A 129,131-nucleotide genomic window follows, 5' to 3' on the forward strand; every position below is an offset into this window, starting at 1 on the left:
CTGGCTCCGACATGCCTTGCGACGGGGCTGGGGCAGGTCACGATGCTTGGACTTTTGATTTATGGGTGCTGGCCACGAGTAGCCCAGCTCCTCCATCGCTGCTGTGCCCCAGTTCACCGCATGGGTATCCCATGCTGGAGGCACTGCAGGAGCAGGATTCAGGTGTGGGTACGTGTATAGTGTCTGTGCGCTGCGCTGGCACGGCGGGATGTTTTTCCTGTGCAGCTGTGGCTGAGGTAGCTGCTCCTGTATCAACACTCCCCATGTGGGTTTTAGCCTCGTCCCCACTTTGCACTGTGTGTACCCTGGCGCTCATGAGAAGGAGCAATGCCATCGCTAGGTTGAACAGTGCTCAGCAAAGCTTTGCATTTTCTTCCCATCCCTATGACCCAGTAGACAGCGGAACATTGCACAGCTGATCCTCCCAGCCCTACATCGGTGGGACGTTCCATCCATCCATCCGTCCGGGCAGCCTTGGCTGTGCTCCCTGCCAGGCACACCAGTGCCTGGGAGCGGCGAGGGTCACGAGGACCCTGACAGCTCCTTGGGTCTCGCCTTTGTGCCGTAGCCCGGATGGGTGTCCCAGCAAATGGGACAGTGCAAGCATAGCAGTTGTGTTACTTTGAGCTCAAGCCAGTACGTTGAGCCTGGTGATTTCGGGGAAGTGCAGAGAGAGAGAGACACTGCCCATCCTGAGAGGCTCTTGGGGGTTCAGGCTGGCCAGGGAATGGGGTGCATTAATTGAAAAGGCTCGGGCAAAAGTAGGGATTAGACCCCAGAGCCCAAGTGCCTTCTGCCAGAGGGCTGTGGTATTTATTGCGGACATGCAGTGCTTAGTAAGGGGTAAGCGAGAAGTGGGGAAAAAAGACATGCAAGATCATCTTCTACTGGCCCGGCTCACCACCTGCCAGCCTGGGACATTCAAGCCTTGTCCATGCTCACCCCTGGCTTTCAGGTGGCCATAACCCACTTAGTCTGCACAGATCCTGCACCGAGCTGCAAGGACCATATGCAGGGCTGTGCAGGCAGCAGGTCACAGCCCGGTGTCAGCTGTGTTGGATGTACCATCAGGGCCTGTCTTGCTTCCACCTGACAGCCGGTGTTCGCTCACCTGCCTGCAGCACATGCCCCGTGCCAGAAGCGAGCGCCTGCCCGCCTGCGCTCCATGCAGGACTTGCACATCAGCCGCCCAGCACCCACCCCGATGCTGCCACTTGCCACCCACCAGCATTCGAGTGCGCCGGGGAGAAATCTGGGGCCTGTGACATAACCTGGAGTATTGCACCCGCACGGCCGCGCAGACCCCGTCCCACCGCCGGCAGCTCCTTGCAGCTGGCACGGTGCCACGCCACGTCCCCGTGGGCACGCTGCTCCTGGTGCTGAGCGATGCCAGCTGCTGCCCAAATCGCAAGCGGAGCTGGCACTAATGAGAGTTGGGCTTCGGCCATGGGAGGCTCGGTTTGGGCTGGTACGTGCGTCACAGCACCCAGGCTGGCAGACGGCAGGAGAGCGGTGGGGGGGCTGCGGGTGGTGGGAGCGGGCAGTGGTCCTCCATGCTCTCCCCGGGCTCAGGCCGGCAGCGGCTGGAGCAGGTCATCACACTAATGCTAAGTGTGGTGCAAAGTCGCTCCGTGGCCTGAGACGGGCAGCGTTAGTCTGTTGGCAGCTCACAAGGATCAGCTCTCTGGATAAAGTGGGGCTGCAGAGTTTATAAAAAGGCATTTTGGCATAAAAAGTCACTGTCGGGCTCCTTTGCCACCTGTGGCTCGCAAGGGGTTTTTTTTTGTGCAAATGCATAACTGTGCCTGTGTTCTTGCCAGGGCAGAGTTATGAATGAATTCTTCCACTCCGCTTTAAACCACATCTGAGGCTGCTTGACTGGTGTCTGGCTTCAGCAGGCCACATTTCAGGATATAAACAGTTCACAGAGCAGCCTTCTGTTGGCCTCAGCTTGTGAAATAAAAGAGCCAGGCATTGCTACAAAACAAACAAAACAAAACAAAACAAAAAAAGGAAAATGAAAAGAAAAAAAGAAAGAGCAGCCCTCCTGCCCGTGTCTGCATCGCCCCCTCCCACGGTCCCCAGGCTGCCACAGCCCCAGCGCGGGCACAGGAGTGGGGCCAGGCTGGCAGCTGCCTCGCTTGAGACGGTGCAGGTTGGATGAGGAATTTGGGGCACTTGGTGAGGGCATCTCCACACCTCTGTAGCCCTGAAATACACCCTGCTTTTACTGCAGTGGCCGGCCAAACTTTCAAGGGTTTGCAAGGTTAAATGCGCCAGGAATCCCCTCTGCCTTGTCCATCAAGGGACTGAGCAGCCACTTGCAGTGACCTCCCAGGAGCAAAGCAAAGCTCACGCAAGGTATTTAAAGTGCCTAACTTTTTTTTTCAAAGCAGAGGTGCCTGAGCTGGATGGAGGTGTCTTGCCTCTGTGTATTAGTATTGCCGTGCCTTGGAAATAATGGATTTGCTCACCCTCCAGGTCAAACACTTTTAAACTTCCTGGAGCACTCTTTACAAGCCAAAGTTTTATTTGTTTCATAAACAAGTAAAATTATATTAATGTAAAACAAGTAAATGGACAAAAGTAAAACACACAGCACTGAACACAACGCTATAGAGCACTGACATGTAGAAGTGCAGTTCCCTCCCTCGTGCGATGCCCTCCCCCCCGCAGTCCCCCAAATGATTTGCTTGAAAAGCCTAATACAGAGGTCCAAAATCTGATTCAGCTTAAACATGATGTACAGGTCACAGTATTGAATCATAGTATTGAATCATAAAGGTAACGATAAGAGAGTAACTGTCTCGGAAAGGGGAAGGTAAAAGAGTTCCCCCATGTCTTCTTTTTCTTTCTTTCTTCCTTTTTTTAAATTTTTAAACAAATAGGTTAGGAGGAGAGGGGGGAAAATCCATGGAAATAAACACTTTTTCACTCCAATATATATCTATAAAAAAAGCAGGATTCTCAGTGAACACAAAATTCTATAAAACTACCATTGATCTGTGTTGTTTTCTCCCCCTCTTTTTTTTCTTTTTAAAAGTTGCTTTAAAAAGGATAAAAAGTGCACAGACACCCTTATAAGGCACAAACAGATCTTCTGTACAAATCATGTATCATCGGACTGTTTAAAAAAAATAGCAATACAAGTACTAACAATTAAATCTGTAAGAGGCTACCTTTTCCTGGAAATCTTTTTTTTTAAGAGGCCTATTTTGGAAAATTCCTGTTGCTCTCGGATAGGCAGGGTGACACGTCCACTGCTCTCACGTCCCGGTCGCTGCATGGCCGCGCTCCGGACCCTGACTGAGCTGGCTCCCTCGCTGGCCCCGCTGGATGCTGCCCTTCTGGAAACTGGTCTCGGCTACTACAGCAAAAATTCAACCTGTGCAATCTGTCCTGAACAGCTCAGACACAGCCTGGGGTGGATTCGGTATTTCTCCTTGCTGGCTTAAAAAAGAAAAAGAGCTACACCAAAAAAAACACCCCACCCCAGGTATGCAATTAGGCCCGCTCATTGAGGACCTGAGGCGTCAGCCAAGCAAGCGGGCTGCGCTCTGCTCGCGCACTTAGCTGCGTGCAGCCACCGAAAGGGACAGGGCACCCCTGAAACTGGGACAGCAGCCCCAAGGACGGCTGCTGGCGTTTGCTAGCCCAGACCTGATCCAAGCCAGCCCTGCTCGCTGTGGCTTCAGAGAACCTTCCTTGAATTCCTCATCATGCAAAGGCTTCTCACCGCAACCCGTTCACCAGGCAGGCGCTAACCCACCTGGCCTTTCATTTCGTGCTCACATACTCGGCCATGGTCGTGCTCTTAGAGCTGTGCCCACTGACTGCAGCCGGACCCTGATCTGCAAACGCGGGACCGGGGAGGTCACTGCAAAGGCAATGTCCGCAGTCCCCGGGCGGAGGGCAGCCTGGAGGTCTGGGCAAGGCTCCAGCCGCGGGAGAGCTGCCTTCGCTGCCTCCTTTTGCAAAGGTGTAAGTGAACTCACGCCGCGGTCGCGGTGCCTGGGGCTCTGCTGAGGGCTGAGCACGCTCGGCGGCGGCGCAGCCAGTGGCGTGAGCCGAGTTTCCAAAAAGGGCTCCGCAAAGCCGGCAGGCTCTCGTGCCCATGCAGCAGGGCAATGGGTGAGAGATCTCACTCTACAGCAGCCTCCCACTTATACACTTAATTAGAATGTTAATTAGCTCTTCAAGATTAAAAAAAAAAGCTTTTCTCCGTGCCCTGTTTGCTGGCAGCCACAGCCCGCTGTGGGAGGAGGATGAGCTGCTCCCCTGGGTGTGCTCTCCCTGATGGCAGAGCGGGGCTGGGACGGGGCTGAGCGCCGGTCGGCAACCAAGTACGGCACCGCCGGCACCACCAAACCACCACCCAGGCAGCAGTGCTGCAAGAGGCGGCGGTGCGCCCACGGCTACCGGCACCTCGGAGGAGAGAGTGAATGGCGAGGTGAGATGACAGACACCGACAACGTCAGGCTGTCCCTCTGTGCCCAGAAGCCCTGAAATGTACAGGGGTTGCTATTCCTTTTTTTTCTTTTTTGGACTAAAATGTGGTAATCCCACCTTTCTGAAGAAAGCCGTTCTTATGCACTTGGTGGCACATGGTGACTGAGCTAGAATGACACCAGCCCCAATCTCATCCTCCCATTTTCATCCTCTCTCTTCCCATCTTTATGAACCTGGACCAGCTGGAAATGGCCAGGCTCAGGCTGAAGGACTGCACAGGAGCCCTGTAAGTGGGCAGAGGGCAGAGAACAGAGAACGGAGGGCAGCTCCTGCTGGAGCAGCAGGGAGGAGGACACCAAGCTCCTCATATCAGCCCCAATGCTGCATGTTCAGATGCTGCCCAGCTCATCCAGGTTGCTGCTGCCTGTAGCTGCCTAATATCACAGCTGAAACCCATTTACCTTTTAAGTCCCAACATCTAATAATAGACCCAGAGCCTTTTTCTTTCCTCCTCCCAAATAAAGCCAAGTGAGATAGATCCCTGTTCATCTCAACAAGTTCTCATCTACTGTTGGGACTCAGTGTCTGGGCAGCTGGGAGCTCTGCTGGGAAACCTAGAAAGGTGTGAGAAAGAGCAGGTAAAATCAGCACATACACAGTCCCCAGGAAAAAAAAGTGAGCCTGCTGGGACTGGATCAGAAATGAATTTCTCACCACAGGCTCCAAGAAGTCCCCGTGGTGGGGCGGGAGGAAGGCTGAGCCCTGCCGCGGCACTGGCTGCAGGGGAAGGGCTAGGGCAGGCGAGCCGGGCAGGGCGGCGTGAGACAGCAGCTAAGTCGCCTGCGAAGAGGAGCAGAGCAAAATGCAGGCGCGTGTCCCTGGAGGTGACAAACACCATCATTGCAGACGGTGGTAGCCCCGCGCTTTTTCTAAGCCAGGATTGCAGCGTGCCCATCCTAACGCCCCTCTCATCCACAGGCTGCAAGTTACGGCTTCAGCAGCCAGACAAACGGGCAGTGCCTGAACAGCCCATCGCGGCTGCCCGCTGCTCCACCGCTGCTGCCGCAGCAGTTGGGGTTGGCTGGGGCTCTCAGCGGGCTCATGCTCCTCACTGCTACCCCGTGACTGCTCCCTGGGTCTCAGCCTCCCTGGCGAGAAGTCCCTGCTCTGCCACAAAAAAAGCAAAAGCTGCTTTAGCTAAGTCCAGACCAGCTTCTCCATGTGCCCCAGAAGCCTGTTCAAGGGGGCAAAACCCAAACAAGTGAGAATCTAGCTGTGCTACTATTTTGGCCTTAGCTAGCTCCCCTTACGTGGATGAACATGACATTTCCAGATCAGTTTTGTCTACTTTGCCCTCCCACTGGGCCTCGTCCTAATTTTGTTCCACCACAGCGCAAGCACCCGGCAGCAGCCCAGAGCTGTTGGGGTTTCGGGGTTGGGAAGCCCAGTGGCACCTGGCACTGACCAAGTGGCAACCTCCCCTTCCCGATCCACACCACAGCGAGCCTCCTCCAGAGGAGGAGGAGGAAAAAAAGAGCCTTTGCATGGGAAATTTCTCATTTGCAGCTGGGTTGGGTCCAGACCGCGATTCCCCGGATTCGCCCATGGGCACACGGCAGCCGTGACTTTGGGCCCCACGTGATCCTCAGCTCAATTTTATCCCTGAATTGTGCCCTACCAGTCAAATAAGGAAACACAGATAACGAGCCACTTGATAACGACTGACCAGCACGATAACCCATAAGCAGGGACGGAAAGGCATGGTTACTGCTAGCGGCGTTCCCCCTTCCTACAGCCCGAGCCGGGCGCTAAGGGCGGTATATTTTAATAACATCTTTGATGACCCGTCGGCAGATTGGGCAGCAGGCGTTGAGCTGCTTCTTCAGCTTAAGACCGCAGGTGTTGCAGAGGCACATGTGTCCGCAGGTGTAGATCACCGTGTCCACCTCGCTGTCAAAGCAGACGGTGCATTCCCCGTTCTTGCTGCTTGTTGGCTCCGGAGGGGGGAAGACAGGAGAGATGGGGGGGCTCAGGGGGGAGCTGGGAGCAGTCACTGCAAAGGAGGAGGAAGGAACAAGGTCATTCAGTCACCAGGACGATGCACGCCTGACAACGTACAACACGCACACCCTCAAGTCAATTTTTTAAGGCTCTTCCTTCCTTAGTCATTGCCTGGTTTGTTTGGCCAAATAAACCCCAGCATATTCTAATTGGCAGCACAGGTACAGCTCCAGGCAGAGCCTGCCAGCCCTTTTCTACAGATGGGGCAAAGCACAGCTTGCCTCACCTTCCCCAAGCAGGGCTGTGATTTTGCACGCCCGTTTCACGGTATGGGTGTGCAGAGCCCCGCTCTCCCCGAAGGAGCTGTGCTCCATGCAGGGTGCTCTTGCATCTCACCAGCCATGCCGGGCGGCTGTGGCACTGCGCAACGGCGGCATGTGCCAGGGACGGTACCGGGCAGGACACCCAGGGCTGTCTGCCTGAGACCTAAACACCAGCACGTGAGCATTTACACGGCCATCCCTTCGGCAGCAGAGCCTTGGTAGTGCAGAATGCAGCCGTCTGGGTGCTGTAAGACCCCCAGACACGATACGGCACCCCCCTCTATTGCAGCACTGCTGCTGCAGCAAGGGCAGCCCCGCAGGGACCACATCCATTAGACAGACTGACAAAGCGGGAAGCAACACGCAGCCCTTCTTCAGGCCGTGAAAAGCTTCCCACCACTTTGTGGTTTTTTCCAATTATTTCTGTTGGCCTCGCAGGAGATGTAACATCTCCACCCTAACCTTGCCCTGCCATCTTGCATAGCATCGTCTATCAGCCCAGATTCCTGTCTCGGCGCAGCCGGCACAGCCGGGTGCCGAGGGCTAGGCTCTCCTTACCAAGAGATGACTCCGAAGCAGACGACGACCTGTTGACGCTGAAGGCCATGTCCGAGTCACTGTCATACTGTGAGCCTCCAGGAGATCCTGAGGGAGAGACGGTCACTGGGCTGGACTGCACAGTGCCTGCAAACACAGGAGAGAGCTGAGCCGCGGGGGCCGACAGACACCCAAAGCCCACCCAAAGCTAAATGCCCCTCAGCCCGGCGAGTCACTCCCACCCAAGGTGTGCGGGGTGCTTTAGGAGAAAGTCCAGCTGCTAAGCGCTGCCCCTCAGTAACAATACGGGTGCATGATTTTGGATGCGACCTCCAGGGCCTGGACCTTGCTATGCCCTTGTACGATTTCTGTTCAGTGCTTCAGTGAAGCAAGCACCGGGTTATCTGACAGCCATCACTTGGGATGTAAAGTCACTTCCCCGCAGTCCCGATCTCTCCAGCAGCAGTGGCCTCAAGCTATCACTGTCTTACTGTCAGGTCAGGGGCAGCTGGGAAAGGGCATTGCTTTAAATGAGAAAAACGTGCTTTACAAAGTCATCAACATCTGCTTTTCTGACAGAATCCTTAACAAGAGGAAAGGAGAAGCACTGTAACCGGTCACCAGCAATAGATCAAAAGTGACATCTGATACCTGAGCTGTGGCAGTGCTTGTGGAGCGATTACAGTCCATCAGCAACACACGTGCATAAACCAGAGCTGCGCTCACAAAAATCATCGCCCTTACCAAGACAGGAGTTTAATATCTGTTGGCTGGAATAGTGGGTTTATAAAGAATCCCTTTTGAAAACAAACCCACTGAAAACCAACCGTCCCCCCCACAGCCATCCCTGCCTCCCTACCTGCTACCTATTTTATCTCTCAAGTCTCATCATTTTCTGGGGGGCTTATATAGGCTGCATACATCTATGTGACAGCTACCACGTCTTGCTCACTCTTGTTTGCAAACACAAGGTGAGATCAGGAGCTGCTTACTCACATCGGTGACCACCTGCTAAAGGCAATGCTGCAAACGCAAACCTGTAGCTCCCGTTCTGGCCCTGGAAACGTCACCAGCCAGGTGCTCCCCGCTATAATTTCTTTTGGCTGCACTTACCCAGTATTTTGAGCTGGTTGATTACACCGTGGATTGTAAAAAACACCCAGAGAGACTGTGAGGTGTCCACGCACATTAGCATTCCTCGGCTTGCTCCATTTACCCCGTGGTGCACCTCTCCATTCGGCAAGACCATGAAACTGAGAATGTCGCCGCTGTTGAGGACTGGGAAGGCTCGGTAAACCACCCAGTACTCCTTGCGGTCCAAGAGGAAGTCCGGATCTGCTGGGAGCTCATTTGTCCGTAAAGTACTCGGATCACAAGAAGTGATGCCAAACGAAAGGGCCCCGTAGTACGGCAACCCAAGATGTCCTACTTCCACAAAGAGGCTTTCACCGATGTGCAAAGGCCGGTCAGAAAACACCAAAGTCCTATTGCTTTCTTGCCAGTTGGTGCATGCAACCATCCGGTCCTGAGAAAAGGTGATGTCAGGTCCACGGGTGGGGTGGAATCGCAGGTCTGTGTCCAGGAAGGCTGGAACCCCCTGGGCACGCTGCCGTCGGTTTGGGCAACAGGGGATGATGTGGTTGTCTGTTGCAAGTCCTGGTACCCGGCTCAGGTTTAGGTTTGCAATTTTGGCCACCACTTGGTTATTCTCCAGTTCGTTGTTATTGAAGTTGGCTGAATCATGGTTGCTCTGCGGAAGGCAAGTGCTGAGACGGGCAGTGCTGAGACGGGCAGTGGTCATGGTCTCTGCAAACATGCTATCTGTGAGATAAACCCAGTGATAAGGGACATTAGAGTCAAGATACAATTGCCAACTTTTACGGTTACAATTGTTATTATTTCAGCCTACAGATTATCTGAATTCTGTTCCTCTGAATGGAAAAACAATGGAAAAATTAGCCAGAGGTCAACCACTAATGAACAGCTAGTGGTGGAGAGTCGCATGTGGAGCAGGCAGCAGGCAGAGAAACAGCTGCATCTTGGCGCTAGCTGAGGAAAAACAAGTGTTATGAAGTATCCATGTAATCTGGGAGCTCCTTGCACTGCTGAACGGGGAAAAGTTCTAAACCAGTGTGGTCCTACAGCTTTCTCAACAGATGGGTCTAATAGCTTTGCTCTGTAAAAGAAGGAAACGTCTCAATATCTTGTTGTCCAAAGGTCTTGTGCAAGCCAAATCCACAACACAGTGATGTGGGAAGGAGCACAAGCATGAACAGATATTCTTTTCACACTCCTTGTCATTGCCTTACAGCTGTGAGGCATCTTGGCACAGGTGTGTCCGAGAGAGGTCTTTTTACAAGAAGATTTCAAGCCTTATATCTCAGGGGTGTTCACACCATTGCAGAGATTTTAAATTGAGAGCTTGTCCCAAAAGCTACTTGCTGCAGGTGTTACAAAGAAGATTTTTTACAGTAGAGAGTCATTCTCCCCTTTCACAGCACAGGGATTTCCCTTCCCACAAAGGGAAAGTCAGGATGCTGACTCTTAATTAATTTCCCAGATTTTCACCTCGGCCATGCCAGGCCGGGGGGGGATTTAAAGGTGTGGGGAGGTTTGCGAGTGCCTTCCTTCTAACTCCAGCACTGCCCAGGGCAGCTTGGACACTTCACTCTGAAGGTAAGGCATTAACCAGCTGAACAAAGTCGAAGCACATGGAAGTTAGGAGTGTGCGTGAAAGAAGCAGCCTCCTGGTCTTCCCAAAGATGGAGAGAGGAGAATCATCCCAGCACCAACACTGCCTGCTCCTAGGAGGAGAAAATCACCAGGCTTTTACCAAAGAGGGAAAAACACCCAAATCCATCCAGCAGCTGCAAAGCAGAGGCTGCCTTTGCTCAGAAGCTCACGCAGGAGAGGCCACGGTGTAGGCTGATGGCTGGACCAGCTGCTTCTAGCAAGCACAGGGTATCTGGCAAGAAATGCTCCCACAGAGGAGTAAGACACATCCAAGCTCCATGAGGCTGAAAGATGCATTTTGTTCCTCTGTATTTGAGCTATATTTCACAGCTTTCTCGACTTGCAAATATTTTTGGAGGAAGAGACAGAGAGGCAAACGTCCATTATGACACCACCATACCTGCAGCAAGGAGGCTGGGTCCCCTGGTGCCCCAGATGGCTGAGCATCACCCTGATTCCTGGGGCAGTTTGTGGGGCTTGGTACTTTGATTAAAAAAAAAAAATCAGAGTACCGGTGACCTCGGGCCAAGTCTTTCACTCGGCACACTTGGATGCTGCAGGCAGGACTGGGGGGTGGGGAGCAGAAATAAGCTAAATTTTATTTTCGTCACTGTAATCTAATAAGGAGGAAGGACTGCTCTGGTGAAGCAGCTGCACTGACCAATACAGTAAACGCTCCTTCACCTCTGTGATGAGCACCAGAGGCTGGAGTGCGTCGCAATCGCAATTACAGGATAAGCTACTGGTAAGGTTTAATTACACATTTGAGGCAGAGCAGGCAGGGCAAAGTGTTGTTTATGTGTAGCCTTCTCACCTGTAAAATAATTGGTACCATTCGGAAGAATATGTGATGAAGCTGCCTGCCCACTGGACTAACCATTTCACAGCTTATCGCTGGTGTCTGCTCAGTGTGAGGACGGAGGCACCATTCCCTCGAGCAAGTGCAGCTTAGTTTGGCTGTTAAAACTGAATCAGCTCCTAGGAGCCTCCAGGAAAGGGCAACACTCTTGAATTTTAAAAGGATTCCCTGTGGTGTAGACCAGTTCAAAACACTCCATCTAACACTGAATTAATTTGAAATTTCAATGCCGTAAAAGTCACGGAAGTCATTCCATGGCAATCGGCTCGGTTTGCTAATGGGAACAAATTCATCCCCTCTTGCAGCCCTCCCCAAGGATGATGCTTGTAAATCAGCCAGGTACCCCCTGAATGCAGCAATCTGCTTAGGGGTGAGGGGAGATGTGGCGTGCAGTGGCAAGGATCCCGAAGCACACAGGAGCTCATGCTACATTTTCTCATCACTCTTCATTCAGCCGGCGGGCTGCATCCTGTGCTGCTGCCGGTACTTTGCAGACATACAGTGATGCTCATGTGTAAGGGAAGGGTAAGTCGAGTTATGTCTGCAAAAACAGCTTGTTAAACTGCCAGTCTAGGCGGGGACCGCGGCCAAAAGTTGAGAGAGGGGCTGGGGAAGGGCACCAGGAAACTCTTGGGGAATGGGTGGTAGTTTTCCAGTGGACTGACAGTAACTGGTAGCTGGGAAAGAACAGGGGAAGCCAGAACTGGTCACCTTTGTCTCCTCTGTCCCTGGGACCTTGCTGTAAAGCAGCACCATGTTTTTCCACACCATAGCAGCACCATAGCTAGCTCAGAAAAAGCTGGGTAAACTTTACTATTTACTTACGTATTTACTTATGTATTTATTTATTTACTTATGTATTTACTTTACATGTAAAGATTTCCATTTATCCCTTCACGTGGCTGCTATAACATAGCCTTAAGGCTTTCCATCACTGACATCTCTAAAATACATTGCCCTCTGGATCCCCACTGCTGGCAAAAGAAAAATGGTTAATTTGAGGTACAAAACCAACAGTAAATTAGTTTTCTTAAGTGTCCCGTAGAAATGATCAACCAGATGGATCATGCGTCTTTCCTACGTGATCATGCCTCTGTGGAAAGAGCAACCAGAAGAGCAAGCCACAGGCCAAAACACACGCTTACCTAGTATTTGCACTTCATGGGTGATTCCATAGACGTCTATGAGCGCCCAGAGAGGACCGGAAACTTTAATACCACAGTGAAACAATATTGGCTCTTCATCATTAATACTGTAGAAGACTCTCCCATGACGGTCGACCCAGAAGGCCAAGATATTGTCTCTCACAGCGAACCTCTCCGGCAAAGCTTTGGCCCAGTATCCGGGTCGGGTCACTAGGTCCGGACAGGCGTACTTTGGTATCTCGTCAGAGCTCATCTGCGATGGGTCGTGAATGGTGAAGCCAAAGCGTAGGGCCCCGCTCCAGCCGTGGTGCACAGCCACCAGCTTCAGCCTGACTTTCTCGTAGAGGTGGATGGGCCGGTTGGTGAAGGTGACCCCGTTGCAGAAACTGTTCCTCCGCGTGGCCTTGCGGGAGTGAGCGTCCAGACGCACGTTCTTGCCTTTGGCTTGGGAGTGGAAACGCGGCGGCTCCGTGATCGTGAGGACCGAGCGTCTCTCATGGCTGCTGTTGGGCAAACTGTAGTAGGGGCGGCTGGAGACGGAGCGGGTCTGGTGGCTTGTGTCTGCAAAAGGAGAAACCAGCGGCTCTGTCAGAAGTGCTTGACCGGAGCCACGTGTTGGCTCAGCCCGGGCAACCGCAACCGGCTTGCCACGCGTGCTTTGCGTTACTCGCTGGGAACCGCACCATTTAATCTTAAAATGTTGTGCTTGGCCACAACCTGCTCTTTGTCGCACCAATTTGGCCCTCAGCTTTATGCAAATAGAAGGCACATGTGGCTCTTGGGGCAAAGGTTAGGCAGCTGCCCTTCTACACCCTGCAAAGCTGGATGAGAACGAACATCCTTTTGTTCCCATCAGATGCATCCTATTGCGCTCGGAAAGGCCTAACGCTTGTGACTGGGCCTCCGAGTTTCCTATTTGTAATGCATGTGCTGTTAAATCACCAGCTGGAGGCCAGAGTCACACCATCTCTGAGAAGCACGGCTGTTAAGACCAGAGGTGCTCAAGATGAACGCGGATGTAGGATACTGATTTTTGTGGGACATGCAGCCACTGGCTTCTCTGTCCCTTAATTTTGTAAGGATGAACAGGAGCTTTTGAACAACACAAATAAACCAAGACATTTAGCAGCTGGAGCACTACCTCTGCATCACCAGACTGTTCTTCCAAAACTTTCAACCCAGTCCTTGGTTCAGATATCAGATGCAGCTGACACATTAAGGAACATTTCATCCCACAAAGCCTTGCCTTTACACAGAACTTCCCATTTGAGCTCAAAGCACTTCATAAACGATGATTGTTTTCAGCTTCACAGCACCACAGATGGCACAGAAATCCTGCCATCCTCATTTTACAGATGGGAGAAGGAGAATTTATGGGTGAGATCTTGCAGCATTTAAAGTCAATAGCAATTTTGAGACCAATTTCAAGAAAAGCAGATTTAAGGCCTAAAGTGAAGTTCACACAAGCGTGAAGCAGAAATGAAAAAAAGCTCAACTTTTAATCTTAAGCTGTAGCTATAAGTTCCCCGAGGCAGAGACAATCTCTTTTGCATATCCCTGAACACATGGGGTCTTGCTCCAGGACCAGGGCTCCCATGACCACCACCACCATGGTGTTACAGGCACTGTGATCTCCCCATTTCCCACCCACTCCACCTCTCCTCCTCTTTGCACCTGGCTTTGTAGATTTTTAAAGCAAAAATGGAAGGCGTCCTGGCTGCTCAAAGTCATCCTGTTAAATATAAAACTGCATCATATGCACACATTTATTTTGAAATATTTTGCCACGTTTGAAGCTTTAGAAGCTCCCTGCCTAGCCCTTCCTTCAAGCTGCCTCCTCCCCGTGTGTAACCCCTGGGTTTGCTTCGTGACAAGGGAAGGCTTTTCTGACACTTTTGTCTCTTGGAAAGAAACACCAGAAGATGCTGGGAGCTCAGCTGGGAAAGCTGACAGGAGAGCTGCAGTTGTGACACCTTTTTTTCGCAAGCAAAACCATACCAGGTAGGGCAGTGAGATGCTGGGACTTGCATTCATGTCTGAACTAATAGAGGCTCTAAGCAACCACTGCCTTTGTAAATGCAAGAGAGGAGGGGTTGCAGGCAAGATTTGAACATGGGCTTAGCCCTTGAAATCAGGCATCTGCAACAGGAGTCAAACAGCTACAAAGGCAAAAAGCTCCTGTTTGCATCAAGACAAAAAGGGCAATCCTAAATTATGACAGGCAAACACACTGGCTAAATAAAAGGTCTTTTGTATCTCTTCATTTGTACTGCACATGACAATCGCTGTGCAGCACACGGTAATGGTTAATCCTGTTGTACACTAATGTAAATAAATACCTCCTTGCTCTTACACCAGTGGGGGGGGGGTGTGCCATTTCCATGCCAGGGCCACAAAGGCAAAGTTCTGGGGGAGACGGGGAGAAGAGAAGCCCCCCTGGGTGTTAAATCCCCTCGGGGCGGTCTCCCTGCCCGGCAGAGCACCTCCGCTCACAGCAGCACTGCGGACCAGGCTGCCCTCCCGGCTCTCCCAGTGCAGGAGGGGGTTCCCGGGGTCGGTGGGGTCAGCCTTGGCCACACTTGCAAGAGGTATGGGTATTTCTCTTGGGAATTCCCGGGAGAAATCTCATTTCTTGCCTCCTGAAGAGCTAAAACGCAGAAGATGGCTGCTCTCAGCACAGACCCACCCGCAGCTCATGTGGGTGCTGCTCCGTGTGTCTGCCTGCAAATACTACCGATAAACGATGCTGCTGCAGAGGAAATACGGTCCGGGGTTTCTTTAGCAGAGAGAGGCACGGTGGCATGAACCCAGCCAGCACGTAGTGCTGGGCGAGCGACCCCGAGCAGCGAGGGGTGAATCCTCTCCTGGCCACGCTTTCCTACACCGGCTCCCCATTTTTCACCCGGATTCACAGAGCCTTTGTGCCATCCAGCTGGGACGTGGGTCAAGCAAAGCCACCGACGGGTGCTGCCGGGACAGCCTCCGAGGGGCTCCTGCGGGACCCGGCGGGCTCAGTGCTGCTCTTTCACATCTCACCCCGCCTTGCTGGGCAACAGCCTCCCCGTGTAGAGAAGCCCCCGTTTTATAAACCATTGAGCTGCATTTTTTCCTAAAATGGTTAAAAACAACTGCCCTGTGAAAGCGAGCGCCCTGGCCTCAGTGCCTCTGTGTTGGCCAGGAGGAAGGAGGGAAGAGAGCTTCTGCTCTCCTCTCCGCTATCACCAAGGATCCCCTGCTCTCCACCCCCTCTGCGGCACCAGCCTTCCTGCCACATCGACCTGCCGGAGAAAAGACACGCGTAAAGACCAAGCGCGGCGGGACGCGATGCCCTCCGGCACGGCTCCCGGGCAGGTACCTCTCACGCTGCTTTTGGAAAGTGTGGGGGACCGAGGCAGGATTGACAGCGACAGCCGTGTGACGGACAGAAGAGCAATGACACGGGCACCCACTTCAAACGCAGCTTTGGGTCCACCCTGCCAGAGAGGAACTTGGGGCCAGGGTTTGGCTTTTTTTTTTGTTTTGTTTTTTTAAAAACAGGAAAGCATATTGTGGCTAAACAATAGGAAAGTCTCCAGAAGGAAATGAATGGATAATTTATTTATAACGGCGTTCCCCCCTCGCATGAACACCTGCCAGTTGCCACCAGGAATAAAGCCTGACATAACCCAAGGCAGGGGAGGCAGAGCTTTCCCACTGAAACACGCCTGAAGCTGAGCTTGGGCATGTGCTTTACTCATTATGTACTGACAGGGACTAGGCAAGCTCAACAGGATGTTTGTGCCTTTGAATTGCCCTAATTTGCGGCTCGGCTTCCATAGTTTGGATCACATTTCAGTCCCTCTGCTATTTCTCCAAACCCTCCCCTCTCCGGTCTGTGGTTTCCTACCCAAAAGGCCGTCAGGGATAATGACAGCCAAGCTCGTGGCAGAAATGCCACCCTACACAAGGGTGCCTGATGCCGTGACAGGCAGCTAAGAGCTATGCCAACGCTTTTTTTCAGCTATGAGATTCCTACAACTCTGTCAGCAAGTGATTTCTTCTCTTTATGCCTCACTTGCCTGCGTAAGAGAGAGTAATAGTATTCCTCCACCTCACAGGAAGCTAAAAGGATTAAAAAATGTAAGGTTCTCAAATACTTCAATCCCTGAGCCCTGTAAGCAAGTCAGCAGGCTGGCTAGATCATCAAAAGGGACACGAACGCACTGGGTCCCCCTGGGTGATGTCTTGAGACCCCATCCAGCATTTTGCTTCTTTTCATTCCAGAGTTTTCCATCTTTCATCCCTACTCTCACCAACTGCAAACATGATGCTTGCAGCACGAGTCCATCAAACGCACGAGCAGGGCTTCAGCAAATATGAAGTAAGCCAGGAAAATGGAAGAAAAAGCTGAACTGAAGGATTAAGAATGGTGTGGGGCTCCTCACTGAAATCTGCAAAAGAAACCCTTCTGGCAAGGCAGCATGTCCATCCACACCCTTACAGTGTCACATGAGTGGCACTGAAACAGATTTGGGTTATGGGGGCCCATGTTCCCAACTGCAAGTAGCTATCACACATCCGAAACTTCACCTGCCTTCCAAAAGGCCAGGACATTTATTTCTTAGGTTATGATGACCTTCGGAGAGGTATTTTAACAAACATGCACTTTGCATTTCAAAAAGGTACAGCAGGCAGACCCTGGACAAATTCCACATATTTATCATGGTTCCAGTTCTAAAAATAAACATTTCTTTCACCCATTTGTTCACAGCATCGGGTTTGCTGTGGCACTGTAATCCCACTGACAGCAGCAGACAAAATTCGGAACAAGAGCCCTCTCCAAGCCTGCTGCTCTCTAGGACGCAGGACAGAGGAGGCTGCTTAGCTGGGGAGTTGACCTTAAGCCAGGTCAATCCTGCCTTCACTTGCCCTGACAAGCCAGGCAGGAATAATACCACAGAAAGCCCTAAAATGAGGGAGGAGAGAATAACGTTCAAGGAGCTACAGCAGAGCTATGGCGAGGGCAGCCTGACAGTCGGAGGAGGAGGAGAGCACTGCCTTCCCCATGTGCCACGGGTAAATCCACAGTCTGCACCAAAAAACACTCCCTGGTTCCCACAACCCTTTCCTGAGGACCCCCTCCAACTAAATCCATGACAAAAGACATGCAGGATCACAAGGTAAGCAAATTATGGGGCAGCCAGGTGCCAAACAGGGATGCATACTGGATAAAGCAAGGATGTCAAGGAAACAGAAATTACTGGGACCACTACCCCGTGGATGAACAGCTCACAGGAGAGAGAGCTCATCAGCATGCAGCCGGAGTGTGGTCTGCCCACGTTGTTCAGAGAAAAGGCTGAAAGGTAGCAGCGGGCAGCCTGAAATCTATCTATTAACGCTTGCTGCACAGGCGAAAGGGAATCCACCTAACGCGCCTGTGTCTTATCTTTATGGCCGCTGCTTTATCTGTAACTTTAGAACTTTTTCCTATTACAGTAGATAGTTAGGTTGCTGCTGCTGCAACAACCCTGTTGAACATTAAACAAGGCATCTGGGGAGAGGGGGCAGGTGGCTTTTGCTTTGAAACAGGAAAATCCCAACAGGTGGGGACAATGAGGTCAAATTTACTGCATGATCGCAAGCTTGTAGGAGCAACCCTCACGGACTGAAAGTCAATCACAGCGCGGTCCAGTAAAAGGAAGGTCCTCGCCGCGCTCGTCCCACTGCACCTTTACTGCTGGAGACGATGCAGCCGCCCGTGGGCGCGCGGGCTGGAACCTTGCCGGAGGCTGGGAGAAGCAGGCTGGGCTGTTACTGCAGATAACAAACCTTAACAGTAACACGAAACAGGATTCTGCTCCGACGCGATCTTATCTTCTGAGAACAAGAGATAAAAATCTGTTCACATATAAATTTAGTGCACTGCCTAGACATCTATGGTTTTTTTAAATACAGAAAATGTGTTGGGGAGATCTGCGGGAAGCACTGGTGTTGCCTATTCCATGCTCACCAGTGTGGATTTGTAAAGTTAGGCTACCAAATCCACTATAAGGCTGCTACAAAAAATTGGCCTCATTTCCAAACGTCCTGCTGGCTCAAACACTGGAAAACTCAACAATTAATAAATATCCCCCATTTAAACTCCTGTGGTTTGCAAGACCACACCAGAGCCCTCCTTTGATGCAAAGGTCTCCTTGCCTGGTCCTCTAACCTGAGACAAATTTCCAGGGAGTTAAAAAACCCCACATGGTTCACTTGCAATAGAGTGATACAGAAATGGAGGCGTTAAGGGGAGATTGAAGAGCCTGTAGTGAATTGCAGGAAATGTGACATTTTTGAAGAGACTAATTTGGGAAGGAGGAGAGGAGGAAAGACAGAAGTTGTTTCTTCATTAAAAGAAGGTGTGTTGTGGCACTGAGGTAACTCTCGATGCAAATATCTAATGGACATATAACATTTTTCATTGAAAAACTGTCCAGAAAAATCCCGGGCAGAGAACAGGGATTGACTTTAGCTCACAAAATCAAGTTGTGCCTGTCTCCACGAGGATTTTCGAGGAAGAAAACCCTCTTGCTTCTGTGGCTAATGCTTGAAAACAAACATTTTATGGGGGATTTAAAAAAAAATAATGCTAAAATCCATTTTTTTCTAGGCAGAGGCTAATGACACATTTATTCTGGTCTTCTAGGCATTCCTCCATGAAAGCAGAGAGGTATTTGCCAATAGCATTAGGCAAAATCCTTTTGTTCTGATCCTTTTTCTCAAACCAGCAAACACAGGCAATTGCAGCAGGACCTTGCAGTATTTTCCAGGCTGCTCCATCCCCTGTCTCCCACCACGTCCTCAGGAAACAATCTCCTGCATTGCTGCTCCTTTCAAATTAAGCCCTTTCCTTGCAAATACGAACACAAAGTTCAACCACAACATTTAAAAGAACAGTTACCTTGACAGGAAAGCCAACGCCAGGCCTGAGCTCTCCCAGTTAACCGAGCATCACATCATGACACCAGCATTGGAGCCAAAAGATGGCAAGTGCAGCTGAAACACCAATGTCTCTCTCCAAGATACACCAGCTGGCTCGAAGCAGAAAATAAACCATGACAGAAGGCCTGCTCCAAGGATGAAAGTGCTGATAACAAATCTTCCACGACCTAGAAGCGATCACAGGGCCCCAAAGACTAAGGAGAGCCAGTGCTTTCCCACATCAGGCAGGAATACTCTTCCAAACCTCTTCCAGACCCTCTGCTTGACTTTGCTTTTTGGTAGTAAAGGAAATCCAACTTGACACAAAGAAAGCCAGTGCATGACACTGATGGTGTGGCATTTTCAGAGCAAAGTGAGGAGCCCTGAGCTAAACTGTTACAGTCTTGTGGATCAGGCTGTAGAAGCAGGGTCTGCTATCAAAAAATCTACTGCTGGGTCTGCAAGTATAGGTAAGTCCATCTACGCTCACCTCTGTCTCCCTGTTCCCCCATCTCTCTCCTGTTGTGCCTCTCACTGTGTGCACGCATGAATTTTGCTGCAAAGTTGGCCCCATCTTTATTACAGGCTTTCAGTTCTCCTGCATATAAATAGCACTAACAATCCACAGAAGCCAGCGATTAAGCATGGAAAAAAAATCTCCTCTCCCCCGTATTATTAGCGAATCTGGGTCAATGAGTCTGCAACTCTAGTAACAAATTCTTAGACTTGGTTAATGAGAGACAGAGCAAGAGCAAGCGGGAGAAGGATGGAGAAAAGGCAGGGTTCATGCCATAATCCCTGCTTAAGTCTTTTGGTGCAAGTGATGAAAGCAGCTGCATGATAGATGAGGAGCTTTGGAAATGGCACAGCTTATTGTAATCCATTATATGGCCTCGACACCCAAGTCCACTGGCTCGTGTCAGTCAGAAGGCCACGCTCACAAGCCAAAGAGCTTTGAAAGATGTCAGGGATCTGAAAGTCACAAAATCTGGGATGCAAAACGAGATGAAATTTTTGGCTACTTGCTAAAGACAAAAACACGTCAAAAATAATCAGTCAGCCACTCTTACTATAGCTCTTCTTGGGAATTTTTGGACTATGTTCTCACTAATATGCTGCATATGCAACACATACGATTTCATACACCAGGAGAGCAAACCTGTGCCTCTTACCTGATGTATTATGTTTTTGCAAAATTGTTACCTTCTTTAGAAAGTTAAGTTTAACTTGGGGAGAGCAGAGGGCTGCTCAGCTCACTTTATCTTCCAGTCCTAAACTTAAAGAGTCCGTAGCACAGTTTTGGGAGGTGATCAAAAGCAATGAGAACTAAGCAGTTGATGTCTGTTTAAGCAACTCCACAAATGGATTCTGAGGACTGCTAGGCTGGGAGACTAAATATTTTCCAAATCTAAATGCTCAGCTTGTCAGTCAGTGATTAAAATATGTGTTTTTGTGATTTATTATTTTCATTGTTTTCTAGAAACAGACAATAAAGTGCACCATAAAGCAGAGAGCACTAAAAGATGTAACACTTCAGGTGAGAAAGAGTGGTCTGGAGGAACAAACTCAGCTGGAGACCCAAAGATGGGAAGAGAGGAGCAGAGACGTGGATGGACAAAAACCCTCATGTTCTCTGAGGCGGTTGGGTTCTGCTTTGATTTACTAAATTCATATAGAAATGGGGTCCAATTTCCATGGATTTACAATGCTAAACCTTTTTTTTCCATTGGCTGTTACTTTGTGTGGCCCTGAAGCCCACTACCATCTTCTGATGCATCAATTTTGTTAAATCAAGTGTGTTGTGCTCACTGCAAGTTAAACCCAACTTTGAAGGCCAACATCCAAGGATCCCATTTCAACAGTGGCTTTGCTGTTATGTCGCAGCCCCTTTTTCCACAGCCTGACTCAAGGAGAGTCCCACAGTACATGTGTCGGGGCACCTTTTTCTCTAATGACTGCTCCTACAATTGTTAGAGGAGAAGGACTTTGTCTTCAGTGGCTTCAGTGCTCTTCAGCAGGGCTCAAATATGGATTTTCATGGCATCAAGACAGACAAAGAGATATTCTTAATTTTATAGACTATCATGCCACTGGAGTCTGTCTCAGAGATCCCTTCCCCTTCCTCCCTGCTCCAGGCCAGCAGCATTCACTGCTGCAGCAGAGACCACAGACACAGCCTAAAAGCAACCCAAGAGACCCCAAAACCCTGCTGTATTAGTGAGTGCTGCTGGTCCCTCGAGGCTTGAGGCCACCATGTGGCTCTCACTTCGAGGCGAGGAGGGACCCCGTTGTTGTGTCTGCAGGAGACCCATCGTATGTTCCTGATTAATCACACTGCACAGAAAAGATCCTAGTTAAAGCATTTTTCACAGATTAAAAAATGAATCTGGGTTTGTCTCCTTGCCCCCAAGTCCTCTCCATTCATTAATTCACTTCCAAGACAACTTTTCCCCTACCAACAGTATAAACAGCTCAGAACTGCTTTTCAGAGCAATGCTTTATGTTTAAAAAGCATTGTTCTGAACCGGTGTTTTTCTTTTCCAGACATGACCGTGATTTGTTGAAGAGTTACAAGAACATGTGAGTGGCATAATCACTGACATTGAAACGGTCCATGCCTTCACCCTCTCCCCTCACCGCCAGAAGAGCACGTAACGACCATTAATGCAAATAGACTCCCTGTCTCCATTGAACCTCTTTTCTTTTGACCAGCTGTACCAAGTCATCTGCACTGGGGATTTATAAATAGTGACCATGTCATTCCAATGTTAATGGCTTTTAATGAAATTGGAGAATGAAATGCGTTCCCTTTTAATATCCTCTGAGCAGCAATTTTATTCCAACCCATGGTTTCAATACAGGGCTCATGGAAAGAGCGCTGGAGCTCGGCACATCCTTCCCACAGCCCATCAATGTGTCGCTTCCAGCACAGACAGGAACAAAAAGAGGGAAAGAATTTTGTTGTCTCCCTGATGCAGGAAACCCACCCATCCCCTACAGACAGGCAGCGTCACAGCGCTGCACCAGGGCAGCTTGTGAAACAGGGAGAAAAAAAGATTTGAAAAGTAATAGCGGTAATTTAGCTTCACTTTTGATGCATTGTTCTCTGAAAACACCCTAAAAGCCAGTGTTTACGTTGTCTTCCTCCCTCTGAATTCAGACTGTATACAATCTATGCTTATGCCCTTCCCACCTCCAAAAAGCATGTTTGGAGAAAGGCCAGTACATAAGATGTGCCGTCAGAGCCCTCCCCAGGTCTGCGTGCGCACCGTCCCGAACCACGCTACAGCTGAGCTGGACCGCAGGCCACTCAGGTGGGGTGCGTGATGCTCGAGCCAAGAAGCGTTACGAGCAGAGTGTGTTTTCCACGCTCAGTAAAAACGCAAGAAAACTTTCCTGTAAGCACGGGAATTGTCCAGTGCCAGGACTACAGAGGAAGAAAAGCTGCAGATGAAGGGCGAGATCAGCACTGTCAGCGCAGAGCTACAGGCGCAGAAAGGAGAGCCTGGCCATTCATTTCTGCCTTCAACTTTTTCCAAGAAAACCTTATGATAAAAGGAACAAACCTGCTATTTTTCTTTGCCTCAAATTTGTTACAGAAGCCTCTTTCGTCTTTATCTCCTCTCTTCGTAGTGGTTCTAATGGTCTCTTTTTTTCCCTCCTAATTACAACTTCTCTATACTCAAAGGACAGGAAAGAATTCAGTTTAAAAGAAAAAACAGTGGAGCTATTTCAGTCCAAACAGGGATGGACAACCAGAGAGCCATTAGATTTAACGGTGGCACCCATACAGGGCTTTTGATCTGTCCTAAGGGAGCCGCAAAACCACAGGAAAAGGGAAAAAAAGGCCTCTAGGAAGATGTTCTTTCCAGCAAGCCCTGCTCCCAACATGGTGCAGCATTTTTAAATGCTGTCCACAGTTCCTTTTATATTTACACACAGTTTAAACAGTGATCTGGCAGCAAGAGGGGAAAATGCTTTGGGAGGAACGCATGGCTGAGGAAGCTAAATAAAGAAGTGGCCAGGTCTTCAATCATCCTATATTTTATATATACAAAGGCTGCGATTCCACTAAGCTTTTCCGAAACAATATGTAAAGAATCCAAAACAGGGCAAATGGATGGGAATAACTGGTTATAATTAAATCGGGGCGGGGGGGGGGGGGCTGGGGAGCACGGCTCTTCCACTCTGCCAGGCCAGTTTCCCTGGAGGCATCGCAAAGCACAAAGGGATTTGTGGTGGTGGGAACTCTAATGGGTTACAGGTAACTGCACAGGAGCTGAGTCCAGCCTGCACTGGGTGGGCTGGTGCCTGAGGCCAACACTCTCCCAGCAGGGAGATTTTACATAAATTTAATACTGGCCAAAATCTCTTTGCAAGTGATCTGAAGGGCTGGTGACTTCACTCAACTCATGTACAGTCCAACCTGTACAATAACATCACATATTTTGTTGGCTGTTTTAGTTAATGTTCAGACAAATAAGCTGTATCTTTGGAAATAGAGCCAAAAATCTTTAAAAGGAAAAAAAAAAAAAGAAAGGAAAAAAAAGGAGAGTTCTTTGCTGGTCCGGAAACAGAGGAAAACATTCAACTAAAAAAAGATGCATCCTTTTTTCTTTGGTTGAAATTTTTTTGAATGCATAGTTTTCTGCTAAGCTATGAAGCCAGTCCGAGAGGCAGGTGGTTGTGCAACATTTGGCTGCTGCGTGGCTGAGCTGTGAGATCCTTTTCCATGATATCTACAGGAATTAATAAGAGGAAACAAGAGCCACTTCAAGGCATTAAACTGTCCAAACAAAAGCAAATACAGTCATACCACTACTGGACACACAATGACCTCAGCCCTTTTCTTCATCTCAAATGTCTTCAATTATTTCAACACAAAAAGGATTTGAGCAAGAGGTTTATTTTTAAGCCTCCATGTCAATCTTCTTAACACCAGTGGGATTTGATGCCAGCACACCTAAGTCAACATCAACATTTTTCTCCCCTTGCTCTCCCTTTGTGGTACCACAGCCAGGAGATAATAAAGGTAGGTGAACCGAAGAAATCTGGAGATGAGAGACAATTCCTTGCATTGTTGAAGATAAATGCCAGCTTTTTTTGCTCCTTCCCCCAGAGGAAGGAATTGCTCCTGAGAGATGGGGTGAATGTGCGAATTATACAGCAAACAAACAGCACTGCAAACTCAACACCGATCACCCATGGATGCCTGCCTGTCAGGGGAGGTCCAGGCAATATAAAGTACTGGTTTTCATCATGTTTTCCCACCTTTTTAAGGTGGAGCTTGGACCATTGTTCAGCAAAGAACACTTGGTCAATACCTTCAAAACAGTTTACTGCAGAGCTGCAAGCTGTTGTTATTTTTATGGCTGTGTTGTATTTTTTTTGTATTCTTCATAGATCATTTACACTTATAAAACCCCACTGTACGGTCAAACAGCACACTCCTTAATAACTAGGGAATTGGAAATTTTAGAAATCCCACATGAAACAATATAAACAGCTGTCTAAAACCTCCCATTTCCACCCAGATGGCTCTTGTTTCAATTAACCGAATCAAACTTCAATTCAGAGTCACTCACTGGCCTTGTTTGGATTTACTTGGAAAAACACACCTATAAATCACGTATGAAAAACTGTGGAGAGAAAGAATTTGTTTCTCTTTGGGTGGTTCTTCTGGTTTTTTTCTTTTTTCTTTTTTTTTTGGTAGAACAAATTTCATTACCTGACAAAAAATACACAATTACATGTTGACAGCTTAGAGCCTCTGGTGGTTCTGGCCACAACAAAACATAGGCAGCGGCATGACTACATGCTGTCCCTCTGCTTCTTCAAAATAGGTGGCACCGAGTGTCTCCCGTGCTGCGTGTGCCACTCACATCATCTCCCAGGGACTTCTGAGCTGGAAACATGCTGAAAAAGGGATGCCAAATGTATGGAAAGCCTGAGGTCATTAAAGTGGATCCACACAGGGGCTTTCCCTTGGTCCCAGATCCACCAGACACTGGGCGTTATGGGTGCCACTGTTCACAGAACGCCTTCTTGAAATACCAGGTCCGAGCAGTCACTTGAAGAGCTGCAGGAAAGCCCTCTCCTAAGCAACTCATTCAATGCAGCAATCTGCTGCTGGCAGAAGGGGAGAGGCTCGGCTTCCCCGAAACCTCCCTGCATCCCACAGAAAGGTACGTTCCCCCCGAGCAGGCACGCTCCCCGCTGCCCAACCCCTCGTCTGCCAGCACATCGAGGAATTGGCTTCAGATGAAGCCAACTGCACTCAAGATGTCTAAAAATAACGTTGAAAATCATCTGAATGGCAGTGGCCAATGTCCACGCTGGCACAGCTCCGTCGGCTCAGGTCCACGGAGGACTTCCAGCACCCACGTGCTGTGTGTGCCACAGCAAGGTCTGCACGCACTTTGGTACGTGTCTGAGCTTTTCCTGATGGACGGGCAGACCAGAGCACCCACCACCAAAGACAAACTCACCACCCTTTGCTGGTGAAACCAGCCTGCTGCTTGCAAGAGCTGCTCGTGGCAGATACTAGGAGGGAAAGGGGCCGGGAAGCGGCACAGCTTGTCCTCAGCATCACCCCGGGATGTATACCATGCCCCAAACGCCTGCGCCGACCTAGCCCTCCTTACCCCTTCCATTCCCCATGCTTTTGTGCATGCTGAGATATGCTCAAAACCACTGCTTCCCCATGAGAAAACCCCTTCATTAGCACCACGGCGGGGTTTTTTTCAGACAGAGCCTGGGACATGGGACCAGCAAACCTGCCATCGACAGCCCCAGGGCGGAGCAGGTGCCTGCCTGACCTCAGCAAATTCAGGGATGTTCTCCAGCTCAGCTTCCTACGCACGCAGAGCTCGGCGAGACAGCAGCATGTCCTCCCGTGCCCTTTTAGGTTTTTGTAGGCTGCCCTGGTCGAGTAGGATCAATAGCAGAAGCGTTTCATGCCATTGGTAACCCACTAGGAGCCCTCACCTGCACACGAGCAGTGCCATACGGCCATGTGTCAATGGCACACAAAACCTCTCTGACTGCAATGCTTCCTTTGCTTGGAGAACACAAGATCCTGCAAAACTGCGTCTTATTAGCTTAAGGTGGTGCCTAATAAGGAGGAGCTGCTGGTGGGGCAATACCAGCAGACCCTCCCCAGAGCAGACCCAGCCAAGCCGTGAACCTCTCCAAGCCAGAAAGGCAGCACCGGGAGCCTCCCCTGGCACGGGAACGGTATTCCTCGAGGACTGTACAAGGCATAAGCCTGTGCCTAAAGGCCCTGCCCTTTGCTCCCATCTTTCCCATCTGCTTCGCGCTGATGCCTCATTTCTCACAGCAGTAACTGCTGAATTTGAATTTTTTCTGCAGCTCCCCGCAAGCCCACAGCGTTTTGGATGGGGACATTTCTTCCTTCTCTTTGTCACACCTACATGTCCACATCGGGCAAAGCCCCGGTGCAGCATATGCACCCAGGGTTGCACGGGGCCACCAGAAGGATGGAGAACAGCTGGCATGTCTGCCTCGATCATTCCCCACCACCACAGCCCAGCATGGATCCCAGGCAGTGCTGTGTCTACACTCCAAACACCCCCTCTGCCACCAGCCATGCCTTGCCTGAACACCTCTTGGGGGAAACGGTCACTTCCCTGGAGAAAGAGCATTTCAGGTCCCAAAACCCACAAGCCTCCAAGGCAACAGAGTGGCGAGCTGTAAGGCAGCATCACTCCCTTCAGCTACTCTTTCGTTGCCACAGAGAGAGACAAGTCACAACTAGTGCTCCCAGCACCGCTGTTAGCCCTGGGGAAAAAGATTACGAAAAAGACAGGGAGAGCTTTAGAAGAGCGTTGACTCGGTAGGGCAGAGACCCAAAGTGATGAGCCTGCCGTGATGAATGACAGCTGGAGATGCACAACAGCAACCGCTCCAAAGTGATACCCTGGCTCACTACTGGAATATAGGCACAGAAAGACATAATACAGGAATATAAGCACAGAAATGTCCTCGGCACTGACCTACCTAACATTTCTGCCCATCACTTTTAGTCCATTGGAAAGGAGGAAACAAGGACTGCTCGGTGCAGGGCTGTGTTCAAGATACAAGATGCAGGGAGCAAATCAGGGAGGGAGAAAATACGGTCAAGACCCAGAGGCACACAAGGAAAGGCTCTCCCTCCTTCTGGGACTGTCTCATGAGGTTGTACCGTTAATCTCATCTCAAAGGAAAATCTGAACGACTAGCTAAGGGCTGCTTGACATGGTCTGATGATTGATTCTACTGGCATGCCCATAGATTTCAGTATTTACAGGAGTGCAGTTTTTTTGCATGGCCGTATAAACATTTACTAAATAGGAATGCATACAAAAAGATCGTTTGAAAATAGTTTGTTTTAAAATGAGAAGTGGTTTTGACCTCTCTGGGAGGAATGTACCTCTGCCCTCTGCTTAGAGATGGTCAGCTGAATGCTTGAAGAGGGTGGGAGAAATAGTAAACATGTTCAGGGAGCTGGGAAGCAAATTTTTATTTTTGTTTTGCTTCTAAAACTAGCTTTTAATATTTCTAAGAGCAAGAGGCATTTCAAAAGAAACACGATCCGTCGAAACTCAATTTTGAAAGGGGGCTAATTTTTAATCAAAATAAATTTTAAAGGAGAAAAATGCACATGGGGACAGCATTTCAGGGAGAAAGGGCTTCGCAAAGCATTTGAGTAACTAAGTGTCACAGTGTCCTCATGAAGCAGATGAGCTGGCAGCAGAGCTGGGGGGGACCCCCACCCTGGGCTCCCCACCCTGGCACCCATAGAAGAGAAATAATCTGCGCTGCTATTAGGAAGCACTGGAAACCATCACTTTGCTTGTTTGAGGGAGGAAAGGACTGTTTTAACCAATTCATTATTATGAATATTAAACAAATCAAGTTTTGAAGTTTAGTTCGTAACGACTCCAACTTCCGCTATTGTTCTGCTCGGTAAAATCAGACTCTCCAGACAGCATCTGTCAATCTGATTACTATGTAGTTAAATGAGGGATAAAAAAAATTGTTCTCTCTCACCTGCAAAAAGCTATCTGTGCCTTGTAATTATTTGCCTTGATAAATTTAATTTACTTGAGTTTTCCCTTCTAGATTTGGCTGGTCAAGTTAAACTATAAAGATTATTCATAGAAAAGCAACCACAGTTGGTTACTAGGATACAAAAAATCACTTAGTACGTTCCTCCAATGAATAATCCCAGCAGAACACACACAAATTCAATAAATTATGAATTTCTCTTTCTCTCTTACATAAACATTGGGGTTGCAGAGGCATTTCTTGGAACCCTTTAAAATAAATTAATATCTTAATTACTATGCAATAGCAAAACAAACAGAGGGGATAGCCAAGCCTTGCAGGTGAGCTGCATCCTTTGTCTAGACATGAAAGTTATTTTGGAACAAGGCAGGGTGCAAACGGATAGCAGATTCATTATTGCCAGTATCTATGTGCAGACACTGGTATTTGGCATGCTCACATGCCTTTTCAAAGCGGATAACGTAAGCAGTAGAGTAAGCTAATTTGGAAGAAGGCATTCTTATTTCAGAAAAAAAAATCTCTTCCTGCACAATTCCATGTATACAAAAGGTCTTACATAAAAGCACTTGTTGCCAGATCTCTGAACCTACAAGGTGAAGCGAGAGATAAGTTTTCCTACATTGGGTGGCAGCTGCCAAGCCAGTCCATACGAGGCCAGCATCCACAGCGCAGCACAACTGACGCTGCTGATGGGGAAAACAAACTGCAATCAGACTAAGTCTGCCCCAAGCCACTCAGACATTTTTGGAAACAACACCCAGACTCAGCAGATCGATTTTGGATACTTAACAGCGTTTGGTCTTTTTTTTTTTTTTGTGCGTGTGTGTGGTTGTATCTTGCTCTGTCTTTTCCTAGCCCTCATGATATCCCCTAATAACAGCAATCCCCAGGCATGACTCAGTACAGACTGCTGTTCAAGGCTGTGGTATTTAAAGACATGCTATAGGGTCTGTTGGCTAAGATCAGTTTTTATAAACTTTAACCAAGATGCATTTCCTTGAAATTCTGACTTGCGAAGCATCTGTCCTTCTCACCCTCTCCCTTTGATCACATCAGCAGCACAAGCAGTGCTGTTCTGCTGCTGGCAAATCACCCAGTAATTGCTATTTAAGACTCACAAATCAGATGCCAGTGTGAAGATCTGCCTCATACTCTTCAGAGGACATCTCCTTTCCAGGAGAGATCAACCAAAATGCCTGGCATACTGAAATATCTGCAAGCCTTCTTCCATGCAAGTGCAGGGAAGCTCCGCTGGCATCAAGCTCTCCCTCCCCTCACACATGGTCTCAATGTTCAACTTTTATTTTTCAGCCCTCTCTGCCAACAAGGCTCTCGTGCAGACCCCGTGCCGTGTCCCCGTGTCCCTGCAGGCTCGTCCCCAGCCCGTCCTGCGCAGGACTACGTTCACCAGCCAGCCACCAAGTCCCAAGGGGCACCGTGCTCCAGAGCAAATCCAACGCTGATCATCAGATAAAAGTTGAGCCACTTAAACACTCTTTCCATTGTGTAGTTTGTCCCTACGAACCATCCTATGAAAGTTATCTCTGTTTTATAAGTCAGCACAATGGCCAACGGCCACCGCACAATGTATCAGCCAATACTCTTTATCACTAAAAGTGAAGCAACAGCCAGTTAGCAAATTATTTCAGTTTTCATACTTAGAAACCCTTTCACTTTGCAGGACAAAGTAATCAAGAGTTTTTGACGGCGTCCTGTGGAACGGACCGCCAAAGAACAGCCCTTTAAAGAGGTGTTTCTTGGGGGCACACCTCTTTGGCAAGAGCCTGCAGGGATTATCTAGCCCACCTTTACCCTCTGATTAGCTCTACTAATGCCATTCCTAGCTGATGAGTAACAAACTTGTTCTTTAAGACCTCTGGTGATAGAGATATTCCAATTTACTGTACCCCACCAAGGTTTTACATGGGTGTTAACCTGCCTGGCTGGCTTCTGGAGAACACGTGCTCAGAGGTCCTGGTCCTGTCTTCTCCCAAAAAAACTGTAATTCACTGCAGCCTCTTAGCTGCTCTTCTTAGCAGCAATTTTGGCCACCATCAGAACACTAGACCAGACAGATCTCAAGCGCCAAGTGTTTTCTCTTACCAAAAAAAAAAGCTCTATCCAACCATGTCAAGTTCAAAATCCCAAGAAATAGCAATTTCCGCTCATTAGGAATTATGCTTTCAACCTTAGCATCACACCAAGGAGATAACTTTTGAACTCCACTCCATAAATTACAGAACATGTTAAGCTGAGAAGCCAGTGCCCCGATGAGACAAAACAGATAACAGGCTGAGAAAAGCTGTTGCCACAGTACTAGTTATCACTGAGGAAAGAGAGATACTGAATGAAATTATTTCATTTCTGCTGCCAAATGAGATATTCTATCTTTTATCTTTGGCTTGTCAAGGCAGGGCTTGGCAGATTTAACATTTGAGTTATGGAGGAGGGCAAAAATCAAACCACTTTTTTCCCTAGCATTTGGAAACCTGATGGAAAACTTTCACTCAGGGAAATTCTCTCTTGACTGACTGTCTTCCCTGTGTTGCTACATGGGTAATGGAAAACAGAGCTTTGCTTTTATGTGGTCTATTTATTTCTCCCACGTAGCCATAAGACATTATGCCATTAGGAGTGCAATCACAAGAAACCTGGAGTCACAGACAAATAGATGGTTAAAATAGGAGAATTCCTAAAGTACAAAAGTCTCATTGTTATGTAAATATCCACAGTGAAACAAGAAAACGGAGAAAACGCTTCTGTTATATGCAACTATCTAGCCAACAATTCTACAAACACAACTCCGTCCATTTTTCTCCCTTCAAAGCATCAGTAGCTCTTAAAAAAAATCCTAAATGTGATTGCCCTGCTGCAATGAAAAGCTTTGAAATGCAGTTAAATGGTTTTTCTCTAAAGAATCTTCCTGTATAATTCCAGCAGCAAGTGAGAATTCATTTCTTATCTTCTGATTTGGTTTCTTTACACCAGTCCTGTTGGTGTAGAAAGGAAAAAAGACATGCCGGAACAGGGAAAGGGATGGGGTCTGATCCTCTCAGTAGGCAATCTCTGAGCTGCTCCACTGCCAGAGGTCTGAAAGAACCAAGAGAGGAAAAAACTCCTGGGTGGGAAGCAAGCCCTGCTTACACAAAGCATAGGAAGATATTTCCCTGGACACAGAGGGAAAAACAAATTAATAAGCAAGAAATCACTTTCCTCTCCCTCACTCCTCCCCAAAGCCCCACTTCAACTGTTCAGACACCAGGAATTTAATGTTCCAGCACTCAATAATTGAGACAACAGGGCATCCAGGTCTGAAGGGAAAAGCTGGCACAGGTACACCGAGATAAAGCTTTCAACCAGACGTCTCGATGCCAGTGATTCATGCTTTTTAATGTATAGAGGGAAAAAAAAATACAGCCATCATCAATATATGGAACAACCCAGAGTAAACAGCATCTCCTTCCCAACAAGCATATCCTCCCACGGGCACACATCTCATCTAAGGGACCATCGGGAATGGATTGCTCCAGCTAACGCCTCTGGGCGGTCCTGCTGGATTTGCAGCATGCAGTGAGGTGGGATGGGGAGGGCGGTCTTCAGAGAAGTGGTAGGACCTCACAACCTAAGGGCACTGGGGCCATCAGAGAGACATATGGACCGTTGACGCAGGGTCAGTCCCCTCCAGGACACAGCAGATTAGCGATGCCAAGGGCAAGGGTGCAGAAGCTGCGTAAATGAGAAAACAGAACAAAGTATGGAAATGCTCCTATAGCAAAACTTCCTCCAGCAGTCACAGACTGAAAAGCCTCCCCAAGATGTGACACGGAGCCAGGTCCCTTCCGACAGCCCTTCGGGCTCCCACCTCTTCCCACGCTTGTTGGTAAGTAAGCGCACATGTGCCCTCCGGGTAAAGTCTGGAGAATGGTTTGCTGGCCAAGCTATATTTTGATGCCAGGAAGCCCCAAATAAGCATGTGGCTGAGGAGCTCATCAGGAGCAGGGAAGGTGCACGTCGTGAGTCAGCCGTGTGGTTTGGCTGCCATGGCAAGAAGCAGCAGCAGGCACAGGAAGCCAAACTGCTCCGGGCACAAGAAAGGAGACAAACAAAGGAGCTAAGACAGATGGAAATACAAAGAGAAGAGACGGAGGAGACTGAACACACCTTCCCCATAAGGAAACTCAGATGGGATCTGACACGTGTTTCAGGGGATCACACCTGGCCTCATCCCATCTTGCGGCTCATGAAGCCACCCCAGCAAGCCAAGCCCCTGCTCCTGGGTTCTCGCTAGCTCTACCCCTGGCTGGTTCAGCAGATTTGCTTCCCTGCTTCTCTCCTGAACCCACCACATCCATCACAGTGACACGCACACTCCACCTTAGGAAAGCCTGCTCTTATTTTAGCTACCAATCCACACAGATAGGCTCTGTAAACAGTGGGATGCTGATGAGAAAGAAAATGTTTCCTTTCAAGGCAAACTGTGCAGCAGGACACTGACTATCCAAAAGTGCAACTCCAAAACTCGAGGAGCTTGAATGCTAAATCCACTGGAGCTAACGAGGACCAAGGTGCTTATTTGCATTCCTAATTGAAAAACCACTGAACGTGATACCCAAGGAGGATCTTTACTAGAATGGGAAGAGAAGCATGGCATAAGCTTCAAGGTGACTCATCCTTTTCATGTCAAGTAAACATTAATGCCCGCACATTCAAACTTGACTGCCTAAAGTTAAACAGCTTAAACATACTTAAGCACCTCCATAGGTTGTCAAATTATAACGTGCCAGGAAGCAGCAATTTCCTTTGCCTGCGGTGAGGGCTCTCTAAGAGTTTTGCCTACACACACAGACTTAGGGGTATGATTTTAAGCATCCACAGTAGGGTGAGATGGTGACACACAGCTCCTTTTGACCTGTGGCAATTATCCACAGAAATAAAAGGCAAAAAGTGCTGTTTGCCAGATATCCTACCTCTTAGTAGAGCAATTCCGCTCTAGAGTGTGAACAATAAAATAGAAGAGAGGGCACCTGCCCAGCACTATCCAGCGTGAGAGTGGAGAGCAACAAAAAGGTCTTGCTTTAATGACACACTTGGCAATGTGCTGTGTGCGTCTGACAGCACACTGGCCATGGGGCATGACACACAGCTCCACTTAGCACCATCTCGATAGGTGATGCCTTCCTGGAGTCAAGTACAGTTGTTTCTCCAGTCTCAACAGCCGAGATGCCAATGGTAGCGCTGAATTAATTATGCCAGTTGGCTGCAGCACATTTTTGGGTATGTACTGTGCGAGGCTGGTTAAAGATAGTCCTCAGTATACGATCAACCTGTTCCAGCTCTAAATCACAGTGAAGGCTGAGCAGTTTCACAGGTTTCCTTCTGAAGAGTGGAAAAGCAGAAAGCTACAAAAGAAGCAGCAAATTAATCTATTTTTTTGCACTTCTATGACCTTCTTCCTGGAGATGCTTCATGCCTGCATGTTAATTAATTAACTCTCAAATAGCCATATAAGCCAAACAGTGTTTCCTACCTCCCTTACATACAAAGCAAGACCATGATAAAGCCAATTGCTCAAAGGTCACACAGGGAGTCAGCAGCAAAATCAACGACAGACTCTAGAAACCTCAACTCCCGAACTAAGAGGCAGAAAAACAGGCAAAATAGGGCTGTTATTGAGGCAAGATTAACACCTGTAACCAGTGTTGATCAGAGCTGAACCAAACCCAAACCAAAAACTAGTCTGAACAGGTACCTTTTTCACTCAAACCAGAACAACCTGAAGTGTTATTTTGTAGTTTTGTTGAAGTCAGACTGGAACCAAACCAAACAATTTACTGAACTAATTCCCTACTCACAATACCAAGAACTCCTCCTACAGTGTAACACTAGCAACTAAAGGGAGAGGAGGGACCTGAGAACAAATCTAAACAAAAATGCTCCTTGAGGCTGAGATTTTAACCCCTGGAAAAGGCAGAGACATCTTTTCCCACTACATGGTCTTTGCTACTCATTTCTTACAAAAGAAGTGTGTATATTATGATAACACACATCAGTATTTTAAAAAGGATACACAGAAACATAATCTTTTGCCCACAAGCTATAAATTCCTGTTGCTGTACTGTAACCAGGACCCTACGACCATCACCATTTTGCAAAAGGATAGCAGATGGGAGCGTCAGCCCGGTGAAGGTCTGAACCTGGGATTTTTGATTTGCTGAGAAAGTGTTAATTATTAAAAACATTTTTCTTAAGAATACAAAATAATTTCTTGAAAATAAGAAATTGAAGTCACTTCTGCCAGAACAAGCCCCATTCTCCCTTGTGTTTACCAGACACAAATGCCACTCATACTTGGTATTCCTCGCAGTTGTGAGGAAGGCTGTGGGAGAAGCACTGCAATCAGATCCCAGCCAGATTCTTAAAAGGGAATTTGGCTTCTTTGTTAAATACCAATGACCCTATTTGGGCCAGGATCAACAGCTGGATCCCAACTGGAAAGTCCTTAACTCATGCTTCAGCCAGTGAGTGCCTCCTGCCTGCCCTGCCCACCTGCGGCAGCAGCTGTCCACGCTCACCCCACCACGACGAGCTGCCGTGCACCACAAGGACACTTGCTCCCTGCCCAACTCTCCTAGATGTTGTTCCTCGCCTTTTCCTGCACCTTGCAGCTCCATGTAAGGGCTTCGCCAGGTCAGGGGAATTTTCACCTCTCCCAGCCTGCCAGTCCTCAAGTACCGCTGGGCTCCCTGCATCTTCAGGGGAGGCTTCGTGCCTCCATCTGGCTACTAACCATTTTCTGAGTGCTGTTGAAAGTGTCTGCCAAGGAAAGCAATTAGCACGGAGAAATTAGCACCGTCCGTGAAGGTGGGGTGCGGACGTGCGTTGCTTGCTGCCTCGCTCACCAGTGAATTAACTCAAGAGAGCAACTCCTCTGGGGAGCACCGCAGGTAAGAGCAGCCACAAAGCCCCATGTCGGTATGCAACCCATCCACCACCAACATCCACGTGGCCTCCCAGCCCACTCTGCAGGTCAGGACAAGTTCCGCCCATCAGCTGCAATGCTGCACACCTAGTTTATCACCTGTAGGAGACAGAAAAACGGCATGCCTCAATAATAAAGAATTCACTCTTGCCTAACAACCTGCCTTGCAAATCATCTCGAACAATGGGCAGTGGTAAAGGGAGGGAGACAAGAAAATATTGACATCCGTAAATTCCCACACTGCACTGGAGATGCAGTGGGAGATCCTCCCACTGTAGATGCAGGAAGGGTTGGCAAGGGGCTAGCGCGGAGCGGTGTCGGCCAGCACCACGGAGGAGCCCGAAGGCGAGGAGGTCCTGCTCACCCCTCCGGGGCCAGGCCAGCCGCAGAAGGCAACCGTCCTGCTGGAGGAATGTGTCATGTATCATTTAGCTGTCATCTAGATAAGAGCGATTTCCACCACCACCTCAGGACCGTTGTTAAGCATATCTGACACATCTCAGCTCTTTTCCGTTCAAATGCCTCCTCAACCGGTTCAAATATAGAAGCTGCCTTTCATTAGCCCCAGCCTATTACTCATTTCAATACCACTGTGGTCAGAAACCTCGCTGTTAATTTGACAAAGCCTTCATCCATTGTGTGTTAACCATCAGATACTTGGCAAACACAAGTTTCCCAAGCTCCAGATACAAATTTCTCCGGCACCGATAGCGTGTGCTCTTGTATCATTACATGGAAATGTGGAGAGAAAGGGAGAGGCTGTGCAAGGATTTAAAGATGCAACAAGCACAGAAAACATATTTGAACAAATTTAGGTATAAAAATGAGTTGAGCTGTGTTCAATAGGATTTAAAATTGAATTCCACTACTTGAGAAGAGTATTTCCATTTCTATGTAAAACCTGAATTGTTGATTGTTTGGCTTTTCCAGGAGCCAAATGATGAAGGTCCACGTTTCCTCGACATTTGTTCAGAATGGAAAGACATTTTCCACCTTGAGCTATTTACTGTGAACAAAACGATAAAAAGGGAACAGCATCAGTAGGCTTCTACAGTTAACTGATTTAACACAACAGGTAGGCAATTTTTAGTTTGGGGGTGTTCTGTCTGGGTTTTTTTTTAATAAATTACTTCAGCCCGTGGGACAGGGGAGAGCAATTCCTCTATTAGTTAAAATGAAAGTGCATTGCTCAGTCTGCTAGGGTGAAGAAAGAAGTGCATTTTGGACAAAGAAGAGGAAAGACTTAATTCTGATTGATTATCTTTGAGTAATTCTAAACAGCCAGAGCTGTTTAATCCTATAAATAGGATTTTGTCCAAAAATTCAGTCTTCTGGAAAAACTTTATAATTTTCAAAAGGACATTTCTAAGAACAGTTCTAAACCTGCTTCCCTCTGTGATGCCATTTGGATAATGAAAGACAAACAATGCATCCGAGCACATCAATATGAAAAATTGCTGAATTGCGTCCAACTTGACAAAATAGGTTTATAAATTTCCAAACTGCAAACATCCCAAATCTCTTCTGCAGCCACAGGTTAACAGCTTCTTTTGACTATCATTACTCTGTAAAAACTGCACACAGCTGAATTTGGGGAAAAGACACATTTTCAGCATCTTCCAGCACATTAGCGAACGGTGTTCAGGTGTCCTGCCTGGTTTTGCCTTGCGCAGTTTGACAAATGTTTGCAAATGGCCTATCCCCAGCAAAGCAATCCTTACAGACAGCCTCCACCTGGCAGGACAGGACGGAGATTTTTCTAGGCCACCAGAACAATGTTTAAGTTGGGAGGTCTACATAAATCAAGTCTTCAGTTTTTCCCATCAAACTTTTCCACTTTCTTAACAACTTCTTTTGAAAGCACCGCTAGGAACTCTTTAATCACAGAACTGCAGTACAACTGATGTCATCCCTTTTTTTAAATTCACGTGTGTAAGGCTGTGCATATGAAGGCTGCTCAGGAGAGACTGTTCTAGCAATAGGCAGAACGGCTGATACAACTCTCAGCCTTCTGGAACGGAGCTCACAGCTAGATCCCACGTCCCAGCAGGTACAGGTATTTTTTCTTTGGGAAGTTCTAGCCTTACCAAGGTAATCTCCCCTGACCCAAGGATATTTCCCTGGCTCTCCCAGGTTTTTTGCATGTGCCCTTTGATGCTTCCTCTAGCTGAAAAGCCGACCCACAAAATGAATTTTCTCCAAGGTCATGCACTCCTTACAATGCCTTTATTTGCCAGCTGGTGAGGTATTTAAGAAAATGAAAACTTCCTTATTGTGAAAGGAGCTAATTTTCCATTTAAATGTAACAGAGAAGGAGAGAAGGTGCAACTAGAAATCTAATCACAGGTTCATAGCTAAACCACAAGCCTAGCAGCTTGCTTTTATGCCTTGAAGGTCCCAAGCACCCTCTCTTTGCAAAGACAATATATGGCACATCCAAATGCAAATCTATTCCTCTCTTTATTTCTATATTCAGCTCCCTGGCTGATTACAGGGAGGCATGTGTGTGTGTTCAATAGGTCCTCCTGCTTCTTTAAATAAGTTTAATAATACCCTTTTTATTTATGGGAGCCCAAAGTACAAAGGATGCAATGCAGGAGCTCTGCAAGAGCAGAAAAGAAAAGAAAAGCAAACTAGCTGAAGATACAGACTGGCAAGGGCTCAGCAATTCAATACTGTTGATTCTGTAGAGACCAACTGCTTTTATTATGCACCGATTCTCTGAGGAGGAAAAAACCCCGCAATTATGAACTCGCAAAGGAAAAGAATCTGTACGTCTCTTGTGTAAGAGCAGAATTCGCTAAAAAGGCAGTTTAAAACCAGGGCGGTCTACCAAACGTTTCAGACCTGCTTTCAAATACTTTTCTTCTGGTGACTGAACAACTGATGTCTCTCCACGTTAAAAAGTTGCGTTTATTTTTTTTCAAAAAAGGAAGGGCAAATGCAAAAGACAGCCCCTCGAAGGGTTCGACCGAAAGGCTGGGGATCCCTGCTTCAGCTGCGAGAACAGCTCCACTTCCCCCGCTTCTGCCGCTCTCGCATGGGCGAAGCCGTACCCCGCCGCCGAAGCATCACCGCCCCGGTGCCCGTCGCGGCGGGGACCATTAAAAATAACAGGAATGCCACGATTTTTTGAAATATTCGGCTTACCTCGGGCCGCTCGGCAGGGGCGCGGGGCTCGGACCCGGGGGCGGCACGGCACGGCACGGCCCGCCCGCCCCGGCTCGCTCCCTCCGCCGCGCCCGGCTCGCCCCCGGCATCTCCCGGGACAGGACGCGCCCACCGCCCCGCAGCCCCCCGCGGGGCAGCGCAGCCCCCCGCGCCCCGCCGCCGCCCCGCTTCCCCCCGCCGGTACCTGCCAGGGTCTTGTGCACCGTGTTGCCCATCGCTCCGCTCGGCGGCGCGGCGGAGCCCGGGGCGGCCCGCTGCTCCGCAGGGCCATGGACAGCGCCCGCCTCCCGCCGGCGCGCTCCGCGCCCCGCCCTCCGCCCCGCCCCGCCCTCGCCCCGCCCCGCCCCCGGCGCGGCCCCGGGACGCCGCTGCCCGCGCAGCCCGCTCTCCCCTCCCCGGTGCCTTGCCGGGACGGCTGGGGCTGCCGAGCCCCCACCGCCACCGGCACCGGCACCGGCACCGGCCGCGCTCCGCCCCGCGCGGGGCCGTAACGGCGGGGAGAAACTGCGGCGAAAACCGGCCGGCGTGTGTGGCCGGAGCTGCCGGCCGGGGCTTTGGGGAAACACGGGCCCGGCGCTTCCCGAGAGGGTCCACCGGCCCCAGGAAACCGCCTTTTGCCTCTCTCTCTTAGGAAAAACGTTGCTGCTTTCTCCCTAGAAAAGAAAGGGTTTGGAGAGCAGGAGGGCACGGCTGGCCATTCCAGCTTTATCCTCTTTCTGTCGGGACAGACCTGGCTGTCGGCAAAACCCTCCCAAAGGCTACCAGCTGCATTGGGAAACACTGGGAGTCGATAAACCCCAGCTCTTTTCCCCTCCGTGCCATTTACTTTCCGGGTGACCTTGGAGAAGCCGCTTTGCATCTCGGTGACACGGCTTCCTCATCTGGGAATTGAGGGTGTTAGCAGGAGTGTCGTGTTGGCAAATTCGTTATTAGTTTGAAGCGCACCAATACCGTGGTGACGAAGGATACCTCAGCTGACAGCCTGAAGTGCAGTATCGACAAGATTTGCCTCACAATTTCTCTCTCTTCCCATCTCAGACGTAAAAGCATGTTTTAGCCCCATTAAAAAAGAGCAAGGGATTCCTTTTTCTTCCTGGTCGCACTTGTGCTGCTGAGGGGTGATGCTGCCTTTCTTCTCTGAGGCGGTTTTCGTAGTTTTAAGAACAGAGAAATGGGAGCACCAGACCTACAAAATGTGCCGCAACCAACACATTGGGCTGATGCCGCAGTGCGTAGTGTTTGGGAAAATCCACCGTGTCCCTTAGCAGAAGTCACATCTGTGGACTATCACATGTCCTGTGGGACACCAAAAAAAGTGGAAAGAGGGACAGAGCCAAGCACCGGTAGCTCAATGGCCTGGCAGAGATCAGGCTCTGATCTATTGTCAGGAAGCTAAAATAACAAGCCTTTAATCCCTAGATCACGTTGAATGGGTCAAGTATGGCTCAGGAGATGAGAGGGGACAGAAAAACCTAATTTCCAGGGGGTTTTGCCATCATATGGATTTGTTAAAAATGGGAGTATCGAATGAGACACCAGCAGCTGTTCTTAAAAGCACTTGCACCCATCTGCTGTCGTCTTAGGTTAGCATATGTCTCCCGCTGTCTTCGGTGCCCTGAGCTGTAAACCCGGCGCAGGAGCTGTCAGAGGGCAGGAGCCAGCGTGCTGAAGCACAGCGCTCCCCTTCAGGGAGAAGGGGAGGGGAGCAATGTCATCCTATTTACACAGAGGGGAAAGTCCTTGTTTCACTAGACAGCGGGGAATGGGAGGCTTTGGCTAATCCCGGCCGGTTTCCCTCAGCAGGGAGTGGTAGTTGTTATTTTAGGGCTTAAATGAGCCTTGAAAAGCCAGAGGTGGCAGAGGGGGTTCTCCGCAGCTGGGTCTCTGCGGCTGCCTGGGGGCTGCCAGGGCAGCTCATGTGCGTGCCATGTGTGGGCTGCGTGCCACCTCCTCGGGGGCTGCCCGGGAGACGCGCCGCGTCCCTCCTTCCACACCCCGACCACACCAGCCCAGAGACGGTCGCTGCCTGTCCCAAGGGTGTTCCAGCCCTTCCTCCTCCCCAAAAATGAGGTAAAAATAGAAGACAATAAAATGGAAATGCACATCCTTAGGACATGGAGGCAGCCTCCAGGAATGCAATCAACTCTCCTACTTCTTGGCATTGTAAAAATGTAGAGTTTGTTAAAATAACCCGCTGCACACAATGCAAAACAATAAGCATGAGAAATAGTTGAGCGAGGATGACTTCACCCTCCCCAGAAACCACACTGAGAAAGTACAAGAGAACCAGAAACCGACACTGAGCAGGGACTGAAAGGCAATGCAAAGTCACTGCTCAGCCTGGAGAAATGCAGAAAGGAAACCAACTGTCCCGACTGAGGAACCACAAATGAAAGCTCATTAGCATGTTAAAATTCTTTCCGCTCCAGCAAGTTTTGATAACTATTGATAACACACTTCAGTAATTTCTTCTGTAAGCCTGACAGATGGCTTAAGAAATCCCCTTCCCTCTCTCACCCTCATTTCCATCAAGGGACGGGATGACCTGCTTGCGCATGTCATTTGCTTCTGCATCTGCATTCTCACAGACATAAAATAGTAATATCACCTAAGCTCCTTCCTAGTATTTTTTATTACTAGATCTTAAACCATTTTGCAGACAAGGTGAGTGACGTTATCCTTATTTTAGAAGTGATGAAACCGAGGCACAAGGAACCCAGGAGACACGTACAAGGTCACCCCGTTGGCCATCGGCAGAGTCGGGAGCAGAGCTCAGGAGCAGAGGAGCCACAAAACACTTACTGTGTTGGATCCAACTCACAGGACTGGACACTTCTAGCCACACACACAGTACTGCTGCTTCTCCCTCTGCATTTTCTACTGCCCTCCACAACAAATTCATCTTAGTGGGATCAGTGGAGTAAGGTCAGGGTAATACCATGCAAGGGAAAAAGTCTCTGGAAGGCGTTCTGTATTACACTGATGTCAGACATCTGTTGCCCAGCTCACTTTAATCACCTCTAAATCCTACTGCGTGTGGATGTGTACCCAGGCCTTTAAAATATGGCACAAAAAAGAAAAGAGAGACAAATTTCTTTCTGAATCAAAAATGTGATGAGTTCCACCTGAGGTTTGTCACAGACAGGGATATGATGCAAACCCTCCTATAGCCACGTACACAGGCCAGACCTCTCACGAGAGGGTATGGGCTCTACTGGCTGTTAGCAGTCACATAAACACACTCCTATAAATGTAATGTTTCCAGAGATGCAAATAGCTTACAAAGAACAGCTAAATTTCCACTGATTGATACCAGCCTGAGGTGTAACTCTTCTTATGGCATCAAATTGGTTGCATTGTCTTTGTAAATCCCTTGGGTGCTTGAGTTTTAGGGGATGAAAGATGTTATGAGATGTAAGGTATCACCGTTAGCAGCTGCCATTCTTGTCTATCTAACAGATGGCAGTAAATAATGACAAACTCATCTCTTTCAGCAACAGTGAGATAAAACACTGAAAAATCTGTCTGCCTTTCCCCTTCAGGGCAGCAAGCCCTCCTGCGCTCGAGCAGAGCAATCTCCCCGATCCCCAACTACAGCTGCGCCGCGGGGTGCACCTTCCCTGGCCCGCAGAGCAAGGCTGCAGTTGCCCCTGCTGCTGGCTGCCTCCCAGCAAGCACCAGTTTTACTCCTCTGCTCTCAAACTGGCCAGCTCTGTCTTGTTCACAGATGACATCCACTGAAAACCTGTGGACCTCCCTGAATCTCTCTCTTTTACCAACGACCAGCTTGCTGCTTGCAGGCATTTCCCTCCAGAGCTGGATATAACCCTGCTCCACAGCCTGGGGGCTGTCAGCTCTTGCTCTGGTTTCACACCCCTGCACCTTCAGTTCTTCTTTTTTTTCTTTCTTCTGTGGCTCTAAATCTGAGTAGACACTTGGAGCATCCATTTCTATTTCAGCCCCATCTGTCTGGAGCTCTGAGACTGTCCAAACCACTTCCACTTCCATCACATCTCACCTTGAAACCTCCCTTTCCCTCCCCTACTTAGCAAGAGCTCCCTGGGAATTATCAGAGACTGCAGACAAAGATACCCTGGAAAAATACGTGAGTCGACTGCATGAGCCTACAATGCTCTTCCAGCATGCAAATACCACCATGTCGAAAAGAGTACAGTTACTCTGACATGCACATCAGTGACATACAATGCATCTTCTTCAACAAGTACATATCCAGCGTGGATGCACCAAGCAGTATCACGGAAATAATTCCTTCCTACTGACACATGCACAGCAAAAAGCTCATTTCTGTAGCTGCGCTGAATGGTGTTACATGCTTCCCCCTATAGAAGTCACGCTTCTGCGGACACCTTGTGTTTCCTTTCCTCATCCTACTGACTGAAGTGACTGACCAGGAGAGAGCAGATTTGACTGAGAAAAGCAAATGTTACTTGTCTCACAACTTCCCAGCCTCCGCACCTTGCCTATGGAGAGTACTAATAAGCCTCGCTCCTACTTGGAGAGGAGCAAAAAAAAAAAAAAGCTGTTCCCTGATTTCCCATAATACCCATTTAAAGGGGTATTTGTTTAGGAGGGATGCGTGTATGGAGCGTCCTCCGGCACCGCGCAAAGCCATCCTGCCACCCACGCCTTCCAACTGCTGAAAGCAATTACTTTCCTCCCCTGCTCTCAGCACTAGCACAGGATGCGCAAGGTCTCCACAGGTCATGCACAGAAACTGGTTTTTACTTTTTTTTTCCTCTAAGAAATCAAGGGAAGCAGGAGCTTCCAGCACAACAGTAGGAAAATCTTCCAAAGAGCTTCTTGAACTGGCCTTGACTACGCAGCAATTGAAGCTGTTTCCTGATCCCAGTCCTTACTGCCTGCTGGAGATTTGGCTGGCATGAGGCTTATTTACCCAAAGCTGCGGAGATTAAACCACATTTTCTGGAAGATAGGGCGGAATGGTGTTGGGCCAGAAGTGACCCATGGGATCTGACGCAGACAGGGAAATGCAACCCGCAGAGATGGACCGGTCCCATGGTCAAACAAGCCCTTCGTGGCTTCAAAAGAAGCAGCGACCATCTGCCCTGACCGCACTTCTATATTCAAAGTGCAGCAAGTGGCTATGACGTGCGCCAGCCATGCAGTGCATGGAAAAGTAATCTCTGACGAGATGCCAGAGCAAGTCTCAGCCAGAAACATGTGGGCATTCCTGGCAAAAAGGACTTCGCGATGGATTCCTGAGCTGCAGCAATTACAGCCCAGCCAGAAAGAGGAAAAGGAAATGATGAAACCACAGTGCAGCAAAACACGGTTCGATGTCACTTGCACAAGCCGCATCCCAAATGGCTTTGGTAAGTATAATAACACGGTCCCCGAACAGCAACAGAGGCAGTCGCAAAGGGCAGAAGGTGGGGTTGCAGTGAGGACGATGAGGCTGCGGGGAGGAGCAAGGAGAGTGGAGCCAGCAGAGAGGAGGCATCAAAGGGGAGACTCAGTGAAAGCATCTTTTTCTGGGAAGAGTGTAGTTGGGCTGATTGTTCTGCCATGGTATTAATTGCTTTAGATAAACAGCGCTTTCTCTCCAGAGAACCCAAAAGCACCACCTTGGGTCGTTCCCCATGCTTTCCATAGGGCAACGGGAGAAGAGGGGCTTCTGGCCATGACCAAACCCAGGTCCAACCCTGCAGCCCCAGAGGCACCAGCACGGCTGGGAGATGCTCCATCTGCAAGTCCCAGACGAATGCCCTTTTCTTTGGCGGGGGTGGAGGGTGGGTTGGGCCCATGTAAGGAAGAATTTCCAATTTAGAAACAAACAGAGGCAGTTCCTATTATTGTTAGTGGAATGTCAGCATCTCTGGTCCCAAGCACCACTGTCAACAAACAGGCTCACAAATGCTCCTTCAGCATCAGCCAAAATAAAAATCCATGAAAGCATCTATAACTCAGCATTCACTACACACATAACAAGCTCTCCTTTTTCTTTTTAAATCCAGTCTTGTCCATGTAATTTTAACATAAAGGAACTGGCTGTGGGCTGTGTTATCAAATGAGTCATCATTTTATGTGACAGTGTAATATGATTTAGAGAATTCTTGGCACACCAGGATGGATTATGCATTATAATCTCTTAATTTGGACTGTTACTGCTGTGCAGCAGTGACTGGAGCAGGAAGGAAAGAGCAGGTTATCTGAATTTCAGTCCTAGCTCTGCTCCTGCTTTGCTGTGTGACCTTCACAAATTAGTTACCCTCCTTCTGCCTTACTTTCTTCATCTGCAAAGCAGAAACACGCCTGTGTCTTGCGGCAGGGTTAGCTAATGTTCACACAGGAGATCTGAAGAACATTACATAAGTGCAAATTACTATTTTAATAAGGGAAGAAAAGCAGAAGGACTTTGTTTTGGATGCAACAGGCTGATCTTGAGAAGTACTATCAGAACTACCGGGACACAGTCTCTGGGTGCTGTATACCAGTCACAAGCTAGTTGGAGATAAAGAATGATTTTCAGAAACATGAGGAAGAGGAAATACTAACAGGAAACCTAGAGATTTGCAGACTGGGGCTCTTCAGAAAATGAGCATAATTACTGATAAATATTGATATGAAGAAGATAAATAAGAACCCTTGGGGAAACTCCTCTCCCATCCCCCAAATACTGCATGGTGATGTAGTCTTGACAAGCAATGTCGGCTCAGCAGCCCTGGAAGTGAGATCAGCTATCATTTGCTGTCAGGGAAGCCCAGGCAGGGGCAGCCGAAGGCGGACCTGCCACCTCCAGGGGCAGAGGCTGTGCTTGGCAGGTAGGGTGACGAGCAATTAGGGTGATGAGCAGCCTGGAGGAAATGGAAGTGCATGTGAATCAGGAGCTGTGGACGCTTGTCCACTTCAGGCTGGACTAAAAGTACCAGAGTCCGTTAAGCCAGTCCCACTCGTCAGAGCGGAAAAGTTTGGGATCAGAGTGTGCTGGGGAGATCCAAACAAACAAACCCAGAGCCTAACATCTGCAACTGTTACTCCTGACCCCCCTAAGCTTTCCATTCCCTCTGCCTTTGGTAAATATAAACTAGCACATATTTAGCAAAGGGTCAATAGGCAGGGAGGAGACCAGGCACCCATTTCCAAAGCTATCCCATTCCCGTCGGCCAGCTACCTTCTGAGTCCATGAAGTCTGGCTTTGTCTGCACCGTTCACACAGTTCCTGGTCTGGTATTAGCAGGGAGCAGTATTTCTACAGGCAAAAAGGATGCATTTTATGAGATGCAAATACCACATGAAGAATTTTAGGAGACTGAGGAATCCTCCCCAGAGAGAAAAAGAAACCCATCCAGAAGAAATGAAAAAAACCCACGATCTACATTTGCTGGCAGGAGGGTTTCTTCTGAGCTCTTCGAAAAGCAGCACGCTGCTGCCAAGGCCAATCTGTCAGAATTGGGACGCATCTGGGGTAGATAACTGGCCTTTCCTGGGGCTGACTAAAGATAAACTTTTTTCCTAGTAAAGGAAGAGAGGTCGCTGTGACAGATGAAGCAGGCAGACAGCAATGGGTGGCCTCTGGGAGCGCTTTGGGGAAGGCATGACAAGTGAGAAACACAAACATAGGACGTCTGCCTGTGTTTTGAGCTTTCTCACCTGTTACTCATTTCCCCAGACAGGGAAATGACTGAAAGGCCACTTTTAAATGCAGTAGCTGATAATATTTTACATCTTAGGAGCTCATGGGAAAAAAACCCAAGCCAAACAAAACAAAACCCACGTATACTACCTCTAACACCTTCTAAATATGGGACCAACTTCTTAAGTCTCTATTTAGGAGTTACTCTCTTGAAATGAAATAGGAAGAGGGGGCAGAGGGATACCGGATGGTGCAGAAAACTATCAAGGAAAAAAAACATCTTTCCCTTCTTGCTCGACCTTCCCAGACTTTTCACACATCTCGTAGCAAAAGGGAATTGACCCTTGATGGCTCGCAGCTAATTTATAAGCGGGTGGCTCTATGCCCAGAGGATGGGATGCCAATGCTGCCATGCCAGCTATCCAGGCACAAAGCTGTTGCCTAACGGGCCGCGTGAGAGCTCTGCACGGGCTGGAGGCAGAGCACAGCCCACCAAAGCCTGCACCTCTGCTCGGCTGGACCTGCTGTGCCAGGGCCGCACAGGGGACCGCGTGCGACCATCCACCAGCACGTCACCTCGGAGGAAAAACGCACGCAGGGGCCAGCGAGGCGGATAGAGTATCCACGTAGAAACGAGCGAAGCCTTTTGTTCTGCACACCTCCTGCGTTTTCATTCAGCGCACCCAGCACAAGCGAGGCGAGGGATGAGTCAAAGCTCTCACGCCGGATGCGCCTCTCCAAGGGCTCAGCCGCGGTGCTCCTGGTTACGGTGAGATCAGCGCCGTGCCTCGCCGCCGCAGCTCTGCGCCGTGCCGTGCCGCCCACGCGCTCGCCCACGCTGCCTGCACGCCGTGCTCGGCAAAGGAGCCCGCGGCCCACCGCCCGTGCCTGCTTCGCCCGGAGCTGCCGGGGAGACGGAGTCACCGCGACGCTTGCCTGGGATCGCAGAGCCGCCCGTGGGGATTTACGGAGAGAACCCAAACCGGCGCGAGAGTAGGCTGAGGATGTCCCACAGGAGTAGACTCAGGATGTCCCACGGCCACGGCGCTGCTCTTGGCCTGGGGATCATATTCGCTCACACGGGCGCTGTAGGGATCGCCGTGTGGTCTAACAACTCTTTTCTGAGAGCTTTACTAGAAGACATGACCCCCAGGCACAGCCTCAGCTAGCAGAAAACATGTCTTTGGCTGAGGAATTCAGGTTTGCCCCTCCTGTGGGCTCCTCCTCTAGCTCGCCCTGAGGAGAAGGACACGCGGAGCATCGTTTCTGCTGGTACCCCGGTGCTGCGCGAAGGCCACTGGCTTGGGCAGTGGGAGAGCTCTCTGGGGGACAAACGTGGTATGTCCTCAGGGCAGCTGGCCACTAAAGCCTCCCCTCCCTGCTCAGAGCATCTCCCAGAGGACCCCTGGTCACAGCATAGGTGCTTGCAGGGCCCTTCTGCAGCGCCTGTCTCAGCTCTAAGGTTGGTGCCAACTCCCACAATCAACACCCCTCCTCCAAAGTACCGAAGTGAGGCAAAGCCTGTCAAGAAGCCCGTCAAATCAGCACAAACACAGCACAGCACCTCTGAGCAGAAAGGCAGGAAGAGGCAGCAATGGGCATGGTAGAGCAAGCACTGGGATGGACAGCAATAGCTTACAGCAGCGTTGCCACCAAACACCCCGTGGTTTCAAACCAGAACCCGTGCATCGCTTGTATAAAAAAGCCCATTGGGACAGAGGAGAACCCAAATGAGAGAAACTCACCAGACTTTTTCTTAACTGTGAACACATCAGAGCAGTGTGAATGTTGTTATTCGCTTTGTGAGCTCTAGCTCTAGCACTCACAATAAATGTTATCTCCTGTTTTCCACAGATTGTCCTTCTGGAGCTGCGGCATCAGATCCTGACCCCATGTGCAAAACACTGGTGCCTTTATCCCTAGCCCTAAGAACATGAAATCAAATGACAAAGAATCCAATCTCAGCTGTCCTCTTCGGGGCAGAACAAGACATGATTTATAGATTTATATACACACATGCCCATCTATTCATCCTCTTAGCAAACAGTTCATGAAGTGTGCCTTAAGCCTTTCTGAATTGGGCAATTCTCTGCCTAGACAATCAATCCCTAACTGAGAGTCTGCAGGGAAAGACATCATGTTGCAGGAATGCTGCAGAAGCTGTCGCATATACTGTTCCCTTTGTTGAGAATAGCATCTTTGCCTTGGATATATTTTTTTTTTCCTCCTTAGCCATTAAATTTCATGAAACGGGGCCCAGTTCCAGCAGGCAAGAAGAACATAGCTAGATTTTGCTTCTCCTTTCCTGAAAGGCTGAGAAACCAGATTTAAAAAATGTGCTTAGTGGGCGTTTGGTGGGACGAATTCTCTCCCATAGTTCGGCATTTTTGAGATAGAGAGAGAGAAATAGTTACATTGCATATGGTGCCTGGTTTTTCTTCTACAGCAGGTAGCTTAGAGAGTTGCCGCTTCCCCTGCCATGAAAAAAATCATAGTAGTTGTTTTAATTCAAAAAAATTCTCCAAGAGGCTTCAGGTTAGACCTTTTGTCAAAAAGGCTCAGTGCAGAAATTTGTAGAAACTTACCCAGTGCTTGCGTGTAATGAAAAGCAAATTACACCTTGACAGCAACCTAAAGGGCAGGTAGCTCTCTGGGGCATGGCCTGTCTTATTCTCTACAGGATTCCCAGTACGTGGCTGGGGCTATTGCGTGCTTGCCTATAACCATAGTAACAATAATAACCCTTCTGAGAAACATCTGATTCATCTCTTACAAGGACTTTAAAACCAGATGTAGCTCCCTTGGACGTAACATGGATGACAGCAGGATTAAAGTCTCTATGCGCATTTAGAGTCTAACAGCATCATTCAGCATTGCTGTTCTTGCAGAGCTGGCAGAGAGGACAAATGGGCAACAGGGCAAGTTTCAATCCTTCCCTGTCCTCTGATGCCACCCATGGCAGTGATGGCCCCAGCAACTGTCCAGCCAAGCCTTTCCTCTGCATCCCCATTATGGGGAAAAGGTGTTGGAGCTTGGGTGGAGAGACCATAAAAACCAAAGGTGATTCCGCTGTAACCAGTGATCTTAAACCACTACAGAATGACCGGTGTGAAGACCTGGCTGACTCCGCGCACCAGGCTTTTGCACACTCGGTTTGCAGGAACACAGACAGGTGGAGATCTCCATGTACCACTGGGAGAGGGCTAGGAGACCACGTAAGGAACAGGCAAAAGGAACAAAGAAAGATTCCTAATGAATGACGTTCTTGTTTCCATGCATTCTTATTAGCAACATAAAAAGGGGAGAAAACAATTGCCAAGATGTGCTACATCTGCAGAATTATCTCCAAATTAAATGCACATCCATGTTCTATAAAGCATCAGTAACTCTTAAAATCTACTGATTTTTTTTTTTAGCTGCCAATTTTAGAGACTTCCCAGGAGATACCGGCCTAAACCTGCTATCTCAGCTATTAAATAAAGAGACAGGATATTTTTATTAAAAAACCCAAAACACCCCCAAGAGACTCAACAACTCGGACTGAAGATAGCAGCCCTGCAGCCATAAAACAGAGACTCCAATAAATAGCTTCAGTTACTAAATCTTGCTTCTGCGTTGCATATGCTAGGCAAGCTCTTCCTTTTCGGTTCACGGGGAAGCCTCTTTCCACCAGCTGGCTGCAGAAATCCATCCTTCTAACCAACACACACCTCTGCATCGCCCAACTTTCTGCTCTGCTTCCACATGGGTCACTGCAGCTCCTGGCACGGGGCACCTGACAACATGGGCAGTGAGTGCATCGTCCCAGCCCGGCTCTTAGCACAGACATCAGTCAAGAGCAGCGCCAGCCCTCCTGAAGATCAGCAATAATGCTGGGGTAGCTGTACGATAAGCCTGGCAATTGTTTTATCCCTGATCTCAGTGACCTGATTTATGGCTATTTACACTTTAACTTTTAACGATTTCTAGTAATGAATCCCAAGCCTGAGACTAACTGTGAGCAGGGAAGTTCCCCAGAGCCAGTTTCTCATGGCAGTGCACGCATCCACGTCCGTGCAGGAGCGTGCAGAAAGGGACCTGCGTGCCTGGTCAGGTTCCCCGTGGGTGCCGTCGGGAGGACCGTCTGCTCAGGCTGCACATCACTCAGAGGGCTGTGTCCCAGCAGGCACTCAAGACAGTGAGCTTGCACCACTTAAGACCTTACACCTGCATCTGGTCAGTTTTTCTCCCATATACAAGGCTGAGGTCTGAATCTTGGTGCCTTTTCCTCTGTGATTTGGAGCGGGATACGGGATTTCTCACTTCCTTTGAGAGGCACTTTGAGATAGGCAGCTGAAAGAGAACTACTACAGCACCACGTGGATTTGGGGATGTTTACAAAACTGCAGAAATCAGAGCTGTCTAATAGAGGGAGAACGTTGAATTCATTACGCCCCCAGATGGGGTTTGGGCTCAAAGAAATTTCAGATGACGAGCATGTTATGAAACTTAAGAGGACATTAAAGCCTTTCTTTTGCGGTGCCAGAGAACTAGCCTTTTGGCTTGACATTCAACCCTTCCCTTTTCAAAGGCTGAGCCCCATCCCAGGCTTTGCATGCTCACAAACGAGGACCACACTGGCACGTCACAGCGCATCCGCACCTCGTGAGGCGCACACCAAAGCCAGCACGAGGGTGAGAGGTAAGGTAGTGGCCTGGCTTTTCCAAACCAGCCAGCACCAACGTGTGCCCAAGCTGATGTGCACTCCTGGCAGCTGACTTTCCCAGGAGAAGAGTTCAGCAATGTCTGGAAACCAGCTCTTTCCAAAGCATCTCACCCAGGCTTATGAAAAAATCGAGGCCTCCCCAAGCAGCGATATCTACAAAATATTTCTGTAAGTTTTTTTATGGGTTTTCCCATTTCAGTGCCCAGGCAGCACACACATCCAGAGCAGTGAGGTGAGCCACAGCTTGCCGAGGAGGCTGGTGACATTGGCCAGGGACATGGACTCAGGACGTGGCTTCAGGACACGGCTTCCCAGCCTGACCCGTGAAGTGATGCTGGGACACCTCAGCTGTGTGCACATGAGCCAGGATGGGTCCAGGAGAGCTGCCGCTGCCCCAGGCTGTGCTAAGGAATAGGGATGTGCATGCAAGTGAACTGAACCACGTGCTGGTACAGGGCTGTGTGGGGCTATCTGGAGCATCTTGGCCAGCTCAGAGATCTCAGAGGTTGTGGTAGAAGCTCTGCAGCTATCAACTTCAGCAGCTTCTTGAAGGAAATCGTTGTTGACGGGCATAGCATGGGAGAGGCATTCAATCCCTGTATCTTCCAGCTAGTTCAGCTCTTTTCCCCTTGGACCAGCTTCACACTGGCAAGCAGATATGTGGCTCCAAGTCCCTTGGTTGTGGCAAACAGCTTTCTTCATCATGCACCTATTCTAGCTCATCTCACTGGTGGGATCCTTTGGCCTGGACTGGGTTTGCTCCGGGTAGGAACTGCACTGAGTTGTGAGATTAATCAACCAAAAATCCGTCACTGATTTTCCTATGGCCATGAATTTTCTCTGTGTGTTTTAAAACTACATCTATTCTGAATGGAAGAACCCATTCTTGCAGTGCACTTTGTTACTGAAGGGTTTTATTTAAAGAAAAGAGAAAGCAGCATCTATTGTATATCTCTGTGCAGTGAAAAGGAAGCAATGTCTCACAATACTTGTGAAACCTCTAGGTATTAAAGACAACAGTTTGCAAGACATCATCTCCACTGCCTGGCAAGGACTGAGCCTGCTGCCTTCACTATGCTCTTGGCTTACACTGGTCCATCCATCACCTGCCTTTTTAACTGGCAATGATGAGGAAATTATGCATGCGAGCAGCCATGTGCACCACAGGGTGTAATTCCTAACGTCCCATAGCAAACATTTTTCCTGGTGCTAGCAGGTGTTTCAATCCTTCATCTGGACTTTTATGAACAGTGCTGCTGGGTATCTCCTTCCAGCTGCTCCCACAATCTAGCTGTCAGCTGTGTGCCAGCTGAACCAAAAAAAAACCAGGGAAGGTTTCTGGGGCATCTGGAGCGGCTCGGTGGGCACTACCATGACCCTGCAGCGTGGCCTTAAAGGCTAGTAGAAGAAGAAGACATGAGGGTGGTAACTAGACCAGCTGCTGGCTCCTCATCTTTCCTCAGACTCAGTGGGTTGTGTTTGCGCTGCAGCAGGCAGCACAGCACAGAGCAATTCATCATGGCCAGGCCTGGGCCACAAAGCTGTAGGGAGGGGTGGAGGAAGACTGGACAAGTGGGTCACTCAGCTACTGTCCCCCGAAGTTCATATTGGTCTAAGCTCTACCCAAATAGCAAGGCAGTGGTACACCCTTCTACCTGCTTCCAAGCACAGCTGCCCACAGCAAGTAACATCGTGCACAAGGCTTGTCCCTACAGCTCAAAGAAACAGCAGTCACAAGTGCTCAGGCTCTGCCTTCTCAGGAGGGGTTTTCACGACACATTTTTCCCACGCATCTCAATGCTACATAAAATACAAACAAGCCTCAGAGCACTCCGAGGACGTGGTGGCTGTTGTATTGCATTTCTACACTGAGAAACCAAGGCACAGAGATGTCACGGAGCTGGTCACAGCCCACTGAAGTCACTGGGAAAGTCTCCTACTGCTTCAGTGGGAATGTGGGTTGGGGCCTCCAGCCGTCTCCAGGCAGGGAAAACCCTGGCACAGAAAGTAAAGTTTGGTGTTGCACAACCCGGGGAATGGCACCCCATTGAGCAGCTCTCCCGGGGTGCGAGAGGACTCCACGTTAGGAGGGAACAGGACTGGAGCTGACTCCCCAAAGCAACACCACTTCACATGACATGTGTTCTGCGTCATGGCAGGAGAGGGCTGGCCCAGTCCCTTTCCATTCACCATCTACACCCAGCCTGGTAGAAGATATTTATTCCTAGAATCGGTGGGGCTTTATCAGCGGACTTCGACCTACAGCATCTCCCCATGTATTTCACAGCCCTGCTCAGCCTGGAGCTGCAGCACTCCCTTGCCCCGGTCCTGGAAAGGACTCAGGGTTGTACTGTGTATGGAAAGGGCTCTGGGCTGCCAGCAAGCTTCACATCGGCCTCCAAAATGACTCTCATCTCTGAGCCGTGTCAGTCCCAGAAGCCAGCTCTCCAAAAAAACAAAAGGTCAAACCACATAGTGCGTTCAGCAACACTGTCATCACAGCAGTCTGTAGTGGATGGTATTTCTGGGTCTGCGGCCATTTAATGTCCCCAGCAATTAGAGGCAGAGTCCTGAGTCTCTGAAACAAGGCAAATCGCTGATTAACGAGAAATGGAATAAGGAAAAACAGGACATGGGTTTACTTTTCTTATTTCTTTTGCTGTAATTGTTCCAGATCTGCCCAAGGAAAGCATCCCTCAGGGCTTATCAGAGCAGCCACCGCAAAGGAGAACAAAGGAAACACCAATCATTTCCAGTAAATCAAAAAATGACAAGCTTTAACCTTCAGAAGAGAGCAGATTCCTGCAAAGGGTTTGGCTGCTCTGTCTTTGAGTTTCCTTTTCCCCAGTCCCAGTTTCCTAGCAAAAGTTTCCTCAAACAATAGAGATTGGCATCAAAAGAAGAAAGGGAAAAAAAAAAACAGCCCTCCTTTCACAAGTAGGCTTAAAATGGAAAGACAGGGCTTGTCACTTGGGAGCAATTGGTTACTCTTTGCAGTGTGGCAGCACTGAGGACTCAGGTCAAGCACCACAGCCCTGTTGTGTGGGTGCTGTACTGTCACACAGGGCAAAAACATGCTTCTTGGCTTCCTCTCCCTCCCTTTCTATGAGTAGGAAAGATGTTAGGGGACTGGGAAGTGGTTACTCATACCGCAGAGCTGTTGCAGAGAATGACTGCACACAGCAGCAGCCCACCACGGGGCTGGTGAGCTGCCAGCAGAGGCCGGGAAGGGTAAATGCAGGCCAGGCATCGTGTACCAGGCGCTCAAAGGAGGGCAGAGCCTTTCTCAGACACATACTGCAGCCAGGCGCAAGCTCAGAGAGGATGGGGTGGTCCATGCATAGCTCTGGGAACTGGACACAACCTAACCCTGCTCCTCTCTGGCACTAATTCCCCCTGCAGCTTTGCCCAGCTCACGTGCATTAGTGTCCTCAGATGTAAAACAGACTTAGAGAGGTCTCCAGAGACAAAAAGAGCTAAATGTGGATATTCTGGCAACGAGGGATTGGCCCAGACACCATGCTGACCCTTCCCTCCTTTCAAAAAACCACACGTGATGCTGAGCAGGACATGCTTCTTATCCATCAGGAGTGAATGAGAATTCAGTCCAACCTGAGGATGCGCTGGTTTAAAAGACAGTATCACCTAAATTAGGAGGAGTAAATAAACCACACACCTGCACACACACCTGTGACTGTCAGAAAAGACAATATGCAAGGGTAAGGAACCAAGAGATTCCTTGAGAGCTGCAGATGTTAGATACAGCTGTATAATTGCTTGGGCTGCTGTAAATCTATACTCGAGGGCCTCTTTTTCATGGAGGATGCTTTTCAAAACCCCGCAGGGAACAAAGAAAACCTTCCTATTTTACCCACGCATCTTTCCTCACCTAGGAAGAAAACAGGTATCTCAAAACCTTCTTTCCTGGGGAACGAGACGCCACCATAGAGTCACATCCATGGAGAGCGCAGGCGTGTGGCAGGTTGGTGCCGTGGATGACCATGCCTCCTGGCACGTTCAGCCCTGGCTAAGCACGCAGGGGCTGCAGCACGGCCCCTTCCCACCCCGTGGCCCTCCACCCCTGCGTTGTGAATCAGCTCAGGCGACCGGCTGCATCTAAGCACCTGCCAGAAACAAGCTTAGCCCTGGAGAACATGGCAGGCATCCACAAGAGCTGATGAAGCGCGTGTACGATGGCCCGTGACGCTGGCGTCTGCGTGCATTGCATTCACCCAGACTGGCTTAAGTGCAGCAACTGCCTTTACCCGTGGCTGCTGCCACCGGAGCTCGTCTGCTGCCCTCAACAGTCACCGTTCCCAGGCCGTGCAGTGGGTCACCACGGCTGGGGCGAGCTCTTGACAGGCTCATACCATGTGTGCAGCTCTACCTTCCTCTTGTCCCAACTCAGACTCCATTGTTTTACCATCTTTTAATCTAATTGGGCAGCTAACGATAGGAGAGATTTGTTCTTGAAACTCACTAGGGAAAATGCCTTAGTAGACTGCAGCTGAACCAAGAGCTATAAAAGGGTTAGTCGCTGCTCCCAGGAATGTGCACCAACCTGAATAACGGGCTGTGCAGAAGACTCTGCTTAGACCTTTGCCGGAGTCAGAATTTGAGCAGCACGGATGGCTTGGGCACCGTACAGGCAGAGACTCTTGGCAGCACATATGACTGACTGCTCTGGGCCAGTGCAAAAACCCATGTGCCTCAGACAGGGGACAATTGCTCACTCTTAAAAAGATAAAATCAAGGTGATTATAGCAACGTGGAACTTCTAGTATTTTCCCAGTTACCAGAAGTCTTCATTCAAGGGTTCATTTAGCGGAGAGGAGAACTGGTTTACTGAAGTGGAAGCAGGTCATTAAAAGATATGAGAAAAATCATTAAGAGAACACCTCAACCACAAATGCTCCTGCCATACAGAATTGCTACCAGGGCAGATGAGGCAAGGACATCAAAGGCTCATCTTTGCTTCCCCAGTGAGGCCGTGTCCATGTCTCGACAACGGCTGTGGGTTTCCCTAGGAGAATATGACTGCGCTAACGTTGCCTTATAAACAACCATGCATTTGCCCCCCTTCAGCGAGCTAGGCCATTGTAATTATGATATCCTGAGCATTGATGAGGCCTCGTGCAGCCTGTTTTGCCAGTTCTGTGTTCGAGAAGTGACTCATGAGCACGCTATCAGCTTACTGTATCATGGCCGCTGCAGGCACCACGCCTGCCAAACACCCAAGGAGGAGAAAACCTTCCTTGCTGCTCTTGCACGGGCCCTTCCAGCTTACATGGAGATGTTTGCAGAACGTTTTTTCTTTAGAGAGGAAAAGATTACGGTTTTACGGCTGTACCATGCTCATTGCAGCCATGGGGTGGATTGGGAGAATGAGGACAAAGCACTGGTCGGGGTCATGCTCCATCAGTTATGTAGGAGCACCTCCTCCTCTTCCCTCCACGTCTCCAGGAGGAAAGGATTCAAGAACACCTTACGTCTACCCAGCATCATGCTTTGAGGGATGGTTTCCAAAGACACCTGAGCTTCCCTGACCCATTTGCTGCCTGTGTCGACAGTTGACTGCTAGGGTCAAACTGCTAGAGGATCACTTCTGTGCTACGGAGATTGGCCATTATCAGAGTGATCCACCCCACAGACTTCCCCACAGATGGGGGACAGTGACCCCTTCATCAATGCCAGGTTTCCAGGAGGTCGGACAGCTCCAGACAAAAGCTGTTCCCAGTGTTAAAGACACTGCAGCAGGTTGCAGGTTATCTGCAGGAGGGTAGGAAAGACTGGCAAAGCCCCGGAGGTGCGGAACTTGAACTTCTGTGGGTGACTGACCCGAACACAGCACCCATATCTCTACAGTCTGCTCTGATAACAGCCTCACAGATCCTGATCCCCTGGAAACCAGCTGCAAGAAGCAAATGTTGTGCAAAGGAACAAAGCTTCCATCCTTTGCTTTGCAGATTTTCCCAGTACCAAATTCAAACTGCCCATCCTTCAAACTCTATCATCCCAAAAATCTACCACACCCCCAATATCTGCTGCTCAGAGGCTCTGGATCCACAACCCTGAACCCTTAACAAGGTCTCCCTGGAATGACATTATTTACACGAATCAATGCTACTCACTGAGCAAAGCCTGCAACAGCAGGCTGCCGGATCTGTTCTACACTTGTCTCCTTATTCAGGCAAGGTCCTCAGTGGAGTTTGTGCCTGCGGTCAGTATGAAATTAAACTAACTGAAGTGAAATAAAATCTCAGGAATAACTCAAGCTTATGTAGATAATTTGTTAAAGCACTAAACCAAAGAGGCACTTGCTCACTACAGACTTTGGTTTTTCTCAGTAATTATGCTGGAGTTAGCCACACTCCTTCACCTAGCCCTGTTTCTCTGCTTCAGTGAGATCTCACTGAGAAAATGCTGACTTCTCCCCTGCCAAAAAATTAATGAAAATTAGGTGAATTCTCTGTCAAAATGTTCAACTACAAGAAAAAAAAACATCCCACAAATATAACTGAGCTTTTGTTCAAAAACTCAGAACCATTGTGCAAAGCAAAGGCTTTTCTTCAGCATCTCACATGCTCTGATATCAACTTTGCTGTTGTAAAATTGCTTCTGCTTTGAAAACAGTCAACTTGCTGAAATTTCAGTTGACTGAGAGCAGAGTTAATTATGCTAATGAGACACCAGGGTACATGAAGAAGCCTCTTCATCAGGTCCATGCTGAAAATCTGTGCAGCTTTGAGGTTTTGCACTATATGCTTGCCCTGCCGTTCCATCAGCTGTTTAATTAATTAGGACAACTTCAAAAAAAACCACAGAGAGAACAACACAAACCCCTTTGATTATGGAGCCTCCAGGCACGTGCATTGCTCAGCTAACACACCCGTGAGCCCTGCTGCGAACACCGCCGCTGACCCAAGCTCTCACAGGCTGCAGCTCTCGTGAATGTTCATAGTCAGTCTAACCCAACAACACCGGTGAAATGAATTCATTGTTCTTTTAATCTTACCTTTCTTTCCCTCCAGGTTAGCTGTAACCCAGGTCACTTATCTAATCAGTTCATGCACTTAAGCACATGGGAGGAGCTGGCGTGAGGGCAGGACGATCATCGAGATTGCATCTTCCCATGGAAGTGGTGGCTTTTGCCCCTCAAAGTGTAGGTAAAACCCTGCCCTTAGGTATTTTCTGTGCCAGCAAAGGCATCTAGGGCAAGCAGTACAAGAGTGAAAAGTAACCACTTCCATCACATTGCTTCTTCTGGGTGTGGGTCACGCCCTGCACAGTTTTGGATGGTGTGAAAATAAATAGTAATTTTTTTAATTAACCAATTTTTTTTTTTTCTCCAAACAGGACAAATTCCAGTGAATGTGCTCAGGTAGATCCAAAGGGATGCCCCTGAAGTGACTGCACCACGTTTTCCTTTGCCTCTGGCTCCTGTGTGTGAAGCGTGTGGCCGGGTTCAAGGCCCTGGCTACACACTTTCTCCGGGTTTCCAGTGGCATAAATCAGAGTGGGACATAGCCTGCAGCTACCCCAGCCCACCCTGCCCGCAGTGCTTCAAAACTGCTTTTGCAGGACAGCAGCCGTCCACCTTGCAGCAGCTGTCGCTAGCAAAGGGCATGAGGGGCCGAGGCTCAAATGCGGATTCCCAGTGGGAGCTCCATGGCCACGCTCCTGACAGCGCCGGGGGCACTGGGGACCAGCCTGCCTCCCTGCCAGGGCTTCAACACACCCTTCAACACACAGGTAAAATGACCAATATACCCACCATTTAACTCAGTTTCCTTCAAAGCCCAAGAGGAACCTTTGAAACCTGTGTTTGAGCCATTACCCAAAGCTTTGGTCGGCGTCCTGGGCTCTCTTGCCTCTGCCCATTTGCATCTGGGTGCAGAATATGGGACGAAACTGTGAGGTGAGTCACTCCTCTAGCAGCCATTGTCTCAATCTTTAAAAGGGCTGGCATGGCGAAAGGATCCCTATTAAGGAAATTCTAATGGAGATGAACCAAAAAGACTCTTAAAATTATAAACAAAAAAAAAAGTAGAGAGAGAGCGCAGCTGTCATTTTGTATAGCTGGAACTCTGGGCTGCAGGAGTCTTTGAAATCCCACCCATAGAACTATTAGTTCTACAGCCTAATTTCTCCTATCCGTATTATTCACATGCTAGTGGTGTTCCCTGTGATTTATCCTAGCCTGACTTTATTTTTCAAATATTCCCTTTTAAAGATAAAAGGCTTTCAGCAGCTCCCAGGTTACAGAGATGCAGTAAAAAGTGACAGAGCAGCGAGAGCAGAAGCTGCGAGTAGCTCGATGCGTGAGGACAGGACACTTGTGTCCTCAATAGCGAGCAGACCCTTTGGGAGCACGTGTTAGCTCCTTTGATGTGCCATGAGCATTTCAGATAGGGTTGTGTCCAAGAAGAGAGGACTAGGGTAGCTGCCAGGTTTATGACTTCTAGGATGAGGATAGTCTCCAAGAACAGTCCCCTTGTTCTCCGAAGACCATCAGATGAAGTCACAGACTGGGAGGGGGAAGGGGAGAAACAAAACAACACACAGAATATTTATATGTATTTAAAGGCCCCAAAAGATGTGCTCAAGCCTCTGTTCATAACTCCAGGGAAGGGCAGAAATTTTGACATCTGGTTATTTGTTTTGTGCCCGCCATGTACTTCAGACTGAAAACTGCCTGGAATTAATGGGCTGAGAGTCACCACTCAGAGACATCAAAGGGCTCTCCTAATGGGGAAGGAGAAAGCTGCAGACTAACCTATTCCCTCTCTCCCTGTCAAGGGCTTTCTGCCATTTGCTCATCTTGCTACCAAGAAGAAAAACTAAGATGGCATTTAACCCACACAGCTACTAATTAGGAATTATTTTCTTACATGCTCCTCATCTCTGATGCCTTTAATTACAAGGTGGGGCCCTTAGTTCCACTTGTCTCCTCCCAGGATAAGGAAAAGTTGGAGAGAGTTAAAACATCTCACCTGGGACAGGTTTCCCATTTTGCCTGAGCCATACTCACTTTGTGTGACCGAGTAGTGTATGGACAACACGCAAAGTACAAACCTGCATCTCCATGCCTGACAATTACGGCGTGTGCATTGGTGTGTCCGTGCACGTGCTTTTGCCTGCATACCAGGCCTGGGTTAACTTTGCTCCAGTTTGCCCCTTTCGGGACAACGATGCGGCTGGAACGCAAGGACTGGAGACAAACAGCAGCACTGGTATGTGGCATCATCCAGCGTCTGCTTCCCTCTCCAGCTCTCTGCTCTTGCCCCTGCGTCTGGGCTCCTGGGCACAGGATACAAAGCATTCAGCAGCAGTGCACGATTCAGATGCCTGCAGCCCCTGCTGCTTCTTCCCACCCTTGTGCCTTGCCAAAACATGCCTACATCTCCTTCTCCACTTGTTTCAATAAAACTGCCCAGGAGTCCTGTGAACCAGAGAAAGAAAACTGGTCCAGCTTGTAGAAAAGACGCCTCTACTCCAATTTGCAGTGCAGGTGCAGTCAGGTAAGCCTTGGCACAGAACTAGGAATAATATGGTGCTTCCAGCAAGCAGTTTATGATATAAATCTATTGCTTTAAATACAATCTGCAGGGCAGCTCATAGTGGCCATGCATGATTTGACTAGGGGCTGCAGAAAATGCTCCCAGTGCCAGAGAGACACTGTGCCCAGGCTGTCCTAGCCTGGCATCACCATTCCTTGAAATAAAAATCCGTAACCAGAGTACCTGCGCTACAGTCCCTGGGCAGTTCAAGAAAAAGACGTTTCCAACCCAAAATCTAAAGATAGAAAGGGCACACTTGGAAAAGGGAGACCTAAACATACCCTTCTGTGGTAGGCAGGATGTGGACATAACCCACAATGGTCAGTCCTTGTTCTTCTTAACCCAAGGCATCCATGCAGCTCTCACTCACAAACCTGGGAGCAGGCACGCGCTTCCTCCGTGCTTCTTTTCTGTCCAACTCCCAACTGAAAAATTGGGGTTCAGAAGAGGATTTACTGCTATGTCCTACAAAGTACAGTGGGAAAGCTGAGGGCGAGGCCAAGTTATCACCTTTAAACTAGTCCTAGAAAGGGCCTTTGCTGTAGGGTAAGGTCTGTGCCTACCACTGGGGTTCAGGAGAGTTGGAGGTAAACGAGGAGGATGTATTGCCTCACCCTAAAGGGGTCTGTGTTCATGGCACATGCTTCCAGAGCTCCATTGCCTTTTGCAGGTAAGCTTAGAATGGGCCCTTGGTATTAAACTTAAGTCTGTGCATGCTGTTAGGGTTAAGACAACATCAGCAACCATGCCAGATCTTGATTTTATCATATTGAGAACTAAACACATGTAATTATCCTATTCTTAACCAAATATGAAACTGAGCAGACTGGCTGCTCTTGTTCTGAGCACTAAGCGTGGATGTAACCCTAACTCAAAGACAGATTAATATGGGTAGCAGGCAGCAGAAGTTGGTGTTTCTAGGGGGTCAGATATTTTCCAGAAAACAGCATTGCCCTCATCTGCATGAGACTTAAGCTGGATAACAGAGTTAACTTCGTATACCTATTTATTGCACATTCTCAGGCTACGAATACGAATTCATGTAAAGCAACAGTGATACGACTCCCGCAACAAAGGGGTTTTCCCCCAAAGCATCCCATTTTTACTGGAATACAGAAGACCATTTCCTCAGCCAGTTCAACCCATCCCAGCCTGGGAAGTCCAACACCGAGCAGGACAGTGGTGAATATTGGCCATTCAGGCCTGTTTGTGCTGGGGGAGCAAAGGCAGCGCTGCTCTGAGCAAGGCTGGTACCAGACCAGAGCAACTTGGTGGGGAGAAGAGACTCAGTGCTTCTATGCATATGGCTTCTCATTTTGCAGAGCTGCTTTTCAGACTTGCTAAAAGGTACAATATTAAGGCAGTCAGACATTCAAAAGATAGATGGATAAGCTAAAATGTGTGAAAAAAATGAGTGCTTGGTCTCATTTCTGAAAACAAGACACCTCATGTTTGGCAAGAATATGCACCCAATGTCTCAGATGTTTTCCCTATGCCCATACCTGCTTACAAAAACATCCATGCTGGCTGCAGACTTTTAGTCTTCCCTCTAGAGAAGAGCCACCAACTCGCTACAAAAAAACCCATACTGCACAATCTTTGTTTCATGTTGCTTTTCCTGTTCACAGACAGAGAAGTTTCTATCTGCCACTCCTAACAAACCCCCACATACCTTCTCCAAGCCATACTAAAAGCAAATACAAGTATCTTTGATCTTAACCCTTCCATACACTATTCAAGCCTTTGCATCAACCAGCAAACGAAACTGTCTTCTGGATGCCTGGACCATCTGATATATCTGGGAGATATATCAGAACTGAGAAGCAGCAGCTTACGAGGGACACATCTGCACAGCTGTGAGACAGCAGGAGCACAGAGATCACTCGACTTCAGCCATAGGTGAGGGTCTATTGGCAGTCATGTGCATCACAGTATAAACTCCACCAAGTTTCACAACTCTTCACATAATGGCAAGAAGTGGCTATATGATACTGAAATAGTGTAACTATCTGGGTTTTCAACATGAAATCTATTTTGGGACCTAGGAGGAGGACTCCTTAACCTTCACTCTTGGAAAGAATTGTTGATGATCTCACTGCATGGCTATCAGTGTCCTGGGCCAAATAATCCTTATGCTCTTGGACTCCTGATCAGCTAACAAAGCAGATGCATGAACTAATTAAAGAAGCAGAGCCTGTGTTTTCTGCTTCTTACAGCTCTATATTCAGTAGCTGGTACATGACACCTCGTGAGCTGATGCTTGTCTGTCTGTGATCTAAGATGAAAGAAACATTCACCAAATAATCCAGGGGGATGGGAGACTAAACACTCTTTGCTAGGGCTGTTTCAACATATGAAGAAACAAAATCAATTGCAGAATCCCAGATTCATGGGCAGTAGTTCTCAGGAATGCTCTTAGGAAAATAAGCTGATCTCTTCTGGATGGAAGTATTTCATACCTGAGGTGACATCACCTGGAATTTATAATCCAATTTTGCAAGAGGACAGACGCTGTGACCAAGTTCCATAGGCCTTTTCAATCTTTAATTATGATAGCATATTTAATCCTGTAACATATTTCATAGGAGGCAGGCAGCTAAAACAAAGTTGCCTTGGCTTAACACAGAAAAAAGAGTGCAAGTGATTTCAATGCCACTAGCCTGTTGCTGTTTGACTTAAGTTCTCAAGAAATTATATAGTTACACATGAGGAACATCATTAAAAACAAAGCAAACTAACGTGTAATTTAGAAAAGAAACCTTCTCTTCCCTGAGTTATTTATTAACCAGTTAAGAATCTGTCAAGGCCTTCTTAAATATTAGCAAACAGTTGTTGAGATCAGGACAGAATCCCAGACCAAACTGCACGATTTAATGACTTGAGAGTCTGAAATTTATTGCTCTCCTTGTGCAAACACTGATCTGCAGCTGCACATAACCACCTATCCCCCACATCTCCCAAGAGGAGGTCAGAGCTTGGTGTCCTGCTCTCTACAAACACTGCTGCAAGGGCTATTCCCAACACACTAAGGTGACAAAGGAATAAGAAAGCCATAGAACCCTAAGGTAGACAAACACCCAGCGAGGATGACATTCCCATACACCCACTATTGAGAAACATATTTGACTGAGAAAGATGTATGCTATTGTCCATTTTAATATAGAAAATATACCACTTACCTAGCAGGAAGCCAACAGAAACTACATGCACGGTAGAGCAAGTGTTAGGGGAAATAATGACCAGGAAACCAAACTTCTCAGCCCTAAATGGTCACAAATGCTCATGGTTGGGGAAGAAAAATAACGAATGGCAACTGAGAGCAGTGACTCTCCCATGCCAGGTACAGACCCACCTTCTCCATCACAGCTCAACTCTCAAATCTGCTCAGGAGCAGCAAGTTTTCCACAACTGCTTCAGAGGCTGGAAAAAAAAGGATTGCCTGAAGCAGACATTAAGAGTATCATGTTGTGAGCAGTGTTGGATAAAGTATAGCCACTCTATGAGAAAAGCAAGCATGTGAGATTGTATCACAGCTTCTGGAGAGGTAGGTACTTCTGCTTGTCCCTGGCATCCTGCAGATGCTTTTGAACCTGGTGTCTCATCTCTTTTTGTATTCTCTAGACATCCCTCACATCAGGATATTGGAGTCTTTAGGAGAAGCCTGCTCCTGGGTACACAATTTTCCTTGTGGCTAAAATTTAAATACGAAAAAAAGTCGTATCACCAATAACCAGATCACACCTCATGTGGTTCCACAACCGACAATGTCTGAAACCACCCCACAGAAATGGTGCCTGCACAAACTGCTTTACGCAAGGGTTGAAACAGGGAAGAGTGAGCAAAGGCTCCCCACGGAGCTGCCTTCCACCAGCTGCAGTGCCACGCCATTTGCTCATGAGTGAGGACCACTTTGGCACCAGCCCGTTTCCACCAGAGCTCACTGACGCTGCAGAATGATGGATATACGTCAGGGAGAAAAACCAGCACCTCCCTGCTGCTCACGGGCTCGGCTCCTTACCCTCTGTCCCATCCTCCCCACTCCTAGAAGAGTCTCTCCCTGCCAGACTGCCGAGACATCTGCCACTGCTCCAGCCTCTTCCCCAGCCCTCCTTGCCCCAGTTCTCCTGACATCCCTCCCCTCTTCTTCGCCACAGATCACTGCAGACCATTGCTCTGTGTCTTACTGCTTCCCTCTCTAAAGGGCATTGCAACCAGAGTTTAACTAACTCCACATATGGTTGGGACTCTGGGTCCATTTCAGAAGTTATGTGGATTAAACTCCCCTACTAAAGCTTGATGTTAATACTTCTCAGGAGATGCCCAGCTGTGCTCTGGGGAACATCCCTGTGGGCAGCATCTGCAGAGATGGAAGTATCTGAGAGCCTGACAATGCAACCAATTGGCCCAGTTTCATGTCGTGTACAGTAATTGCTTGCATGAGTGGAAAGAAAAACTAAGTGCAATTTGTTTATCACCAGACATATGTCTCTATAAAATAAAGGGACTCAGTTGAATACAAGGCTCCTTTGGGCAAGGACATGGCATTTAAGTTATGTCTGTGGGCACAAAGCACATGTCTGATGTACTATAAAAATAAAGATGTTCTCTTAACCATTATCTACAAAATGCAAAAGAATCATCATTGCTGGAAAGCTGTGTTTTGACATTTCCTTCCCCCTACCTCTCTCATGGGTATCCTTTGGGCTGGTCCCAAATTAAATCTGAAAAACATTCTCTGCTCCTTCCCTTTTCAACCTCATCTTAGCATTTGGAAGTTTCTGTCCTCCCTGTGGGGCATAAATGATCTTTGACACGCACGCCCTCTTCAAAGCCTGCATTATGGCAAGGCTAGCTGTCATGCTGACTGGTAGAAATCTGGTTTACTTTGTTTTGTCCCTAGAAATTTCAAGCAATGCTATGTTTTGGTCACTGAGAATGCCTGTGGTAGAAAGCTGAATTTTCACACAGATCCAGCTGTATCTGAAAACTAATGACAACAATCTGGAAGGAAACCTTGCTGCAAGTATAACTGGAAGAATCTCAGGCAAACTGGATCTTTCAACACAATAAAAACAAGCCAACTCCCAGCTGCAGGTGGGGATCAGATAAGGAAAAAGTATTGTGAGTAGAAAAAGCCTTTACATCATCATGATTTTTTTTAGTATGGTTATCTTAGGTTTCACCTCCAAGTGGACATAATCAGTTATGTCTACTTTCAGGATCCATCACCTGAAAAATGCCCAGCCACCCTCCTCTCGGAAAATGGGTTTTCTTCCCCACCGTCTGGAACATGCTCTTCTGAACTAGGAACAATTACTCTTTTCCCCATTGATTTCATCCCTTTCTACTTGAAAAATATCAGCTTGTGCGACTTCCTTTCTCTCTTAGGGGCCACGTGCCAGAACAGCTCTGCCTTGTTCATCTCCTTTTCCAAGAGCAGCATCAATACTTCCCATCAACACTAACGACAGCCTGGAAACATGACTTCTTAATTAGCAAGGCATGCTCTGCTATGCTCACTGAGGAGAGCATGAATTCCACAGGGTCCCAGTGACACCTTTTTGGACTGCTGTGATGGTCAGGAGAGAGCACACCAGGTCAGGATGATCTCCTTGCCTGTTCTAATTACAGAACCTATAAACTGCTGAAATCACCCCGTTGTATTTTTCCTGCATCTTGGATCGCCCCCTGAAATAAAGAGTCGGTGATTGGGAGTTAGTTGTTGTGGAGGAATAAGGTGATATGAAATCCAGCTGACAATTTCTTGTTAGTTTGGTAAGCACATGCAATGTGTCAACCCAGAATAAAGGAGGGGAGCTACTGAGTAACAAAGAAGTCGTTTTTACAGCCATTTTCTTAACAGTTGCCACATCTTTTATGCACAGTTTCCTCCAGGCTCTTTATTACTCTGCTCTGTGTGATTGTCGCTCCCTGGTTGCTGCCGTCTCTCACACAAATACCCACACGAGAACACTTTTCTACCTTAACATCTCTCTCCTTCATAAATGCCTTCCAAAAACAAGTTTCTTTTTCACTTACTCTTTGCTTATGGGTAGTCATCAGAGATGTTTATCTTATGCTCCTGCTTCTCAGCAGCCATAGTCGTGCCTGGGGCACCTGGGGGATTTGGCACTCAGGTTTGTCCGGTGTCACTCACTCTTCCGCGTGGAGCCCACCTACCCCTTACTACAGCAAAGCATGTGGGTACAGGTGAGGCAGCACAGCCCCCCGCCAGCCACACTAGACAGCAAATGGTGTTTGGGATGTAACTGCTTGAGAAAAGGGAACAGAGAGCAGGAGCTTCTTAGCAGAGACCCAGTTTCTTCCCCAGATACTTCCGAAGAAAGCACCAATGTACCCACCTTTGCCACCTACTTAACTGTTCAGTCTCAGGGGAGACAGCAGCTACCACCACCCCACTGTGTAATTAGCTGATGACCTCAAGCATCAGTTCTTGGAGAGATATTTTAGCTACCACAACTGTGATTCTGCTCTTGGGGCAAAATCTGACCTCAGCTACATTTGTGCAACTTTGGAGATGGTAGCACAGCACGGATTTACAAACCATAAAATCCTCATTTGTAGAATATATTTCGGAAGACACTTTCACTTTCCTTTTCCCTCTCTAACTTTTACCTCAGCTTCCTCAGGTTCATTCATGTTCTCTGTATATGAGACGTACCTGTTCCTGGGGCTCCAGACTACCTTCTCCAGGTGAGATCAGTCACCCTTTTCTAGGGTGCCCCTTATTTTATTTAATTCAGGTTTTGCAGGATAACCATCAATTCTGTTTCATTAACTGAAAATACATTTTATTAACCATTGCCTTTCAGCTTTCCCATGGGCAATGCTGAATCATCCCGAACTGGTTGGGGTTTGTCTCAACATGAGCTACCACTCAGTTGAAATATTCTTCCTCAAAAAAGAACTCACCATTGCATTCAACAAAATAAATTGTCCCATTGACTCCAGGGTGCCTACACACACTATGCATCTGGCTCTGCTATTTGTTAGCTAGAAATATGGATGGACAGGTAAAAGGCACATGACTTCAAGGCATATTGATAATAGCTGTCAACTTGTATGGCTCTTCTCCTTTACTAGAGTTTGTTTGCCTCATGGCGGCAAGTGTTAAAAACTTCATCATCCTCTACATAAAGTCTTTGGGAGATGAGGATGCTAATGGAACAAAGATAGAAAGGCCAAAGTTTCAATTGCCAAAGTCTCACAGTTCCCGAGAACAAAGTCTAAAACCAGTTGCAGCCCACATCCTGCTCCCATTCCATCAGGATTAACCCCAAGAGATTTTCTGGTCACTGGAATTACCTTTTTTTTTAAACAGCAGGAAAAATGAAAAGTGGGACCAATGTCAGTGAATTTCCACTATTTTCCTGGATGCTGTTAGAGATTAATTCATGGATGTGGGATTCAAGAATACCAGATCAATCACAGATGCAATCTGCAGGGTGAGACTGGAAAGGAAGGTCCACTTTACAAAGCTGGCTGCCTCCAGGATCTGACCTCCCAATTGGATATCTGCTAGCTACATTGGAGGATAGCAGACTGGGCCTTTTCTTGGTCTGATAGCACAGTGAGGAAGTATTAAGGCAAAGAAAGCCCACAGCTGTTGTGACAGAGAAGGCAGAATCTGGAAAAGCAAGAAATCTTCCCCCCACACCCCCATCCAAAAGGACTTTGTGCTCATTAAGTCAGATTTTGCTGACAATTTCCAAAAGTATAGGGTTACCTGGGGGACTCTAGGCAGAGATACTCATCACCTCACTGCCTTAGTCACATCTGACACTGCTTATGAACCACAGGATTTTACAAGGCAATGAGAGCTAGTCCTAGATGATCTCAGACCATTCCTGATTTCTTCACCAAGACAAATCTTTTTGCGATGTTACTGATATCCCTGACTCATGCCCCTATACAGGATGTTTGAATGGCTGTGCAGCCCCATGAACTGCTGACCCTACATTCTCTTTTCATGAGCCTTAGTCACTTTATTGTAACGCAAGAATTCCTGGTTCAGTTCATGGATCTATACAATTGTGCAAAGCAGTCAGGAAGGTTTGCTTGAAACTATGTAATTGCATCATGCACCCTACAATATTATGATCCACCAAGCACCTGGTTTGATGATGTTCGGGTTTTAGCCCTACAAACACCTGTACATCCAGTTGCAACCCTAGGTTTTCTGTTATTGCACAGGGATATTTTCTATTATTTGAGAGTGGATCTAGATCTCAGTAGATCTCTCTCTAGATCCTGGTATTTTTATGCCCCTCTCTGCCTGGTACACCATAAACTTCTGGCCCTGTACCTATCTTGCTGTATGCACCTCGCAGTGTTAGCCTGTTATTGAGACCTTTCCCACATCACTACACTCCAGCCTGCTCCATATTTGGTTCTGCACTGCCGCTTTCAAGGTGTTCAAGCCAGGTTTGGGTTGGAAACCACCAGACAAGAAGCTATAGTCAGGAAACCAAATCACCTTAAAGCACTAATCACATGGAAAGAAAACTATACTCTCTCAAAAGCAAATGAATAGCAATAAAACCACTGAGGCCCATGAATACAATTAACTTGCATTTAACATACACATGCATTTGCCAGAATCACACAGCCATACAAAGCTGACATACCTTTTAGACCCTTCGTTAAGGGTCTAAAAATCCAGACCTAAACTCAGAGAGCAGTTTGCAGATTGCAGGCTATTCTCTGTGTTATTTTTACTTGCTTTCTAGTAAGAGAGATCTTCATCCATCAAAAGACACCCCAGTTCTGCACATATTTATCCCTAATCCCCTGCCAGGACTTCAGAAAGCGTTGCTGTGGAGACTGGCAAATGGTCATGAGCTCCAGCATGGCACAAAGAAAAGGACTAAGGTTGTGCTGGCCACCACTCTGGCTGCCATGCCCGCTGCAGGTTGCCTGTCGGGAAGGAGGTTCTGGGCCGATTCTGGCACATGGGACCGAGCAGCAGGGACAGCTACCCCGACGCAGCTGGGCAGAAAGAGTTGCTCTCAGGTGGCCCTATCAGAGGCCCAGGGCTCATAGCGGGATAAAAGTTGCACAGCTGCAGACCAGAGGTCTGAGCTAACACCCCTTGAAGTTAACGCCAGGCTTTACACTGGCTTCACTGTGCTTTGAATGAGAGCAAAAGGCAGATCTTCTCCTTCGCTCCAGTGCTTTGAATTACCAGACTTTGTGGGGAGGAAGAAACCTGATTAAATTCCCTGTTAGGAAAGAGACCAAAGGAAACACAGGTTCTGAAACCCTCTCAGTCTTTCGGGTGAAGGTGCATGTCTTTACCTCTGTGATGGTATTCAGACACGGAAAAGGAAAGGGAGGAAAAAAAGATCTTCTTTTAAAGACTCATTTCAAATCAAGACTCATGATCTAGTTACCAAGGTATTTAGGGTGTTAAAAGACAGACTTCTGTGGGTGGAAATGAGCAAAAAGATCAACTGAGACTCCAGTTCCATGTAGCTGTCTTCAGCAGAATATAGCATGAGAGGTAAAAAAACTCCCCATGCAAGAAATACAGAAGATGAAAGCAAGCTGGCTAGGGAAGAGAATGACCCTGACACCAGGAGATCATCTGCTCCTTAACAGTAGGCTGAAAGCTGCACAACTTCTTTTTAGGAATTGCCATAGACTAGGAAGTATCTCAAATGACCTAAAAATATATATAAGCATATATGCATGTAAAATATATATATGCATATATATACATAGAGAGAGGCTATATATAAGGACAGATCCCTGCAGCCTTTAAGGCTTAGAGCCAATTCACTTCCTGCTGTGCTCAGTCATTGAAGCTCACCAGCACTCAGGACTCCAGACTTGCTAAAAATGGGTAGCTCCAGATCAACATTTAAACTAAATCCTGTTTTCTGAAGAAGATGAATACATCTGGGACCTCAGCTGAAGAGCCACTTCTTGGTACACAGGAGTAGCTCATGGGAACCGTGGGCTCCCTCTTGGATGTTCCTAGATAAAGGATGCACTCTACAAAATGGCATCTGTTGCTTAGGTGAAACTCAATTTCACCTTAAAAGCAGAGGCAGCTGTCTTCTACTCTATATCATAGGAGCAACCTGTGAGTCCCCTGCAAGCTAGCTGATGCAGCCCTGCCTCACGTGGCTTTGGGATGTCCCTAGCTCAGATCATGGACATGTTTCAAGAGCGGGGCAGCATAGCCACCAGGCTGCACCCTGAGGCAGCTGCAAAAGACCAAAACATCAATAGGTCAAAACACACCCAGTCACAGACTCATTTTCAGTGACGGGCCTGCTGGTTTATTGGTCATTGCAAACCCCAGCTCCTTAAAGCCCAAACTGTTGTGATGGAGCCAAAACTGTGCTACTCACAAGCCCGGTGGAAGACTATATCAAGTTCTTCCATGGTTATTAATGGCACTGGGTCCAAACAAGGGCTACTGATGACATTTACTTCATCAACACAAGATTTAGTGAGACAATGGTGCCTTTCTGCAGCCTTATCAGAGTGCTACTGTCAACAGCAGCAAGGGTAGGCAGAGGGGTAGAGAAAGGAGCCTTGCAACCACCTGAAACTTTTCTTTATCAGCTCTGCCCTTCAGACATGCTGGTCATTTCTTCTCCAGCACAACCCTATCCCACCCAACTCTATTCCACTGTGAGCAGAGGACTCTTTTTTCTCCCTCACCCATCTCTAAGCTTTGTGTATGGCCTTTTTTCTCTGCATTTATCACTCAGGTGTGGCTGCTCCAGACACACATAGATCCTATTGCCTGTGTGAGCTGCTGTGATTCCTCCCTCTGACAGCAGAAATCATGGAGCTGAGAGGGGATCCCTCCAAGCAAGCCAGCCAACACCTCCACCCCCACGAGTCTCTTCCTCAGCAAAACCAGGCAGGTGCATCCCTGCGTGCCTCTGTACTGCACAGCAGCGTCTTTGCAAGTGCACAGCCCTGCCGCCACTGCTCTCCACAGAGCACGAAGCCAGTTTTTTTCAGCTCTGAGGGACATCCCCTCCTCACCCCCAGGGAGGTGCCACAAGAAGTGAGGATGAGGGAAGACACATGAAGGAGACGACAACCTCATTGGTTTTCAACCTATAAATTCTGTGATCCCCAGGTCTAACAGGAAGGAAAGTCTCTGGTTCCCTTAGTTCCCAGCCTGACAATAACACTGACATAATTTCCCCCCCTCTATTTAGTGGCCACGTTATCTGGCACTAACGTGTGCTGTCAGGAGTAGCTCTGTTAGATGACAGAACAGTGGGTATGTCAAGTTCTCCTCTGTTTGGTTGGGGGTTTTTTTTTTTCCCCCTCTTCCCTTCTCCCCAAAACACTCACACGGTTTCTTGCAAAATAATTTTATCTCCCTCCTGGGCAATGCTATCAGCTGTCATCCAGCATCATGTGCTTCTGCCTTCACTGGATCACTTACACACCCCACACCACTTTCCCCAGGTCTGTCACAATTATTAAAACCTCGTAACAAGCTGCTTTGCATTTAATCCCATCTGTCATCAGATCCTGTTTAAACACCAAGAATTACTACTTTAATGCAACTACCTCCTAAGACATGACAGCTTTCTTCCACTGATCTCAAAGCATTCCCTGAGCCCCTTTTCTCTAGGTGATAATTGATAGTCCTGATTTCAGCTGGGATAGAGTTAATTTTCTTTCTAGTAGCTACTATAGTGTTATGTTTTGGATTCAGTATGAGAAGAATGTTGATAACACACTGATGTTTTCAGTTGTTGCTAAGTAGTGCTTATACCAAGTCAAGGATTTTTCAGCTTCTCATGCCCAGCCAGCAAGAAGGCTGGAGGGGCACAAGAAGTTGGGAGGGGACACAGCCAGGGCAGCTGACCCAAGCTGGCCAAAGGGGTATTCCATACCATGTGACATCATGCCCAGTATATAAACTGGGGGGACTTGGCCAGGGAGGGCAGATCGCTGCTCGGGAACTAACTGGGCATCAGTCAGTGAGTGGTAAGCAATTGCATTGTGCATCACTTGTTTTGTATATTCCACTTCTTTTATTATCATTGTCATTTTATTATTACTATTATCATTATTATTTTCTTCCTTTCTGTCCTATTAAACTGTCTTTATCTCAACCCATGAGTTTTACTTTTTTTTTTCCCCACATCTCTCCCCCATCCCAGTGGGTGGGGGGGGAAGTGAGCAAGTAGCTGCATGGTGCGTAGTTGCCAGCTGGGGTTAAACCATGACATTGATACACAATGAAATAGGGCAGCCCAAGCAAAACAAACAACCCAGTGCCAGGAGACACAAGAGACCCAGCTGGGATATCCCAGCCTTGACTTGTAACTAGTACATCGAGCTGCCTACAGTACGTAAGAGCACCTCTCCGTTTCCATACAGTAGGATGCAGACAGGATAATAGCACATAAAATCTGGAAACACCACAGGTCAAAGTTTGAATGCATGAACCAGTGAGAATACTACACCTTTTTCACGTCCAGAAAAGTGATGTTAGCCCACACAAGCACTCCCATACTGCTAGAGAGTCTATCCAAAGCCTGCAACACAGGCTGTAGCGGCTAAGCCCATTTGGGATCCCTGTCCCTGTGGCAGCGCATAGGGTAGGTTGCTGAAGAAGCTAATAGCATATTCTTTTGTAAAAGAGGATGCAAAAAAAAAAAAAAAAAAAAATTGGGAACCTGCATTTGTTATTATTCATTAAATGTACTGGAGCTACCTTATGTGCTAAATGTTCTTATCCTGAAGATATTACCAGCTAATTAAAGACGACTGATGAAGTATGATAGAAGCAATGTGTTAGTACATGCAAACTACAAATGGAAAATTGAGGCAAAGAGAGTATACATACATATTACCTACATGAAATACAGAGAGCACATGAAGTTCTGTAGGACAGGACAGAAAGCCAGCCCCATTCCTTCAGATCAAAACACTCCTTCCTCTCTTTGAAACTGCACTAGAATGACACATTAGCGATGTCCTCCTTGCCAAACTAATTACCTGCGTTGTAATGCAGGCCAACAGATTTGAGGAGTCCAGGATTACTGATTGGTGAAACTGGTATCTGGTAAGTACTAAAGCTGGGAAAGTTTTGCCAGAAATACAGTAGAAATTGTCCCAACAGAAATACTGGCCTGGGGCCACTTTTGGAATTGAACGTGAATCAAGCCTTCTAGGAGGGCTTATTTATACTTACATGGGACGATGACACCAAACACTGGGATACCACGAGAGAGCTGGTTCTCATGGAGTTTTCCATCCTACATTTAGGACGTTCAGACTATTCAATGGTCCAAAGTCCTTTGAAGGAAATCCAACTCTGTACCTTTTGGGTTTCCTCCAGCAATCAGCAGGAGAAACAGGGAGAGCTCAAGTTACAACTACGGTTCCCAATACTCCATCCAGATGAAAATGTCCCAGTTATGTACTTAAAAGATTAAGTCAGAACCTGTGTATCGTAACTTCAGGCAAGGAAAGTTCAGATTCATGCTTGGCAGTTCAGTCCCTACCCTACTTATGTTTGTGTATTAATTACTATGCATACTTAAAATGCTAGGCACGTAAGTGTTAGATACTACCACGATGAAATCCTTGGCATCCGTACCACTGGCCGTAAATCTTGTGAACAAATTCCTTGCGATTTAGCTCCTATTTCCAGTCAGACTGGAATTCCCACAGGACAGTGTCCGTCAGGAGCTTGACATCAGAAATTGCAGATGGTTATGAAAATGGAAACAACTTAAAGAAAACCCAACCTAGTTGGTTTTTTTTTGGTTCAGACTTCTCAAGGGATTCAGGTCAAGGCTGATTCATAGGTCTGGGCTCGTTCCTGCTTTATCCAAATCTGCTTGCCCTAAGCATGGCAAAAGGGCTGGATCCTACTTTCACTGCCTTCAAAAGCAGATCAAGATCAAGCCCAATAAGTCACATTAAAAACCACAAAACATGTTAGATCTTTGGATTCTGGTTCATCAAGCCACATCCTAAACAAGACTCCATCCGTCTTCAACAATGTTTGGACAAGACAAATCATAGTTTGATATTTAACCAACCTATTTGATGGTTCAACAGCAAAGCTCCTCTCATTGCAAGCGATGCCGAGTTGCCAAGTTTTAAACAAGAGCCCTGTGTACAACCCATGTAACGCAGCCATGGGACAGGACACAACCTGTTCCTCACCGTGCAGCCTTTTGCACTGCAGCATCAAGCTCGTGGGATCTTTCCCTGCGGAGGGAACGACCCTCTCCCCTACGGAAAGGCAGGGAATAAGGTGGCACCAAGCCAGGAGAAGGATTTGGTGGAGTGGCTGTGGGGCAGGTTCGACCAGCTTGATGCTGAAAGACAGATAGAAAGACAACCAGCTGGCAAGCGTGCGTAGGTGGGGAGAGTCATGTTGTCCGTTGTTTGCCAAAGGGGCAGAGAATAACACATGTTCCTGTGTCTCAGTGGAAGGGGAAGTTCCCAGAAGCTTGCCTCATCTCTTTCTATTCTTAACCCTTCTCTGGCACCCTCACAAGTCTGGGTATTGGTAGAGGAGCTGCTCTGCAGAGGAACAATTCAGAAAAACCAGTCCTCCCCAGCCTGGCAGCGAGCAGGCCCTCTTTCTCTCTCCAGCACCGGAAGGGCGATAGCCGAAATGGTTTTCCCAGTATGACGCCATGTGGACTGGCCCCAAAAGCCTTGTTTATAGAGAAATGGGCTACGGATGTAAACAAGTCACAAGTGCTTTCCGAGCAGGGTCCTTGCCTTGGCCAGAGCCGGGGGAAGCTCTCTCCCCTCCATCACCCAGCTAATGCTCCAGTTGCCAGTCCCCAGCTCAGTGAGCTTTCTCATACATCGCAAAGACCAATACAGCGTTTCAGAGAGTGGAAAGACTTGGATAAATATTTACAAAACCAAAGGAAGGTGCACTGGCTCCACACTTTGTCTAATCCAGTGCAGCATTGTTAAATGGAAGATGTTAAAATGTGCCCAGCAGCGTAAGAAACCTTGTGTGTGAAGGTATATCCATCCCCTGGTCACAACTACCGTCTGTAGATATCTAAAGGTCTGATTAAATGTGTCCATGTCCTAAAAGTCATTCTGGCAGCATGGATCCCATTTCTCATCACGCTTGTTCCTCTGTCCCCTGGGCTGGGGCAGCTTTTATCCCACAAGCACAGTTCTTGCTGACCTGGCTTTGAGCAGAGGTAGGACTTGAAGGTCTCCAGAGGTCTGCCAAACTTGGCGACCCTCTGCTGCTGTGAATCACCTCCAGGTACTGACTTGCATCAGTGCTAGAGGGATGCAAACCCTCAGGTCTGAGGTAAAAAAATCCTAAAACCTATTTAAAATTCCCATGGCAAGAAAGCAGCTTTCAAAGCAACAGACTTGAAAGGGATTTTAAAAGAAGATTATTTTTTTTCTAGGAAGCAAAAATTCTTCTCTCTGTGCTTTCCTCGGCATCATTCCCAGGTCACCACTGTAAGAGACTCTCATTACAGTGAATTTGACTACAAGGGCTGGCACAGTCCATGCTCTACTCCACCTCATGTTTGGGACACACTGTAAATCCAGAGCAGAGACAAGAGGTCATTGCTCTTTCCCAAATACCCAGCTGCAGTGATCAATGAAGCTAAGAAAAAGCTGCAGCAGGATTGAGGGGAAAACTTCATCCTGCCTTGGAGGGTAATTTGTATAGGAGCCAGACTGGCCTTCAGGGGCTGTGATTTTTCAGTCTCTGGGTTAATCCCAGCTTCTTTTTGAAATTGAATGGAAGTTTCCAGCATTTGTCATTCCAGCTTGGAAAGTGTAAACTGATCCCTTGGTTGGTTTCTTCTAAAAAGCTTGGAAGACTTCAGCTTCCTGAAAATTAGCTACCAAAGCTGGGAGGGACAGGAAGATGGGGATGGCAGATTGGAGCACCATTAAAAAGTTAACAAATACAAAAGCCCTTTTCATCTCTAGACCCGAAGGAAGTTTACAACAGATTCTCTTCCTCCACTACAGATGGAAAGCAAGGAGAACCTGGCAGTGCATTGAGGACGGCCAGGCAAGGTGCTGGAAGAGCAAGAAGAGGACCCTTTCCTCTCGCTCCCTGCATGCACTGCCCAAAGCCACACCAGACCTAAGGAAGGAGCAGGAGAAGGCCAACAAACCAGATAGCCATGGACTCAAAAAACTGTATCAGAGGGAACTGGAAGAAACAGAAGTGGATAGATAGATAGAGGATAGGTTAAAGTGACCTTCTGTCCCATCCCCTGGCACAGCAAAAAAAAGCTGTGGCAATGCAGCAAGGCTGTGCAAAGGAGCAGGTGAGGTCTGGTGCGCCTGTGCTTGTCCTGCTCGGGGGTGAGCATGGCTGAGGGAAAGAGAAAAACAAGGTACTGAGGAGGGTACAATTCTCTCCAGGTTCACACGTAGCAACACTGCAAGTTTCTATAGCAACACCAGAATTATTTTTAGCATTAGTCATATTTTAACAGTAGCAACCCAACATGGAGCTGGGGTGGAGGGCTGCATTTCACCCCCTCCACCACTTTTTCCTTTCCTCCTGGTGATGCAGAAGCACACCCTGACAACTGTTTAAGTGCATATACACAAACCAACCAAGCCTACAAATAAAAAGCTGAAAGGGGAGGGTGTCAGGCAGAAAAGCCCTTTTTTTTTTTTCCCCTGTGAGGCTCCTTTGTTGATGTCCCTTCAGTGGGGGATCAAATCCCTGGTGAGCTGTAGTCCCCCGATGACAGTGGGGCCAGACACCCAGCCCACAGAAGACATTTTCAGGGTGTTCTTGCAGCTCCTTTCAGTCTTGGTGCATTCTATAAAAACACAGGGGAGGAGAGAGGAACCACATGTCTTTTTTGCCACAGTGTGCCATGGCAGCAGCCTAAGGGCTGAGCGATGGCTGTTATAGGTGGGCTGTGTTCAGAGGGGTGCTTCTCCATCACACTGGCTGCAGGCATTTGTGGCAGGAGGGGGTGAAGGCAGCTCCTAGGCACAGGAGGGTGCAGAGTGAAAGAAAAGGTGCAGAGCATCTTCCCCAGCACTGGGGCCATGGGGAAAAAATGCCCACACCACTGAAGTGCCCGGGTGTGCTGCCTTAGAGAAGCGGAACAGTGGGATCAAGTACAACCTGCAACTAATATCTTTGATACTGCAGATATACAGAAGGCCAGACAGATACAGCTTTTTGGCTCTATAAATGAGCAAACATCTTCCACGATGCCAATCCCTATAGCTGTCACCAGGTGCCCAATTCCTTAGGCAAGTTTGGATATTTTCTTTTTTGTTCTACAAAACCCAGCGCAGCACAAATGACAGCCTTGCTTAACTGTTACAGGAGCCAGTGACAAACAGAGCATATCCATGACAGTCTTGGCCAAGCAAAAGCAGGAATACAAATTATAACATCTCCTAAGTATCTGTTATCCACCCACACACCCACAGACAGTTCCTACTGCCACTCAGAACAACCCAAATCATTAGCAATAAAAACGTGTGCAGTGATAATTAACAATTTCCCCTGCATGCAGTTTCTTTCATGCAAATAAAAACCATTGGTGCTTCACAATTCATATTGCCACTGAATTGCAAGCAGCTTTTCCTGGGTTTTAGTCTCTCTTCTAGCCATACATGCATACCCACAGGAGCCAAGGCAAATAGCTCAAGTGCCCAGCTATGGGAATGGAGTAGGAGTAGTCCTGCTGGGATATGACCTGTTAGAGTCCTCAAGCCTTAGTTTCCTGACCCGAGGAATCTTCCCACAAGCAGGATGGCAATAAGAAGGGATGGGAGAAAAGGCAAGTGGGCTGACAAAATGATTTCATCCCTGTCAGGGACCACAAGAATTAGCCCATATGCTAATTCCCACCATGCTGCTAAGACTCTACTAACAGTACTGGGAGCAGTAGATGTCTGCACATGCCCCCAAAACATCCTGATCACTTCAAGACACCTGCTTGTCCCAGGGCCTCCAGGCAGGATCTGCTTGGGCTGCCTCGGGCAGCCGAAAGTATGGGGATACAAGGCACTGGCTGACATCTCTGGCACGGCCCTTCTTGGAGGTGTGCTGTGTTGGCTGGACATTTGCCTGCGGTCAGGTCAAAAAAAAGGAAATAGAAACTTTCCCTTTCTATGGGTCTTGACATACCTTAATTTATCACATAAGTATTTTATTACACTGTCACTTCCAAGAGGAGGTGAGTCTGGACTGCCCTTGAGGCTGGGAGCAGATAGGATGGTTCCCAGGCCGCCTCTTAGCAGCGTAATAACGTCCTTTGTGGAAACAGCTGCTAAAGACACAGTGGTGCATCAGGCTTCCCACCCTCCTAGATGCCTGCCTGCCTCCTTGTACTGCCAGCCAGTAGCTTTTCTTTCATTGCCCATGGATCCCCACCTATCCACAGAGTAAAAAAAGAGAAAATCACCTACTATACAGCAGCTTACATATTTAGCAGGATCCACTAAAGGGAATACCTCCACTAGCAATGTTTAAGAATACACAAACTAAACCAGGTTTTAAACCCCCAGCAAGTGAGCCAGATTCTGACCACATCCATGGAAAGCAATCTCTGTTTGTTCTCGTCTCGAGAAGACTCACTTCTGCTCGCTCCTGAGCCCATACCAAATGAGGGCCACTGCTTGGAAGAGCAAGGAACCACTCCTGAAAACAGCCACATCAGCCAGCTGGGCCAGGAAGCCAGTTTTCCACCTTTATTTTTCCCGCTGAATACAATGTTTGCCACACCATCTACATTGCTGCATTCAAATGGCCACTTTGCTAGCTAGCAAGATGGGACCACCACTCATGGTCCCCAACACCACTAAACAACCTGATTGTCCCTGGCATCTCGTCCAGAGGAGCACAATGCCCAGAAGGACTGGAGAAGTCGGTCCTTTTTTGCTCGCTGGCTTATGCAATCTGTGGATCCCCCACATATTCTAGAACAGGCAGCAAGTACAAATGCCCTTAGGGAAAGGCCAAGTTTGTGTTGCAAGTTAATTGCCCGTATCCACAGCATCCAAAAAAACACAGAAGCTCCTTGGAGACAAGCCTGCTGCCTTGTGAAATTATGGATGCTGTTTTACCACTTCAGTAAGTACTCGGTGTCCCCAAAAAAAGGGGAGGTTGATTAAAACAATTTGCTCTTCAGCCTTCGTCCATCTGCTAAAACACACTGATCTTTCCCCAAGAACGCTTCAGCACAAGCCAAGTCAACAGGAGCAGAGAAGATGGGAAAATCTTGGATAATTGGGCTGTCACTGCCATAAGGGAACTATATGAGCCAGGAGAGGAGAAAAAAAAAAAAAAAGAAAAAAAAAAAAGGCCTTGTGGCTGCCTGCCAGGAAAGCTGTCATACCTGCAGGTGAGCTAATATTAGACTCTGGGAATGGAGTCAGAATAGGCGGTTTGGTCTGCTCCTACACTGGTTTCCGCACAGTTCTTGACACCGGCTCGCAGTACTCAGCCCCGCACATCGCTTCATGTTGGGAGCGTGTTATCCAGGAGCTATTTTCAGACTGTGACAATGAAAAGCAGAAAGACCTGTGATGCCCCAGCTGAGTGGCAGCCAGCAGAGCTGCTGTCGTCACCGTTTGAAATCCTTAGCACCTGCCACCTCTGGATTTGGCATCCCTCCCCCAGGCTCCTTACCGGGATGATAATATCTGCTTTTCTGACTGTATTTCGACATCTACCTGACACTGAGTTATGTAAAACCCCACGATAAAGAAAACTTCAGCAGGACCCAGGGAATTTAAGGATGCTTCTGCTCTGGAAGACAGGGATCACTACCTTTGAGCCCCTGCCTTTGGGTGTCATTCCTCATCATGGCTCTGGCTGCTGGTGTCCAATCTTGGCATAGCAGGAGGCAGCCCAGACCTCATCTGTGTTTGGCAAGCACTGTGAGCCCTCTGGTTGGAAACCACTGGAGAAAGACCAGGCCTCCTGGTATTTGCCCTTGACTTTCCTTGATTGCCCCAGGTCAGCAGGGCTGTGCATAAGAAGAAATTTACATTTTCTCCCTGTTAGCCCAGGACATGTAGGGGCTTCTGGGGCAGGCTGCAGATGCACAGGGCTACAGTGATGTTACACTAGCACTCCACAGCTCTTGCTGCAGGTTTATGCTTAGGTTTAGTGTCATGGTGGGTTTTTTCATTGTTTTAAGTATTCAGAACTTTTTGAGTGGTGGAGGCCATTTGAAAAGTATTTAATTTTCAGGCTTGGACAAAGATTTGAGTTTTAAAGGCATAGTCTAGTGCCTGGTGCTTAATAGGAATTAGTCTGAACCAAGGTCAGAAAGATAGCTCTCTTTCAGCCTGGAAGCTGAGACAGAGGTACGTCACTAAGCTGCCTGGGATTTCCAGGTAAGAAGAAATCCCCTGGCTGAGGACTGTTATAGAGCACTACCCGCATAACCTGATGAAAAGCAATAGTTTGTTTTAGCAACCAGTGTGTTCAGGCCCTGTAGTAACTGTCCCAACATCCAGCTCTTGCTACTGCAGTATTGCAGAGGCTGAGTTTCCCTGGTGCTGACTCCGGACAAAGATCAAGTGCTGGATTTTTGGTACTGGCTCTGAGCTATAGAAATGGCAAGAGAGACTTCTCATGGCCAAAGGTGGCCAGGGGGAAATGAAGGAAAGCAGTACCAAGCATACTCAATGGGGCTGGGAGCAATAGACTGAGACCAACTTTCAGTCTCAAAGACATCACTTCAGAGGGTTTGGAAGATGCTTGCAAGATTACAGCAGAGCTGGTAACTCAGGAAAAAGAAAATGAATCAGCGCAAGTTTGCAGCATGATTATTCCTGTAAGATGTGTGGTTTTTTGGAAAAGGACATTATACATGCTAGCCTGAGCCGCTACTTGTGGAAAGGACCTGAAAGTACCATAGTGATTAGCATTTAGTTTGTTTACTCTAGGGCAAGTATGTTAACCAAGGAAATTAATTTTTATTGTTCTTCATTCAGTGCTCAATTATTTTACACACACTTAGTGTAAAGAGCTTTCTCATGAGCCTGACAGAATAAAAGCGATGTTCTAAAATGAAAATCTACCTCTTGCTCAAACCAAGAAAACCAAGGAAGGGAGATCCCGTGGGCTGCAAGGCACCTCACTGCAATCCAGCCGCTACCTCATAGATACCCAAATTCAGCATAAGCTTGCCAGTCTCCTGTCCTGCCCCAGAGAACAGAGGGCAAAAAAAGCAAAAAACAGCCTGCATCTCTGGAGAGCTCTGCTCTCCTGCACTGCATTTCCACAGGGATGCCATGCAGGGCTGATGAAGCACAGCGTGCCTGGCCTGCCCTCAGTTACAGTACATTTCACTCTTCCCCAAGGAAACATAGGATTTTTCTAATTAAGCATTAAAGTGATTCAATTATGAGGAATGCTCTCTTGTTGAGTGAAAATCCATCCTAGACAAGAGTACAGCAAGGCTTTGGACAAATCTGGAGAGGTTTTGCTGAGGGGTGGATCAAGAAATATCGCATGTCAGAAATGGGATTTTTTTTTTTTTTTTCCCCTTCTGAAAAGCACTGAATTGTGCTCTCTGCAAGTGCAAAAGACAGTGGAAAAACAAGAGAAAATGATACAGACAAAAAAAACGAGACACAGAGACTGGTTTCTTAAGCTGCAGAAGAGGAGCCAAGTAAAAGCATACACCCAAGTATTTCAGGCTGCTGGGGGTGTTAGTGGGGGTGCTGCCCCACTACCTTCCAAGCTGGCACAGACAGGAGGAGGTTGAGTTTTGGGCAACTAAACAGGATTGCTTTTGCCAACACAGTCCTCACAACCAGTCTCAAAACCCTCGATGAAATTTGCTAATTGGCACGTCAAACCACTGTGACTGAGAGCTGTCAAGCCAACCCAGCCCAGTGTCAACTCTGCAAGGCAGCTGAAGCGAAACACGTTCCGCATCCCATGGAAGGTGCGTAATTATTTTCGTCTTGAAAACAAACAGTCCCCCTACCCCCGGGGGCTGCCGTCTCCGACACGTACCAGCTCTACGGCGGCTGCAGCCCTGCCTGGCCGCGGCGCTCGGTCCAGCCCCAGGAGGGGCTGCCCGTCCCGGCAGCTCCAGAGCCCCCTGCCCTCCTGCCCCAGAGCACGGGGGGGCCGTTCGCCCAGGTCCCTGATGGCACTCGGGAACCACCACTGAAAGGCGCAGGCTGGATTCAGGTGATGTGTTGCTGCAGGACAGAGCCGCAAGGGCAGGGAAAGCCTGCAAAGAAAGGATGGAAACCAAAGAGAAGGAGAGAAATAAAAGCCGTGAAAGCACTTCGTCTCCACAGCTGAACTACAAGTGACTGTGTATCTTGGGTTTAGGGGTTGACAGCCCTTTAGCCTCTTCCCAAGCGGGACTCAGCCCAAATCCTCTCCCCTTCAGCCTCACCAGAGGTGAGGGAGGAGCAGGGAGAAGTCTCCCAGTGCCACCTGACAGGCTTTCTCCTCAGGAGTGCCCGTCAGATCAGGGTGGGAGCCAAGGCGGCACTGACAACCCAGAGAACGCACTTTAATTTATAATGTCCAATATGAGCTAGGCTTCGGGAGAAAAAAAAAGAAATAATAAAAAAAAATACAGACACTGTCTAGACAAACGTAGCCATCTTCCAGGCCTCTCTTCCCTCCCATCTACTCCATTTGCCTTCACACACTCCAGCTGGCCTGTCCAACATCCCCTCCTTGTCTGCTGCTCTGTCCTAATGACATCCCCATTTGTTTAAGTGTTCGGGGAAATCCTTCCAAGCCAGCACACAACTCACTCACAGGGACAGCTGCAGAGCAGTCAACAAGCAGCACAACTGCAGCTCATGGAGCCATGTCTGAGCTAGCTTTATACTGATCGGAGAGGGGATTGATAAGAGTGGAGCTGTAGCAGGTTGGACCTCAGTCGAAAACCCGGCCAAGAAACTGAGTAAATATTCATACAGGCAGCATGCCACAAGTTGCCATGCTATATTGCTAGCAGCACAGCTACGTACTGCAACGTGGACAAGACCCTACAATGTAAGCCTCTGGCCTTGTGTCAGATCCAGGCTCTGCAGAATACAAAAATGCATTTAAGCAATTGAGCCACAGTGTTTTGAGATCATCTTCCTAAAGGGGCTGAAGGCTGGGTGAGAGCTGAGGGACACAAACAAGCCTCCGTAAAGGGTGAGCTCTGAGACAAGGGAGATTGTTGCTGAGAGCCAGAGTTGGACAAAAAGCCAATTCCATGTGAACAGGCACCTGAAGGGCTGGGTGTCATCTCCTCTCTGCTGAGCAGTGATGAACACTGCAGCAGCAAGAAGTTGCTCTCAACAGAAGAGTATGAAAGATGAGAAACATGAGGACAGACTTTTTCATGGGGCCTGTTGTGATAGGACATGGGGTAATGGTTTTAAAATAAAAGAGGGTAGATTCAGCCTAGGTATAAGGAAGAAATTTTTGACAATGAGGGTGGTGAAACACTGGAACAGGTTGCCCAGAAAGGTGGTAGATGCCCCATCCCAGGAAACATTCAAGGCCAGGTTGGATGGGGCTCTGAGCAACTGATCTAGTTGAAAACGTCCCTGCTTATTGTGGGGGGGGTTGAATAGATGACCTTTAAAGGCCCCTTCCAACCCAAACTATTCTACAATTCTATGATTCTTCAAACAGCTTGGCCTTCTCAGCAGATATGGTTGGATACAGCAAGCTCACACCAAGAGCCAGCACCACAACAGATGCCCTTCCCAAACTTTTCCTCCACTGTTTCAGTGAAACTCAATGAAAAAAAGTCAATTTTTTTACTTTTCCAAACTATTTTGGGGAAATGGGTTTCTGTCTTGGGTGGTGGGCTGACACAGAGCATCCTATGTTCCCACAGCTTCAGGGCACCAGCTCTAATGGGAGTGGAGCAGAGAGGGATGTGAAACAAGTCTATAGCAGTAGGTGACCTTCCATGACCCAGGTAATTTGTGCCCTACTTTACTTAATCCCTGGAAATCCCGGACCATAACCTCAGGACCTGCCTACAGCACGCTGTGCTAAAATTAAACCAAACTTTTTCCAATGATGTTTGCAGACCTCAGGCACTTATTTTTCTCCTCAGAAGCTATACAATTTAACTGTTTCCAGCCCAGAAAAGTGAGCTGTGCGTGGACCTGGGCAAGTGTACAAGAACCATCTCTGTGGGAGCAGGGGTCTGTGGCAGCATCGACGTTGCCTGGTTGAACTGTAAGAGTTGAAGGCCTCAGTTTTGCCACCTGCAAATGGAGATGATGATCCCCACCTTCACAAAGCATCTTATGTACCCCAAATGAGAGCATGAGGAAACGTCTAAGGATTATTCTTCTGAAGTGTAATTACCATTGAAAAAGTTGAGGACAGAAAAGACTCCAAGACTGTCACTTGGGAATAAGCAGAGATCATTGCCGATACATCGTCTCACCCAATTCTCTTTGTGCCCATACACATCTCTTGGCTCGCTGCTCCCAGTTTGTGCCTCTGTGTCCCCTAGGCCAGGACAGAGACTGTTTTTGTATCCAGCTGGAGAAAATCTGCTGACCAAGAAGCGCCTGTTCTCTTACCCCCACCAGGAAGCAGATGCCATGTTCTCAGGCAGGAAGATGCATCCTCAAAGGGATGAGCCATATCAAATGAATAGTTAGACACAGTTTGGCCCAGGTTCAGCTGACCTAAATTCTGCCTAATTTCCCAGCCTAGTGTGGTCCGTGGGAAGACCCACAGCTTTCAGCAGCATCTGCCAATAGCAAACATCAGACAGAGACAAAGGTGGAAATTAGGGCATCTGAATCTGGGCCAGTGCTCTTCAGTCCTGAGATCCCATCCTTCGTTGCGGTCCTGTCCCTGCTGCTGGGACAGGAGGCCAGCAGCCCAGTCATTCGCCATCCTGAGGATTCAGGCTGGCTATTATTTTGCTTCTAATACTGGAGTGACAGCAAGAAATGGAGAGGTGCAAGAGCAACCTTTGTGGGGGAGAAAAAAAGGAAAGGGAGCCCATCAGCCCCAGGAAAATGACACCAAAAACTTGGTGTAAGAGAAGATGAAAGACCGAAACCTCATTCACCCCCACTTTGTTAATCGACAACCTCCTGCCATGGTGTTTAATCCAGGCTGTGGTGCCAGCTGCAGAGCTGCTCACATCCATAGCAAACGTGCAGCAAAAGGTACAGTGAGGAGAGGTGATCAGTCAGCCAGCCGGCACAACACATGCATCCCTAACGCTGCCTCTGCACAGGCTTCGTGGCTGTGCTCACCTCCTCTCCCTGTTCATTACAAAGCCAGGCCAGTGTGTGATGGAGACCTGGAACTTCAGCTGAAAATCAGGGGCTACAATTCACAAGCAAACTATTTCCCCGTTCATTATTCATCCATTTCAAGCAGTGCATGCTACTTTTCCTGCCACTTTGCCACATTTCAATCATTTGCAGTAAAGCAAATCAATCATTTTACATGACTTACTATTTGGTTCAACCTACACACAGCTAAAAAAGACGAGGGCTCTCCTTGAATGAGGACAGCACGTTACTCAAATGAGGCTGACAAGAACAGGATCTCTTTGGCTCATCTCCTGCCACTGACAGCAATTTAGAAAGGTCTGTTTGACAGTAATTTCCTCTTTACATTCTTATTCTGCCTGACTGAAAAACTACCAGTGCGGAAACAAAACTGTTCAGAAAAAGACAATCAACCATTTGAATCAGGTGCCTCTCTATTTACCATCTGAGATTTTGAATAATTTTTGTATAAAAGCAAGGAAGACCACGGCTCCACGGCACGCTTGCAAAACGGGTAATGCCTCCTGGGCATCCTCCCACTCTTCCCCAGGGATGCTGCGACCTCTAAACATACTGCGTGGCCATGATGTCCCTCCTGCCTGGGGGGTACTGGCAGCACCAGAAAGCCACGTGGATGGTTTGCATAGCTTGTTTTGGGGCATACTCCACTTATTGGGCCAACTGCTCAGAGTAGTCTCAGCCCTGGGCTCAGTTACATGTGGGAGGCTGATTTTTGAAGCCTGACACATATTCCACAAATGCATCTCACTGCTACAGAGTCTTTCTGGTGCTTTATTATTCTTGAGGTCTCACCTCTTGCAATCTTTTACCCAGGCACTAAGCCACTCTGCTGTTGAGCTGCCAGAGGATTTACTTATGTCTTCTCCTTGGAACAGCCCCAAAATCCATGTCAGTCATGATCACGCTCAAATTCCACATCAGGCAGCTTTCCTCACCTGCCTGGAAATATTAGTTGAGACTACTGCCACAAAGAGACAGATGGGTATCGATTTTAGATGAAGCTATTTAAAATATCCTGTCCTCCTTTTCAAATCTAACTAACCGCAGGCCACACGCACCCCCTCAAGATGCCTGAACTGTTGGTGCACATCATGAGCATAAACCCCACATCCTCTACAGGTTGCACCTACGGAAATGAAGGACTGTGTGTAAAAACTTAGCCCTTGAGTTGCAATGTTTCAACAAGGAGAAGAATTAGAACAGGGGACAGAGGTAGGCAGCAAAGGTGACCAAAAAGAACATTAAATCAAGGATTAGACAGGAGGAGAGGAAGCCTCACAAGAGGTCAGCTAGCTAACAGATGTGCTGCCAAAGGAGTGCATGCACTATTTGAATGCAGATAAGATGAAGCACGAAGAACAGAAATTGAGAAGCCAGTTTGTTCTAACACAGATGAGATGGAGGTGAGCAAGAAATCCCTTCCTAGTATGCAAGAAATCATCTTCATCACAGTTCTGGCTGTGCCTGTATAGCCCAGCACATACTCAATTACTTACATATACTAATGAACACATGCTCCCCACTGGAGGGAGAGAGTCCTTCAACAAAGCCATCAGAACACGAGAGGCTTTACTGCATCTTTTATGATACACTTGGGGATAAAAATCCCTTCTCCTCTGCCTACAACCCACAACAAGCAGCTTTATCAGACATCTCTCTATCGATAGCTGCAGAGGTTGTCAGATTAATCCTAGCCCTTTTAAAAAATCCGCCCACTGTATTTTCTCCTTAGAGACTTGTGTGTCTGCAAATCTTCTGTGAGGCTGTGAGTTCACATCCTTGACACACAAGCTGCAGAGGGGAGAGACGTTGCAGGCCTGATCACACTGCAGACACCATGTTACCTGTGCAGTGTATCAGCAAAAGGGAGAGGTCGGGGACCTTCCCTTTGGCTGTCATGTCTCATCTCCTCAGTATTGCCAGAAAATTTCTTGGACATCCAGAAAGAATCAATGGGGATGAGATGAACAACAGGAGACTCTGCAATGAGGAGAAGAAAGTACCTTTAACACGCACGCACAGAAGGAAGGTGGAAGAGAGCAGGGGATTCTTTCCTTGCTTAACTTCAAGACAGATAGTCAGGCTAAAGAGATTTCATATTCAATCTTTTTCTTTGCCCTTTTCAATGAAAATATTCTGGTTCGCTTCTGACATTCTCCTCGTTAGAGTGCAGAGAATCAGGAGTACAACCATACCAGTTTCTTCCCTAGTCAGGAAAAACAAACAGGGAAGAAAAGCTTTAAAAAACATGCACATTTTCAGACTTCCTTTGTACACCGCAAAGAAGGGCACAAGGGTCAGCGCCTCTACTCTTTCCCCAGTCACCTTCAACACAAAGCATGCAGCACGCTGTAGGGTTCAATCCCAACTCTTGCATTCACTAGAGGAAAACAACTGATTTATGGGACTGTAGCATTGCTTCTAGGCCAAACACAACTAGAGCCTCAGCACTGAAATGCCTCGTAAAGCGTTAGCCTGGCTTTCTTTTCTGCCGGCCTTCTGTTTATGCAGGCAAGAGGCACTTCCTCTGTGCTTTGCTGTGCTTGGCAGCATCTTGGGAATGCTAAGTCAGGCAGATTGCCTTTCAGGCATGGGAAGATCTCAGCTGAAACCATAAATAGATTGTGCGTCTTGATCTACTGCTTACACTGAGCTTATCAGCACATAAACAAAATGAGAGAAAGCGCAACACATCACCCACACCCCAGAGGAGCTCTTCTGTAGGACCTGCATGAGCCTGCGTGAAACCTGGACCGCCCGGCTGCTTCCACAGAGGGAGGCACAGCACAAACCACAAGCCATGCAAACCACAAGCTGTAGGACCCAGTGAGGAAGGGCCAATCTCTCCAGGTCCAGCAAAACCACTAATATATCCACTAGTATGGGATTAGCTTTGCAAAGGACAGTGCTGGTGAGACCCAAAGGGCTAACTTTACTTCCTGAGAAATTTTATGTACTTGATGCATCCATTTTCCCTGTCAGCACGGGAAGCCTGGCAAGCCTAAATATCCAAGAGCATTTGTGCATGCGCAGTGTTTCTAGAGGCACTTACTATCCTCAGATCCAGGCATGAAGGCAAGGCTATTTTTGACTCCTTGAGTAAAAAATGATTACCCATGTCTTCCTCCCCACTGACAGCTCATCCTAATTTTCTGCATACATGGTACATGGTATATGACCCATGTCATCTACTCAGGCACAGTTGAGCTAGTAGGATCCCACAGTTCACTGCAAGCCAAGCATTTACCAATGGACTATTTCTCTGCTGCAACAAGAGCTTCTAACCTTAAGAGATAATTAAGTGCTCCTAAGAGGAGCTTCATGTTGAGAGGGACCCAGTGGTTTTCCCAAGAGTGATGGTAAGGAGGAGGTGGCAGATGAACAGAAGAGATTACAGAGAGCACACAGAAGCTGGATGCTGCAGAAGCAGAATCAGGACAGTGAGTCACCAGAGGCAGCAAATTCCCTTCCTCAAAGTGTTTTTCACCTTTCTGCTTCTTTCCCCGGTGGTACCCACCAGCTCCTTGCATCCCAGGCCATGGTTCTCAGTCCCTTCCCTGGCATTGCACGTTGCTCCTCCAACTTCTCCCACCTCTTTCCTCCAAACGTTCCTCACAAACATCCTTTTCCCCTTCAGAAGGCATTAGGAAAACACATGAGGGAAAGCAGAGAAACCAAGTCTAAACAAAAAACAGGGCATTGCAATCTGAACTTGAGATCACCGACACTTTACCATTAGTTTTTCCAGGCTCCACCCTTTCAGCTGAATGCTTCCATTTCAGCTGCAAACTCTTTGGGGCAAAAACCTCTTTTTTATTCTGCCCTCAATGCATTCTTTGGGAAGTGATTAAAATCTGAAGTCAGCAGGAACACAGACTTTTTGAAGTACACAAAAGCCCAACATCTCCTTCTCTCATACTCCACAGGCAACTTTGTGAATGGTTGCATATGAAATGCCAGGAGCAAGATCTTGAGCTGAGCAACTGGCTAACTGGGGGCACGGCAGCTCACACACACCATCTGGAGAAAATCATAACAGTTTGGAGCTGAAAAGTGCCAACTGGCACAAGCTCAGACCCAGCCCGAAAGCCATGAGTGCAGCTCCCTCCCTCAGTGAAGACCAGGCAGTCGAGGGAACTCCCTTGGCTTGAGCTGGATGCTCTTGGAAAATGGATCTGCTGCAACAGGGAGCCAGTGGGGCTGTCCACATGCTCCGCTCCAAACCCCAGCAAAGGTTGCTCAGCTCGAAGGTTCCAGCAAACACTGTCATTTCACCTCCTGTCAGGGAACCACCTCCTGTCTTTTGCTGAGCTGATGTTTGAAAGCAAGCGTGAAGTACCAAGGGTCCCCTGTTTAAGTGGCAGGTGAAAGGCTTTCAAGTTGTCTCATGGAAGCTCGTCTTAGTGCCACAGGGGCATACGCACAAGAAACTCTCACAAGTCCTTCCTTACTCACAAGCAGTCCTAGTGTCATGCCTTCAGTGGCCTGAAGGGGCAGAAGAAGGGGAGATGAGGACACATGGCATGGACTGCACGTGGTGGACAGGGAGCAGCCAAGGTTGGAAGCAGCTAAAGACAAGGGACAAGTGATATGATAGCAGATTGATCTGCCTACAGATAGAGCCATGAGCCCATCCAGAGCACGAGTTTGCTGGCCAGGCTGTAGTCAGCCCTGGGGCTCTAGGCCACAGCCAGAACCTCCTCCTCAGCTTCTTCTGCTCTCTCCCCCACCCCAGCCTCCAGTTTTCTCCCTCCTTTCAGCCCACTACCCTTCCTATTGCAGGGAGTCCCCAAATGCTCTCACACCCCTCACACACACCATAGGCACAGCAAAATACACGGACACACCGGCACAGAGCAGCCCCATGCAGACCGGCTCCCGTCTCTCCTTTCCTCCCCAGCTGATATCAAACCCAGAACAACCCCAGGAAGCCCATTGCAAACACAAACATTTTATGGGCAGACCTGTGAGTTACAGCTCTGGGGCACCGACATAGAGAGGTGTGTGCCCCTGTGCACTCCTCCACAGCCTCAGAGATGATTCCCAGATATCCCAGTAACCCTGGCATCTCAGAGGTGGTAGTACTAGAAGCCTCTGCCCTGGGAAGGAAAGAGACCTTTGCATCTCTGCCTGATGCTGAAATCCTAGGGCTAACACCACTGGGAATCTAGCAATAAACAAACTAGAGTGCAAGGTTTTCTTGTGGCTGCAGCCAAGCATGAACTCCCCTGAAGGCATAGGCATGCTCTTTGTAGGATGCTTGATGCCTATGGATTGTTTGTGGAAGGTCAGCTATGTAACACAGCAAATTAAAGTGGCTGAAGAGAGTTAATAAATGTTTTGCTGCTGTCAGCGAAGCCCCATCTAATAGATACAGCTCTGCTTTTTACTAACAAGCATCCTTCCCAGCTCACACACAACCAGTACTAAAACTCAGCACGTCCACCAGCCAGTCCTAGCACCCACCTGCCCTGTGGACTCCCCACAAAGGCCCTGCAAAACCCTCTCAGGCTGGCCTTCTGTTACCAAGTTGGACATTTTCTCCTCCCAGAGCAGACTGTTTTACATGCCACTTGAGTTTGTATAGCTTTTGCATTGTAAATCAGTCATGTGTGTCTCCATCTCTCCTGTAAAGCCCAGCAGAGCAGTGCTATCGCTTAAGGAGCGGTCCAGCCCCACTGCCTCCCCCTTCCCACCCTGGGCAAACCGAGCCCCGGCCCCGTTGATGTGCAACCACAACACCACCGCAGCGTTATCCTCAGCCCGTCACTTTGACCAGTCACTCCTCTCCCTCCATCTCCCCACTAGGTTCCCTCCGACATGAAACATCAGCTATCCATCCTCTCACCCACATCCCCGTAGCAGCTCTCGTCTCTCTCTCGGTTCTGATCGGCAATATTCTCTGCCATCGCTTTTCCCCTGTTCCTTTTTCCTGGCACTTGGACAAAACACCTCAGTGTTGACTTGTAACATTTTTTGTTTTATTCCTTCCTAGGAGGACTGCCAGTCATGTCGCACTGACCCACATTGCACAGTTATTTCTGTGAGGCAGAAGTATCCTTTTCAAGAAACAAATGCTATTTTCCCCTGCAATCTCAAAATTGGTGGGAGCCCAGGTTCTTCCTGGACGATATCAACTTTATGAGTTGCTTACACAAACTCTCTGGCATGTCAGATAGAGAGGGGAAGAAAAAAAAAAAAAAAAGCCACACACATGAGAGAGAAAATCTAATATTTAAGTAGCAAAAAAATCCCCAGTCCACAGTAAAGCTGCTCTTCCCACTGCAGGACTGTACCAGCTCTGCCCTGTGTACTACAAAGGATGACCAAGCACTAGCAAGTGCAACACAGACCCATTCCAGAACTCAACATGATAAATTATGTCCTTAACAAGGGGACCAGAAGATAAAAGTGAACTCGTGACATGCCAGATCCTAACCAGCTTTGACAGGACAATAGAAAAATTCATAAATAGAAAAGCAGAATTGCTGGACTGCTTTCAAGTTGTGAGAAAGTGACAGAAGATTTTGAGTGACCTGACCCAAAAAAGAGAGAAAGTCTGGATCAAGGAGAAGCTTTGAAAGGACTTGACAGAAGAAGATAGCCCTGCTCTTCTGATACAGCTCCAGCCTCAGCCAAGGCTGGAAAAGCCAAACCTCGTGTGGAGCATCTGCCTGAAGTGCTTTTTGGTAAGCAGTCACCACTTTGGTGGGAAGGATGGTTGGGAATTCCATTTCAGATACATGGTGGCATCAGAAGGTTGTTTCTTTGTATTGCTTTTGTAACATTCAGAAACAAGCAAACTACTCCAAAAAAACTCATCCTAAAGAAACAAATATATCCATCCTTATTCCCCTGCAAACACTCACTCAGGCTTTTAGTTTTCCCAGAGAAGCTACATGCTCAGTGCCACTGTTTACATCATTTTGCCTGTAAAGCCAAGATGATAAAGAAGCATTTGAATCCAGATCTGTTAAAGAGAAAAAATAAAATTCATAAGCTTCTATAAAAATCCAAACCAAAATAGATCCCACATAGAGGATATTTTCAAGATTTAACTTCTAGTACTCAGTCAGAGAAAACTGCCATGCCCAGTTAACAAAGGGAGGTTCCCAGGTGGAACAAAGCACCCAACTTCACAAAAAAAACACCAAAACCCCCCCCCACCAAACAAAAAAAAAAAACCCAAAACCAAAACCCCACCAAACAGGTCTTAAATTTATCCTACACATTAGGTTACATTTGTCCTACGCATTAGATTCAATTTGACATCCAGGAAAATCTCAAACACCCAAAACCAAGTGGATTAAAGTATTTATCCCTGCCATGGCAACAAAGAAAAAGCTGTGAAACACCTACAGTCTGAGGCACACCCACGAGCTGGAACCAAGCATCAGGACTGTGATGAATTCAGTCATTTTGAGTAAGCGAATTAATGTGCCGTGGATGTCATAGTGAGGTGGTCTAAATTTGGAGAGTTAAATACACACTGCAATATATCTTGTGTTCACCTCCACATTAAATTAGAAGCCAATAGTTCTCGATCTATGGCCTTGTATTCAATTTGCTCAGTTAATTTTGTAGCTTAAAAGGCTATTGAATACCTTAGAGAAAGAAAACTACACAGACAAATATAATCTCATCAGATCCTCTGCCTGATGGCTGCAACTGAAGCATTAGCGCAGCCAGTTCAGCTATTCCCACTGTGAAGCAAGCTCAGAGTGGGTTAACCAAGCAAACACTGTTACATATAACCCCCCACCCAAGCCTAAAAACCTTTGCTCTCTTGTTCACATCTACCCCACCCTTTTGCTAAACAGCGTCCTCCTAAGGAAGTTCTGAAATACCTGCTCCAGAGAGACACAATTATAAAATCTGACACCTACGTTGCTGCGCTCTTGGGCATCACCAAGCTGAGCTACCAAAAAGCTGCTCAGGATGAGTAGGCTCCAGCACCCTGTGCAGATACCGGGCGCAGGGGTTTCCATGACATGCTCTTACTGTCTCCGATATCCTGGGCACCCCCAGCAGTTCCCAGCCAGTGAGCGATACAGGACTGAGTGGACCAGTACCAGCAATTCCAGCAGGGAGCTGGGCACTTACACCTTAGCGAACCTAGACCTACACCGCTTGCCCGTGGTCATCCACAGTCTCCTGCACAACAAGAAACTAGCCCAGCTCTTACGAGTCCGCATGAGCGCCTTACCTAGTGGGCCACCATTTCTCTTCAGGAAATGCTAGGCATATTTCCCAACTAAGTAAACTTGAACCCTTAGCACAAGGGGAAGAAAAAGAGGCAGCTCCCACCGGGCTTGGGGTGAATTCTTGGCAGTGGTCGTATTTCTCATCGCCAATCCAGCCACAGCTAATGTTTCCTTTAGTGAGTTATCTTTACAGCCAGGAAGTGGGTCTTTCCATCTGGACAGTGTCAGTCTCTTGGCTGATTCTGCCTAAATGTTAACAAATCCCTGCTGCTGCCTTTATTTCCCCTCCTCAGGGATACTTGGAATTTTTATTTTTCTTCATAACCACTGAAGAATACATATTTCACAGAGTCCCGTGATCTTGTAAAAGGACTAACAGAGAAAGAAAATCACACTGGGTCTCAAGGTTATCTGTTTAGCCTAAAAAGAAAAAAAAGGCATAATGCAAAACACAAAGACAGAGGTTGCACAAGAAATTTGCAGGGCCTTAGGGGATGAAAGACTCGCTTACCAAATGGATTTCACAGAGAAATCCCACGAGAGAAAACAGACATAACTACATATAAACATATTTGCACAAACAATATGAAGGTCCTGTGATGAACGGATATTTATACAATTTGCAGAAAGTGAGATGGAGAGAGGCTTATAGGCAAAAATAAGAGCCATGGCTGAGCTGTCTTGAGCAAGTAAAATCCACACCATTACAAGAGGAACTCATGCAGAGATTTCACCTTCCTGCTTTATTTGCAGAGAGTACAGAGGAGCCACCATGGGATGAACAACTCTGGGTCTCGCACAGCCTCAGCGAATACCACCCGTCATGTTTTGCAAGAAGAGATGGCCGAGTGAAGCAATGCAGTGCTCATTCAGGGATGATATCCCTCCCTATCACCGCTCACACAACTTGGAGACAGGAATGTCTTCTCCACAAACAGTGGGCTGTTCTCTAGGGACTTTGCCTGGTCTCATCACAAGTGTGTAAAGCATGGGAACACCCAACACCTTCCTTAGGTCGAGCACTTTAGATCTTCTGTGGCAAGAATAGTTCATCCCATTTCACCCCGCTACAGTTCTCAACAACCATTCCCTTCTCCTCAATATGGGTATGGATCCAGGAGAGCAAGGATGGAAGCACACGCGTATCACGCTCCTCCTGGCAGGCCTGGGGCAGCAGAAGGGGAACACTGTAGGACCGTGCTGCTGGTAGCACCGCAGCTCCTTTGGGTTTGGGAGGAGAAGCAGCTGTGCTTGAAAGCTACAAGTGATCACACTAATTAGGGATGTGTGAACTGCCTTCGCTGTCAGCCACAACTCAGCTCCTTCAGAGCAGGGGACTGAGTATTTACACCCACAGCCCATCACTGCAGCTATTTCTTTCCCACCCTGGAGGACCTGAGGTGCTAACTCAGGAGGTCACACAAAGGCAGAAGAGCCAAACTTTTTTTAAAAGTTGAGAAAAACTGCTCTGGTATAACTCACATCAGGTGCTAGCCTTTGCCATGAGCATCTGTGAGAAGTTTTTAGCTCCCCCACATTAGCTGTCATTTAGCCAAGTGATTCTCATCAGCCTCCTCTTAATTCTTCCATCCCTGCTGCCTCCTTCCACTGGCGTCCCTCAAAATTCAGAACATAGCCTCCACCCCCCACCTCTCCTACACCAAGTGAAAACAGCAACTCTTCAAAAGGACATGTAACAGGGCTGTGAAGTATCCTCAGGTTACAAGGAGCTTGACCATGAGGCCTCTTTTTCCCTTGGTCTTTCCTACTCTGTCAATGTATTTTAAAATAGGGCTGTGCAGGGAGAGAACCAATTTTTAAGCAGTGTAATTTCAGAGGGACCCAAAAGTATTTTATTTTCTCCTCCTTACTGGACTGAAAAACGTGAACTGTTAATCTGGCTCAGATATACTGTTTTGTTTGTCCCTGAGCAAAACACTTGGGGAACTTTGGCAAAAGCAAGCAAAGGATTAGACTCCAAAGGATCAGACTCCTCCAGAACAGCTGCAGGAGAAGTTTCTCTTGTATCTCCCAACCCAGTGGTTAAAGAGCTCACCTGAGATATGGTCCCATACAAACACATACATGTTTCACACCAGGTGGAACCCTTCACAGGATCCCCTCCCATGGGATCCCTGTCAAAGCAGCTTTTACTCTGAGGGGCAAGGGAACATCCTCTGGGCAAAATAGTGAACCGCAAAAATGCATTGTCCTCCATGCCATGGGCAAGTCTTCAAACCTCTGGTTGAGAGGTGAACATCACTCAGTCCAACGCTTAGTTTTAGTCCAGCTGTCCCAAACCAGAACACTTTAGAAATGTCAAGAAATGTCCATTGTCACATCAAATTTGTGAAAAGTTTAGTCATACTCCAACTACATATTTTTCCAGTGAAAAATGACTCAATAGGGGCAAAATATCTATTTTTAAGTCAAGTTCATCTTCTCCACAAAAAATATTCGGTTCAAGACAGGACCTAAGAGGGCAGGTAGTTGCTATGCAACTCCTGACAGAGGATGGCAAGTCAGAAGGGTGCTTTCACAGAATTAAGATCTTTATAAAGTCAAACCAATCTTATAAAGTGTTATTTTCACTGTTTCATGTTCTATTTAATAATTATAAAAATCTGGCAAATAAACCCAAGTAACGAAGGGAGGATGTTTCTTAGAGCAGATGAGCCAGGATGTTTAACTATGGAAATTCTGTCTGTATGGAGAAATCTCTATATTTTCACAAGATAAGAACTGTGCCTTTTTAAAGGAAAAAGTACTAAATGGCCAAGAGGCCTTTCTTGCCAAGTTGGAGCACTTTTACACACCCGCTCCAAGCATAGGGCAGTCAGCACTGCTCACTCCGTCAGTCAGTGCAGCCCAGCCTTCGTGGATCCATAACCGTAAAAACACATTCCGATTGCACCGACGTTACTGAAAGCACTCTGGGTCATTTTTTGTGAGTGGAAGCTGCTAGCCCAGCCAGACTTCAACATCAAGGAACGTAAAATACCCAGACACAGTTCAGTAGAAACAGAATTGTGGTCATAGTATGCTTTTATACCCTAACAGTTTTGCTTAGTAAAGTAGCTGCTGTCTTCCCTGTAGAGGAGGATACCCACCAGTGGTAAGGCAATTCTTCTGCCTGCATAGAGCACCATGAAGCTTTTACATAAAACATAAAGCATGCCTTCCCCTTTCAGGAAGCTTGTGTTGCCCAAGCCTGCCTGTAGCTTCCCAGCTTCACGTGACCCTGCTTTGCAAAGCTTTCAGGCAAGACTACAGCAGAACACTGTATACTGTACCTTCACCTAACAAACCCTCAGGGAACCCATAAAGACTGGCACAGAGACTCATAGGCAGCTGCTGATGAGAACCAGAGATAACTCAACAGGATTTGGGAGAGATAGGGATATGCACATTTAAAAGGAAAAAAAAAAACCCAACCAACCAAAAAACCCCAACAAAAACAGAACAACCCCCCCCCCCAAAAAAGCAGAGAGCAGATAGTGAAATGGTAGTGAGGCACAGCTCTCCAAATGACTGAGAATCAGTCGCTGGCACATAAATATTCCCCCAGATTTACTCCAACTAGGTGGACAACACTCCTGGACTCATCCTGGGCCATTCTGCACAAGCAGTGATGGACAGACATTGGACAGTCATTGCTGTGCAATGGAAACGGGACCACTGAAGATCTGCAGCAAATGGGCATCCATCTCCAGACACTGTTCTGAATCCAAGCTGCCCTGTAGCACAAAGTCTTTCAATGCAGATTAATCTCCTTTCAGGGTCAAAGCTATATTTACTCATTCCTGGACATTTCTGTGGTATCTCTATGCCAAGTCCAAGCTCTTAACTTTAATTGCTTTTCTTATTCTCTTCCATGAATCACAGATATCTCTTCTCTGTCATTTCAGCAGTCAGGCACAACGTGGCAGCTGTAGATATGACAGTTACTAGAAGGAATTCAGACTGATTTTGGGACAGGCTGACCCATATTATTCACATCCTGAAGCAACATAACCCCCCTCAGGAAATGCTGTCAGGGAAGGAGAAAATAATGCCGGCTACAGCTTTTTAGCTCCCCAAGAAGCATAATTGCTCCCACATTGATCCTAATGACAATCTGTGAATAGATCAGTCACTAAAGGGCAGTGAGAAAGCTGTTACTGGGATGCAAAATGGCTCAAAATATGCAGAAACTTTTGGTGTTATCACTTCGTAAGACATACGATTGTGCCACTTCTGCAGGTAGCGGGCAGGTGCTTTCAGCCAGGTAAAAGAAAGGGGTTGCTCATCTGAAGCAGAGATGCCTAACCCATAGCTCAAACAGCCTGTGTCAGGAAAGGAGAGGTTTGCTGGTTTCTAATCATCCTCCAAGACAGACTAATGCACTATTCCTATCAGTCCATCATGACGGAGCAAATCAAAAGCCCCAGCCAGGACCCACCCAAGCCAGGAGTTGTTGTTCTCCAACTCTGAACAATGCGAGCCCTTTGCCAGCTTCCTCCTCCAACACAAAGAAAGGCAAGAAGGTCCCAATGCAAACGCCACTGGAACCAGCCACGCTGTCTGGCCAGCAGCAGACAAAATCCCCTCCACCGTACCAGCTGCGGTACGATTGTGTGCCTTATCGGAGCTTTTCCCCACAACTCCAATACACAGAGACACACGTGCGCACTTGCCAAAAATAGCAGCTGTTTTTTAAATAAGGGCAAACCCCACGGCATCCTGGAGGTGCACATCACAAGCGGCAAGGGAGAGCAAGTCTGAAGTCCAAGTCCCAATGTGAAGACACAAAGCACTTTCCAAGGGCAAATACCAGGGCACCTCCTAGTCCAGCCCACCAGGGACTGCTGGGGTCTGCTGGGATTTTTCTTTACCCGTCTGACACTGGTCCCTGAACAATGAGACCATGTGGGCTCTCTTGTTTTTTGGTTGCCGGTGACTAACCTGTTGTGCCAGACATTGGAGACACACCCTCTGCTCCAGAATCTGCCATAAACAAATATTTGGACCAAGAATGCACATTTTTTCCCCCCCTCCCTATCTTGAAAAAAAAATAGGAAAAAAATTGGTTAGGAGTGAGAACACTGTTCTTTTCTTTTGTCCAGTGCTTCCCCAGAAGTTCCCAGCAGAATCAGCAACTGACTCCCAGATCAGCCCAGCATCACCACAAGCCTGTCGCTCTTTTCTGCTGTCTCTGGGAGCAGATGAAGTGTTAGAAGTGCAGAGACTGGGGGAGAATAGGAGAACGCTCTGTGCAGAATACAAAAGAAGCCAACCCACAAATCTGTGCATCCGCATCAACAAAAACCACCACATACAATTATGGCAGGTAATCTTATTTTCAAGTTTGAAATAATTAGTCCTGGGATGGAGGATGAGAACCACAACCACTTACCCAGTAAACCACATACAGCATGGAATGGCTGCAGGGAGGGAAGGGAGGCTATAATAATCTTATTTCTATTCAGCAAACCATACCACTCACTTAGTAATATTCCCACAGACTTCAGGATGTCGATGCAGGGGAGTTGCACTTTTTTTATCCCCTGCAAGGTTCTAATAGGAGAAAACACAGAGGAAAGCAAGACAACTCAGCCCAGCCTTGAATACAGCTCCAATAGCTGCTCCCAGATGGGTTCCCAAACCTCCCAACAGGATACTGTTATGCATTATCAGCAAGGCACAACTTTCCATGTACATTAATGAGAAACACTGCTGTGCTACCAATTTGTCTGGCTTGGTCTTGGCAGTATTTCGAGGTTGGAAATCCCATAGTTCACATAACTGGTGTATTCACCCCGCTGCTTAATCTGTCTTCACTTGAGGAGATGAACTCCATATATAAACATGCAATACTGTATATAAACAGCCCCTAGGCCCACGGATGGCAAGAATTAAGCATTGCTCCACATGTATAAGTGTACATGTGTACGTGTGTGTCTGGGAAAGAGGCTGTTATTTGCTTGTTTATTATAGTATTCTAAATTGTAAGTGCAAAGTTATCCAAACCTCAGGCCGGGCTCCAACCTCACAGATAAACCCTGACCAGAGAAGGGCTGATGGGTAGACTCGCAGGCGACAGGATACTCCGCTGTTTGTTGTGGTTGGCAGGTTAGTAGAGATTTCACTCTTTCTAAAACAAAATTGGGGGAAAACAACTAAAACCATCCTGATTTCTGGAATAGAAGATTAAGAGGTGCATGGACCACAGGAGACCACGTTGGCTGGTGGAGCAGGGGATGAACCAGCATCCCATGAGAGTGAGACTCAGCCTGCTCCCAGGGTCACCTCTGCCTCAGACCTGGGGAACTCAGCTCCTTGGTGCTGAGCCCCCCCAGAAAACACATATCGCTCATGCACACCCCACGGTATGGCCCCGCTCACGGGGCCCAGGCTGTTTCTTATAAAGAAATGACAACCGCTCAGATGACATTTTCTTGCTCATTCTTTACAGAATTTGCTAACTTAAATGAAAACAAGTCTCCTCTGATTCCTTGAGATTTTTCTCATGCTTTTTGGTTGGTGGTTGAATTCTTTTCAGTGTTAACACAGGCTTCTCTCAAAAGTGTAAAAAACTATCAAAAAAGGGCAAAAAAAAAAATCAAACAAAAAACCCTATAAACCTTAAAAGGCGGGAGGGAATTCCCGCCTGCATCACTGAGCAAAGTCACTTGAGTTCTCAGGCAATAAATGTGGCTGCCTGGCTGAGGGATGGTGTGTGTACCAGCAGCGGGTCTAGTTTGTGCAGAAGGAGCAGAGCACGCCACATGCCTGTGACGTGCACAGACACCGGGAACACCTCCGCCTTCGAGGTGGAAAGGTCAAGCCCCTGAAATAAGAAATGATCGAGGCAAGCGTGTGACCTGAGGCCCAAATGGCCCACGCTCTGCACAACTCCTGCCACTTTTCCTCCAGCTCACTTCGACTTGGGACAGAGGTTCCCGGACAGTGCCCTTTGAGATTCACCCACATCTCACTTTTTTCCTGAATAAAGACTGGGAGGGGAAACGAACAAGAAACTCCAAATTTGGCTATTTTAAATACTCCATATTTTGGAAGAGGGGTTATCGCAGGCAGCATCCACTATACCAACACAACTTCTCCAAGAAAAGCAGTGGGTAGAAAATTCTGATCTCCAGCTGATCACTATTCTGGGGACAGAAAAGAACAAAAAAAAAAAAAAAAATGAAAATAAGAAAAAATGTGATGCCTGGGTGGGCAACCAAAGGTTTTATATTCACAGCCTACCCCATATCATTGCATGTTGCATTTCACTGGGCTCAGCCCCTGCTGGCTGCAACCAGATAACGAATTCACCAAAGAAATAAATATAGTTGGAGACATTATGTTTATCCTGCATCCAAGACAATCAGCGAGTGCATGGCATGTACTGTGCTCTTACTGACTTGTTCCCAAGTGTCTCCAAACAGCCTTCAACAAAACAAGAAGGGAATAAAGAGAACCCAGGGAGACGACAGAATGAATAAATTAGACACACGTGGCCTCCTGTATTCATCTCCCTGTTTCTTCCTGAAAGGAACAGAAGCTGTGCTGTTACCTAAGCCCATACCCACAACAACGAGGCGTATGGTTGGAGCAGGTGCCTGCAGGCTTTGGGCGTGCTGTGGGAGGTACGCAGCGAGATGAGTGCCTTGAACCTCTCTCCAAAATGCAGACAGCTGGCCTGCCTCCAAGTGTATCATTGCATCGTTAGAAGAGCTGCTTTTGTAAGCACGCGGTCTAAAACCCAAGCACTGGTTCTGTGTACGTGCGCACCACGAACCCTTCTGAGGCAGACGGAGCTGTGCCCTCAGCCTGGGCTTTGGCACATGATGCCCAACACATCTGCCGTCTCTGTGCCTTCTCCCCCTGCCGCTACAGTGGAAACCACCGTCAGCTACAGAAGAGCTGCAAGAATTAATTCTGGAAAACATGTCCTTGGGCAGGTGCTCCTAAAAGGACTTCTGCTTTCAGAGAGATTGGACGTATCTAGGCTACTCCTCAAAACCAACCAAGGTGAAGAGAGCTTTTGGAGAATATCACCAGTCGGAGTCAGAAGGAAATTCCTGCAAATTACAGTTGTGCGTATGGAGACAGGTGCAAGACCTTGTTAACAATTTGAAGGACACACTTTTGCTGGTGATTCAGGGGCAGATTAAAGCACACAGCTGACAGAAGCAGCATTTTTTTTCTTCAGAATTTGAGCTTTCTTAACAGAGCTTACTGTCCCAAATTTGAAAGGGATTTCTTTTATGCTCTTTTGCAGACAGAAGCCTACAAAAGAGCTCCAGAAAGGACATGCTCGCCATCACAGCAGAATTGCACATGGTTTCTCTTGATCTAGGAACAGTGGGGGGGGAAAGTTTGACTGCTTTATGAGTCACATTTTAATGGCCTGGAAGGCAGAGAATTTCAGAAACCGCACGTGTCTATCTCCTTTAACACAGCACATGACAAGGCACTGGACCAATGCTTGTTTCTTTTATAGTTGCTATGTCTTAACACAAAACTCAGTATAAACCATGAAGATTAAGCACCCTAACCAATGAACCATGGCCCTGCCGCATTCTCTTCAAGTTTCTTACCATGTCCATCACCTGAAAGCCAATAAGGCTCTTCTGCAGCAGGATGCTTGTCAGGAGGGAGGGATATGAGAATTGCTGAAATCAATCACAATCAATTCATTCCCAAGTGTCTCCAAACAGCCTTCAACAAAACACAAATGGAGATGACAGAGTGAAGAAATGGGACAGGAGTAGCCTCCTGCATTCGCCTCCCTGCTCCATCCCCAGGTATGGGGAGGCTGCACCCTTAACTGCATGTACACACTTCCTAAATGACAAGTCACACTGTTAGAGTGGGTGCCTGCAGGCTTTGGATGCATTTTGAGTGATACATGGCAAAACCAGACAGCCCTGAACCTCTCAGAAATACAAATATCTGACCTGACCAGGACATACTACAGGAAAATTCTCTTGGTTCTAATAAAGCATGGAGTAACTGACACATTGCAAAGACAAGCTGGGCTTGTTTTTCTTAAACTGTACTTACTAACACAAAATCTAAATCTAAGCATCAGGAATTTCCTTGCAGGAGCCCAGAGCATGCTGGAGAAGTTGAAGAGCAAGTAGCTGGGCCCAGAGGCTACAGTCTGACAAAATACCACCTCATTTGCTAGGAAGCAGACTCAGCTTAAGAAGCTGGCCCTGGTCCAGAAAGCATCCCGCTCAGAGCTAGACCTTTCCACAACTTGCAGCGCAGCCAGAGCCCCAAGCAGCACCGGGGGAGGAGAGCAGGCGGAGGCAGCCCAGGCTTTCTACAGAAGCCAAAAGTCGCCTGCTCCAACCTCGCCAGTCCAATCAGTGGGACAAAGTGCAGGTTTTGCCTCCAGGACTGATAGTACTTACAAAGGAGGGTCTAGAAATAAAGCAACCCAAATCAACAGAGAGCCACATTGCCAGCTCGTGTAAACCTAGGCAGCTCCACTGCAGTCAGTTGAGGTGCATCAGCCTACCAGGAGGAATTTAATTCAGATTCATTACTCAGCTTCAGGTGCAGCACATCCTATCTGGAACATAAACAGTGACTTGTACAGTCTGTCTAGCCCCTTTCATCACAGAAGATTTTAACGCTCTGGGAGGATTGTTTTTACCCCCCAGCACAAGGCAGTTGCTACTGGAGCAGAAGGCATCAGCTGCTTTAGCAGCACACAGGCCAACTGCAAATGGAGAAAGCTGTAAAAGCAGGAGAAACTATGCAGTTTTTCTCTCCAGACTCAAAAAAAGCCACTAAAATTTGTCCAGAACACGAAGGCCTTACAGCTACCATGAGAAAAAGATGCCAGGGGTTTTAAGTACCTTTTTGTAATTGTTATCTGACTGTTCTGTACCTTCTTTCACATGGATTGCACGTATTCCCAACACAGCAGATAACCACTGTGCCAAAACCTGGATGTGTTAATTACAGAGTTTTAGGGCAGATTTGGCATTCCTACCTTGCAAGCTGCTGTACTTCCCTCTGTTTGCTTCGTTCCTCAGAGACATCGTGCCGTACATGCCCAGACACCTTCCTCAGTCGCTTATTGCCAGAGGGCTGCTTCCATCACAGAAGCCGAGAAAGCCCCCCGCGCTCTCACACCCACTCTCCGAGGAGCAGCAGATCCCAGCAGCAGGTCCTGGCTCTGGTTTCAGCTCTCGGACGCTGAAGCACCTTCCTGGGGTCTAAGCAGGCAGTACTCCTGCCTTCGCATCTCAGCCTCCCACAGGGAAACCCAACACCAGGAGCAAGAATGAGATCAAATCCCCAGTGGAAAGCTGCAGCACCTGCCTACCGTATGGGCACAAAGGGATTAATTACAGCTATGCCAGGTGACTGAGTATTCATAACCCGAGCCAGGACACTGGCAAGCGGATCGCTGCACTGGGGGGATCATCAATTATGCAAAGAGGTACATAGTTAGTGTAGCTTGACCCACCCGTGGGGTTATTAATTCTCCATCTCATTAACTCCACTTGAAGGTCTGCTGATAGCTAATTCATATCCCTTGAGATCCCTCTTCTAAACTCCTTTTCATCTGTTTGTCTAAAAACGTTTGGCAAGTACCAGGAAATTTAGAGGAGCAGAACTTCCATTTTACGAGTGGGGAAATGGAGGCTTTTTTTTTTTTCCCCCCACAAGCAAGTTCCACTAATTCACAAAAAACCACAGAAGCCAGGATCTAAGGCAAGCACCATCAGCCTCCATGACCACGGTCTTTGCTCACTGGATGACACAAGGCTTGGCACATGTTAGTAGGCAGGAATAGAGAAGAGAGTTATGAACCACACAGCAGTTCTGGAGCGAACCAGCTTTAAGCCATCACCACAGGAGAGAATTCATCCCCATACTGTGTCAGCTGAACATCTCTAGTAATTAATAGGGAACAGGAGATGCAGGTGTTTTTCAGTGCTAGAGAACACCTGACACAGCAACCTTGGAAATGAAGGTTTCCTCATTACAGTGTTTTTCCTCACGAGGCTATAAGGACCCCAAAATTTCATACTGACAGCAACCAAGCCAGACTTCCACCCCGCGTCCTGTGTTATTTTGTTGAGGGTATTGGCCAGGAGGCTAGCAAGATTCTTTTGGTTAGGACCAGGGAAGAGCAGAGATATTTCACATAGGCAACCCTGCAGTTACCCAGTGGCATTTCAGTTGAGGTTACCCAAGTCTCACTGGAGCTGTCTAGAAGTAAGAAGCTTTAATTCAATTTCCCAGTACAAATACATCTCCACCACAAAGGAGAGGTTTGCAAGAATGATTAAAGGATTCCAGCTACAAGGAGAATTCCATGCAGCCTTTCCATCAGACCATTAAGAAACTTCTTATTCTTAACACTGAACAAATAGATGCTGTTTCTGCGATAGCTGTGCTATGAATAGCACCTTTTTTTCTCTTTTTTTTTTTTTTATAATACAAACCAACTTTCCAGATGTACTTGGAGACATTCCTCAAGAACCAGACTTCATACTGCCCCAGGAGGACTGGATCCAATCCCAGCTCCAACACCAATTCCCTTTGACCTGAGGCAGTTCACCTAACTTGCTGCTGCTCACAGCATGACCTTCTTTACAGGTCTCAGTGGTGCTGTGAAGGTTAATTATCTGAGGCCATATGTGTTCAGAAAGACATCTACATGTCAACTGTTAAGCACAACAAGATTCTTTAGACATCAGCTTTTAAGAACAAGTTTAGATGTTACTATCACATCAGTGAAGAATATTTTGAGAAAATTTGTTTTTTTAAAAAAACAATCTTAATTGAGATACTTAACAGCATAACCCATTTTTCTCTAATTCACATAGACATACTTATCAGGCAGATAAGCAGTAATGCAAAGAAATTCTAAAGGAAAAGCAACATAGTGAATAAGGCAGACATAAAAAAAAAACAAAACCCAAACCAAACTTATCCAGGGGTGGCTGCAGTGTTCCACAAACATTGTGTCTGCCTCGTATTGCTGCTGGAGTAGGATACTGCTTCTTTACAGCCTCTGCTCAGAGAGGCGGTGGGACTACTGCTATTGATTTCAGTGGGTCAAGAAAGTCCTACAGATTGGCAACTGTTTGCTAGTCCAGTCATGTACTTTTATAAATTAACGTCCTGCAGAAATAAGTCTGTGCAGGCCTATTCAGCTCCAAGTGGGCGAAAGACTACATGTCCCCAAAAATAAGCATCATAATTAATAACTAGATTACTTCGGCTGCAGTCTCAGAGCTTTCGGTCCTCAGAGTAGTACTTCAAACTGAAAGCATTTCTTCACAGTTTGCTTTTCTGTATGCACGTGGCACTCCAGCAGCTCCATAAAACCCACGCTGGAGCAAACCACAACGACCAACCACCGTCCGGGACAGTCAAGCTCTATATTGCTTATTCCAGTAATGAGAATTACAGAGATGCCGCAGCTAAAATGCGATCAGTCTACCAAAGTAAGGAAAAGAGAAAGTACGTGTGCATTGCTGCTCTAATCCCACCGTTTTGCGCAGCTGTGCGGCCAAGGCAAGAGCTGCGTTCCTGCTTGACAGCTCCTGGTCTCAGGGCATGACCGCGCAGACGGTCGTGTCCTAAGCCGTGCCCTACAATAGGTACCAGCATCTTTTCTCAGGCCAGGCATCGCTGGCAGATACTCATCTCCCCTCCCTTCCCTCTCTCTCCCTCCGCCCTGCCCAACTAATCACCAGCAAGGCTTTTCATCCTCTCTTAATTTTCTGTTTCGCTTCGTACCACCCTGTCAGTTTTGTGCTTGCTTCCTATGTGGGACTGAGGCAGGAATCCAGGCCAGAATCTTGCAGCAATATGTAATTAATTGCAACTACTCTCACAGAGGCTACAATTTGGGCTGTTCAGCCAGACACATACACTCTGCAAATAACAGTTCCAAATCACTACTCCTATTTAGCAAGCTGTCAAGGTCCTGGCTGTTCTTTAGCACATTAAAGCTGAGAGCGTAACATGGTTTTTAAATCAGTCTATGAAGTATACTATGGGTTTGTACAGCATGTAATGCTTTATCTAGAGCAACACAACCCAGAAGGGCTTTTCACTTTAGAAGTGTAAACCACTATTGCTTGAGCAGGAGAATTAAATCCATTAGAGCTGACTCAGAGGCAGGTCCTTATCCAGAATGCCAGCCGCCCACTGGTAAGACATGATCTCTATACATTTAGCATACGTAGGTAGAACAGGGAGTGTGGCTGACTCTGAGGCTGATCACAGTACATTCTCCTGCTACTACACAGCATACAACTTAAAATGGTACCACCACCAGCACCCCCCCCCAGTCAAAATAATTTAAGTAATTTAGGTATTTGAACCCTATTTATTTTCAATGTAGATATAGGATCCTGAGACGCTTCTGAAGGCAGTATTCTGGTTCCTCTCAATACTTAACTAGCAGTTAAAGAAATAAATAAAACCCACGTCACAAACAGACTTTCAATATCTAGAGCTCCAAGGCCAGTGAATGATCCAAGAGAAGATACTCATCTGAAAAAGTCTCATCTGTCTTCACAGTTTTGGATTAAAACCTCATCCCAATAATATCACCACCAAGACAGAATGATACTTTTATCTGTAGCTAGTATCCATATCAATAGATACACTACTTACGGAATTACGCCAAGGCTAGTTAGTAGCTTATTTATGTTTTTCATCTCATACAATTTCAGAGTGGTGCACAAAAGCTGGTAAGAGCTACCAGAATTAGCGTTCTGTGAAAGACATTCAGTTGCAAGGGATACATGACTTGCCCAAGTTCACATACTAAGTAACTAGCAGATCTAGATTGTAAACGGTAAAAAAAAGGCCAAGTAAAATAAAAGTATTCATTCTTCTTATGTGTGCTAGACAATCTCACCAGTAAATGCTTGAGATTAATTAGCTACAGCTGCTAATAATTTATAACTACTCGGAGAAACTTATCTTAAGAGACATCACATGCCTAACACTAGTGTGCAAGAAACAGAGAAGGATGCCCAGCTCCTATTATCCTTAGCAGAATTAATTTTGAGAAGTCCAACTGCCCAAAGCCCTTGCTGGCTGATGACCCAGCTGGACAAAATATGCCATCGCAGAGACCCACTTCAAGAATCACAGTTTCTCAACAATTATTTATTTTCAAGTAGGAGGAGTATTCTGTTGAGGGGGGAAACAGCATGGTTCTTGATGGCAGTGAGTGGCTCTTCTTTTTCAGTGCATATTTTATAGAGGCAATTTGCTTTTCTAAATGTTAAGGAAGAAATATCTCAGGAAGGAAAGGGTCCAGACCTCACGTACGCAGGTAAGCAGCTGGAGTCAGTACAGTAGCTCCCCCAGAAAAAGCAATGGAAAGGACAACGCAGCGTTGAGGAGATTAGGAGTTCCTGGGAAAGCGATAGCAAGGAGAGCTGGAGCTTTCACTTAGTTTTGCACCACTGCTATTACTAGAACAGTGATAACATCATGCATTAAACAATTAGCGACTTCCGACCATGCATTCCCAGCACCAGCTCAGTATCAACCAACCCCTTGGTCTGGAGTGGGCAGCTGATAAGAAACTCCACTTGGGATGTAGACTGGGTGAGCTCACTGCCTTGTACACCATGTGGGGAAGGAGCGAAGGTCTAACTCTCACCTCAGGGGTCTAAGGTTTTGCCTAGAAAAGGCAGATCTCAGTGAGGTGGAGCACCAGTGCTTAGCACAGCCCTTTGGCTGCCCATCTGGAGACCTCCATTTCTATCTGCTCAGGTCAGAGGCAAAATGAGTTCAGCAGTCTTGTTCCTCCCGAAAGCAGCCGGTACAATATGACACAATTGAATATGATGTATAGCTCTCTTGGGCCAAAGCCCAGAGCCGAGAGCAGACAGAGTGCAGGTGACGATCACAACGTACTTGAGGAGCTGGTGGAAAGCCCGTAGCCGGAGCAGATACAGCAGCCGAGCTCAGGGAGCCAGCTTTTTCTTTTGAATTAAAAGAATTGAGACTTCTGGAAAGAGATCAAATCTTCGAGAGGCTTTGAGGGTGCTCTGGACTGAGGGTCCAGGATTTTTTTCTTCCAAGTTATAGCTGCATCCAAGGGTATGAACACCCTCCAACTACCTGCAACACATCTTTCCGACAAGTGTTTTTCCCATCACTTACCAGAGGGAAAGAACTACCTACCAGTTGTGTGGCTGTGCAGTGAGGTTTTGGGGAGTCACCATGAAGAGCTGCAGGAAATACAGCAGAAGACACGGAGATATTAAGAGAAGGTAACTCGAAACTAAGCCGCTGGAAGAGTCACACTTTCTGCCCTGAACCGTACAAGAGTGGAAACAAACAGGAAAACCAAGAAAAGGCTAAGTAAGGGCAGTTCCATTCCCCATTTTTAGTATATTAAATATCACCAAAAAATAAAATGAAAGAATACCTTACTTGTGACCTGTTATGTCCGTGTCACTCATTAAATGTTTCTGGACTTCCCTGCATCTCTAAGTGAGCCTCATCTCATGCTTAAGCTTATTATTGCTGGATTATTCTGGGATAGCCACTTGCCAACACCACCCTCGTCCGATGACACTGACACAGAAAATAAAGCTGAGGCCACCAATGTGTGTCCCTTGAGATATGTGGGTGATGGTACATGCTACTTCACCCCACATGGTCTTTGTCCGAGTGGGGTCACTCCTGGGGTCGCAAAAGGGCATTGATGGATCAGCAGCTCAAAACAAGTCATGGATATAATTGATGGATTATGTCTCAAGAGAGGTTGTACTGCAGCTGTTTTACAGGTAGGAAAAATGGGGCACAGATGCTCAGCTGGGTGCTCCAGTTCCCCATTTAATTGATGACAAATCCCTGTCAGCTCTGATAGGAGCAGTCTTTAAATGAAAGGGCACATGGCACACCAACAACAGAGGCACTTGGTGCAGGTCTGACCACTGCTCACCCCTACCCATGGAGAGGGGCTGCTGGTTCTCTCCTGCACCACTATTACCCATTCCCAGACTGGGGATAAACAGGAATGTTGTTTACTGTCCTGCCTTAGGAAAAGGCACTTAAGGAAAAGCTACTCCCACAGCACTGGAGCCTCTTTTATTAGGAGATCTAAGGGTGCCATGTGTCCAGACATCCAAAAGAACTAAACAACCGAACAATTTTTAGGAAGGGAGAGGCATTATTCCCCATTTCACAAATGGGGAGAACAATGTCACAAGAGGTTAAGGGAGTCACCCCAAGACTGAGCTGCACCAGCGCCTGCGTTTCTACTCCAGTCAGGAGCACCCTTGAATTGCACCAGCCCTGCAGGTGGGGCGAGCACCCCAGCTGCCCAGCACACTCTGCATCTCCTCTGCTGAACCCTAAGGCAGAGACTCGGGTGTCCCCACGCTGGGCCAGGGAGTACGACGTCCTGCAGGTTAGCACTCCATTTCCCCAAATACTCAAAGCTGGGAGTCTGCACATTTATCAATGGACTGGGTTCAAGCTTGATGCAAAACCATTTGTCAATAGAGCATCATCAGGAAATAACCCTGCCTCTCCTCTTCCACTCCTTCCCATTGCGTAGGAGAGAAAAGAGCTGAGCATTTGAAACATTATTTGTTTCGTACTGATACCAAAGTGGCTGAGCGGGCACAGTTTTATTAAGAGATGAGATCTTTCTAAACCTCCCCAAACCCCCCCAAAAAATAAAGGAGATGGGGGGGCAGGGGAAGAGGAGACAAAGGCAAAAGGAGTAGAAGTGGAGGAGGGTTGAAAGGAAACATCCATTTCACAGAGCTCACATCAGAGCATAAAGCTGAGCTGCAAAGAGGACAAAAAGCAGATATGAAAAGTCATCAAAGCTTATTCATGAGAATAACCATCTCTCCCTGGGTCTCCTCCTCAGTCTGCCTCCGACTTTCCCAGGGGAATGCAAGAACACATCCCAGCCTGCACAGCAATTGCACTAGGGCTTTGGGGTTATTTTTAAGATAGAGTCATTATGGCTCTTGTGACTCACTGACTTGTAATGATGGAAGTATGTTGTTTGATCTGCAGACACAGGCATCCAAATAAAAATAAAAATAAAAAAAAAGGGGGGGGGGATTCTGAGGAAAAACAAACAAACAAAAAAGATATTCCACAGAAAATAGCAGGACAAAAGGAAGACGGTTCAGTGGAGCAGGGTCTCATGCTGATCCACAAGCATAGTGCCAGTTCTACCTTTTTGTGTTTTAACCTCACCTTTTTAACAGCTCCTCACCCTTGATGTCCTCGGCTTCCCAGGGCCCATGACAGGGCTGGTCCAAGGTAGTTAACAGACAGCAGTGTACCAGAGGATGTACAGGGATTGGGATAGACTGGGACAGTCTAAATAGAAAATAAACCAGACTGACACCAACCTCTGAAACACGCTTCCTTCTTCCCCACCCCCAGCTCCCTTTACCCAAGGGCCTTTTGCGAATCCAGTTTGTCCTGGTTCTCCTTCACAGCTCTTTTTCCATGGATGGTCTTGGGCTTGTTTTCCTTGACAGAAATGGTAATGGAAGACAGCTGGCAGAAGGACACCCAGAGCAAGCCCCCAGGATGCTGCTGGGAGTGCAAATGCCAAGGCAGGATCAAAGTATTGCTTATTTGATAATCTCCAAGTGATATTCCTAAATTAGAAGTGGCAGTGGCACCAGATGCATTTCAGCCACAGCATGAGTTGAAGGCTAGTTTTCTAACATAGACATGAAGAAGCCACTCTGGTGACTTAGAGACCACAGCAGTGCTTTTTCTCTGATGCTACAGAAGCATCCAGACCTAAGCCTAGCACACAGATTTTCACTGGTCTTTCCCTCTTCTTCACTTGCCTAAAGCAGCAAAGCAGAGCTGCCCTGGTTTCTGTTCCATATAAATCATATGGCCAGCGAGTGAGGATCATTTTTGACAATGAACTAATATTTCTGGGTTGCTATTTCTGTTCCTTTGTTTGCCCAGACACAAAGACTCAGGCCTTTGTAGTTCCCAGATCACAATGCCTATGTTGCATGAGATCATGTTTGTGTTTTTGGACATCTTTTTTTAACAGCGCCTATTGAATTCCCTCAACTCAGCACTTTCCTTCCTCTTGCTCTCAGTTGATCAAACAGTATCAAACAGAGCCCAGGAGCTATGCACATACATATCCCCTATGTTTTTAATAAGGTTGGAGGACACGGTTTGTTCTGTGTGGTAACTTTTGGGGGGGTGAAGTGCAGGAGAAAGGAAGTACCTGACAAATAAGAGGCAGCTGGAGCAGAGGTGGCCACAGCAGGGGCTGATGAATGCAGCAGCAGGAGCAGAAAAGATCAGAAAGATGTGACAGTAACAGTAGGGACAAGTGGGGCTAAGACTTCACCTAGGCAAAGACAATTAAGTCCTCGCTTTGTACATCACAGTCTCCCCAGAGATAACACCAGACAAGGGATAACATCACCAGGTTGGGAACACAGAGCAGAAGCAGCTCAAACTTTAAGAGAGAAATAATTTGCTTCCAGGTAACTTTGGAAGAAGGGCACAGGGATGCCGGGAGCATGCGGGCAGTGCTGGCACACCTCGGTGCTCAGCACACCGACCCTGGTGTCCACGGGGTCAGGAGAGGAGATCCTAGCCTGGAGGGGCCCTGCCCAGAGGATTTCCGCATGTTCACTCTCACCCTTTTGAAACCATGGGACAGCTGAACACACCCGAGACCCCAGACGGACTTCGAGACCGCCGACTCTTTGGGATGGCCTCTTACTGCAGCGGGAGGCTCTCCCAATGCTGATGCTGCAGAGGTGCGAGGCAGCAAGCCAATGTAATACTTAGGGTGCAGCAAACCTTACAGAGAAACAGATTTTAGAGAGACAGACGCTAATTCACTCAGTCAGAAACAAATCTCCAATTTCCTGGTCTCCCCACAGCTGGAGTTTTCAAGAGGAAAGAGGATCATAAAGCTCTGAAGGAACAGAAATCTCCTCTCTCCATGCCAGCTCACATCCTCCCCACAGGACCATAAATACCATATCCCCCCAACACACGGTATGCAAACAGGAAAACATTAAATCACGAGAGCTAATTAGCAGTGTCTATCCAGCATGTTCTTTACAAAGAGGGAGTCCCTCAAGTCCGCTTCTCCCATCAGCATCTCTCCCCTTTCTAACGAGCGGGGAGGCAGGAGCCGCCCAACATGATGGTCCCGGGAGGGGGGCAGGGTCCCATGCAGGGGCTGCCACCAGCTGCTCGGGCACATGGGTCCAGCTCAGCTGTCCCACAGCAACAGGGACTGTCTATAAAAAGAGCTGACAAGATTTTAAACAACTGCTACCAATAACCTCGCCTCACTCCAGATTTTCCACTGACAGACGTCTTCAGTTTGTTTTCATTTCTTTAATTGATATCTTATTAAATTCCCTATAAATAGAGCTAGCGAGCAAAGAGCATCATGCAGGCGGGTCGGAAGACCAGCGCTAGCAGCAAGATGCCCAAAGGGAGGAGAGACAGGAGCTCACAAATTCACAGGGGAAATGAGTCATCTCCAACTTTCCATGGAGACTGGGCCAGCCTGGCATGGGGACCAGTGATGTTACACAAGACCTTCTTACCCTGAATTTGCACCAATGTCACCAGTTCAGCCTCAGGCCCTCTTTGTGCTGCGATGCTGTAAGAGCCAAGCTACCGACTTCCAGAGTGCACGGACAAGTCCCACAGCACTCGTCTACGGGAGGATTTTGGCCTTTTCTACACACACGTCACTCGTGTTGGCAGAACTCCAACTGACCTCGATGGATGAGAGACACAAAACATCTGCACCCAACACAATGCTTTCCAGCAAACGTTTTCTTCTTAAGAAAAAAAGCAAGGCTGAGTTGCCCTGTGTTCCCATGCTGGTCACCAGTGTACAGGGCTGTGGTGAGAACATAGCCAGGAGGCATCCTGTTGGGCTGCCCTCTCCAAAATAACCAGCCACTCTGACCAGTTCGTACCAGTCATCCCACCTTGCTGCCACCACATCACCTCCCAAGAACCTTGTCACATCAGCTCCGTGCTCTGGACAGGCCACTCCTGAGGAACCAGTCGGCTGCAGGGCAAAAGAGGAGAGACTTCATTTCATCCACACCTCCTTGTCTAAGACACGTCTATGGGCCTGATACCTGAATTTAAGTGTACAAAGCTGGCAAGTGCTTTATTCCCATTTTTGAGATGGGAAACCAAAGCAGAGCAGAAATAAGTGATCCATCTAAGCTTGCACTGGAAGCGGGAGGCAGAAAAAGGGCAGTCCCATAACAGAGCAAGTATCCTTCCTCCGCCACTGCAAAAGAGCCGGCAAGTAAACGTAAGGGAGGCCCCTAAGCAATGCACCAGGTGTAGCTTTCCAAAGCAGTGGGTAACTGCAAGGACAGCACAAGGGATGTGCCTGAAGTGCTGCTCAGGTGTCAACAGCCCTGCCTGAAAATCTGCCTGGCTGTTTGCTCAGTGCCTACGTGTTGTACTCTGGTTCCGTCAGTGCCAGGCACGCTCCCCAAAAGTCGCTGCAAGAGCTTCCCATCAGCTTCCCATCCTCAACAGGAGGGTGTTAAGAAAAATAAGACATAAATAAAAAGGGATTTTTCTTTGTTATTTTGCAAGTGCAACTTTTGTGACGCTGATGCCCAGCCCCACAAGCAGAGCCGGGGAGGGCTGCAGGGCACAACCCCTCAGGCAGAGAAACTGCAATGTTAACATGTCCCAACAGTGGCTTTCTCCCAGTAACTAATCACAAAGTTTATGATATTTCTCACAAGACGGTCAGAAAGCTACCCATAAATAATCACATGTAACATTAACCAACTGCGAAGTACTTTTATTCTCACTAACCACTGTTATGACCTTTGTTAGTTTAGATCTAGTAGAGCACCGGGGTTTTTTTTACAGTCACTATCTGATAACCACATGGAAAACTTGAGAGCGTTTTCCCAAATAATATTCTGAAGTATTCGCTGTCAATTAACATTTCCATTAAAGTTGCACTCAAAATTAAAACTGAGAAATAAATTAACATTGTGCCAATTTGAGGTGGAGGACTGCAGCAGAGCAGAAAGCTGAGTGACCTGACCAAAGACACACAGTAAATCAGCCGCAGCGCAAAGGACGCAGTAAGTCTGCTCTCAGCTGTACAGAACTAATTCATCTGCACAAAACTACGCAATGTCTTTACTAACAAAATAGCCAGTGATAGAACTGTGCTTTAAAAAAAGTTACTGACCATCCAGTGCCCCAGAGCATTTTGGACAAGGTGGGCCCTTCTTGTGCCATCCCTACCACTGACAATCGCTCCCCCCCACCCCGGTACAATCCTGCACCAGGCTGAGTGAGTGGTCTGCCTTGCAGCACAGACACGTATTGTTACTCCATCAAAGAAGGAAGCTCAAACAGATGGGGATCAACTACTGCCCCAAAAATCACACTGGGAATCTCTCTCAAAGCCAAACACAATAAGCAGAGCCCCTGATGCCGTGCTCAGGCAACCCTTGACCTCCTACTGCTGCTTCTATATAAATTCCATAGTTTTGTGGTTTGTTATTTTTTTAGGAATGAAAATAATCCTTGCACAGATAGACAGGGATCACAATGCCATCTCCAAACAAACACTCCGCTCGCTGGCAAGGAGCTTTGTTAACACAACTAAATGTGCTGAATTATGCACACAGTTTGCCTGAACACATGTTGAAGTTACAGAGATTGCCTGGAGCCCTCAATCCATTTTTAAACAAGGCTCTTTACGGGCTGCATTCAAACCATCCCACCCAGCAGTGCCGGGTGTTGCAAGGGGCACAGCTAGCAACCACACAACAAAAACGCCCGTTTGCCAGCCAGCAGTGCCGGGGAGCCCGGCTGCTCCACTCCGAGCCCTGCCAGCCGGCACACGCAAGGGGATCCGCGTCCGGCATAGCACAAGGGGATCTCTTGGATTGCCCCAGTGCAGTTGCTCATAAAGGGAGGAAAAAAAAAAGGGAAAAAAGGAGAACAAAAAAGGAAGCATGAAAAAGCTTAGATCAAAGGATTTTCTTCCACATCCAGCCTACAGTTTTAACGGTCCCTAAACTGTTCTGCAGCTATGCAAAAACTCCTTGTGCTAAAAAACTGGTTCCTAAGCTATGGCTCCATCTTACACCAGAGCGTGGAGAGGAATCAGAGACCACTCTGTGTCTGTGGGCAAGTAATTCAGGTTCTTCCTGACCCTCTTTTTTCTCCATCCATACCCAGCACAATTCTTACCTCCTGCACAGAGAGGGGTACGCTATTCCAAATCACTTATCTGCCAGGTTTGATTTTCAATCATGTCTTCCAGCGTTCCCAAACTGTTATCCTGTGTTTCTTTGCCTGACACATTGTAAAAATAACCCAGACTGCAAAGCTTGCTTGATGTTTATAGGACACCGTGGAAACTTACAGCTCACAATAATTAACTTTAAATAAAATGTTAATCCACAGTAAATGCAAAACAGAGGACAGTTTGGGGAAATGCTCTGAAATCTACTGGTGGAAGTCAGTGCACTGTAGGTACAAATTAGTAATATCTATTAATGGGAGAATCTTGGTGGATTAGCAAACTAACAAAAGTAATAATAATTAACAACATTAGTCACATAAAACATAATTGACTTCCAATTGCTTCTAACGTTATTTTTCTAATGAAGTTGCTGGAAACTAATCAGAGCTGGCTGGATAGCTTATCGGGGACAGCCACAGTCGGCAGGATTAGCTGCTTAGCACCGGAGCGTGATACACCCTGAGGAAGAACTGATCGTCCTTCCCAGCATCAGGAAGAAATTTTCAGCAGTCAACTCTTTGCTGCTCTTTCATCCCCTTCCCAGACACCAGCAGCTCAGCCTGGGGCAGGCAGGATACTCAAGGGACCCATGTGAGAAGGTGCCTGCCAGGAACCCGTTGCCCTTTTAATAGCTCCACACCAATTTGCTTGTGGTCATAGGTAAGGGCCTTACCTCCCTGTCCTGTTTTGGTTTTTTCCTGTCTTAAAATGATGTTTACCTTTGATGTCTACAGAGAAAAGCTTAACTTTGCCACGCTTGCACATGAAGATGCACATACTGTCCACTCAAAGCTGACTGCTCTGGAAACCAGACCTCTTCTGGGTTAAGTCCCTTTTCCACAACACCTTTCGGCAAATAGCAACTTATTTCACATTTTGCAAGATGACTTGTCAAACTCTGAAGACGGTGTAATATTGCAACCACTCTGCGACACCAGCCACGCTTCTTGTTGGGAAGAGAGAAAAAGGGTCCTACAGAAACCACCCCATTCTGTCCAGTGAAGCTAAGGGCGGTCACAGGCTCCATCGGGCAGAGACTGAAAATGAATTTCTAGACAAAGTGAACTTCGCTTTTGCAGCAGTCTTTCCCAAGCCTGAACATGCCACTATCCCACCAGCTCCCTGGCTCCTGTCACCCCCCAGTACATCTGTCCCTGCTGACCCATCCACCGGTGTCCACAGCGCTTCGTTAGCCCCCAGGGATCCCACTCGCTCATTTACTAGAGCATCCCTTTCCCCAGCGGGGCGCTAGGATCGTCCCTTTCAATTCCCCCATACCCAGATGCTGCCTGAAAAACCACATCACCTCGCATCGCCCTGAACATGCTCTTCTCAGCCCAAAACGAGACAAGGCGAACACGCTCAACCCACACGCAGGCTGGTAGTGGAGGTTGCTCAGCCATGCCCAGGCTGCTCCGTGCCCGCCCGACACATCAGGCGAGGCCAGCACAGGGCTGCCACTGCCACAAGGCCACCCAGGACCCCCCAGCAGATGCTACGCCATCGCCACCAGCGCCAGCACCAACCGAGTCTGTTCCCAGTGACTGCCGGGAGACCGCCAGCTGGAATAATGAGGATGACGTAGATCAGCATCTGTCCCTCCCTGAGGAACAATACAGCTTTTCAGCAGTAACAGTTAATTGAGAATTAATATCCTCAACGTGGCACGGTGTCACAGCATCGCACGCCCCTGTCCCCCCGCCTGGTTGATGGCCTTCATCTGACATCACCGTTTTTTCCCTGCTCAGCAGCAGTCAATCAGCTATAACAGCAGTGGCCCTCATCAACACCTCCCAAGAGAATTTGGGGAGGACGTTCCCACCCACCCATGCCTCTCTGCAAACTGCCCCTCATCATCCTTAGGGACTGGGAGGCTTGGACTTTCCAGTCATTGCAAAAATCCCATTCACGCTGGCTTGGAGAGCCTCTGGGAGAACAGACAAGTTTGTTATGGAGAATCCAGATCACATTTTTCCACCCTGAACACTATCTTGTTTGCGCCCTCTCCACCCGCCTGTCCCTTCCTCCCTCCCAGCCAAACTGGCGGGAAGCACCACGTTTTGTTTTTTGTTTTTTTTCCAACCAGATGTTTCATCTGCTTTTGTTGCTACAAGACGCACCGGTCAAGTCCTGGCAACGCGCAGCAAATCCTGAGCTGCACAGCTAACAACTAGCATCTGCATCCAAGATTAATCAAGGAGGTGGGAAAAGGCACATCCAGCAAGAAAGCACAAATCCCCATTTTTAATTGTTTTGCGCTAGCAGCAAAACATTTATTTCCCAGGATTTCCGAGAGGCGGAAGAGGCGAGTGGATTGCTCGGCGCCTCCTGTTTACCAGGCCGAGAGGGAAGTAGGGTTAACAGAATTTCTTGTTCCACGCCACAGCATTACGTTCTGGAAGAGATCCAGAGAGAGATCCTTTGTCTTCAAGGACAAAAGGGATGGCTCCCCATTTTCAGGGAAGCTCTGCACACTGCAACATGACCTACGCTGGCAGCATTACCACGCAGCGATGTGACACTTCCCAGGCACTTGCCCGCAGGTGATGGAGCTTCTGCCACTCGCTACACCCCCCCCACCCCCCCCTTTTGTCATGGCTGTGCCCTGGACCAGGTGCCACGCTCCCTTCCAGCCCGTCTTCTCCATCTCCAGCACTGCCCCTGCACCGCTCCAGCCACCCTGCTGAACACGCTCCCTCGTCCCCTTCCAGCCCTCTTAGCACCGTCATTTTGATGATCTGTAGCTCAAAAGCGCTGCATCTCGGAGCAGCCTTGGCGGTTTGAGAGGCAGCTGATGTGCCTCCACACAGCCCATGCTGCTCTGAAGTCTGTGAGCCACCAGGAGGGACCAAAGCCAGCCTGTCTCATCCAGGCTCTGCAGCTTCCTGGTGTGGATCTCCAGCAATGACAAAACCTCCAAGAAAAAGCCTGCTCAGCTGCCCACAGAGACATCGGGGATGGCAGCCAAACCCACACGCCTCTTGTCTAGTCCTCGCCCACCTGCGCCGTGTCCTGTGTCTGGAGGGAGACCCGTGCACAGAGCTGAGGATCCTTTGGGCTTTCCACTGATCTCTTGCCGCTTCTTCTTCCTCATCCCATGTTCCCGGGTAGCCCCAGAGATTAATCTCATGCCATTTTGGGGGATGAGACTCATAAAAGTTGCCCCACACAGACAGAAGGGGAAGGCACCTTAGAGAGCTCACAGCCAGCCAGCTCCCATGGGAGATCCATTCCCAAAGGCAACATCTGGACCCTTACCAGCAGCTGGCCTGCTCCCTCCTGATGGCCTGAGGACATCTGGAATATTTATCACCAAAACCTCTGGTCTTGTCTACCCTGCCCTTTTTCCTTGAAGTCTCTGCAGACAACAGGGAATTTAGTATAAGGATATTTGAAGAAGCAAGTCCGGAGCAACTGCTGACTGCTGCTAACTCTCTGCTTCACTCCCCCCGCCCCAAGTTTTCACTTTACACTCATGTTCATTGTTTTTCCTTATGGAGGAGAAGTGATCTGTTGACATCCTCAAGGCAGAGAAAGTTCCCAACGGGCAGTTCTTCCTAAGAGGCTGCAACAAAACCAACCTGACATGGCACATTTAATATTTGCAAGATTGTAAAAAAAGTAAAGATGGAGAAAAAAGCAGCAGTACTTAAAAAAAAAAAAAAAAAAACACCAACAAAAAAACCCCCACACACAACAAACCACAGTAACTCAGGTTTCATAACAAAGCAGAACAGCAGGCACAAGTTACCCCACAAGTCACCTTTAGGCTACAGCCGTCTATTTTTAATGACAAAGCTCAAATACATTATTTATCACTGTTGTCTTAGTGAAACCATCAGATTACAAAGCCTCCTGGAAATAAGAGGCAAGAGGTAGCAGGAGGAGATCCCAGTCTCCCAGGAGAACGTGCCTCCCATGCAGGCTGCTGCTATGAGGTGCCCGTGCTGGGTGTGACTTCCAGCCCTTCCCCAGACACTGGGGATGCCTGCGGGGCTCCCAAATTCACAAGGACGGTTTGTAATGGCACCAGCATGCAGCCCAGCTCCTGCTAATTGCAGAGGATTAGTGTTACTTCCCTGCCTCTGCGGAACAACTCCATCCATGAATATCTGCAGAGAGCAAAGCATGGAAAGTTCATTATACCTGTGCTGAGGAGGGAGGGGAGACCCCTGCCAAAAACGATTGCCTATCTGGGCTGTCTTCCTTCCTGCCACGGCAGTCCAGGGCCAGTTCACATGTTTCCCAGGACAGAGGCTCCCAAGCGGACATGCTCCCACCTCGTGGCCCCACGAGGGACCCCAAACCCCCCTGCCAGTCTCCTGTGCTTTCTTCTGCCTGAGCCACACTCGCTGTCCCGGGTGGGCATCCCTGAGGCAACGCACAGGGCTCTCAGCTCCGATGTCTGTTAAGGAGATGTCCGCTTCCTGCCTCTCAATTTTCCTTATTTACAGCTGGTAAAAAATGCGCTTCTTCATGGAGCTGGGCCAAAACCAGCAAACCACTACTCCTTCCCCCTCCTGAGGGCCCAGAGCCCAGCGCACAGAGAAGGCATTACAACTATGTAACCTGGGGTCACATTTCACCCTGGACTCAATTAGCAAGGGTTAAAAATGGAACAAGTCTTTACTTTCCCATAGGAAAGTTGTTCTCCATTGCCCACTGCCTCCAGTGGCCTTCTGACACTTCTGTAGAAAACAGCAGCATCCTCAGTTCTGGTTCAGAGGGACTTTCCCCAGAGCGCCTTCTACGCTGGCGGCTCCCCAGTAGACAGACGCTCTCCGAGCCGCCACATCCTGCTCGTGCGGAGCATCCCTGGGTGACTGGTCCTGCTGTGGAGGTAAGAACCCATCAGCCTTCGCACAACAGCAGCAAATACAACAAACTCATCGCAGCCCTCAACCCGCTCTCATAAAAATGGGTCTGATAAGGAGGACGGAGTTGATTTCTGCTGGGAAAGGGGATTCAGGAAAAAAGCCTATAGGAGGGCATCACTGAGGCCAGCAGTTTGGGCACTGCAGCCACATCAAAAACCCTCTGCTGAGAGGCTCTAGTATCTTGCACCACATTTTATTCTTCCCTGTTCCACCAAGACTCATCCACCTGTGGAAAGGACTATAAATAACACCAGAAACCGTGGCAGATCTACTGATGGGGAGGCCCTTGTCCCAGCACCAGCTTATGGGACCAGGGGACCTGTGACTCTGCAAGGTCACATCTGGAAATGCCGAGACCACCCATAGGCCACAGCAGCTCTGCCATTAACTGCCCATATTGGCCCCAGCCTGTTTCTTCTCCCCTTTCCATCCTTGCTGTAGGATAGAGTTTTGTGCAACTCGACCACGGTTTGTGCTTCCCTCAATTACCCTCTTGTCACTTGGCCTATTAGACCACTTGTCCCATGTCCCCTGCTGGCCTGGGGCAACCCACTGGCCAAGCAAATGCTGCCCAAAGTGCTCTCCCTTTAACAAAGCTTGGAGATAGCCTGCCAGGCAATCAGGAGTGTGAGAAAGGCTTTATTTTCCCAAATCTCACCCACAGAGACCCCACAGCCACCACATGCGAGTTGCTGTGGGACAAAAATGAGAAATGGAAAAAAAACCCTAAACAAACAAACAAAAAAACTACCACCACCACAAAAAAACCCACACCTCAGGGCAACCAACACAGGGACTGAATCACCCTTCAGCCCCTGCCTCTGCCCAACACAGGAGGCACCAGAAGGCGCAGAGGGGGCACGTGCAGCCGCAGCTAATTCCAGCTTCTGCAAGAGCCGCACAGGGAGGGATTTTAAAACCTACAACTTGAGTATAAGTGGAGGAAGCCCAGATCATGCCGAGGGACAGCAATGCGCATGCAGAAAAGAAGAGGCGAAACCATGTCTGTGCATACAGCTGCCTCATCGCCTCAAGCCTCTCGGGACACAGGAGTCTGTTGAGCAAGAATTGAGCAGCTGGCGACCTCCTCTCCGCTTCCCCGAATACCCAGCGGGCCCTCAGCTCCCGGGAACACTGTGATCACAAGCAGCAGCAGCACAGTCAACTACCTGCTCGTGTTCAAAACCCACCCAAGCCACACCAAGCGGTTGTAAACATCCCAAAGGGAGCACGGGCTGGAAATCAAGAGACCTAGAAATAACGACCACCTTGCACAGACTTGCTGCCTGGGCTCAGGGAGGCCACCCAGTCCCTCCGCATCAGCTCCATGAGGAGCCGGAGTAGTGCACAACCTCTCCAGAGGGTGGCAAGAGCCAGAGGCAGAGCTCCAAGCTGACTGCAAACTGCTGCTGGCATCCCAACCAGTGGGGACATGAAAATCACCCCCCTTAGAGCACAGACAGCATCTTCATCCAGCACCAAGCCCTTTGCAGCTGCCTTCAACCCTGGTGCAGATGTGGCTTATCCAAAGCTGCATGTCCCAGAATACCACATCCACGCCAAGACACCGAAGCACAAGTGCGTTGGGTTTTCTATACGTGGCACCACTCATCTACCCCGTCACTACTCTTCCTGCATCAGCCAGGTCTCCCCTAAAAGCATCAAGCAACATGACACGCATCAGAAGAAAAACGAGACAAATGTTTTAATAGCACAGCCGTTGGAAGCAGAGTGAGAAAACGCAGCAGCCGTTGGACTGGAAGGGCTGTGCCACAGTTTGGGAGGCTTCCCAGCTGGGCTGGGGGACTCTGGAGCCACTCAGGCATGATGCCTGGGTGGAAAGGATTACCTGTGGTTAGGCGGGAGGAGGAAGAGCTCAATCCACAGATACACGGTGATGAGTCTTGTTTAGAGACTCTGCTGCTATCCTCATCTGTCCCCATTTAGCCCATTAGCTCACACAGCCACGTTGCTGTGCGGAGCTGAGGGACCCCCACTTATGCCTCTCACAGCCCACCCGTGGGCTGCCGAGCAGCTTTGCCGCATGCCCACCCTCCCCGCCTCCCCCTCACGTTGCCCTAAAGCTGAGCCCTTGTGACAAGTCGGAGACTCTCCTGCTGGTCAGGGCTGGGACAATCCATCATTGCAGAGGTGCGGAGACACCCTCGCTGTCACCTAAATGCATCCGGGCAACGCAGAGGAAAGAAGGGGCAGCACGGGGCTCCAGCAGCTGGTGCTTCACCCGGGGAGGTGCAAACCCTACGGTCCAGAATGCTTCAGAACAATACACACAGCAACGTATATTCTCTCTCCCACACACACTGCAGCATATATAATTTCCACCGCAGCAAAGAGAGAGATACACATCAATGATCCTCTTTCATTTTTCTTGCTGAAAGCTGCTGGCTACAGAAATTGGCAGCCAGGGAGCTGGTGGTACAGCTCACGCAGCCGCTCCAAATGGGATGCATCAGGTCCCCACACAGTCCCATCCCCTGGCCTCTGCCCTGTAGCAGACCAGGGTCGTTTCTATAGCTCATTAAAGAGGGATAAAAGTAACCTTTAAAGGTTGCTTTCATCTGAAACAAGTCTAAAACCAAACAATGACTTGGCAAAGAGTCAACTGGATTTTTAAAAGCAATGCATTTCACTGGAAATCTTATTTCTTTCTTCTTTTTTTTTTCCCCTTCTTCTTTTGAGCCTGATGGTGGATTATTTTTCCTTGACACAATCCCGCCTCCACTGTGATAGATGACGACACATTTAGCAGTGTTCAGCCAAAACTTTTTATCTCCATATGGAAGATGGATGGATCAGGACTCTGAAGCCCGCACCAATTCCTTCAAGAACAAACAAGGATCCAGCCCAGACCCCCTCCCAGGTTTGTTTAAAATACACAGAGCATAGGGCAGAGGATGTGATCCTATAAAGCCTCATCTGGCACCATATGCAGCGTTTATGAAGCAAAACGGAACGAGCACTGCCTGAGACCTCCAGCCATCTCACTGGAAAGCACGAAGGACAGCTGTGGCTTGGACGGGCTTTTTGCTGGGGGCCCAGGACTGCCTGCGCCTTCCAGTGCCGGACACGTTATGTCAAGCACTGCTGCGTGCGGCAGGGCAGGAGGCCTGAGGATGAGTCCCCGGCTATCTGAGCAGGGATGACACATGGCTTCTTGGGGGCAGAGGCTGGAAGAGGCAGCCAAATGGCTTTTGTGAAAAATAACAGGCACTGTATCACTGCGGCAGTCCTCGCTAGGAGTGAACAATGCAGGAGAGTCATCCTGGATAAGCAAAGCAGAAAAGGAGATGATGAGACTCAGGAGCAGCTCTGGGCTTTGAAGGTTGCTCACCAGCACGGGTGACTTCCTTGCATCAGCTCAGGCCAGACATCATTTGCTGAGGCGAGGGAGCAAGCGGGTGATGTTCAGGACTCTGAGTGAGTCAAGAGAAACAGAGGAAATCCATCAGCATCACAGACCCTTCTTTCTTGCCTTTACATGCCAGAAGAGATGGGGTCACAAGCCTTCAAGGAGCTCCTCTGAAAGCAGCCAAGCTACAAGCTCAGAAGTACCACGTCCCACAAGACCAGCTCCCAACCCCCTAACCACTGTCATAGTGCCCCTTCCCACTGACACCGAGAGGTACAAAGAGCAGAGGTTACGGATAAATACTTCTCCCTGCAAGATGTTAGTAAAACTCCAGAGAAAACTTGCTGGGGGAGCACTAACCTGAAGCAGGTAGGGTAGAAAGGACAGCACGGGATGGACACAAGAGATGAAGGGGGCTGAGAGTTGTACACCTGTAGGAAAACGTTACGGCGACATCCTTGCACAGGGCGCAGCAGCAACAGCCGTTACATGAAATAACATATGCACCATAGCGCACACACACCTCATTAATAATGTCTAGAGCTCCTAGCACAACGTGCCAGAGAAGTTACCTAACCAGCAATAAAAACTTCTTTGGCCCCATCTCAGGTACAAAAGCCAACACTCTTCATCTTGTAAAATGCAAAAAGCCCCCAGATGTTTATAAAACTCTGTTGGGCAGCTCAGCACAAATGTTGTTTACCATAGAAGCATTAGGGATCAAAAACAACCATGCAGCTGACAGAAGCTTTGTCGCTGCAGTCATATAGCAGCAGCATGATCCTCTCCAGCTTCCCTCGGCACCGAAGCGGTGTGCCCTCAAGCCCACCACCTCCTGTCACTCCAACCCATCGAACACATCTGCAATGCCAACACCTACTATCTAGCAAGGTTAGCAGGGAGGAACCGCATACACTCACATCCATGCACATGTGGACGTATGATGCAGGTAAATGGAAGATGCTGCCCACGTGCAGCACATCCACATGGACATCACGGGAAGCAGAGACCCGGGCTTGCTGCATCCGCACGGCTCCTGCTCTTTCTGGGGACTCTTTTGAAGAACGGAGTGCACGTGGGTGCCCTGGGGCACACACCTGCAGGACTGAGCGCAGAGGCTGCCTGGCACTGCTCTGTGCCGCAGCCGGTCAGATAAGGTAGCCAGGGCAGCACGTGATGAGGCATTACTCTGAGGAGCTCCACGGGGATCTCCCGGTGGCAAACACCACCCCAGCTCAATGGTAAGACCAGGCCAAGTAAACAGAGAGTATATTTATTGCTCCTGGGAAATGCTTTCATTTCCAACCCCCCATGTTCACTTCAAGATAGCAGCATCGAGCTATGAAACACTCCCTTCATGTGGTGCTGTTAGCCATGGGGAGCGAACGCACTAGCTTGGACAGATCATTATCCCTTCATGCACAGGGCTGAGGAAGGGGGTGGTATTCTATAATGACGCTAATTAAGTCCTTAAGTGTCTTGGTAAAAAGCAGGTAAGACTTCAGCACAGGGCAGAATATTCCATTAGGGCAGGCTTCACCGTAGACACAATGCTGCATAATGGGATCCTGTAATTATGCCTGCACTGCAGAGACTTTTAAAAAAAGGAACCCTGTTTTACATTCTCTAATGCAAACAGCATGAAATGATGTTGCTTAGAAACCTTTACACTCCTACAGTGTGTGCAAAAAAGTTATTCCAGACATCTGTATTTAAAATAAAATTTAAAAACAATCCTACTGCACACACTCACATGGATCTTGGCTTCACATTGAGTGATGAAGCCTATGAAATGTCAGAGGAAATTTAAATTAAAAAAAAAAAAAAGACACATACATTTAAAAACTTCAGCAGCTTGTTAAGTCATTTCAGGTTATGTCTGGTACTGTTCCACCTCACCCCTTCACACAGGGCTCCGTCTCAGTGGATTGATGGTGCCATTCGTACCAATCCAGACTTAGAGGCTCATAATCTTTTCCCCAGTCATGCTGACCTCAAACACCTGGAAAAGATTTTCTTTTCCAGAGAAGCCACCCGAGGTTTTTACTCCAGAATTGGCACACACAGAGCAGAGCACTGTCCAGGTCCCGGAGTCACAAGAAAACCCACGCAGTAAAGCCAATATGACAATTTTATGCACAAGTCATGGTGCAGGACACAAGACCCAAACCCCCACTGCTGGTGACTCAGGGGCTCACATCAGGCTGAGCAGGGTGGAGGGAGGTTGTAGTGCCCTGAAAGTTCCTACACCAACGGCAATACAGTCAGATCTGGAGGAGCCCATAAATAGCATTTTACCAAGCACCGTCCTGATACTTCCTCCCGTAGTTCGGGCATCGCATCCCACTGAGATGGCAGGCCCCACCAGGGAAAGCTTCATCTCGATCCAAGTAGGCAGGCAGAGATGGGGCTTTCTGCACCCACGAAATCAAGCAAAGCGAGGAAGGACTGTCAGCTTCGCTCCGTGCATCCAAACCCCCAGCCCTGACCTGAACCCCAGCACAGCACAGCCCCGGGAGCCCCATCCAGGGCTGCCACTGCCTCCCACCCACCCATCGCTCTCCCCACCATCTTCTCCTCCTCCTCCTCCCCAAAAAGGTCACCCCTCTTTGCCTGGCAACGGGAACGCATGCTCGGCAGCAGGCATGGCTGATCGATGCGTCACAGCTGCCACCACGCTGTCACGATGCCGTGCAAAGGCCAGCAGTTACTACAACAGGAGCGGCTGGGGATGTGACAGACCTCAGATGCAGGGATGTGTCCCAGCTGGCTGCACCGGCTTTGGCACGATGCAGAACACTGAGCCGATGCGTTGCTCCCTTTCCCCCTCCCAAACCCCACAGCTTACAGGTTTGTAGTTTTCTTTTTGTTGTTCCCTGCTGGCAGAGGGGGTGGAGGCAAGAGATTGAGCCTGTGTGCCTTCATCAACAGAGAAACGTGAATATCCTGAGGGATGGACAGAGGTGGACTCTCATCTTTGTCCTATAGGGAAAGTCTTCACTGATGGGAGACTGGGGAATCGGCTGCTGTGCCTCTGATGCAAAGGCCAGGCTCAGCAAGATCATCTGAACTGGGCCAACAAGACTCCTGCACAAGGCAACTTTTTTCAGCTCTGCTGGTACCTGCTCTCTCAATACTCTCCCAAGACTCCCTAGATCCTCAAGACTGTAGTGGCCAGAAGTCATTTGGCTTAAAATCTCCTTTCAGAAATGCCACTCTTCCATCTGTCTGCTGTAAAGAACCTCCTCATAAGAGCATGTTAACTGTTACAGCATTTTAAATGGCAGAGAAAGCAATTTCAGAGAAATGCTTTTTTGCCGATACCTGGAAAGGTCCTTAGGCAGCAGCACGGGAGATCTCCTGCTCAGACACATGGCACCTGCAGGTGTTTCAGCCTCCTGCCAGGGAGCTCTCACTGGCGGTACAGGTACCTACAAGCTTGCCTCTTGCTCCCCACAAGCTGCTTCACCCACAGGTGCTGAGGATCCAAACCTGGAGCCTCACTCTCCACATCCCCAGGCTTTGCAAATTCATTTGCATCGCTCTGAGGCAGGAACCATTGCCTCTTTGATCAACAGCCCTTCACACCCCACATGGGTTACCTTAACTGGTTATTGCAAGCAGTGAAGAGCCAGACCATGGGCAAAGGAACAAAACAGAGGTGTTTAACTTTTTGGTTTTCTGCTGCTATTACAAGCCCTGCTGCAGTCACAGGGTATGGATGGGTCTAGAGGCCAGAAATGCACGAAGCACTAAGTCACAAGTCTTCAACTCCCCAGCTCGATCCCAGGAAGCAGCTTTGCCTTTATCACCTCTGGCTATCACAGAATTGCCATCACCAGCGTGGAAGTAAGGCTGAAGGATCAGCATCTGCATTGAGCAGTCAGCTCCCTGCAAGAGAGCCCAAGGTCGGTCAGAGAAGAAGAGAGAAGGTGGCAGGAGGGAAAGCCCTACAGTGGAAGTGCACAGACCACCTGTGACCCTAGGCAAAGGGCTGTGTCCTGGGCAGGCAAGAGTTCTCAGCTGTGAGACAGCACCAGGAGCATCAGCAGCACATGAAGGGGTCAGAAAGGAGCTCACAGCAAAGGTAGAGGGATAGCCACCATCCGCAGACTCTTGGGGCAGTCCACATCTGCTCTCTGTGCCTCCCACCCCCTCGCTGGCACACAGAGAGCAACAAAACTGCTCTCACCTGGATGCAACAAAGTCAAATCAAGGACTAAGATGCTTTAAAACCTTCTGGTAAAACAGGCATGAAAATTATTATCAAGTTGTAAGAACTTTTACATCATCCAGAAGACAGATGTTGGCCAGCTGCTGAAGACAGAGGGCTGGCAAATTCCCCACCGCACACTGCTCTTCTCCAACTGGAGCAAACTGCAGAGAATCCATCCTTCCTGGGGGAATGTGCACAGAGCAACAGGCCTGGGCAGCTCTCCCTCTGCTGGCTGCTCTCCTCCCACTGAGACAGGAGACAACCGCCATATAGGCACATTCTTCTTTTATCTTTGATTGTTGCTAAAAATAATCAATACAAGCTACGTGGCTCAGGCTGTTCTCACCATTGTTCATTGTGGGGTGAAGTCCAGATCAGATCGAATGTAATTCCATGTGCAGAGTGCCGCTGCCCCCCACCCAGGGCTCACGCCGTGTGGGAGCACAGTCAGTATCTGTCCTGTCCATCTGAGACACGCAGTGCTAACAGGCATGAACGTGCACACTGATATGATGCACCGACTGGGCCACCAGCAACTGGGAGATGAGAGGTCATACATAGAAATTGAGAATGGAGATAAAGAGCTGGTTGTCCCCAGATACATGCAAGCAAGAAGCTAGAAATCCTGTGAACTTTGAAATAAGAGAATATCCAACCCATTATACCCATACAACATCAGTCATCTCCACTCTGGTATCTATACAGCCACCTGAAAACTCAGTGTGTGCTCCCTGAATCTTCTGCTCATCAAAGCTCAAGTGTAAACCACAGCAACTACATAGTTATTTTTTCCTAATCCTAGTATGGTGAAAC

At 48.1% G+C, this 129,131-nt stretch overlaps 1 protein-coding gene across 3 annotated transcripts; it reads right to left on the bottom strand.

The window, feature by feature from the left end:
• Nucleotides 1-2,512: 2,512 nt before the first annotated feature.
• On the bottom strand, nt 2,513-103,795 carry NEURL1B (neuralized E3 ubiquitin protein ligase 1B). Of its 3 annotated transcripts, none has more exons than XM_029998349.2 (5): nt 103,559-103,795; nt 12,048-12,608; nt 8,424-9,131; nt 7,332-7,457; nt 2,513-6,502 (listed from the first exon to the last, which is right to left on the bottom strand). In XM_029998349.2, exons 1-5 carry the CDS (start codon nt 103,617-103,619, stop codon nt 6,258-6,260), a joined length of 1,701 nt encoding a protein of 566 aa, XP_029854209.1. In that variant the 5' UTR covers nt 103,620-103,795; the 3' UTR covers nt 2,513-6,257. The 3 variants fall into 3 exon arrangements, with proteins under 3 accessions (XP_029854209.1, XP_029854211.1, XP_029854210.1); XM_029998351.2 differs by lacking the exon at nt 103,559-103,795 and adding an exon at nt 38,393-38,510; XM_029998350.2 differs by lacking the exon at nt 103,559-103,795 and adding an exon at nt 19,480-19,516.
• Between the last annotated feature and the right edge of the window lie 25,336 nt (nt 103,796-129,131).

This window comes from Aquila chrysaetos, chromosome 22 (genome assembly GCF_900496995.4).
Source record: "Aquila chrysaetos chrysaetos chromosome 22, bAquChr1.4, whole genome shotgun sequence".
Taxonomy (NCBI): Eukaryota; Metazoa; Chordata; class Aves; order Accipitriformes; family Accipitridae; genus Aquila; species Aquila chrysaetos.

Excerpts from the sequence above, each read along its gene's own strand:
- NEURL1B (XM_029998349.2), bottom strand. The coding sequence starts at position 103,619 with ATGTACGGCACGATGTCTCTGAGGAACGAAGCAAACAGAGGGAAGTAC. Across the intron at positions 9,132-12,047 it reads CCATGAAGTGCAAATACTAG|ATAGCATGTTTGCAGAGACC; the intron begins GTAAGCGTGTGT and ends TTTATCTCACAG. Across the intron at positions 7,458-8,423 it reads CAACCAGCTCAAAATACTGG|GCACTGTGCAGTCCAGCCCA; the intron begins GTAAGTGCAGCC and ends CTGTGTTTGCAG.